At 53.4% G+C, this 134465-nt stretch overlaps 12 protein-coding genes across 38 annotated transcripts in view; 2 read left to right on the top strand and 10 right to left on the bottom strand.

Moving 5' to 3' along the window:
- LOC148774314 (uncharacterized) overlaps positions 1 to 9939 on the top strand; it is a 10167-nt gene extending 228 nt beyond the window's left edge. The window contains 8 exon segments of the mRNA XM_088829958.1: positions 887 to 981; positions 984 to 1437; positions 1613 to 1897; positions 2232 to 2334; positions 5308 to 5447; positions 5707 to 5861; positions 7465 to 7606; positions 9821 to 9939. Coding sequence (XP_088686084.1) covers positions 887 to 981; positions 984 to 1437; positions 1613 to 1897; positions 2232 to 2334; positions 5308 to 5447; positions 5707 to 5861; positions 7465 to 7606; positions 9821 to 9939 — 1493 coding nt within the window.
- A 4601-nt stretch (positions 9940 to 14540) lies between these two features.
- Positions 14541 to 29320, top strand: IGLON5 (IgLON family member 5). The gene is made up of 8 exons (XM_055411471.2): positions 14541 to 14640; positions 22561 to 22639; positions 23534 to 23766; positions 25264 to 25383; positions 26607 to 26741; positions 26935 to 27055; positions 27623 to 27777; positions 28910 to 29320. Exons 1-8 carry the CDS (start codon positions 14562 to 14564, stop codon positions 28996 to 28998), a joined length of 1011 nt encoding a protein of 336 aa, XP_055267446.1. The 5' UTR covers positions 14541 to 14561; the 3' UTR covers positions 28999 to 29320.
- A 1209-nt stretch (positions 29321 to 30529) lies between these two features.
- Positions 30530 to 42730, bottom strand: VSIG10L (V-set and immunoglobulin domain containing 10 like). Of its 2 annotated transcripts, XM_055411382.2 has the most exons (10): positions 42445 to 42729; positions 41516 to 42364; positions 40818 to 41111; positions 40384 to 40668; positions 38671 to 38925; positions 37996 to 38274; positions 37299 to 37595; positions 33540 to 33653; positions 33217 to 33359; positions 30530 to 32749 (listed from the first exon to the last, which is right to left on the bottom strand). In XM_055411382.2, exons 1-10 carry the CDS (start codon positions 42482 to 42484, stop codon positions 32690 to 32692), a joined length of 2616 nt encoding a protein of 871 aa, XP_055267357.2. In that variant the 5' UTR covers positions 42485 to 42729; the 3' UTR covers positions 30530 to 32689. The 2 variants fall into 2 exon arrangements, with proteins under 2 accessions (XP_055267357.2, XP_055267355.2); XM_055411380.2 differs by lacking the exon at positions 30530 to 32749 and having other exon boundaries at positions 32775 to 33359; positions 42445 to 42730.
- Positions 42731 to 45476: 2746 nt separating this feature from the next.
- On the bottom strand, positions 45477 to 55647 carry ETFB (electron transfer flavoprotein subunit beta). The gene is made up of 6 exons (XM_055411492.2): positions 55488 to 55647; positions 49864 to 50022; positions 49544 to 49702; positions 48743 to 48805; positions 46951 to 47109; positions 45477 to 45689 (listed from the first exon to the last, which is right to left on the bottom strand). The coding sequence occupies exons 1-6, from the start codon at positions 55542 to 55544 to the stop codon at positions 45519 to 45521; spliced, it is 768 nt and encodes a 255-aa protein (XP_055267467.1). The 5' UTR covers positions 55545 to 55647; the 3' UTR covers positions 45477 to 45518.
- Positions 55648 to 56313: 666 nt separating this feature from the next.
- CLDND2 (claudin domain containing 2) lies at positions 56314 to 57622 on the bottom strand. 2 transcript variants are annotated; one of them, XM_055411532.1, is made up of 4 exons: positions 57454 to 57622; positions 56976 to 57113; positions 56645 to 56764; positions 56314 to 56432 (listed from the first exon to the last, which is right to left on the bottom strand). In XM_055411532.1, the coding sequence occupies exons 1-4, from the start codon at positions 57620 to 57622 to the stop codon at positions 56359 to 56361; spliced, it is 501 nt and encodes a 166-aa protein (XP_055267507.1). In that variant the 3' UTR covers positions 56314 to 56358. The 2 variants fall into 2 exon arrangements, 1 of the variants encoding a protein (XP_055267507.1); XR_016035791.1 differs by lacking the exon at positions 57454 to 57622 and adding an exon at positions 57232 to 57427 and having other exon boundaries at positions 56314 to 56764.
- A 2105-nt stretch (positions 57623 to 59727) lies between these two features.
- On the bottom strand, positions 59728 to 61383 carry NKG7 (natural killer cell granule protein 7). Its single transcript, XM_055411523.2, has 4 exons — positions 60984 to 61383; positions 60765 to 60911; positions 60527 to 60661; positions 59728 to 60382 (listed from the first exon to the last, which is right to left on the bottom strand). Exons 1-4 carry the CDS (start codon positions 61138 to 61140, stop codon positions 60324 to 60326), a joined length of 498 nt encoding a protein of 165 aa, XP_055267498.2. The 5' UTR covers positions 61141 to 61383; the 3' UTR covers positions 59728 to 60323.
- A 5571-nt stretch (positions 61384 to 66954) lies between these two features.
- On the bottom strand, positions 66955 to 73842 carry LIM2 (lens intrinsic membrane protein 2). The gene is made up of 4 exons (XM_055411524.2): positions 73668 to 73842; positions 68729 to 68878; positions 67253 to 67387; positions 66955 to 67016 (listed from the first exon to the last, which is right to left on the bottom strand). The coding sequence occupies exons 1-4, from the start codon at positions 73840 to 73842 to the stop codon at positions 66955 to 66957; spliced, it is 522 nt and encodes a 173-aa protein (XP_055267499.1).
- An 834-nt stretch (positions 73843 to 74676) lies between these two features.
- Positions 74677 to 76680, bottom strand: C22H19orf84 (chromosome 22 C19orf84 homolog). Its single transcript, XM_055411518.2, has 2 exons — positions 76564 to 76680; positions 74677 to 75890 (listed from the first exon to the last, which is right to left on the bottom strand). Exons 1-2 carry the CDS (start codon positions 76599 to 76601, stop codon positions 75383 to 75385), a joined length of 546 nt encoding a protein of 181 aa, XP_055267493.1. The 5' UTR covers positions 76602 to 76680; the 3' UTR covers positions 74677 to 75382.
- Positions 76681 to 82067: 5387 nt separating this feature from the next.
- SIGLEC10 (sialic acid binding Ig like lectin 10) lies at positions 82068 to 89707 on the bottom strand. Of its 4 annotated transcripts, none has more exons than XM_055411392.2 (12): positions 89530 to 89707; positions 89281 to 89412; positions 88822 to 89196; positions 88395 to 88679; positions 87711 to 87758; positions 87356 to 87619; positions 86035 to 86082; positions 85649 to 85906; positions 85279 to 85563; positions 84672 to 84765; positions 84402 to 84561; positions 82068 to 82948 (listed from the first exon to the last, which is right to left on the bottom strand). In XM_055411392.2, exons 2-12 carry the CDS (start codon positions 89315 to 89317, stop codon positions 82586 to 82588), a joined length of 2217 nt encoding a protein of 738 aa, XP_055267367.2. In that variant the 5' UTR covers positions 89318 to 89412; positions 89530 to 89707; the 3' UTR covers positions 82068 to 82585. The 4 variants fall into 4 exon arrangements, with proteins under 4 accessions (XP_055267367.2, XP_088686195.1, XP_088686194.1 ...); XM_088830068.1 differs by having other exon boundaries at positions 82593 to 82994; positions 89530 to 89699; XM_088830069.1 differs by lacking the exon at positions 85279 to 85563.
- Positions 89708 to 100300: 10593 nt separating this feature from the next.
- On the bottom strand, positions 100301 to 105527 carry LOC129546458 (sialic acid-binding Ig-like lectin 14). Of its 7 annotated transcripts, none has more exons than XR_016035782.1 (7): positions 105389 to 105527; positions 104657 to 105040; positions 103950 to 104468; positions 102401 to 102658; positions 101913 to 102048; positions 101619 to 101740; positions 100301 to 100893 (listed from the first exon to the last, which is right to left on the bottom strand). XR_016035782.1 is itself a non-coding variant. In XM_088830101.1 (6 exons), exons 2-6 carry the CDS (start codon positions 104985 to 104987, stop codon positions 101698 to 101700), a joined length of 1287 nt encoding a protein of 428 aa, XP_088686227.1. In that variant the 5' UTR covers positions 104988 to 105040; positions 105389 to 105527; the 3' UTR covers positions 100301 to 101697. The 7 variants fall into 7 exon arrangements, 4 of the variants coding, with proteins under 4 accessions (XP_088686227.1, XP_055267422.2, XP_088686225.1 ...); XR_016035783.1 differs by having other exon boundaries at positions 100301 to 100889; XR_016035784.1 differs by having other exon boundaries at positions 100301 to 100545.
- LOC129546464 (sialic acid-binding Ig-like lectin 8) lies at positions 105405 to 115665 on the bottom strand. Of its 9 annotated transcripts, XR_016035786.1 has the most exons (8): positions 115091 to 115665; positions 114611 to 114889; positions 114334 to 114381; positions 110172 to 110429; positions 109873 to 109966; positions 109528 to 109608; positions 105969 to 106034; positions 105474 to 105529 (listed from the first exon to the last, which is right to left on the bottom strand). XR_016035786.1 is itself a non-coding variant. In XM_088830103.1 (7 exons), the coding sequence occupies exons 1-7, from the start codon at positions 115524 to 115526 to the stop codon at positions 105504 to 105506; spliced, it is 1194 nt and encodes a 397-aa protein (XP_088686229.1). In that variant the 5' UTR covers positions 115527 to 115665; the 3' UTR covers positions 105405 to 105503. The 9 variants fall into 9 exon arrangements, 8 of the variants coding, with proteins under 8 accessions (XP_088686229.1, XP_088686228.1, XP_055267433.1 ...); XM_088830103.1 differs by lacking the exon at positions 109873 to 109966 and having other exon boundaries at positions 105405 to 105529; XM_088830102.1 differs by lacking the exon at positions 109873 to 109966 and having other exon boundaries at positions 105445 to 105567.
- Positions 115666 to 115943: 278 nt separating this feature from the next.
- On the bottom strand, positions 115944 to 129301 carry LOC129546455 (sialic acid-binding Ig-like lectin 6). Of its 8 annotated transcripts, none has more exons than XM_088830096.1 (8): positions 128704 to 129301; positions 128248 to 128607; positions 127838 to 128116; positions 127606 to 127653; positions 126228 to 126485; positions 124390 to 124483; positions 123927 to 124002; positions 115944 to 116070 (listed from the first exon to the last, which is right to left on the bottom strand). In XM_088830096.1, the coding sequence occupies exons 1-8, from the start codon at positions 128738 to 128740 to the stop codon at positions 115954 to 115956; spliced, it is 1269 nt and encodes a 422-aa protein (XP_088686222.1). In that variant the 5' UTR covers positions 128741 to 129301; the 3' UTR covers positions 115944 to 115953. The 8 variants fall into 8 exon arrangements, 5 of the variants coding, with proteins under 5 accessions (XP_088686222.1, XP_088686223.1, XP_088686220.1 ...); XM_088830097.1 differs by lacking the exon at positions 115944 to 116070 and adding an exon at positions 116867 to 119572 and having other exon boundaries at positions 128704 to 129299; XR_016035781.1 differs by lacking the exon at positions 115944 to 116070 and adding an exon at positions 119504 to 119572 and having other exon boundaries at positions 123927 to 124113; positions 128704 to 129299.
- Positions 129302 to 134465: the final 5164 nt, after the last annotated feature.

Genomic DNA, 134465 nt, shown 5'->3' with positions numbered 1-134465 from the left:
GGATTCTTGGTCTCAGGTGAAATTCAGTCTCATGCAGAGGATGGTTTAGACAGAAGGAACTCCAGACTGTGTTCTGGTAAGTGTGTGGTTTTTGTTTCAGCTGGGTCCAGGCTTTACAAAACCTTAGGTATTTCATTCTTAGAACCATAATGCAATGCGACGGGCACAGCTGATAAGACCTTCTGCTCCCCAAATAGGAATGGCAAAATGAGGGTTAGTGACTTGCCCATAGCACCCAGCCAGTAAGAGCTGGAGGCATAAATGATCCTAGATCATCATGGAAGGGGCAGAGCCTAAGGGGAGAGATGGATTGGCAGGGAGGAGACAGAGTAGGAGTTGGCCCAAAAAAGCCTAGGCTGGGAGACAGGTAACGAATCATGTTGTTGTCGCTCAGTTGCTAAGTTGTGTCTGAGTCTTTGCAACCCCATAGACTACAGCATGCCGGGCTCCTCTCAGAGACAACGTGGATTCTCAGAAAATTTGCTCATCCTCAGTCTTGACGAGTCAGGGTTCTGGTTCAAATCCTGAAAGCAACTCTCTTCCGTTTTCTCAGCTAGATGCTGAGCTGTGCCCCTTCCGTGTAGGGAAGAGGGATAAACTTATGAAAAGTCACCCAGTAATCACAACCCCAGCTTCTAGGAAGTTGTCAGATCAGGGGAGCGGAACCAAATCAGCTTCCCCGGTGGCCCAGATGGTAAAGAATCTGCCCGCAGTGCAGGATACCTGGGTTCAACCCCTAGTTTGGGAAGATCCCGGGGAAAAGGGGATGGCTACCCACTCCAGTATTCTTGCCTGGGAAATCCTAGAGGAGCCTGGCAGGCTACAGTCCATGGGGGTGGCAAGGAGTCAGACACAACTGAGCAACTTTCACTTTTCACCAAATCAGCTAATGGATGGGAAATCACTTTGCCACCTGGAACACTGCACATCACTGAGGTGTCCACGAGGGCCACTTGTCTCCAAGTTTGGGGTCCAGCCTGTCTCTCTCTCCTCCAGATCTCACTCAGAAACCAGAGCTCCACGTCCCAGGGACTCTGGCAGCTGGGGGACCTGCGACCTTGGCCTGTAGCTTCAGAGGCACCTGCAAAGAAACCAAAGCCCTCTTCATCTCCTGGAAAGGGCCCAACGTGTCCTCCGGCACAGACGGCTCCAGCAACTCCTCCTCCCCGTCCCCCTCCTCCCTTGTGCTGCGCTTCACCCTGAAACCTAAGGACCGCCGCGCCACCCTCGGGTGCCATCTGAACTTCTTCCTGGCCCACCTGCCCGGAAGTAGCATGGTCAGGCTCCAGGTGGCCTGTGAGTGCTGGTGGGCGAGGGATGATTCAGTCCGGGAGGGACGCGGGCCCAAGAGAAAGACGCGCGTCCTGGGCTGGGGGACAGGAGCGGTCTGGGGAGCAGTCACGCCTCCCCCTCGCTTCTGGGGCTGTAGGGCCAGAGGTAAGCGCTGAGCTGGCTGTGAAGCGGATGAGGAAAGAGGATGAAGGGGAACTGGTCTGAGTCGCAGCCCCTCGGGGCTTCCGGGGCTTCAAGGGGATCACAGCCCCATGGCAGTCAGAGACAGGCGGAGCCCGAGTCAGGGTGCTCGCTGACGCCCGGCCCTGCTTCCCCGCAGCAGCGGCCAGGCTGCTCCACTTTTCTTGTTCCTTGGAGAAGACTCTGCAGTGCAGCTGCTCCTTCCGTGGGACCCCCACGCCCTCCGTGCGGTGGTTGATGGGAGGTGATCCTGTGCATCTGAAGAGCATGAATAAGAACTTCCAGTTGACTTCCAACATAGCTGCCCCTTGGGCCAACAGCACCATCAGGCTCCTCGGGGAGCCAGAAATAGTCACTGGCCTCCGCTGTGAGGGCAGGAACCAACACGGAATCCATACCTCAAGCATCTTCCTGATACCTCCAGGTAAGTGTGCAGGGGTCTGGTGACTGGGCTAGAACGATAACACCCACGGAGCAGAATGAGGTCAGGTACAGGGCTTCCCTGGTGGCTCAGATGGTAAAGAATCTGCCCAGGTTCGATCCCTGGGTCAGGAAGATCCCCTGGAGAAGGAAGTGGCAACCCACTCCAGTATCCTTGCCTGGAGAATCCCATGGACAGAGGAGCCTGGCGGGTTACAGTCCGTAGGGTTGCAGAGTCAGACACGACTGAACTTTTTTCACACAGCCAGTGGAAAGAGTCACGGCTCAGACCTTATAGCCGAAGGAGAAAAATTGCTCTCCCTTCTCTTTGATTCCAGGTAAGAATTCAGTTTCTAATGCGCTGGTGAAAGGGCTGATCCAGGGCGTTGTGTATGGATCCATCGCGACAGCACTATTCTTCTTCTTCCTCGTCCTCCTTGCGTGAGTATCGAATTAAAACCCACCTGCAAGCTCTCCTCACAGTCTGCTACATTTCCTTATGATTCTTTCAGCTTTGTCTTCGCTCTTGAGACAGACTCTTACATCAGCCATCTTTTTTTCCAGTTTTCCATTTAAAGGCTATAAATTTCCCTCTATGCATGACTTTAGTTGCATCTCACAAATTTTAATATAAAGTCTTTTATTATAATTTAGTTAAATATCTCAAATTTCTAAGATTTTTTTTTACCCATGAGTTTTTTTTAAAGACACATCAGTATTTTCTAATAATCCTCTTTTCTTTATTTAAATCCAATAAGTTCAAAGGATATACTATGCATGATTTCAGTTCTTTATTTCTTTGTGGCAGAATTTTTACAGTGTTTATAAATAAATATTCCACGTGGACTTGAATAGAATATGCATTCTATACTTGTTGAATGCAACCTTTATATAAATACAATATATTGTACAGGTATATATACGTATGGGCTTCCCAGGTGGCTCAGTGGTAGAGAATCTGCCTGCAATGCAGAAGACGTGGGTTTGATCCCTGGGTCAGGAAGATCCCCTGGAGAAAGAAATGGCAACCACTCCAATATTCTCGCCTGGGAAATCCCATGGACAGAGGAGCCTGGTGGGCTACAGTCCATGGGGTCGCAAAAGAGTCAGACATGACTGAGCGACTAAACAACAACTATGTGTGTGTGTGTGTGTGTGCTGAGGCAAGCCACAAATATCAGAAAGCAAACTAAAGACAGGTGGGCATAAAGAAATTCTGATGGTCATAAGGCAATCAAACATGTTAAATATAAAATGCTGATGCTGAATATAAAAGTTAGTTTTGGGGAACTCTGGAGTTTTCATGTTGTTGTTGTTTAGTGGCTAACTCATGTCCAACTCTTTTTGAGAAGGAAATGGCAACCCACTCCAGTGTTCTTGCCTGGAGAATCCTGGGGACGGAGGAGCCTGGTGGGCTGCCGTCTATGGGGTCGCACAGAGTTGGAGACGACTGAAGGGAATTAGCAGCAGCAGCAGCAGCAACCATCTCATCCTCTGCTGCCCCTTTCTCCTTTTGCTTTCAATTTTTCCCAGCATCAGGGTCTTTTCCAATGAGTTGGCTCTTCGCATCAGGTGGCCTAAGTATTGAAGCCTCAGCTTCAGCATTTCAGTCCTTCCAAGGAATAGTCAGGGTTGATTACCCTTAGGATTGACTGGTTCGATCTCCTTGCAGTCCAAGTTTGCTTTGGTGTCTTTTATCAACTCTAGAAAAATTCTCAAACATCTTTCACAGATTGCCTCTGCCATTTCCTTTCAGATTGGGGTTCTCATTTTGTTTTGGGGATTTTAAACATATACGTATTTATTTATTTATTTGGTGGTGTCGGGTCTTCGTTGCAGCATGCAGGGTCTTTTATTGAGGCATACAAACTCTCCATAGAAAAACTACTGGCTCGAGCTCGGCAGTTGCAGGATACGGGCTAAATTTCTCCGCAGCATGTGGGATCTTATGTTCCCACACCAGAGACTGAATCTGCATCCCCTGCATTGCAGAGCAGATTCTTAACCACTGGACCGCCAGGGCAGTCCCAGGGTTCTCATTTAATATGTGTTAAACCTTCTTTCTCTCTTTTTTTCCCCTCTTACCCTGTCTTCTGTATTTTGTAAGTAAAGTGAGCAAGTGCCAGGTTAGAGAGACCTGCACAAGTAAGATACTAAGGGAACCCTGCCCCTTCAGTGTCTCCTTATCCCTCGGGAGGGAGCATCAGTACGGCCCAGGACTCCCGCAGCCTGAGTCAGCCCTTTCTTTGCCGGTACTACAAAGGATTTCCTTCCCCCTCCTAAGTCTCTTATCTCCTCCCTTCTCACTCCTGGCAACAAGGTCTCCCTAACTTCACAGGAGAAAAGCAGCTCCCCAAACCTACGGCGTTATTGCCATCAGCACTGACGATTTCCTCCTCGCCTTCTTCAGAGAGAGGCGTCTCTCTTCTTGTCCAGGTTAGCCCTCCCTCCTCTGCCTTAGGAAGCCATCTCTTGCACACTCCATGGATCATGCCTTCTGTCTCTCAAACGCCCAATCACTCTTCCTTCGTTGGCTCTTTCTCTGAATTATACAAGCATGTTCAAGTCTCTCCCAGCTCAGCCGCACAAACTCCTCCTATGTACCACCCAGTGTTTTTCTTTTTTTTGAGAGAGAGACTGGCTTACACTCACTTCCCGATTCTCATCACTTCTACATTCTTCAACCCACTTCAGTCTGCTCTCCAGCACCACGCCACTGAAATGACATTGTCGAAGCCAACCAGTTATCCTTACCAAGACCCAGGAGCAGCTTGTTCATCTTGAGGTGACATTTTGATTGGGTAGCCATTTGTGATTGGCTTCTACCCAATGGCTCCTTGTTAGAGAGGAGGAATACGGCAAAGCCATCTGCTGGAAATGATGTGGGTGGAAGCAGAAACGGGGGGGCGGTGTAGAGAATTGAGAGCAGTGATGGTGTTAGGTGTGGTTAGAACAGCCATTGAGCAGAATACTTGGGGTCTGTACAAGGACGAGGAAAGCACTCAGTAAGCAGCTGCAAAGGCCCAGCGATCACTGGAGACTATTCATTGTTATTGGCACCAGGAGCAATTGCCCTGTGATGTTTCCTCCCAGCAGTGGTCATAGGAAAGAAAAAGTAGGTGGTGGCATCGATCTACGTTTTGGTCTTTGCAGGCAGGGTGCTGTGGAAGGGTGATGGAGGGGAGAGGCGGGGGAGGCAGGGGGGCTGGAGGGAAGGAGCCCATCAAGAAGGCTGGTAAGAGGGTCGAGGCTAAGTGAATAGAAACTCATATCCCCATTTGACGAGGAGAGGAGAGTGCCGGTCACAGAACCAGAAAACAGAGGGAAACATGGTCCTCTAACCCCAGCCCAGACCTCCTTCTTAGAACCAGTGGGTACTGAGCACAGCATTAACCTCAGAGTTCACTGCCTTAGAATGAAGATACTTAAGTGGTGGGAGGAGAGTCACATTCCCAAAACCAATGAGGCCCTGATCCCTGAGAAACCAGAGCTGCTGGAGGAGCCAAAAACACCTCAGGAGTCTGCAGCTGAACCCTCGCCTGCTTCTGTAGCAGGTAAGTCCCTGGGCTGGGCCACTGCACTCGGAAGCCCCCGGAGGGCACTGGTTAGAAAGGAGGACTTCCAAGACCCTTGGAGTTGGAAACCATATCTCTAGCACTGGAGCCCAGAGGGTCTACGCTCAGGGAGAACAGGCCAGCTCATTCTGATGTGTGGCCATCAGCAGGGAGAACCAGGGTTCAGCCTTGTCTGAGCATCTGTCTGCTTCTTCAAGCCGAGGTCCCCTTCCAGCAGCTGAGCCCCCCTGTTCCACAGATGGTGGTGACCCTGGAGGGTGCCAGCCCAGCCCCAGACCCATGGAGGAGGCAGGCTCACCCGCTAGCAGCCACCGCCCTGCCAGGAAAGGACAGCAAAATCTAGAAGGGGAGTGTGAGCCTGCTTGCGCTGCCAGAACAAAGCACCACAGCCTGGTGAGCTTAAACAAGAGAAATATTTTTTTCACCATCCTGGAAACTACAAGTCCAAGATCAAGGCGTAGGCAGAGCTGAGCCCTCCTGAGGCCTCTCTCCTGACTTGCGGACAGCCATCGTCCCCGCTGTGTCCTCATATGGCCGTCCCTCTGTGTATGTCTGTGTCCTAATCTCCTCTTAATGAGGACACCAGTCCTACTGGACGAGGGCCCACCCATGTGGCCTCATTTTACCTTAATTAACTCTTTAAAGGTCCTGTCTCCAAAAACAACTCTAAGGCGCTGAGGGTTAGCGCTTCAACACACCGATTGGGGTGGGGAGAAAGGACACAGTTCAGCCCGTGAAGGAAGCTTCAAGGAGCCAGTTGGGTCCCTCTGTTTGTGGGAGACCTCGAGGGGGGAAGGGGCTTGCCCACAGCAGAGGGACCCCAGGATCTGGTTCCCTCACAGTCTAGGGCTCATGAGAGAGAAAGAAGAAGACCGAGGACGCACAAACTCCAGGGCAGATGAAGACCATAGCTCACAGCTGCTGAGACCCAGCAGCCGCAGGGCCCTGTGAGTAGAGGCCCCGCTCTGGACTCACGTTCACTGGACGGACATGCCCGAGGCCTCCCGTCAGGCCCTGGGGACAAGCCTTCTCCCTGCCCTGAAGGAGCGAGGTCTGGGCTGGCCTCTGTCACCCAGGGGGCACCCAGGAGCACAGGTGAAACACCGGAGCCCTGGACCATTACTGTGGCAGCAACCACATGCCGCCCTGTGAGCCGGAGTGACAGTGACCACCGCAGCCAAGTCCAGTCCCAGCCTTCTGCAGAGGAACAGAGACCCGCAGAAGTGAGACCCTAAAGGCCTCTCTCTGCAGGGACACTGGGGATCCTCCCCACCCCCTACATGGCAAACGGGGAAACTGAGACTCATAGCTCCCCAGGCCACACAACAAGACTGTGCCCTGATCAGGACACCTGGGTCCCAGGGCCCTGGGCCTCCAGAGCAGGTGTCCAAGTCCCTGGTCACCTTCCCCTGAGCTAACGAGGCTCGAGTGCAGAGCTGGCAAACTCAAGGCCTCAGGAACCAGACAGGCAATAAAACAAGTGCCTGGGGCCCTGTGGGGGGGAGGGCATGTGGCGGGCAGGCAAGGGGGTGCCCTCCACCAAAAGGGCCGCCTTGCAGCAGACATCTCAGCCCCATGCCTCCCCCTATCCTCCCACACAGAGCAGGAATGAGATCTCTATTGCCAGATCTTCTGATTTTTTTTCCCCCAGAAGAATCCAGAGATACAGGTTTCAGAGAGACATTTCTGGATTCTGGATCCAAACATGTTAGTAATCAGAAAACCAGCATGGGAACTTGCCTGGCTGTTCAGTGGTTAAGATTCTGGGCTTCCACTGCTGGAGGCACTGGTTTGATCTGTCCTCAGGGAACTGAGATCTCACATGCTACATGACCGAATAATAATCATTAATAAAATTAAATATAAATAGATTAAAATAAAACAACAATGTGGGCCCAAGAGAAGCCATACGTGGGCCTTTTATTTGTCAGTTTGATCAGAAGCACAGACGTGGAGGGGTGGGACTCCCTTTCTCTAACCCACCGCCTGCCCCCAGAATGCCAACGCCTGCCAAGCGCAAACAGAAGCCCCAGGAGCCAGGAAGAGGCTCGGGGGCTGGCGGGATGAGGACGGGCTTCCGGTGGAGATCCAGGAGGTCATTCACTCGTGCTTCCGCAAACGTCCCCGGGAGGCCACCCGTGTGCCAGGCCCTGGAGTGGGGACACGGAGCTGGGTCAGATCCAGGCTTTGCTGCTGGACCCGGGAGAGGTGATGGCCGCCCAGGCACAGGAAGCCACAGGATCGCCGTAAACTGGGGGCACTGAGGGCTGGTGTGCTCCAGCCAGGGCAAGGCAAGCCGTGTGTCTTGGCACGGGGCAGTCGACAGGGAGAAATGAGCCAGGCAAAGTGCTACCGCCTGGGCTTGGGTGAGGCTCCCTGCACACAGTGAGTAGCTGCTCGGGATTTATGGTAACTTACAGATCCCAGACGTGGGGGGGCGCGGTTGAGACGGGAGGGGCAGTCCCTGTCCCAGGGCACCTGCGAGCCCCAGATGGCAAGGTAGGAGCGCCTACTACTCCCAAGGCGATTGGGGCCAGGTCACTAGGTCACTAACTGGTTCTGGCCCGACTCTATGTGGTTATTTTAAAAGGTGTCCAGGGAAAAACAAAGCGTGAACTTACAGCGAGCATCCTACACGCAAGTCCTTATCTAATGTTCAGACTCCGGATGTGAGCAGGGTTATCATACTGTAAAATGGCCAGGCGGCAGCTGGGGAAAACAAAATTGTTTTCCTCGAAACTTGTTTTTCTCATTGTAAGAACACACGTGGCAACACCCTTGAGTTTGACTTCACAGACCCGGTACCCCACCAGTTAGGGCATCATGGAGACACAGAGATCGAGTTCAGGAAAAATGGGATGTCCCCATGGGTGGGTGGCATGGTGAGAAAGGTCGCAGCAGCTCCATGAATCAAGATAAGGTTGGAAAGTGGATCATCTTCCAAGAAGAGGTTACGAGGCAGACCTCTTCCTCCAGAGTCAAGGGAGAGACACAAGAGGGTGCTAAGGGGTCAGACAGACAGGGCTCCGATCCCAGGCTGCGTGCCACGGGGCCAGGCACAGCCTCTCTGATCCAGGATAAGAATCAAGTGCTTGGACTGCCCTGGTGGTCCATTGGCTACAGGGGGGACCAGGTTCAGTCCCTGCTCAGGGAACGAGATCCCACATGCTGCAACTAAGACCCTGAGCAGCCAAATAAATGTTTAAAGAAAAAATCAGAAGCTTGCAGTGTAGTCATGAAGTTCATGGGGTGGGGGGCCATGAAGAGGGCCCCCAGGTGTCTACAGCTCACCACCTTCTGGGCAGACATTTGCTGATGTTCACTGGGTTTCAAGATTCACTGAAAGCATTTGGCAAAGCTGTTATACTCTTAGCTATGGTTTATTGCAGCCAAAAGATAGAGATTAAAACTAACCATGGGAAAAAAGCACACAAGGCAGAGTCCCAAAGAGGCAGGAACCCCCAGTGGTCCTGTCCCAGCAGAGCTGGGAGCCTGCATGATCTCCCAGCAGCAATAAGTGACAACACACACAGAGTGTCATCAACCAGGAGCTCATCTGAGCCTTGATGTCCAGGGTTTTGTTTTGTTTTTTTATTGGAGGTTGGTTATGTAGCCCTTCGTTTTCAGCATCATCACCCTTCCCAGGAGGTCAAGCTGATAGCACATGACCCAAGGCATCCTCCATAAATCACACTCTTAGCATAGACTATCTGCGTGACCTGAGGCCCCCAGATAAACAAAGACACTCCTACTCAGACATCCCAAGGGCTTACAGGTTCCCTCCCAGGAGCCGATAGAGAGCCAGTCCTCTGTATGGGGTGGGCAGGGTTTGGACAAGTCAGGCCTGCTGAGTTAACCCTTCACCACACACCTGTCCTGGGGCCAGCTGGGAGTGCAGGAGATGCAGGCGAGTCAGCCCGGATGGGGACTAGAGCATCTTCCTCCAAGGGATGGTGGGTCCTGGTGGTTGGGCTGTCCAGTGCCCCCCTCTGAGCCCTGCCCTGCCCCCGCCCCACGCCCCATGGGTGATTTGGGTCCCCGCCTGGACTGGGAGAGGCCTGTCTCATCTCCAGATCCCTGCAGTGCTCAGCGCAGAGTGTGGCACCCAGGGGGCTTGGGAAAACATCTGCTAGATGAGCGACAGAAGGAAGGACTGAGAAACAGGGAGGGAGAGACAGAGGGGAGGAGGAGAGAGAGAGCCGGACAGTGGCCGGTGGCCGGGCGGAGGATGACGAGGAGGCGGAGACAGGGACGTAAACCAAAGGCAGAAGGGTGAAGCGGAGATGCCCGGAGGGAGGGAAAGAGGAGAGCGCGGGGAGGCAGCTTTGCATGAACCTCCTCTGTCTGTTCAGGAGGTGATGGCAGCAACTGTGACAATGACGCCGGCCAGGGCGGAGTGCCTTCCACGCCCTCATTCATTCAAACAGCAGCCCTGAGCCCCAGTCATTGCGCCCCTTTCCCAGAGGAGTGAACTGAGGGCCAGAGAGGTTCAGAAGCCTCCCTGCCGTCACACAGCAATCTTGTGAGACGGGAGCTTGCCCCCTACCCTTACCTTTGAGGATGAGGATGCTCAGGTTCAGAAAAGAGGACGGTCCCTCCCTGGGACTCACAGCCCGAGGGGCGTCTGCCCTCTCCTGGCTGCCCTGGGGGCGGACCCCATCAGGGTCCCCTCTCTCCATCTGGCGTGCAGCCCCGCCCCCACCCCGCCATAGACAAACGCTGTTCTGGTGCCTGGTGTCTCCTCCCAGAGGGTTGGACCTCAACTGGGAGCCAGGTTACCCTTCTCTGGGTTGTCATGACTTCGGCAGAAGGCGTGTTACCCACATCTAGAGGGTGGGGTCCGTACATGCTGCTCACCACCCTGAAACACACAGGGCGGCCCCCACCGCGAAGACTCACCCAGCCCCCAAATATCAGTGATACCAAGATTAAGAGAGCCTGTATTCTAGGGACTTCCTCCTTGGTAGACCAGTGGTTAAGACTTCTCCTTCCCATGCAGGGGACTCAGGTTTGATCGTTGGCAGCTAAAATCCCACATGCCTCATGGCCAAAAAGAAACAAAACATAAAAACAGAAGCAATATTGTAACAAATTCAATAAAGACTGTTAAAAAATGATCCACATCAACAACAAAATAAAACTTAAAAAAATGGCAACCCACTCCAGTGTTCTTGCCTGGAGAATCCCAGGGACAGGGGAGCCTGGTGGGCTTCCGTCTATGGGGTCACACAGAGTCGGATACGACTGAAGTGACTTAGCAGCAGGATAGACATACAACTTTGTGTGTGTTACATTTTTGCATTATGTACTTTGTTTCCCTTCTCTTACAGAATTCCACACAGCCTGTGTCATCAACCTCAGTCTTTTAACAGCTGCCCATCAATGCAGTAATGTAGCGAACCAGTCCCTCCTGGACCATTTAGTTTGTCCTCTGAGCCTTGCAGACACTACACTGATGGTCCAGTCCCTTAGCTGTCGGGCGTGTGCAAGAGTACTTTTGCAGGAGAAAATTCTGGATGTACTTTCAAGGTCAAGGGTCATGTACACAGTTTTCAGGGGTAATGCCACCTTGCCCTCCATAGAAAGGGGACTGATTTCACTCTTGTCAACAACTGTCATTGCCAACATTGTACTTTCCTGGGTCCTTTGAACTTTGCCCATTTGATGGATGAAAAGATGATATCTGTGGCCATCAGAATTTTTATTTCGCTTGTTAGGGCTGAAATGGAGCATCTTCCATACCCCTGGACCTTCTAAGCATCATCTTCAGGGAGCTTCACATCTTGACTGTGAAACCCCTAGCACAAGAGTGACACTCCATGAATAATAATAAAAATCAATGGTCAGAACGACCATCGTTTAAAAAAAAATCTACAAATAATAAATGCTGAAGAGGGTGTGGAGAAAAGAAAACCCTTTCACACTACTGGGGGGAACGTAAACTGGGGCAACCACCATGGAAAACAGTCTGGAGGTGCCTCAAAAAAGTAAAAAACAACCATGTGATCCAGCAATCCCACTCCTCAGGAACTATCCAAAGAAATTTAAAAAATGCTAATTTGAAAAGACAGGTGCACCCAATATTTATAGCACCATTATGTACAATAGCCAAGATACGGTAGCAGCCTAAGTGTCCAAAAACAGATGAATGGATAAAGGTGACGATATATGTGGATTCATATACATGTATGTGTGCTTAGTCACTCAGTCGTGTCCAACTCGTTGCGACCCTTTGAATATGTAAGCCCCCAGGATCCTCTGTCCATGGGATTTTTCAGGCAAGAATACTGGAGTGGGTTGCTGTTTCCTTCTCCAGGGGATCTTCCCGACCCAGGAATCGAGCCTGAGTCTCCTGTGTCTCCTGCATTGGCAGGCGGATTCTTTACCCATTGAGCCATTGGGGAAATATATATATGTATATATATGAATACTACTTAGCCATAAAGAAAGAATGAAACTTTTCCTGTTTCAACAACATGGATGGACCTGGAGGGTATTGCACTTAGCGAAATAAGTTAGACAGAGAAAGACAAATACTTTATGTTATCACTTATATGTGAAGCCTAAAAAATAAAACAAACAGATGAATGTAACGAAACAGAAACAGACTCACAGAGAGAACAAGTGGTTCTCTAGTGGTTTCTTGTGGGAAGGAGGGGAGGGAAGAGGGGATGGGCAAGACAGTGGTGGGGGATTAAGACACATAAACTACTGTGTATAAAAGAAATAAGCTGCAGGATTATATTGTTCAGCACAGGGAATATAACCAATATTTTATAACTTTAAATGGAGTATAATCTATAAAAACTTTGAATCACTATGTTGTACACTTGAAACTAATATAATATTGTAAATCAACTATACCTCAATGAAACAAACAAAACTACAAAACCCTGCCTTAGCAAAGCTTACATTCTGGAAGTGGGAGACGGGAGTGGGGAAGGGAAGTGACTGGAAACAAACAAGTGAACACATGACCTAAAGGAATGGCAAAGGCCAGGGAGAAAAACAAAACTGGTGTGGCAGAAAGCAGTTGCATTGGAAGCAGGGGTTACTTTGGATAGCAGGATCAACCAAGGTTTCTTAAGGGTGGGACCTGAACAATAAGAAAGAGTCTTGTGCCAATTTGATGAGAAGAGTCTTCCAGCAGAGGAAACAGCAAGTGCAAAGGCCCTGGGGTTGGTAGGAGATGGGCTTGTTCAAGCAGCAGAATGAACGGCAGAGCAGCTGGAGCTGAGTGAGCGAGTGACGCAGGGCAGTGGCATGAGGCAGTTCGCGTGTTCCGTGATTGCTGATCTGAGGCTGGAGACAGAGGTGGAGGCCTGGAGACAGGGGCATTGGCTGCTGCTGTCAGAGTGGTCATCCAGGGGAGAGGTGACAGCTCAGAGCAGGGCACAGTGGGGAGAAGAGGACACAGCAGAGATACGTTTAGGAGGCCGAGCCAGCTGCTCCTGCAGACAGATTGGATGTGGGGGGGATCAGGGAGGAATAGAGGATTGGAAGATTCCCCATAAAAGAGAATGGCAACCCACTCCAGTATTCTTGCCTGGGGAACTCGATAGGCAGAGGAGCCTGGTGAGCTACACTCCATGGGGTCACAAGGGGTTGGACACGACTGAGCCACTTACACTTTCACTTTTCCTGCTTTTGTGGTAAAACAGCCCCTAAAGCGTGACTTCAATAACTCCTGCCTCCAAGTGCCCCAGACAGGCAGTAGGCTCAGGGGTGATTCTCTTGCCTCAGAGCCTGTAGAGGGGACAGGGACCAGGACACCTCATCTGATGGACAGGAGAGAGGACTGCACCTGGTAAATGGATGCACAGGGGAACCAGGAGGAAAGAAGCAACTATAGGCTGTAGGGGCACCAGGGAGAGCCGGCACCTCCCAGGATCTCTCTTGTTCTTCTCAGTAACCTTGAGTTACAGAGACGATTCCATCTCACAGGGAAGACACCGAGATTCTGGGAAGAGAAGGGACTGGTCCAAGGTCATACAGCCAAGGAAGTGAAAAAATGAGCAGTGGGGCTTTTTCATCCCTAAACCCTGAATCACCACCTCCCAAGGTCAGGTCCCCCAGTCTCTCACCATTCCCTTGTTATCCTGGGGATGAGGGATGGGGAGAAATGTGGGGAACCAAAGGAAATTTCATCCCAGAGTCACTGTTATTCATGAAAGTAGACAGAGAAGCAGAACTCTGTCCTACAAGAAGACGGGGACAGGGACTCCAATTCCTGGCTCTGGGGGCCCTGATGACCAGGGGACCAGATTCCAGTGTCTGAAGGGCCTGGGAGCCCGGACTCCTGAGGGGCTAGGGGAGAAGGGGGCTGGGGACCAGGATTCCTGGGTCTGGGTGGGGCAGGGCACTGGGGACTCTGGTTCCTGGGTCTAGGGGAGGGGAGACTGGGGGAGCAGACTCCTGGGTCTGGAGGGGTTGGGTGCTGGGATTTCTGGGTCTGGGTTGGGGAGGGAGTTGGGGGGCTCTGATTCCTGGCTCTGGGGGGCAGTGAAGACTGGGGAACCAGACTCCAGGGTCTGGGGGTGCGGGGAGCCCGGACTCCTGGGGCTAGGGGAGAAGGGGGCTGGGGACCAGGATTCTTGGGTCTGGGGGCAGCGAGGACCGGGGACCAGTCTCCAGGGTCTGAGGGGCTGGGATTTCTGGGTCTGCGGGAGGAGGAGGCTGGGGCCTGAAGCAGGAGGAAGGTGGCCTTCAGGGAGAGTGTCCCGGCCCGGGGTCCTAGGGATCCGAGGCAGGGAAGCCGCGGGGACGGCCGGGGCGGGAGGGGGTAGGGGCCGGGCCGCAGTAACAAAGGCCTCTCCCTCCAACAAGCACCCCCCCTCGGCCCCGCCTCCCCGGCCCCCCGCCTGCCCTGATTGGTCGGCCTTCCTGCCCGTCAGCGCCGCCCCCTCCCCGGGTCTGCAGCAGCTCCGGCCGCCTCGTCGCGCCCCCCCAGCCCCCTCCCCCCGCCCCCGCCGCCCCCCGGGCCGGTGCAGCCGCAGGCGGGGTCCCCCTCCCCCTCCCCCCTCTCCCCCCAGGCCTCGAGCGCCCCGGACCGGCCCCCCCTTTCCCCTCCCCCTTCGCGCCGCCGCTGCCGCGATGCCCCCCCCTGCACCCGGGGCCCGGCTCCGGCTTCTCGCCGCCGCCGCCCTGGCCGGCCTGGCCGTCATCAGCCGAGGTACCGCAGCGCCGGGGGCGGGGGGCTCGGCCGGGACTCCAGGGTCCCGGGCGGGGATTGGGGGCGGGGGACAGAGCATCCCCGGGCGGGGAGGAGGAGGCCCCCGGACGCCGAGGTCTGGGCCCGGGGGGCGGGGGCAGCATCCTCTGGCTGGGAGAGGGGTCTTCGGACGTCTGGCTCCATGCCCGGGGGCACGGGTCCGCGTCCTGGGGCCCGAGCCTGGGCCTAGGGGCGGAGGTCTGCTTCTCCGGGTCTGCGAGAGGGTCGCGGACACCTGGTCCCGGCCTGGGGGCGGGAGTCTGCGGCTGTGGATCGTGGGGGGGAGATCTGACGCTAAGTAAGGGTCCCAGGGCAGGATCTCTGAACTGAGTTGGTGGGGGGTAGGCAGAAGGATGCCCCGTCGGGGGTCTTCATCTGTGCCTGGGAGGGTTCCCCGGGGGTCCCGGCCTGCGGGCTGGGGTCGGAGTTTCTGGGGGTAGGTTGGGGGGATGATGTCTTCCCAGGTTCTCAGGGTCAGTAGGAGATGGGGGCAGGGTGTCCGGAAACCTCCGTCCCGGGTCGGCAAAAGAAGGGGGTGGGGCTGCTCTCAGCTGGGAAGGGACTGAAATTCCCCAGCTGGGTCGTCCGGGTTGGGAGAAAGTGTTAGTATTTGGAGGTTGCATTTATGTGTAAGGGGAGATGGGGCTGAAGATCCAAGAAGTTGGGGTGCTGGGCTGGGGACTCCAGATGTGGAAAGCCCTGGCTGAATATTTGGGTTCGGGGCAGGACAGAGCGTGACTGAGGACCGCGGGAAGGGAAGGGTTAACCCGGGGTCAAAGGGTTAATATCAGTCTTCCTAGTTGAGGGGGCGGGCTGGGGGCTGGTCTTTTGTAGAACTGGAAGGGAAGAATGGAAGGGGAGAGGCTGGGGGTGGGTGGGTGGTGAACTTGGCAGTCTCTGTTTAGAAGATATATAGCTGGACCTTGTATCTCCCAGCAGGCAGGCGACCTGGGGGTGGTCCAAGAGATGACCCCCTAAGGAGGGGAGGGGAGAGCTAGGAGGCTGGAGGCAGGGGCCGGGGTTCATTTAGCGCTTCTGGAGAATCACCCCCAGGCCCTGCCCTGACCCAGAATCACAAAGGCAGGGACACACAGTCGGAACATCCTAGAACCCCCGACAGTCTCCGCGAGACAGCGGCTCGCAGCCTCCCACCCACACAACGCGGGTCAGGCACAGCCACATCAACAGCCGTCACCCGGTCCGACCCCGGAGCCGCACCTGCAGACAGCCAGAGTCACACGGGATGCTGGCGGCCGGGGCGGGCGGGGGCTCACCCCCTCCCCGGTGCAGAGCGTCTGGGTGCCCCTCCCACCTGGCCCGTCTGGACCCCCGTCTGACTTTCTGCCTGCCTGTCTGTCTCTGTCCGTCTCCCTCAGTCTCGGCCATTTCTGGAGGCTCCCTGGCTCGGGGCGGCGCCCCGGGGGTCTCGGTGGCTGGGTCGCCGGCTCTCCACCGCTGCTGGCCCGGCGCAGTTCCACACCTGGCCCTCTTGGCCTCCGGAACTGCTTGTCCCTGTCACACCCCATGTGTCTCTCTGTCTCTTTGCAGCCCCTCACACGGTGCCTTGATCCTCACCCACGTCTGGGAGCTCACTCATTCTCCTTGTCCTTTGAAATGTCTCTGGCCTTCTCCCTTCACCCCTCCATTTTCCTCTCTCTCTTCCTTTCCTCGCAAGATCACTTCCCACTTGCCTTCTACTTTGACTCTTCAGAACCCTAGAAATCACTGTTGTTCACACGTGCGGGGCTGGGAGCTCGGTGGAACCAGGAGGTGGTCTGTGACCTAGGTCAAGTCCATTCCCACCTCTGGGCCGTTTGTCCCCTATCCGAGGACTGCGACCAGAGGGACAGAGGGCAGAGTGGCTGGCGGGTGAGCTGAGACAGGACTAGAGGGTTGGAAAGACAGCCCCACCTACCCACCACCGCTTGACTGCCGAGGCTGAGAAAAAGCCGGTGGAAGTCACACCAGATTGCATCTCCCCCTCTCTCTTATTCATTTGATGGTTTCCAGATTACACGAGGAGAGCATACCAGCGAACCATCCACTACAAGAATGCATAAAAGCAAACCCCGCCACGTCCCGCCCCCACCTTCCAGTCTCAAGAGAGAGCCAGGGTCCTCAGCCTCCCCAGTCGCCTCTCACTCGCACAGTCAGACACCCAGAGTTCAGCTTCTGTAAAGGACTGGTTAGTTTGTTGATGTTTCTCCCAAGATAGAAACAGAGTAAAGCCATTTCTCTGCAACTGGCTTTTTTCCACTCGACTCTACCTCCCTGGCATCTGCAGATACTGCTCTATCTTTACTTTTTTCCCCTCTAAATTCTTTATGCCAACACACACACACACACACACACACATCCACTTAGAAAAGTAGCTGCAGCTGGTGATTTGGGGTTGGTTCCTTTGCCGTATTAAATGAAGCAGGAGCAGGGTGAACACAGGCATGGGGACCCTTCTCTAGGGGGTCCCCCAAGCACCCAGTTTGTCTAGACTGTGGGCGCTGCCTTGTTAGCTCATTTAACACATATTTACTGGGTACATGGTCACTGTTCTAAACGCGGGATCTATAAACACAGGAGTGGTATCCCTGCCCTCCTGGAGCTTACATCCTAGCGGGATGGAGAGAGATCCACCAACGAAAACCAAACCTAAAAAGTAAACAGGTGATTTTAGAGAGTGACGAGCACAGAGGAAATGAGAATGACTAGGCAGGCAGACGAGTTGGCCTTGGGAGCTCAGGTAACATCTGAGCGGCTGAGTGGAGTTCGGACTGAAAGGAGGGGAGGACTCAGCCTTGGAAAGATCCCCTGGGAACAGCAGAAGCAAAGGCCCTGAAGTGGGAAAGTGAAAGTGAAAGTCCTCAGTCGTGTCCGGCTCTTTGCACCCCCATGGACTATACAGTCCATGGAATTCTCCAGGCCAGAATACTGGAGTGGGTAGCCTTTCCCTTCTCCAGGGGATCTTCCCAACCCAGGGTTTGAACCCAGGTCTCCCACATTGCAGGCGGATTCTTTTCCAGCTGAGCCACAAGGGACCAGTGGAAAGGAATAGCCAGCACATGGAAAGTTCCAGGGCTCCAGGCTCAGCACACAGACACCGGACATCAGTGATAAGAAGGATTTGGGAGGTCAGCCAAGAGGGAGAGGGGTCTGGGGGCTCTGCAGTGGCATTTAGAGCAGCCCTTTCTTGGCTTCCCAGGTGGCTCAGTGGGTAAAGAACCCACCTGCCAATGCGAGACTTAAGAGACACTGGTTCGATCCCAGGTTCGGGAAGATTCCCTGGAGGAAGGCATGGCTATCCACGCCAGTATTCTTGCCTGGAGAATCCCATGGACAGAGAAGCCTGGAGGGCTACAGTCCCTAGGTTTGCAAAGAGTTGGACACAACTGAAGTGACCTAGCATGGCATAGCACATGAGGGTCACTCGTCTGAAATGGCAGAGACCCACACGGTCCCTCCCATCACAACTGGACCCACTGCCAGGCTGGTGCCTGCCCCATAACCATCCCACCAGCCAACACAAGTAGAGCTGTTTGCAGGCGCTTAACTAGCAGGAGCCATATAGAGCCTGCTTGCTTGGGTGACCTTCTTTCATCCTCTCCCCCTCAAGCCAGTGAGTGAGGCATGATGATGGCCCCTGATGGGCCCCATTTAGAGGTGGGAAAACTGAGTCCCCGGGGTAAGAAGTAACTTGTGCAGCTTGATGGCACAGCTGGGATTTGAACCTAGGCAGCCAGGCTCCCCAGTCTGTTCATTTAGCAGCCTGGTTATGCTGGCTTAGTAGCAGCAGAACAGATGCTGAGTCCCGGACTCAAGGGTGGGTGCTGGGCATAGAGCAACCTACAACCCAGACCTGCCCTGCCCTTCCCCTGCCCCCAGGGGACCAACACCGAACCTAGGATATCAATAGATGTTTCTTTAAAAAGAAGATGCTGTTAAGAGCAGCAGGCATTTCTGCCTGCTACACGCTGAGTTAAACATTTTCCTTGCATGTCCTCATGGAATCCCTGACAAAAAGCCTGCTGAGGGAAGAAATACTATTTTTCTCCTTTCTACAGTTGAGGAAACTGAGGCTCAGGCTGGCCGGGGGTCACCCAGTCAGGAAATGATGGGACAGACATTTGATCTATCAGCCCAGGCTCCTCAGGGCTTTTTTTTTATCCAATCTCTAGAGATATACAGCCCCCCTACCAACAGTTCTCTAAGTCCTACTCAGGGGACACAACCAAGATTCAGGCCTTCGGAGAACTCCTGGTCAGCAAGGGAAGACACACCTGGATGCTGTCGCAGCTGAATCAGAGGGTATCCAGTAGAGACAGTGGGAACTGTCCACCTCGAACAGTCAGGGAAGTACTTCTGGAGGAGGGGGCATTTGAGCTGGGGTTTTGAAGAATGCATAGGAGTTCAAGAATTGGCTAAGCATCTTACAGGCATCCATTTACATTCACTCATTCAACAAATATTTCCCAAGGCCTTCCAGGCCAGGCCCAGTGCTGGGATATCCCGGGGACACAAACCTGAGTCAGACTCAGGCTCTGCCCTCAAGAAACTTACAGTCTGATAGGGGAGAGAGACACAGACAGTCACCACAGTGTGATCTGAGCTCTAAGGGAGGTAGTGCAGGCATTGTGGGAAAACAAAAAAGGACTAGAAAGAGTAGGGATTCAGCCTTTTCCAAGCAGCATTCCTACAGAGGGGACTTCATGCGCACTAGCTTGTTTATTTAGCTATTAAACATGTCTTGAGGCCGTCTGTGGGTCAGACTGTGGGTGCGGTGATGCTGCAGGTGAGGAGACCCAGGCCCTGCCCTGAGAGGCTCCCATCTGGTGAGGAAAGCAGACCGAGATACAGTCCAGATGATTGAGACTAAGAGGGAGGGACGGTGACTGGTTCTAAGACAGATGGGGGGGCGGGCCCAGTGACAGACAGGGTGGTGGGCTGGCTAACCTGGCCCTCTCCTCCATTTACTGACACCCAGAGAGGGGAAGGGACTTACGCAAGGTCACACAGCACACAGGGTCCTCCTGAGCCTGGAGTCTGGGAACTACAAGAGACAGACAGGCAGACATCCAAATTTATAGACACACAGGCCAGGCATCCAAGACCCACTTGAGATAACTTCATCACTCATCTCCCGAGACCGCCCTCAGCCAGGGCCCAGCTGGGCGTGCTGGGGACGCAGATGGTCTGAGCCGGGCCCTGCCCTGGAGGAGCAGGTGGGGGAGGCAGACGCCTCTGATCCACGGAGCCCTGGGAAAAGAGCGAGAGGCTGTGTGGGCTCGGATGGGCCGTCTCTCCTCCGAGAGGCCCCATATACCAGGTGCCTGGAGAAGAAACGTTTTGATGGGGAATAGTGGGAGGGAGAGAGGAGGAAGGAAAATGGGGAATGCGGGGCTGGGTCGCACTAGGGGAGAGGAGGCAGGAGACAGATGTCAGGGCCCTGGATGCCAGGCTGAGAGGCGGGGACTTCGTCCTGGAGGCGGCTCTGAGTGTTGGAAAGATCCCTCTGGCAAACAGTGTGTGTCTGTCTGTCTGTCTGTCTGTTTCTCTGTCTCCTGGGCCATGTGATTAAGATCCTGCCCTCTTCTGTGAGGTCCACACCCTACCCCAGGGCCTCAGGCTGAGCTCAGGAGCCCTTGGTTCTACCCTGAGGCTTCAGGGGCACCTTGGACAGCTCCCTCTTCAACCCCTGGCCTGGGGCAGGCCTCCTTGAACTGGGGACAGTTGCTGTCAGAGGGCTGGGGAGGTGGTGGGCAGGGAGGGTAGGGTGATTTTGGCTCCCAGGAGGCATCTGGCAACGCCAGCGTTTTTGGTTGGGGTGGGGGAGCTCCTGGCATCTGGGGAGTCAAAGCTGGGATGCTCTCAAACATTCTACACTGCACAGGACAACCCCACAATGAAGAATCATCCAGCCCCCAATGTCAACAGTGCCGAGATGGTGCAAGCTTGGTCTGGGATGTGTGTGACCAGGAGTATGACAGATCTATGGGGTGTACATGTGCGTGTACATGGCTGTGTGTGATCTGATTGTAGGTGACAGCATGGCTGCTTGTGCCCGACTCTTGGCCCAGGGCGGTCGCTTTGTATTTGAGAGCCTCTGTTGGTGTGTCGCTGTTTCAGGCTGTAGCTTCATGCACGACTGTCCAGGGTGGGGGATGGGGATGAGCATAGCCCTCTGGCTGGGAGGTCACTGTGACCGATGAAGCCTGTGTGTGTGTGTGTGTGTATGTGTGAGAGAGAGTCTTCGGGTAGGCCTGTAACTGTGTGTAGACTTTGCACCTGCGTGTGTGGGGCCGCGTGTGTGTAACCATGTGCATCTGGTTATGTCTGGGGGCGCTGGTCAGAGTGCTGTGGCTGGTGGCCGACTGGCGTGCTTCTGGGAAAGAGCTGTCTCTTCTAACTGACCTTCTCCCGGGGGTGTGTCCGGGGCTGTGTGTGTCAGCCTAAGTGTGTATGCCTCTGTCCCCCAGCGGGACCGCTTGTCGTGGGTGGTACTGTTTCCTGTCCCCGGGGCTGACTCTGTGAGTCTTCCCGGGCCCTGGTGACTGTGTGTGTCTGTCTGTCCATCCCCTGGCTGCCCCCTCCTCTTCCTAGGGCTGTCCTGGTGCATCCTCTCCGCCAGATTCAGGGCTGGCGAGTCCTTTCACTCTCTCCAGTGTTCACCAAATGACCAGAGGGACTCCAGCGTGGGTGAGCAGGGGGTGAGGGCTGCAGGCCCTAGGCCCCAAACCCCGGGGCCTGGCGAGCCCACCGCCCTGGCTCTGCCCCAGCCGCTTCCAGAGGGGCTGCTGATGGAGAGGGCCTCCGGGAGTCATCGGGGCGGCGCGGGCAATTAATTCATCAGATTAATCAGTTCCTCATCCCTGGGCGGGGGCCGGGGCAGCCCTGAGCGGGGCCGAGCCTCCCCAGGCGTCCAAGGTCACCCGGCCTCTTTCTCTCCCCCGCCGGGTGCTGTCTCCATCCGCCGCCTCCGCGGGCCCAGCCCCCACTCCCTGGCCCCAGTCCAGCCTCTGGCCACGGTCCACGGAGAGATGAATGGGTGGGGGCGGGGGTTCTGCCAGGCGCCGGGGCACTGGAGCGGGCAGGCAGGAGTGGGCATGCGCCCGCCAGAGCGTGCCCCGCTGCGCCCGGGCACACGGAGCAGTCTGTGTGCCCACACGGGTCTCTACACCACGCCAGAGGGCATCCTGGGCGTCTGAGATAGATGTGTGTCGGTGGATATTTGGGCACATCGGTGTTTGTGTGTGTGCTGGCGTCTGCGTGTCTGGGTGCACACATGTGGGTGTTGCATATCTGCCTGCAGCCTGTCTTTCCGCGTATTTCTGAATTAATGTGTGTACATGTGTGTGCCTGTCTGTTCCATCTGTACACACATCTGTGTATGTGAGTGTGGACTCATGGGTCTGTGAATATGTGTGTGTGCCCCCGGGTATGTGGATGTGTGTGTGTGTGTACTCTTGAATCTGTGTGTGTGTTCACTGTGAACATGTGTGTGTGTGCCGTGTTTACACGGCTTTGTGTGCCTGTATCTGCATGTGCATTTCTGTGTTTATGCGTCTGTGCGTGCACACATCTGTACACAGCATCTGTGAGTGTATACTTGAGCTATGATGTACGTGTGTCTGTGTGCATATACCTGTGTTTATGTGCTGTGACTGTGTTGTCTCAGTGTCTTGGGAGGTGTGTAGGTTTGTGTGTCCCCGCCTGTCTGGGTCAGCATGGGCTTGTGGGAAGGGACAGTGTGTGTGTCTGTGGTGAGTGTCTCTGGGAACATCAGTGAATGTGTGTGCCAGTGGCTGTGGAAAGTGTGTGTCTGCCAGGGTGTGTGTGTGTGTGTACGCCTGTGCATGGTCCTGCCCAGCTGAGCTGCCTTCTCTTCTGCAGGACTGCTGTCTCAGAGCCTGGAGTTCAGCTCCCCTGCCGACAACTACACGGTGTGTGAAGGCGACAACGCCACACTCAGGTAGGGGGACGCAGAAGTGCTGCCCCTTTGCCTTCCTTAGGGGAGAGCTGTCCTGACCTGCAGGCCCCACCCATACCTCCCCCCTCATCGGGACAGAGGCCATCAGGGCCCAGACTCTGGGCCCACCTCCACCCTGGGCCTCAGTGTGCCCATCTGTCAAATGGGTGGAGGAATGGTGACCACCATCTGGGTTGTTGGAGGATGCAAGAGTCTGTACATACACCCCGGGGACTTCCCTGGTGGCTCAGTGGTAAAGAACCCACCTGCCAATGCAGGAGACCCGGGTTCAGACCCTGGGTCTGGAAGATCCCCTGGAGAATGGAGTGGCAACCTGCTCCAGTATTCTTGCCAGGGAAATTCCATGGACGGAAGAGCCTGGCAGGCTGAAGTCCATGAGGTCACAAAAAAGTCAGACACCACTTAGGAACTAAATGACAACAACACATGCTGAGCTTAGAGAGCTTAGCTCACTGACTTTAATGAGAACCGGTGTTACCCTCCTCCAGCTCTCTGCTCTCCTGTGGGTCTGTCCCCCCATCTATGCACCTCTGTCCCTCTCTCTGAGTGTCTGTCCCCCTGTGGGTCCCTTGTCATTCTGCATCTCTGTCCCTCTCCCCTGGGTTGTCTGTCCACCTCCTTTTGGGTCTCTGACACACAGCAGTCACTCAGTAACCATCAGCTGTCATTCCATTGTGTGCTTGGGCTCACAACTATCCCACTCTGAGGCTCAGTTTGCCCACCTATAAGGTGGGCGCCATCACAGCTGCCTCCAAGTACTGCCGTGGGAACTGGAGATGCAGCGAGCCTTCCTCTCCCCACCTACAGGGGGGACCCTGGAGGGCCAGGTGGGGGTGGGGGAGAGAAGAACTGCCCTCCCCTCGTCCTCCCCTCCAGCTGCTTCATTGATGAGCATGTGACCCGAGTGGCCTGGCTGAACCGCTCCAACATCCTGTACGCGGGCAATGACCGCTGGACCAGCGACCCGAGGGTGCGGCTGCTCACCAACACGCCCGAGGAGTTCTCCATCCTCATCACCCAGGTGGGGCTGGGCGACGAGGGCCTCTACACCTGCTCCTTCCAGACCCGCCACCAGCCGTACACCACTCAGGTCTACCTCATCGTCCACGGTGAGCCCTCCACCGGGGCCCTGGCAGGGGAGGGGGGAGCCGGGGGACGGGCGCTGGGCAGAGGAGACACCCGTGGGAAGACAGACACACTCCCTGCCCTCACGGATTCCAGCCAGGCAGAGGGAGAGAAAGTCAGAGACAACCTCCAGGGCAGGAGAGCTACGCGGGCCGGGGGGCAATTGGAGGAAGACCCCCCATTTGTTGGCTCAGCCCTGTTTATTGAGCAGCAGCTGCGTGCAGGCACTGCTCCACAGGCCAGGGACAGAGAGGAGCCAGGCAGGCTGGCCCTGCCTCTTTGGAGGTGTCTTTCTGAGGAGAGGCAGTTTCCCAGACATCACGTCTGAGCTGAGACCTTCAGGAAAAAGAACAGCACGTGCGGAGGCTGGATGCGCAGAGCGGGAGAGGTGGGGCTGGAGAGACCCATGGCGGGGGGCGGGAGGCTGGCATCAGAGGTGGTCTGGAGGGTAGCTAGCACGTGGAGAGACAGGAAGCCAGGGACGCCTCAGCCCTGCTCTTGACAAGCCCGGACCTGGGAGCCAAATCCTCCGGTTCCAACCTTGCCGCTGCGACCCAGAGGCTGAGGCACCCAAAGCGAGCCGGACGATCAGACTCCTCATCTGCAAAACGGAGATGACGCTGTCATATATCAAATTCAAGGCGTCATCAGTTGGAAGGGACACCTTTACTTTATTCTGCTTGCTAGAAACGGGGTGGGAGGGTAACCTGCCAGTTAAGCACTGGCGTCCGTCATAAGGCCGCCCTGATTGGAGAAATGTTCAGAGGGGGCGGGGTCGAGGCGGGGAACGCCCCCACGTGCTAGACTTGATGAACAGAGAAACATCTCGCTTCCCCGCTGGCTCAGTCGGTAAAGAATCCGCCTGCGATGAGGGGGAAACGAGTTCGATCTCTGGGTGGGGAAGATCCCCTGGAGGAGGGCATGGCAACCCACTCCAGTATTCTTGCCTGGACAAGCCCATGGACAGAGGAGCCTGGTGGGCTACAGTCCACGGGGTCACAAAGTTTCAGGACTGAAGCGACTGAGCGAGCATGCATGCATCCCAGAGGGGAGTAGTGAGGGTTTCATGGGTTCATTTTTGTGAAATACTTAAAACGGGGTAAGCTTACACTCAGTAAGCACCAGGCAAGCGTTAGCTAAACAAATTACCTTTGAAAATAATAGTACTAATCAGTAAAAATAGAGATGGGGAGGGAGGAATTCAGACCCAAAGATGGAAAACAGAAGCCAAGAGAGAAGGAAGGTGGGCGAGACTGAGAGAGCGAGGAAGACACGCGACCAGCAACTGGCGAGAAGCCAGGTCCGGAGGGAAGGGGAAACGGGAATTCTCACAGAGAGGCAGGCATGCCAGCGGAAGCCCTGGCCTGAGGGAGGAGGCGCTGCAGGTCTAGACTCCTGGTCTCAGGGAGGAGGGACCAGGCCTAGATCCTGGGTCCTGGGAACCCACAGCGCCTCTCACTGACCTTCCCTCCGGTCTGCAGTCCCTGCCCGCATCGTGAACATCTCTTCGCCCGTGACAGTGAATGAGGGGAGCAACGTGAACCTGCTTTGCCTGGCTGTGGGGCGGCCGGAGCCCACAGTCACCTGGAGACAGCTCCGAGGTGAGGACCCCACCCCTGGCTGAAAGTCCCTTCTCCCACTCCACAGGCTGGGTCCAAAGCTCCCCGTGTTCCTCGCTAGATACCCAGAACCTCCCACTCCCGACTCCTTTGATCCCCCCAGAAGCCTTGTCAGGACCGGATTTCACCCTCAGACCTGGTCCTGTTATTTCACCAACGGACCCCAGAGTCTAAGAGCCTACCCACGTGCTCTCCCAGGCTGGGGCTATTTCCTCCACCCCCCTGCTAGATCCCAGCTTGCCCCCCATCCCCGACTCCAGCATCCTCAGTCTCTTCCCCACCAGCTCACAGGATACTCCTGGACTCAGACCCCCGCCCACTAGATGGCCGGAGCCAGGTTGGAGCCACAGCCCCTGCCCAGGTTCCCATCTCCTGTTCACATTACCGCATCTCTGCCGGATGCCTCAGGCCAGCGGTTCTCTTAGTATGGTCCCCAGACTCACAGCAGGAGCATCATCTGGAGACTTGCCAGAAAGGCATGAGTCAGAACCACCCCTCCCCCCATCACCACCACAATCTGTCCTAACAAGCCCTTCAAGTGATCCCAAGGTAGAGCTGAGAAGCCCGGCAGCCCCCAAACAGAGGGACCCGAATGGGAAACTCCAGATCCTAGACATCGCGCACTGCCCCCTTTACCTGGATCTCCACCACCGTTTCCCAGACCCCTAGATCCTCACTCATTGGGTCTTGGGAGACCAAATATGCCAGCCCCTAGATCTCTTTGGGCCCAGATCGCAATAACTAGGTCTCGGATCCCTGGATCCTCCCCTACCGCTTCATCTGGGCCCCACAGTCCTGGTGTTGAGTTCCTGGATCCCCGAATGCTGTGAGTCCCAAAGGGTCTTCTGAGCGGGCGCGCTGTTCTAAGGCCCCCGACACCTGGATTGCGGATTCCAGTCACCAGATCCTGATTTCCTGGGCCCCAAGGGCTAGATCCCAGAATCCTGGATCCTCCCTCGCTGGGTCTGTTTTCTGGATCTTTCTGAGCCCCAGGAGCTCGTGGCACCCTTCCCACTGGGTTCTAGTTACTAAGTCCCAGCTCCTCACTCCCTGCCCCACCCCAGCAACCCCCGCCCCCCACTGACCCCGGCCCCCCGGGCCCTGCGCCTGTCCGCCCCGCTGATGTTTGTCCGTGTTGTGCCCGTGTTGTCCCGTGTTAAGTGTTTGTGTCTGGCCCCGCCCCCTCCCCTTCCCTCACCCCACAGACGGCTTCACCTCAGAAGGCGAGATCCTCGAGATTTCCGACATCCAGCGGGGCCAGGCAGGGGAATACGAGTGCGTGACTCACAACGGGGTTAACTCTGCACCGGACAGCCGCCGCGTGCTGGTCACAGTCAACTGTGAGCCCGCCCCCCCTGGCATGGGGCACGAAAGCGGGGCAGGCCCTGGGTCCCTGGGGATGAAGAGTGTGCGAGAGGAGGAAGGGGGTGGGTCTGCGGGAGGACTCCCAGGAAGGAGGAAGGAGGGGCTGGGCGGTGAGACCCCTTCGTCCGCGCTGGGCAAGGAAAATTCGCTGACCCTGTGCCTTGCCAGATCCTCCGACCATCACCGACGTGACCAGCGCCCGCACGGCCGTGGGCCGGGCCGCCCTCCTGCGCTGCGAAGCCATGGCGGTGCCCCCCGCGGATTTCCAGTGGTACAAGGACGACAGACTGTGAGGATGGCACCGGGGCGGGCCGTGGTGGTGGTGGTGGTGGTGGGACCCTCGGTCCTTCGGGACGCGGGGAGGGGCAGAGGGAGCAGAGTTCTGGGTCCTGGGAACTGGGGGTTGAGGGGGACGGTGTCCGAGTTCTAGGTGCTGGGGTCCATTGGGTCCCAGGGGAACTGCAGTGGCTTACTGGAAATTTGGGTCCTGGGAAAATGAATGGTGGAGCCTGGCCTCCTCTGATTATTCAGGAAGAAGGTCTGGGGTGGGGGCGATGCTGAGACTTGTCGGAGAAGCTTTAAGGTTAGGGGACCACTGGATCTGAGGTTTAGCAGGGCCTGGGAATTCCTAGAGGTTGGAGGTGAGGGTCTGGGTGTCTAGAGAGGGGAGTCGGTGGGAGTGGCCCGGGATCCATGGGGAGTTAGAACCAGAAGCTAGGGGTCGCTGGGATGGGGGACAGAATGTAGGGTCTCCAGGGAATCGGGGAGTCTAATAGTCAGGGGGCTGGGCTTTTTGTCCGGAGGGGGTCCCGGGCCAGGGTCCTGCGGTCAGGTCCCTGACCCGGATCCCCGGCAGGCTGAGCAGTGGCGCGGCCGAGGGCCTGAAGGTGCAGACGGAGCGCACCCGCTCGATGCTTCTCTTCGCCAACGTGAGCGCCCGGCATTATGGCAACTACACGTGCCGCGCAGCCAACCGGCTGGGAACATCCAGCGCCTCCATGCGGCTCCTGCGTGCGTCCCCCGAGCAGCGGAAGGGGCGGGACCGGGGCGTGGGCGGGGCCGACATGAATGGGCGTGGCCAGGGAGGTGGAAATGCAGAACCGCCCCTCGACCGACCCCCAGCTTAGGAAAGAGCCCAAGACGAGCGCACACTAAGGGAGGGAATTGGATGCTGGGGACACAGCAAGGCACAAAAGAGGCAAGGTCTGGTGGCTCAGACGATAAAGAATATGCCTGCAATGCAGGAGACCTGGTTCGATCCCTGGGTTGGGAAGATTACCCTGGAGAAGGAAATGGCTACCCACTCCAGTGTTCTTGGCTAGGAAGTCCCATGTACAGAGAAGCCTGGCGGGCTGCAGTCCATGGGATCGCAGTTGGACACAACTGAGCGACTAACACTTTCACTTTTGTCTAGGGACTCGTACAGCTAGTAGCAGTAGCAGAAAAGCAATAAAGTAGACACATAAAATGAAAAGTCAGCAAATACATACATAAGCAAAAAAACAATTTTGCATATCGATAAGGACTATCAAGAAAATAAACAATAGAATTGGGGATGGTAGCAGTAGACACGGAGAAGGCAATGGCAAGCCACTCCAGTACTCTTGACTAGAAAATCCCATGGATGGAGGAGCCTGATAGGCTGCAGTCCGTGGGGTCGCTAAGTGTCGTACACGACTGAGCGACTTCACTTTCACTTTTCACTTTCACACATTGGAGAAGGAAATGGCAACCCACTCCAGTGTTCTTGCCTGGAGAATCCCAGGGTCGGGGGAGCCTGGTGGGCTTCCCTCTATGGGGTCACACAGAATCGGACACGACTGAAGTGACTTAGCAGCAGCAGCAGTAGACAAACGCATCAGAGAAGGCTTCGTTTGAAATGAGACCTGAATGGTCAAAAGGCTCCAGCCCTGCCAAGATCTACCAAAGAGCTTTGCAGCGGGGCGGTGCGGGGTGGGGGGACAGAGATGAGCCAGATGTTTAGATTAAAACAGAGTTGGGGTGGCAGGATCCCTGAGTGAAAACCCGGAAAGGCTCTTAGGAGGCGGCCTCAGACAGACCCTCAGAAACATGACACCCAGGAGACACACGCATGGGGTCTCCCCACTCCGGCCTCCTCCCTTGACCCTCTCTCTTTCCCCAGGCCCAGGATCCCTGGAAAACTCGGCCCCGAGGCCCCCAGGGCCCCTGACCCTCCTCTCCGCCCTGGGCTGGCTATGGTGGAGGATGTAGGAAGAACCCAGTGCCGCTGGTGACCCCCTGCGAGGGGGGGCTGAGGCCGAGAGTGAGGAGCGGGGGAGCAAGCGCCGTGGGTCTCGAGGGGCGGAGGAGCTCTCGGCCGCTGAGGAAGAAGAGGAAAAGGAGGAGGAGGGAAGATCTATAGAGAACCCATCACTGTGAGGGATAATGCAAAATTATGCATCTTTCTACAGCCATTCTCGCCACCGTTCACCTTTCCGATTGTGACCCACCCCTGGCCACCCCCACATCCCTCTCTTAGCTCAGGCTGTCAACTGGATCGCGCGCGTGTGGTGGGTGTGAGCGTGAGTGCGTGCGTGTGTGTGTGTGTGTGTATGGATGGGTGGGTGGGTGGGTGGGGAAGGGGGCTCAGCACTCTTCCCTCCTGGACAACCCCCTACATCCACTGCCCCCATCCCCGCTGTCTCTCACTTCTGGCTGGAGGTAGGTATGGGGTCTTCGTGCTGGAAGCTGTGAGGGGAGGTTTTCCAGGCTCCTGCTTTCCCAATATATGCACGCACCCCGCCCTCTCCCCTCTCTGCTGAAAGGCTGTCTCCCGGGCAGGTTGGAAGTGGGAGGGGCATCAGACTTGCCTGGCAAGCTGTCACTCAACCTCTGCGAGCAGGTGCGGGATCTCCACCTTGGCTCGGGGCCTCCCTGCTGTCAACCAACCACCTGCCTGGAGCCAGAGGCCCCATCAACGGCTCAGCGGCCTGAGACCTTCCCGCTTTCCCCGTCCCTCCCCGCCCTGGACTTTCTGGCCCTCTCCCGGGCCGATCGGTGCTTCCATCCAACTGTCAGGCCGGTGCCTGCTGTCACCTGTCTGTCTCAGTGCTTTGCCCTAGCCCGCCCCCAATCCCTTCGGCCGCCCGCAGCGCCTGCCAGCTGCCCTCAGCGCCCCGACGGCCGACCCACAGGTGTGAGCTTGCTGGTCCACCACTGCCTGGCCTCTCCACCAACTGACCCTCCCAAAGGCTGACCTGACCACCCTCACACTCAGACACACACACACACACACACACACACACACACACCAGCGACTGTGACCAGCAATAGCCCCCTGGCTCCAGCTGTCCTGTAGCCGGTGACCAGCTGTGGTTCCCCGAGGATGAGCAACATCTTGGTTGCTTTTCAGAAAGGCGCTCCGAGGCTGTAACTCCAGCTCGGATTGTAGGCATACCCCACGCTGGCACACCACATCCCACAAAGTGGGGGAAGAGAGGGGCATCGCACAGACGTCCCCAGTCCAGACCAAGATGTTACCAACTCCAGCTCCCGGGAGACCCTCTTATAAACACCCACCCCGAACTATACCACCCGGAGCTTGTGAGGGCGAGAGAGGGCGGGGCAGGGGCAGGGGGGCAAGGGGCAGTGACTGTACCTCAGATGGGGGCCCCATCCCACATTGTCTTCCATTCCCAGGGTCCAGGGGACAGGGAGGGGAGGGGGAGGGGTGCCAGGGAGGGGGGGCGGGGGGCCCTGGGGGCCGTGTGTTCCGATTCATGGGGAGTGTTGAGACCGCCACACCAATAAACGCCTTTTTCCAAAGTCTCCGCCTGCCAGTGTCAACGTCAGTAAGCATATGGGTGAGTGGAGTGCAGACTCCTGGTTATTGGTGGTGCTTCCCCAGCGTCACTTCTGCCCTCCCCTTTCTCTTTGGTAGATTTGGAATTGACCTATTTACAGAGGTGGTCCCTGATTGGCTGAAGCTACTCGGCATAGCCCGTTTCCCACTGTGACTGGTTCAGAGGTGGGCACATGGCCCAGCCAGACTAATGAGAACGAACTCCAGGGCAGTGTGGATTTCCCAGGAAGAGCTGCTCTCTGTTGGGATAATGTGGCTCAATGGTATGAAGTCAAGATCTGCAGGATGTCTATTCTCCATCGCATGGAGAGATCTTGGGTCTGTGGGGATAGCACTGGTGGGGAAGACAATACATGGAGCCTGCGAGTGACAGAAACACCATGGAATGCAGAGTGGAAAGTCTAGAGAAACTGAGTCCATGATGACATCATTTGAGCAACTGGATCAAAACTTACCTGATGCCTACCTTCACTTACATAAGCAATAAAGTCCCATGTATGTTTAAACCAACTCATGTTAGGTTTTCAATTTCTAGTGATTACAAAAGAAATGAAAATTCTCAGTGACATAGAAGAGATGTAGAGGTTCCAGGACTCACTCCAACCATCACCTAAAAAGATCCAAGGCCTCTTTCATACCAAACTTTAGCCAGAATGGCTCACATCCTTTCCTCCCGAGACAGACATTGTTGCCTATGCCTTAGGTATTTGTTACACTTTCATCTTTGCCCACCTTCCATGACACAGACTGAGATATTTGATTTCCCAGCCTCCCTCACAGTGATATGGCCAGCTTTTGGTCAATGAGACTTAAGGGAAGTTTGCTATCAGGATTCCGGGAAATTTTTCCCTCATTCATGTGAGGAAAGGAACCCTGCTCTCTTCCTTCTGTCATTAGATACAGTTGTGTGAAGATGTGATGCCTGGAGCTACAACAGCCATCTTGTTACTTGAGACAATATGCCAACACACTGAGGGTGGCAAAGCAGAAGAACACAAAGAACCCAAATACTTGGTGGTGTCACTAAGTTGTTGAGCCACACTGAAACTACCTACCTCCATATTTCTTTCCATAAGTACTTTATTACTTATAGCCAAAATAATCTTCACTGATGCACTCCTTACATTTCCAGTGAGAAACTCAATTGGAAAAGGAAGTCATTCTGCTGGGGAGAGCAGCAGCAAGACCTGAAGTTCACTGGCCCCAGACATTTGATCAGATGACAAATACTTATGGATGTTTTTGTACCAAACTCTGTGTTAAATGCTGGTGATAAGGACACGGTCTCTACCTTTGTGTAACTCTCAGTTTAGAGAGGAAGTCAGAGGTTAAACAAGTAATTACATATTTACATACAAGAAGCAGGAGGTTCAGAGCCTCTAGGACCCAATTCATAGCCAAGGCAAGTTTGGGTCATGGGTTAGAAAAGGGTCCTCTAAGATGGTAACAGTTCCCTTTATACTTGAAATATTAATGATGCAGAGCAAAGAATCCTGCTCCAGGTGCAGTAAACTCTAGAAGCAAAGGCCTGGAGGCAAACTAAAGTATGGAGAAGAGAAGCAGGGGTGAAATTTCTGGAAGGGGACGTTAGAGAGGCCAACAGAGGCCAAACCACAAGGCTTCACAGGTCCCAATACGGAGCCTGGACAACTGAAGGGCAATGGGCATTCCTAGAAGGGCTTAAAGAGAAGAGGTATGTGATCTGATTTAAGATGAAGATTCTGGGAGCTAGATGGGGCGTAGCCTGGAGGAGGCAAACATCGATATAGGAAGACCTTTCCAGAGAATGAGGCAGGGCACCCTCTCCAGCTCCCAGTCGCACAGCACGCCCTGCCCGGCTGCCACAGACCCTTGCCTGCTGAAGGCTGTACAAACCACACTGTTCGGTTAGCAGGAGTCTCTCCCAGCCCTGGAGTCCCATCTCCTTAGCTGCATGAATACAGGGAGAGTCTTCTTGGGCGCTGAAAGAGGGAGACGGGAAGTCCCACTTTCCAGTTCAAACCGTCAATCACTGTGGGACAGGAAGTCCCTAACTGCTACGAAGGCGAAACAGGAAGTCCCGCCCCCAAAGTCCTGCACAGAGCGAGCTACTCGCCCGGCTCACACCTGTGTGGCTGCCCGAACGTTTTTGGGGCCCCCACCTGGAGGCATGCCGGTGGCCTAGAAGAGAGAAGAGGGACGGGGAACAACCACAAGAGTTACCCTGGATGTGACATAACTCACCCTTTCCCAGCGCTAGCTTGCACCATTCCAAAAATAGCTGAGTTCCCTCCATTTGCAAGGAGGAAAAAGGTCTAGTCACCCTTGGGAGAAATAAGGCATACAACAACTCAAATTTTATGGGGAAGAGATGTTCTTTCCCACTTCACAGAGAAAATGGAAGTTTTCCCAATTTTTATGGACATGAATGAAGGCATTTTGGGGAAATTGGAATTTCATGCATATATATAGGATGGAAAGTCCTGTCCAACTTCTGTGTATCAAAAAAAAAAGGGGGGGGGGGAATCTATCAACTTTCTGAACCAACAAAAAAAGCTGGAGGAAGAGAATTCTGACCATCTCCTCTGCTTGACTAAAACACAAAAATTTCCACCCCCATTCCAGGACCCTGGGGCACCCATACTCACTGGGTGGGCCCTGATTGGGCTAGGGCTCTCCAGTGGTATTTTGAGGGGCAGAGGCTGTGGGGTGTGCTCTGGGGTCACGCTCTGCACCTTCTTTTCCCGTTGGGGGACTATAGGGGTCCACTTCTTTTTCACATGTGCCTCTCCTGGGAAAGGGAGGAGGAAGAGAAATAGCAACACTTGATTGGCTGTACCCACGTGCCCATTCAGTCAATGGCAAAGGAAGCTGGGCGGAAGGTGGATTGGCTGGATTGGAGGTAACTCCTGCTGACTGGTTCAGAGGCTGAACCAGTGGGACTCTTTCCAGAGGTGGGTTCCCCACTCACTTCGAAAGCGGCACAGACAGCAGATGCCCAGGAGGAGAAGAGCTGCCAGGAGGGCCAGGCCTAGTAGGGACCCCAGAACAATGCCAGCGATGGCCCCGGGGCCCAGGGTGGGACCTGGAAGAAACCAAGAGAAAGGGAATGAGGGGAAAGGAACCAAAGCTGGACCTGTTTCCTGAGCCTTCTGCCTCAACCTCCCGCTCGTCAGAACCCAGGAATCAGAGACCCCATACACCCGCAGTTCATGGAACGTTTCCTGAATGACTGTGGTGTGTCTGGCATTCTGTCAGGTGGTGAAGATCCATTGGTGAGCAAACCAAGATACCGGCTATCCTGTGGGTTGATATTAATATTAGGAGGGAAATCAGAAACGAATGTGCAAATAGATAACATAATTACAGATTGTGTTCAGAAGAAAAAATAAATGTGCTATGATAGAAATTTGCTTTGGATGTCTCTGCTTTCAGGAGCAAAAGCAGACACATCACTTTGCTGGCAACGGTCACTATAGTCAAAGCTATGGTTTTTCTAGTAGTCATGTACAGATATGAGAGTTGGACCAGAAAGAAGGCCTAGCACCAAAGGACTGATACTTCTAAATTGTGCTAGAGAAGACTCTTGAGGGTCCTTTGCACTTCAAGGAGATCAAACCAGTCAATCCTAAAGGAAATCAACCCTGAATATTCATTGGAAGGACTGCTGCTGAAGCTGAAGTGCTAATACTTTGGCCACCTGATGCGAAGAGCCTACTCTTCGGGAAAGACCCTGATGCTGGGAAAGACTGAAGGCAAACGGAGAAGCGGGTGGCAGAGGATGAGATGGATGGATGGCATCAACCAATACAATGGACATGAACTTGAGCAAATTCCTGGGGATAGTGAAGGACGGGAGTCTGGCATGCTGTAGTCCATGCTGTTGGGTCAGATACGACTTAGCCACTGAACAACAACAAATGATAGAAATAATGGAAGAGGAGGTGACGTTTAGAAAAGTTGGCAAGGGAAGGTCCTTGAGGAAGTAACATTTGAGCAGAGACCTGGGGAATAGGGAGCCAGACATGCTAAACAGGGGGACAAGGGTGTTCCAAGCACAGGGAACAGAACATGCAAAGACTCAGAAGCAGGAAAAAGTTATCTGTGTCCAATGAAGGCCAGTGTGGGTAGAGGATATGGAATGAAGGTGGAAGAGGTAAGGGTTGAGGTTAGAGGGGTTAAGAGGGGCCAGAGCCTGGGCATGAAAGGCTTTTAAGCAAGGCAGCAGCAACATGGTCTGATTTGCATAACTCTGGCTTCTACTTGGAGGATGGATTGTAGGCTGGCAAGAGGGGGCATAAAGACACCAGGAAAATGGCTACTGCAGTCCAGGCAAGAGAGGACCGTGGTGTCTGACCAGAGTGTAGAAGTGAAGATGGAAAGAAGCAGATGATTAAGAAAGCATTTTGGAACAGAATTTGTACCCTGCTCTTGTGTGAAAATTGTATAAATTTTAATTATGTCGGATTGGCTCAGAGGGCTTTTCAGATCTACTATATCCTTCTACTTTTCTGTCTATTAATTCTATTAATTTTTGAGTGTGATATTGAAAGTCCAGCTAAATATCTTAATTTATCTATTTAAAAATAATTGCAATATATAGTTGAACTATGTGTAACTTTATTCTGTATTTTCCAAGTCTCCTGTAAATGTATTATCATATTTTCATAGTTTAAAAAATAAAAAATTTAAAACTCAAAAGAAAAAAAAAGCATTTTGGAAGGAAGTGATGGGACTCTGGACATATATGGGATGTTACAGGTGCTGTCAGCATGTGGGTGGTGCCATTTTCCAGGGTAGGAAGACTGGAGAGTTGACAGGAGTGGGGTGGGCAGAGTATAGTTTGGAGAAACATCAAGAGGTCTATTTTGGACATGTAAAGTCTGAAATAGTTGGACATTCAAAGTGAAGATGTCAAGTAGGGAGGTGGCTTTTCAAGTCTGGAGTTCAGAGGTCTGGGCTGGAGATCAGACATTTGAGTGTCATCTGAGTATTGATGATATTTAAGACAGTGAGAATGGAAAGGCCACACTGGGGAGAAGGATAGGTGGAGAAGAGAGCTAAGGACGGATGCATCCAGTACTTAGAAGCTGGGAGTATTCACAACTACTGAAACCAGCGCACTTCACAGCTAGAGAGCCTGCGCGCTGCCACGAAAGGTCCTGAGCAAGGCAGTGAAGGTCCCGTGTGTCGCAACTGAGACCGATGCAGCTAACTAAATAAATACAAATTTTGAAAAGGAAGTTGGAGAGTGTTACTAATTGTCTCCTCCCCCGAAAGATATAGGACCCGTGAACATGACTTTACTTGGAAATACAGTCTTTGCAGATGTAATCAAGTCAAGATGATATGCAAAGGCTTCATTTCCAAATGAGGTCACACAGGGACCTATGTATCTACATTTTTCCCAGCATCACTACTCTGGCCCTTTGGGGTCATTAATAAGTGAAATAAGGGTTTCTTGAACACAAGTCCTGAATACCACGACAGCTGATCTGACAACTGACAGTTTCAAAGTAACTAACAGGCAGGACACGCTGGACAAAGGGATGACTCACTTCCCAGGTGAGACGGAGTAGATGGCCTGAGATCTCATCACGCTACTCAGGCATGCAATTTAAAACTTATGAATCGTTTATTTCTGAGATTTTCCATTGAATATTTTCAGACCGCGGCTGACCCCTGGTAACTGAAACCTCGGAAATCAAAACCGAGGATAAAGGGGCTACTGTATCTTTTGCAGGGGGAAGCACAATTCAACCAATCAAGTCAAGATGAGATCATGAGGGTGGGCCCTCATCGGATATGACTTGTGTCCTTACAGAAGACAGACACACAGACAGGGAGGAGGAGACTGTGAGAGGCTGGAAGCAGAGGCTGGAGTAATGCCAAGGATTGACAGTCACTGTCAGAAGATAGAGGGCTTCCCTGGTGGCTCAGCTGGTAAAGAATCCGCCTGCAATACGAGAGACCTGGGTTCGATCCCTGGGTTGGGAAGATCCCCTGGAGAAGGGAACGGCTACCCACTCCATTATTCTGGCCTGGAGAATTCCATGGACTATATAGTCCATGGAGTCACAAAGAGTTGGACACGACTGAGCGACTTTCACTTTTGCTTTATCAGAAGCTAGGAGGAGGCAAGCGAGGATTCTTCGCAGAATCTCAGAGGCAGGGACTTCCCTGGGGGTCCTGAGGTTAAGAATTCGCCTTCCAATGCAGGGGATGTGTGTTCGCTCCCTCATCGGGGAACTAAGATACAACATGCTTTGGGGCAACTAAGCCTGTGGGCTGCAAGGAAGCCCCAGTGCAGTCAAAATTTAAAAATTAATTTAAAAAAAGAATCTGCCTTATTCAGATAGGACGTGTGGTTCGATCCCTGGTCAGGGGAGTTAAGATCCTACAGGCCACAGGCAGCTAAGCCCCGTGGGTCACAACTAAAGAAACGCGCACACGCTCCAGAGCCCGGATTCTGCAAGAGCAGCCCGTGCACCACAAGAAACACACAGCACAGGGGAAAAAACAAACAAACAGAAAACAACAGTCTCAGAGGCAGCGTGACCCTGCACAGACTCCTGGCTTCCAGAGCTGGCAGAGAATACACTTCTGTTGTTTCCAGCCACACAGTTCAAGGTATCTAGTTACGGCAACCCCAGGAAACTAACACAGAGAAGGAAGGAAGATCCAACTAAAGAGACTTGAGAGGAAGTCCAGGAGAAAGGCTCCAACTCACCGGCCTGGTAGATCTGGCTTTGGGAGGGCGTCCCTGGCTGGTCCCCCAGGGTGGGCAGGATACGAAAGACCCAGGTCCTGGGGTTCTGAAGAGGGAGGGGCACCACAGCTGAACGCTCCTGAGGCCCCAGGATGAGCAGTGAGACCCAGTCCTTGGAGGCGATGGCTCTGCCCGGGTCAGGGCCCTCCACCTGTGCCTGGATCTGGAAACGGCTGATCAGGGCCCCACGCTCCACATCCCAAGTCAGCACTGCTGCATCCCGGGTTCTCTGCAGCCTCCACGAGGAGATGGATGGTCCTAGGGGTTGAGGGGGGGATCAAGGTGGAAGCTGGATTCACTGGTCCAAGAGGGAAAGGAACGGGGGTCACGGACCTGGACTCCTAAGTCCTAGGAGCAGAGGGTCTGGAGACCACAACTCCTGGATCTAAGAAAGGAAGAGACTGGGGGTCTGGACTCCTGGGTCTGAGGGAGCAAGGGTTTGAGGGTTCCCTGGAAGAACTGACTGGGGTCCAGGATTCCATGAGAGATCAGGGATCTGGGGGTGGGAGTCCTAGGGTCTGGGGTTGGAAGAGGCCCAGGACCAAGATCTCTGTGTCTGAGGAAGGAGGGGCTGGGGGTCTGGAGCACTAGGAACTGGCTGGAACCCCAGTCTCTTGGGTTTGGAAGAAGAGAGGTTCTGGGAGAAGATGGGACTCACCAATGAGGGTGATCTTGTCGACCCCAGCACCCAGCGCCCCACTGCACAACACGGAGTAATTTCCCAGGTCCCGATCCAGGCTGAAGTTGCCGATGAGAAGTCTCCGCCCGTCCTCCGTGAGCCGCAGGCGTCCCCCGCCTCCTGGGGCTAGGGGCCGCCCTTCCCGGGCCCAGGATGCTCGGGAAGGTGGGGGACAGCCAGACGCCTGCAGCGCTACCTCTGCCTCCCCGGACCGTGTCTCCTCCACGATTGGATGAAGCAGGACCTCTCGGGGGGCCTCTGCAGGCGGAAGAAACCCGAGCAAGAAAGTCAAAGAAGGAGTCCTGCGCCCTTCGGTAAATCTGATAGGGCACCTTAGCCACAAGAGGAAGATCTGCCCTTTCACTCCCTCCCTCATTCATTCGTCTGACTTTCTTAACGAGGACATATGAAGTACGTGCAACAGACCAGATCCTATTATTCTCAACCATCTGTTGCTCTGAACATGCGGGGAAGTGTCAGTTCTCTTGCTGGGTCCTGGAAAGAAAATTTGGACCAGCCCCTGCTTGAGGTATAGAGAAAACCTCCGAACATCTGTAGGGTTGAAAACAGAGGAAATCCCCCTCCCTCGGGTCCTGAAGGAGCAGAGCCATACCCCCCCGGGGGAAGCAGTAAGGAAACCCCACGGACTCTCACCCGGGGTGACAGTGCACGTGCGCGTGGTCACCAGGTGGTGAGCAAGGCAGGTGACAGGGACGCCGCTGAGCCGGGGGTGGGCAGGAACCACTGCCTGGAGGGCAGAGGACGTCAGTCCTTCCCGGGCGCCTTCGGGGAGACCCTGGAACTTCAGGGAGGCGGCAGGGACCCCGCCGGGCCACGAGCAGTGGAAGCGGAGGCTGCGATCCCCAGGACCCCCTTCGACTGAGCACTGAGGGGACCCGGGGGGCAGATCTGTGGAGGAAAGGGAGAGATCAAGGGGTCAGTCGGCTCTGTATCCTCTCCCCCCCAGCCCCTTCACTCCTCTTCTTCACCTGGCCCCGCCCGGTAGGCACTGACCCCGCCCATTCTCGTGTAAACCCCTCTCGCTTTCCGGCAACTCCAGGGCTGAGTGGACAGCCCCACTGCCTGTCCCTGATTTCCTAAGGAAGCTTCATCTTGCCACTCTGATTCCTTTCCTCCCGCTCGTAGCCCCGCCCACTTTTCTAGCCCCACCCCTTCCACCAGGGTCTCCGCCCCCTCTTTGATTACTCCACGAGTGAAACTCCAATACTTTGGCCACCTCATGCGAAGAATTGACTCACTGGAAAAGACTCCGATGCTGGGAGGGATTGGGGGCAGGAGGAGAAGGGGACGACAGAAAATGAGATGGCTGGATGGCATCACCGACTCGATGGACATGAGTTTGAGTGAACTCCGGGAGTTGGTGATGGACAGGGAGGCCTGGCAGGCTGTGATTCATGGGGTCTCAAAGAGTCGGACACGACTGAGCGACTGAACTGAACTGCTGCTGCTGCTAAGTCACTTCAGTCGTGTCCGACTCTGTGTGACCCCATAGACGGAAGCCCACCAGGTTCTCCCGTCCCTGGGATTCTCCAGGCAAGAACACTGGAGTGGGTTGCCATTTCCTTCTCCAATGTGTGAAAGTGAAAAGTGAAAGTGAAGTCGCTCAGTCGTGTCCGACCCTTAGCGACCCCATGGACTGCAGCCTACCAGGTTCCTCCATCCATGGGATTTTCTAGGCAACAGTACTGGAGTGGCTTGCCATTGCCCTCTCCGGAACTGAACTGAGCCTCTTCCTATTGACCTCTTCCCTTTTGTTGACATCCCTGCCCTTCCTACAGGACCCTGCCCCCTTTCTAGAATGAATCCACCCCTTCCTCTTGTGACTCCGTCCCCTTTCCCAGGTAACTTCTTACTTTTCCTGATCCCAGTTGCTGGCCCAAGCAACTTAGGCCCTTTCCTATCTCCTACTTTTTGTCATTTACTTTGTTGTTCAGTCGCTCAGTCGTGCAGCTCACCAGGCTTTCCTGTCCTTCACTATCTCCCGGAGCTTGCTCAAACTCATGTCCATTGAGTCAGTGATGCCATCCAACCATCTGTTGCCCCCTTCTCCTCCTGCCTTCAACCTTTCCCAGCATCAGGGTCTTTTGTGATTTACGTCCGCTGCTTGATCTGTTGAGATTGCCCCTTGCCCAGGAGTCCCCGCCCTCTCGGTGCTGACCCAGGCCCTTCTCCTGGGCATCCCTGGTCTTCTACAGAGATCTCCGCCCCTCCCTGCCGGTCCCGCCCCTCCACGCTGGCCCCGCCCCCTCCAGGAGTCCCAGTCGCTCGCTGGTACCGCCCCTTCTCCCGGGCATACCCGTCCCTCCTTGGTGGCCCTGCCCCTGCATCCTGCCCAGCCGCGCTCACCCGCCACCGTGAGGTTGAGCAGCGAGCGGCGGCGGCTGCCGGTGCGCGGGTTCCTGGCTATACAGGCGTAGGCGCCGGCGTGGCCGGGCCGGGCCGCGGGCAGCAGGAGGCGCGGGCCGGTGGGCACGGCGGCCTCGGCGGGGTCGGCCAGACTCCAGGTGATGTCGGCCGGTGGCCGCGAGGCGGCGGTGCAGCTCAGGGTCACGTTGCTGCCCGCGGTGACATACAGGGCGGGGTTGGCGTCGCGGTTCGAGGAGACAGTGATGACCGGCAGATCCGGACCGTCTAGGCAGAGGAAGGGGGTTGAAACCGCGAAGGTCGGGGTCATCTGGGACCGCCCGAGGATTTCCGAAGACTGGACATTCTCCCTAGGGACTCCAGGAGCCTGAGCTCTCAGATCCGTGTCCCCGACCGGAGACGTCCCCCCAACTCACAGAAAACACTGACGTCGGCCGCTGTCTCCGTGTGGCCGAAGGGGCTGTGGACGCGGCAGGTGTACCGGGCGTGGTCGCTGCGCACCGGACGCGCGATGAGAAGCTGGTCGCCCTCTGCGCGGATCCGCGGTGGCTTCGCTCCCGCAGACTCCACTGTATCCAGGGCGCGTCCGTCCCGCATCCAGCTCAGCTCCCCGCGACCTGGCCCCCACCCCATGCAGCGCAGCCGGAGCTCCGCTGCTCCTTCCTGGGTCTCCGGAGCCTCGGGTTGCATGGACAGCTCGGGGAGGGGCTCTGGGGTAGGGGGCACGGGCTCAGGTCTAGGCTCTCAGCCCCTGCCGCCCTTAGGTCCGAGACCCAGTCCCTGCCACCTCTTACACCCAGGACCTGGCCCAGCTGAGTCCCCGTCTTAGCCCTCCCCTTAGCCCCAGGAATCCTCTTCTCACAGACTTGAGTCCCCAACTCTCTCCTCTCCAGGACTCAGGAGTCAGTGCCCCCAGGAGTTTTGGTCCCCAGGTTCAACTTCCCTCAAGCATCGGCCTTGACCCCCAGCTCCTCTTCTGCCTCTTCCCAACCCAGGAGTCCTCTCCCTTGTCTAGGAACCCCTTGCTCTGGGGAGGACACAGCCGCAGAACAGTGGTAATCTGCCTACCAGCAGGCCCCTGCAGTCAGAAATCTGGAGCTCAGAGCCCACTTACCATACACACCCACCGTGAACTCCTGGATCTGCCGGGAGACCCCAGCCCGGATGACCTCCGCTGTGTAGACCCCAGCATCCTCCAGCTGAGCAGAGGTGAGCTCCAGGCCCCCTTGGGCCTGGTCAAATCGTAGGCGGTCTTGGTAAGTGGGGTCCAGGCTTGTCAGAGGGGCCCCTGGACCCAGGCCCTCTGGCCCCAGGCCCCCCGCTGCTAACACCTTGGAACCTCGGCGCCAAACCACCAGAGGGGGCGGGGGGCCAGGGTAGGGAGCTGGAACCAGCCGGAGCTGGATGGTGGTGCCCACCAGGACCGCAAGAGGCTCCCCTGCCTGCGGGAGCAAGCTTGTCCCCGCATGGGCCTCCGAGGACACTTTGGAACCCAGGCTCTGGGCAGAGAACTCAAGATCCCCGTCCTTAGGGGAGTATTTTGAATCTGGGGCCTCCACAGAGACTTTAGTATTGGGGATGTGAGCAGAAATGCTGGAAGCTGGGGTCCTAACAGACAAGGAAGGCTCCCGGCTTGGGGCAGCAACTTGCGAACCCAAGGTGTCAGGAGATACATTGGAACTGGGGATTCCAAAGAAGGGTTCCAGATTCAGATTTTCGCTCTCAGCAGAAATATTGGACCCGAAGGAATCGTTCAAATTCAGCCCCTTGGGAGACCATTCGGAAAGCAGGGTATCCGTGGAGACTTCTGAGCCTGCCGTCTGATCTGGGAATTTCCAGTTGGGGGGATTGGTGGAGGGAACTTTCGCACCCGGGCCCTGGGAAGAGCTCTCTGGGTCCGAGGAGAGACTGGTTCTCTGAATTTCAGAAGAGGCTTGGAAGGCGAGGACCTCTGCTCCGGAGGCTGCAGAGGAGACGAGGGGAGGGTGTTGCTGGGCTGCAGCAAAGGGGGCAGGTGGGGAACCGGCTGAGCCGGGGGCTTACCCAGGAGCAGGAGGAGAGGCAGAGCCCGCGAAGTGTCCATGGTGCTGACCGCACCCGTGAGGATACTGGAGTAAGACCCAGGGCCTGCACGGATCCCTCTGGGGCTGGACAAGTCTGACAGGACTGGTAGCTTCCTGGGTGGAGAAGAAAGACAGGTGTAATGGGAGGTGCCAGGATCCCCCACCCGGACCTGGTGGCTGAGCCACTGACCCCACCCTATTAGTCCTCATCAGCTGGTCCCAGCTCAGGGCGTGGTGCCTAACCTGACCCCTGCATCCCCACTTGCCTGGGGTCGGCGGGGGCGGGGAAGATGTTGAGAGTGGAGTCCCAGCTAGAAACTTAGTAGCAAGGTTGTGGAGAGGGGCAGGGGAGGTGAAGCCAGGAAGACTGCCTGGAGGAGGGTGAGGCGCCCTTTCAGATAGCCCTGCTCTGATGGCTGTGGTCTTCTTCCTCTGCAGCCTCCTGGCCTCCTCTGCAGCCTCCTGGCCTCCAGTCCACTCTGTCCTGCCAGGCCTCAAATACTCCTGTCTGATCCTGCTCCTCCTCTGTTCTCCACGGTCCCTTTTTGCCCTCAAGGCCGTTTCGAGTGACTGTCTTCCACTCAATCACATCTCCTGAGACCCAGAGTCTCCTTGACCCCTAGACCTTCATACACCATCTGTCCCACTAAACTTAGGATCTTTCCTCTAACCCCACCCTCAGGCATTCTTCATCTCCAGTCAGCTCCACATGCTAGAGGGATGCTGGAAGCCTTCCTCCTGCCTCTCTTCCGCTCACTGCTGTCAATCTCCAGATCCCATACCACCCTCTCGGCCCCCTGAATCTCTCTGCTCCATCCCTTCCTCTCTTTCTACTGGCATGACCCCAGCACAGGCCCTGACTTCTCCTTCTGCCCCCTTGCCTAGCTGCCTCCCTCCAGCCCATGGATCCCCAGATGGTCCTCGAGTCTGTCTAACCCCAGAGCTGCTCTCCCCAGCCAACCCTCACAGCCCTCCCATGGCTCCCTAGCACCTGCCCCGGGAAGACAACCAAGTTCCTCATCCAAACATCCAGGTCGGGCATCACTTAGAGCCACCCACTCCTTTTCCCCTCCAGCACTTACTCTTTGAACACCCCACCATTCTTCAGCCCATCTCTCCCTTCCCAGCCTTGGCCCAGACAGTTTCCTCTGCCTGGAATGTTCTGGCTCACTCCCCCACCCCCTCCCACCTAGCTAAACCACAACTTGTCCTTCAAGTCTCACCTTATTAGGAACCAAAATAATAATTACCCACTTATCATGCGCCAGGAACTGTGCAAAATGCTTCTCAAGCATTACTGGTCAGAGCCCCTTCTAAACGCTCTATGAGCTGAGTGTTTATAAACCAGGATACTGTGGCTCAGAGATGTCAAGGGACCTGCTGGAGGTTGCCCAGGTAGGGGGAAGAGCTTAGTCTGTGATAGACAGGCTGCTCACTCCTCCTGAGAGCTTCCCCCCAACCCCATGCTAATGATAATAATGGTCATAATAGACTGAGAATTTTCTGCACATTAGGTATGGTTCTGAAGGTGCTGTTGTAATTAACCCTTCAAAATCCCATGGGGTAGGTTTTGTAGCTTTAAAATGGCAACAAATGCCACACTTCTTCTATTAAGAAATAAGGTCTATGCCTCATTTCCTTGGATCTGGGTGGGCTCTGGGATTGTTGGACCAAGAGAGGGCACAGCACAAGTGGCCCTGTGTGTTTCTGCATCTAGGCCTTGAGAGATTGGCACTGTCCACTGTCTGAACTGTGGGGCACGCCCTCTTGGGAGCCAGCTGCCATGATGAGAGGAAGCTCAATCACCCCCATGGAGAGGTATCGTGGCCCCTGGCTAACAGCCAGCTCAAGTCAACAGCCCCAGCCAGCTTGCCAGGCATGTGACTGGGGCATCTTGGACTTCCCATTGAAGTGAAGTGAAGTCGCTCAGATGTGTACAACTCTTTGTGACCCCATGGACTGTATAGTTCTCCAGGCCAGAATACTGGAGTGGGTAGGCTTTCCCTTCTCCAGGGGGTCTTCCCAACCCAGGGATCGAACCCAGGTCTCCCACATTGCGGGCAGATTCTTTACCAGCTGAGCCACCAGGGAAGCCCATTATCCAAGCAGATGCTGCATGGAGAAGAGGCAGGCTGTCCCTGCCAAACCCTGCCCAAACGTTAGATTTATGAGCAAAGTAACTGTAGGTTTACGCCACCAAGTTTTAGACAGGTTTGTTACGCTGTGATGGGTTTCCCTGGTGTCAAAGAATCCGCCTGCAATGCAGGAGACTTGGGTTCAATCCCTGGGTCAAGATCCCCTGGAGGAGGGCATGGCAACCCACTCTAGTATTCTTGCCTGGGAAATCGCATGGACAGAGGAGCCTGGCAGGCTACAGTCCATGGGGTTGCAGAGTCAGACAATAGTGACTTAGTACGCACCTTATGCTGTGACAAACAAGCAGAAAACAGGTATCATTACTGACTCCACTGACGGAGGAAGAAGCCCAGGCTCAGAGAATAGGAGTCTGCCAAAGGTCCTCCCGGAGCCAGGGACTGGCCAGGCTGGGAGCTGAACCTGGGTGAACCAGGCCCTAAACCACTGTACCAAGCTCTTCCTGTTTCCATCATCCGCATGAGGACACTGAGCATCAGAGACAGGAAGCAGCTCATTCAAGATCTCACACTGGCAAGCATGAGAGTGAGGCTCTGAAACCACCGTCTCTGGCTCCAGGGCCCAGCTCTTCATCCCCACCAGAGGTTTGGATTCTCTGTTGCTTGTTTGTCTGCCCAACCAGGACCAGAGCTTCCGGCCTCATTCCCTCTTGTGTCCCAAGTCTCAGCAAAGGCCGGGCACCCATGTCTGTCCCTCCTGCAACACGGAAGCTCCTCATAGGCAGGGACCTGACATGACTCACTTGGGTCCCCAGTGTCACCCAGCACAGAACCTGGCACATGGGAGACCTGAGTAAATGTTCGTTGAATGAATCAAAGAATGGATTCCCAGGGAATGAGTTTAAAATAGAGACAGACGTAGAAGAGTCATGGTTTTATTGCTGGGTTTCAGGGAAGGGGCTCAGATGCGCCCAATCTCCTTCAGTTTGGCTACCAGGTCCTCTGTGGTCTCCACCTTGACACCGGCCGTGCGCTGGGGCGGGTCTTCCACGCTAATCACGGAGAGCTTTGAGGTCAGGTCCACGCCCAGGTCCCCTGCCTTGATCACCTCAATCTTCTTCTTCTTGGCTTTCTGCACTCAGGAGGCCACGATTTCACAGGGCTGCCCCAGCCCCTGCCCACCCTCTTGCGGCCCCTTTCCATGCGTGCCATACCTGCAGAACCACTCCCACTGGTTGACCCCTTCTGGATCTGCCCACTGGCCAGGGCACATGTGACCTCTTACAGGGCCACACTTGGTGCGGACAATTCCTGCTGGCTGGGATGCCCTGGGGAGCCCTCCTATTGTGGAAGCCCCCCTTTAGTCAACCACTGTGGGAAGACCTTCACTGGCTGGAAAGGGCTGGAAAAGTCCTCCTCTGGCAATAATAACTCAATGGACCTTTGGCCAAGATGACAAATTGCACTCTCCTTGTTGGCTGAGATGACTCAGTAAACCCTCCCTATTAGATGAAATGACCTACTAAACACTCCCTATTGGCTGGGATGACACATTAAAATCCTATTGGCCGAGATGACTCACTGAACCTTCCCTATTGGCTGGGATGACACATTGATACCTTCCTATTGGCTGAGGTAACTCTGAACTCACCTATTGGCTATGATGACTCAATGAACCTTCCTTGTTGGATAAATGACAAACTGAATGCTCCCTATTACTTGAAATAACAGGCTAAATTCTCCTATTTGGCTGAGAAAACTCAATGAACTTTCCCTATTGGCTGAGATGGTTCATTGAGCGCACCCTATTGGCTGAGATGGCCCACGATGTTCTCCATATTGGCTGAGACGACACACTAAACCCTCCATATTGGCTGAGATGATACACTGAACTCTTCCTATTGGCTGAGATGACAGAATGAACCCATTATATAATCTAGATGAACAGTGAATTCACTATGTTTGCCAAGAGACCCCATGTACTCTTCCTAGTTAGCCACGATGGCCTAAATGATTCTTTCCTGTTGGTAATGATTACCAGTGGAACCCTCCCTGATGAACCAAGATGATCTAATTAGCTAAGATTACACAATGAACTTTTCCCATATATTGGAATGATGGGTAACCCTTCCTATTGGCCAGTGAAGCCTTTCTGTTGATTGAGGTGACCAGAAAACCTGCCCTGTTCACCAAAACAGCACCCTCTCCCGGAATTCTCATTATTGGCAGAAATGATTCAGAGAACCCTCTGTCAGCCAGACTCACCAGGTGGCCCCTTCCTTTGGAGAAGTCCCTTGGGTCTTCACTCCTCCCACCTGACCACCAGTAAGGCATGGGGCCTGCAGCACCCGCCCCTTCCCAGTTGCCCAGTGGCCCCTCTGCCAAGTACTCACCATGATATTGGGCAAAGTCGCATAGCGGGGCTCGTTGAGCCGCAGGTCAGCTGTCACCACAGCAGGCAACTTCAGGCGCAGAGTCTCCAGGCCCCCATCAACCTCCCGCTCCACTTTGATCTTGTCCCCTTCCAGTGTCACCTGGGAGGCGAATGTGCCCTGGGGAGGGACAGCATGGGGGGATACAGGGGAAGTTAACTAAGGAAGTCACAGAGAGGGATCTCAAAAATCCAGGGGAGGGTGTCTTTCTTGGGACTCAGGGTATAGTTCCTAATATCCTAAACCTACTCACTGGATCTCCCTTTCTTAATGATAACAAACAGGTGTTGAGTATGGGACACTGTTCCAAGTGATTGAAATGTATCAAGTCATCAGCTCCTCCTAAGAACTCTATGAGGTAAGTGCTATTATCCCACTTTACAGATGAGGAAAACTGAGGCAGAGAGAGGCTCAAAAACATGTCCAGGCTGGTTCAAGGCTCATGTCACGGTCTCATTTACCGATCTTTCTGTCCCCAAGAGCTCCTTTGAGGCCTCTTGACAACAGAAACTCAAGTGTACCTTGATCCTCAAAACATCCTCTGGGGCCCCACCTTCTTCACAGAGTGCCCACCCTCTGGCCCAAGGTTCTTGGGTCCTTCCGTCCTGAATCACCATTTCTGGATGTGACCTACACCCTCTGTCTAACCGATCTGTTCTCTCTATTGTGTCACTTATTCACTGGACAAATCTTTCAGGTCTCATCCAGAATGTCCCATGAGCCTGCTCTTGGAGATACACCATGAACACAACCGATATGGTTCTGGCTTTGGGGGCATTTATCCTGCAGTGAAGACCACCAGGAACCAAGTAAACACACAGTGGCCACTGGCCACAGGTGGCTTCTGAGCATATGGAATGTCGTTAGTTCCACTGAGGTGTGGATGGAATTTTTCATTTTATTTCATTAAATTTTAAAAGCAATAAGCAAGATCCATTATCATAACTGTGATGATGGTTTCACGGGTGTGTAATATATAAGCAACATGTATCAAAGTTCACTTAACTGTACACTTTATATATGTGCAGGATATTTGATGGTTATTTAAGCCTGTTTGGAACAACTTGGGCGTGTGAATCTACTTTTTCAACAATGAGTTTTAGGAATCTAAATATTTCTGACAGAAACTTAGCATCTGAATTGAAATACTCTGCAAATATAAAATACACACTGGATTTCAAAAACCTCATACCAAAAACCAAAAGAATGTAAAATAGCCCAATATTTTTACTCTGTGACATGTTAAAATATTTTTGATATATTATGTGAACTAAAATAAGATTGAAATAAATTTGGCCTTTTTAACTTTTTGAAAGTGGCTGTGAAAAATTTTAAATGACTCCTGTCATTTGCATTTCCATTAGGCAGGAATGGGGCTCATGGGGTTGGAGGGGGGCATATTTCAGACTGTGGGCAAGGCAGGCCTCTCTGAAGAGGTGAAACCTGAGGAGAAACCTGGAGGTAAGTGAAACGCCTTGAGGTGATCTGAGAGCCCTGTTCAAGGCTGAGGGAACAGCAGGCGCAAAGGCCCTGGGGCAGGGCTGAGCTGGGTGTGGCTGAGGAGCAGCAGGATGGGGAAGGGACGCGTGAAGGCCCAGAGGAGGCCTGGAGTCTTGCATATGCGACCCCACTTCTGCCCACTGGACCAGGCTTCCAGCTTCACACATGCCTCCCTCCAGAAAGGCAGAGACCGGGTGGCTGTGTTCTGAGCCCCCAGGCCTGGCCTTCAGCAGATGGTCCCCTCTGGCCTCACCTGTGGCCAGTCCAGAAATCCAGCTGTCATCTGCCCTGTCTGGTTACAGTCATCATCGATGGCCTGAGTGGAGAAGAGAGAAGACTGTAAAATGATGGGGTTTCTCAGGTATCATTTGGGCTTTTGTTCTAGAAAGGAGGCTGGCAGATGTTTCTATAACAGGCCAGGTAAAAAATATAAACTCTCACAATCACTCAGCTTTGCTCCTATAGAGCACAAGCAGCCATAGCTAGTAGGTGTCCACATAAACAAACGTGGTAGCGTTTCAGTAAAACTTTATTTACAATATCAGTGGTGGCTATGGAGCAGTTTGCTGACTCCTGGTCCACAATGCTCACATACCCTCACTTAGGCCCCGAGAGACGCAGTCACTTGTTGCCGAGCACATGAGGGCCCTGGTATGTCTTTGCCCCTTCTCTAAATATTCCAGCGGTGTCGCTCTAGGCACACCCATTCTGGTTACATAGAGGAACCACATGAATGGCATCTGGGCCAGTGGGAACGCTTTATCTCCGACCCCAGTGATTAGTTCAAGGATGGGCACATGACTCCAGCTGGACCAATGAAGAGTCAGCTCTGAAAGTTTTGCTGGAGTCCTCGGGATAGAGGTTCCTGTCTTTCTGCTGGGGCTCTCAGGCTGCTGGGATGTGAGCCTGGAGCTGCAGGGAGTAAAGCCAGCACAGAGTTACAGACTGTATAGCATGTGGGACCTGGATCAAGCTGTGCCTAAAGCTTCCTTACATGAACTAGTAAGTTTGCTTTTTGGCTTCAGCCAGTTTGAATCATGATTCTGCCACCTACCTGCTTTCCCAGAAGCACCAAGTCCACCTTCTCCTTCTCTGCCAGCTTGGCCAGGACCCGAGCCACCTGCAGGGGACCCAGGTGATTCGCTTCTGCAGCAGGCACCTCCACGTGGATGCCCCGGTCTGCACCCATGGCCAGAGCAGTGCGGATTGTCTCCTGTCGGGCAAAGAAGGGGGTTGACTTGGCTTCTAGCCTGAGGGGGACCCAGGGGTCCAGGCCCCCGACCCCTCCTCCTCAGAGCCAGGGGTCCAGGCCTCGGCCCCTCCTCCCTCTGACACAGGACGTGGGGCCCCAGCCCCTCCGCAGGCCCGGAGCACCTGGCACTGGGCAGGCCCGCAGCTGACGGCAATGATTTCTTTCACCAGCTTCTTCTCCTTGAGCCGCACGGCCTCCTCCACAGCGATCTCACAGAAGGGGTTCATGGAATGCTTCACGCCATCCGTGACCACACCCGTCTTGTCGGGCTTCACCCGGATCTGGTCAGCCAGGAGGGGAAGGGGCGAGGTCAGCAGGAAGCAGGTGAGGAGGCAGGGGCAGAGACACCAAGCTCCACCCAGGCTGGACAGGGACCGCGTGCATGCGCGCTGAGTCGCTTTGGTCCTGTCTGACTCTCTGGGACCCTATGGCCTGTAGCCCGCCAGGCTCCTTTGTCCGTGGGATTCTCCAGGCAAGAATACTGGAGGGGGTTACCGTTTCCTTCTCCAGGGGATCTTCCCAATCCAGGGATCGAACCTGTGTCTCCTGCTTGGCAGGCGGATTCTTTACCCTGAGCCACCAGGGAAGGCCCCACATGGAAGTAACTGTCCCACAGTCACGTGGTCAGTCAGCAGTGCCCCGGGCCCCAAGCACTCTAATCTCCTTGGATACCACCTGACAATCCTAGAGGAGGAATCAGGGAGCTGTAACAGGACAAGAGGGCCTCCACCCAGTATGATGTTGGAAGCTATCAGGGGAGGATTCCCTGAGGCAGTGGCAGTTGAGCTGAACCTGAAGGGGAACTGGCACTGAGGAGGTAAAGTGCGTGGGAAAGTGTCAGGGGTGTGTGTGGGGGGGGACGTGCAAAGGCCCTGGGGTTTGAGGAGTCCCAGGGGGCTGGTGCGGCCAGGGGAACGCATGGTTACTGTAGCCTACATGGTAAAAGGGACTTGTGCAAAAGTGCTTACATTCAGGATTCTGAGAGAGGCTACCTGGGATGAACCAGGCGGGCTCAAACAAGTCACAGGATTCCTTATAAGTGAAAGAGGGAGGGGAGAGAGTGTCAGGATCTAAGAGAGAGACTGAAAATGTTACGCTGCTGACTGAAGACAGAGGAAGGGGCCACAAGCGAAGGGACGTAGGGGGCCTCCAGGAGCTGGCAAAGGCAAGAGACAGATTATCTCCTGGAGCCTCTGGAAGGCACAGCCCTGCTGACACCTTGAACTTAATCCAGTAGACTCATTGCAGATATCTGACCTCCAGAACTAGAAGAGAAGGAATCTGGGTTGTTGGGAGCCACACAAGTTTATGGTAACTAGTTTCAGGAGCAACAGGAAAGGAATATGACTGTCCAGGGCCCAGCAGGCCCCACCAGGGAGCTGGGCCTTGATCCAAAGAACAGCATAAAGAGGTGAGTGCATCCAACTTAAGTTTGCACAAGGTCATTCTGGATCCTTGGTGGAGAAAGCTGGAAAAATGGCAAGAGCGGAAGTGGGGACTGGGTGGCTGTTGGTCACTGAAATCAGAAATGACGGGTTTGGACAGCCGTGACTAGTGACGGGGAAGTGGGTGGACTGGAGGTCTCTGGAGGTGAAACTGACGGGGCACCGGGGTGGGGAGGGGGAGTGGTGAGGGGGAAGAGTCGAGCAGACTCTCAGGTTTCCAGTGGGGACATTAGCACAGAGTGGGGGACGCTGAATTGGGCTCCAGCCTGAGAGAGAGATGCCCAGAGGAGCTTGGCATGGGAGCCTACATAACCTGGCTCAGGAACTCCCTCTCTGTTTTTCTTGAACAGAGCAGATCCAGGGTGACAGCATGGCCCAGCGGGGGACACTGCGACTCTCTCTGTTTCCCTGCACCGGTTTCTTTGGGCCTGGGGGGTCGGGGAGGTGTGGCTGTTCCTCCCATCCACAGGACAGAGCTGAGATGGGAGTGTGGGATTTGGGGAGGGGTCTCCCAGTTTGCCTGTGCCTCAGGGACTGGTAACATTAAAAGGAGGAGGGGGAGAAAGAGAAAAAGAACAACCCTATCCCAGTTTTGGAAAAGTCATCTTGGCACCAACAATAGGGCAGAGACTCTAGAACTTAATCAGTTTACTTCACAGAAAAAGCCATGGAGCAAACACCATGCACTGAGTCCATGTTTTGTTTTCTTTTCCTACTAGAACCTCTGCTGGGCGGCTCACATGGCATCTCCCCAGGCATGCCCTTGGCTCCATCCCGCACCTCCTTCTGCCTTCCCTGGCCATCTTCCTCAAACTACAACCCTCTCGGCTCTCCCTGCCTCATCTTGCTCTGTCTCTTCCCGTCACAGTGCCCAACCCCCTGCCACATGACATATGTCAGACCTGTCTTCTCCCCAGCAGAACGTCAACTCCACGAAGACAGGAATTGATGTGCGTTTTGGTCATGACCATATCCCCTGGGCCTAGCACAGTGCCTGGCACACGGTGGGTGCATTGTAAGTATTTGTCGGATGACTAAATGAGAACCTGCTCACAAGGGCACCTGTCCACTGATCAGTTAGTAAACAGCATGAAAACTAAACACCAAAGATCTTTCTTTCATTTTAAAAAAAACCACAAAATTCAACATAGGAGCTTCCCCTTTATAAACAGGAAAGTGGCCCCCCTAATCAGTACAAGGCCTCACTGGGGGGAGCCAGTGGGGGCCAAGGGAGCGCCCCAGCCTGTTCCAGCCCTGGACTCCTGACTCCCAGGGAGAAAGAGATGTGAGCTCTCTGGTAGCGTGGACCCATGCCAGCTCATCTCCAGAGAAGACCTTTGAAGCTTGAGTTGTTTCCAGGCTTCAGAAACACTGCTTACTTAAATTACTTAAGTCAGGAAACAATCGTTGGCCTGAAAACTCAGTATGGTCTTTTTTTTTGAATAAAGATGTTTTTATAAATTGAGGGAGATGATTCAGTGAAGCTTCCAGGCTTTCTCTTTAAGGTGCAACAAATTAACCCTCAACAGAAACAGGCAGGCGAGCCTCCAAGGGCTTTATAAGCCTTAACTCGTTAAACCATCCAAAGAGCCCAGGAGGCTGGTTACTGCCACTGCCTCCCCACTTGCTAGATGGGGCAACTGAGGCACAGAGAAGCCGAGCAGGTGACCACGGAAGGCCTCAGAGGCTAGGTGACACTGAGTTGAGTCTGGATGGAAGTGAGGAAGGGATGCTGGAAACAGAGTTGGGTGAGGCCCTGCACACGCCCCACCCCCACCCCAGCAAAGAGCTGCCAATCTGGGGGAGGGCAGTGGACTTCTGGGTAAAGAAGATCTTAATTAATCCAGTGTGGGAAGGGCTGAGACCAAGCCCAAGGGGCTGCAAGAGGGCCCAAGGACACATCAGAGTAGCCTAAAGGGATGAGGCATTGGGGGAGGGTGGGTTTCCAGGAGGTGGTGACGTCACAGAATCCCTTAGCCCTACTGCAATCGATGAGATGGGAATTAGGCAGGACAAGGGAGGGATAAGAAGCAGAGGTGGGAGGGTGGAGCTGGGAAGGCACCCAGGCAGAAGGCACAGCAGGGGCAAAGGTGCCAGGCAAGCAGCAGTCTGGTCTGCTGGTAAAGTCTGAGCAGCTTGGAGCTGTGGAGGCACCAAGGAGGGGTGATGGAAGGCCGGGGGGCCAGGGCTGGACCACAGAGAGGCCTGACCACCAGGCTGAGGGACTGGGACGTTGTCCTCTGGGAGCTGGGGAAAAACGGGATGATGATGGGGGCACAGGATCAGCCCTGGGTGTAGGAAGCCCCCACCAACTCTGAGGCTGGGAGGGGATGAACTGGAGGGGCGAGACTGGGGAACTGGGGAGGAGACAACACTGAGGGTTCAGGTAGAAGAGGAGGCCGAACCGCTGGAGAAGAGAGAGCAGGGCAGAGAGATGGAGAGGGCAGAAGGCACCAGGCTGAGAAATGACAGGCTGCGGAGGTGAAGGAAGGAGGCTGGGGTGGTGCTCCAGGTTTGGCCGGGTGCTTAGGGAGTTGGCACTGTTTGAATCACTTTTTTTCTGAACAAGGAACATTAACAAACACATTCAGGGAGACACCCTGGGGCACCGTGGGAGGGGCAGGCAGCGCCAACACTTCAGAAAGTATAGGAATTCATATAAGGAGGCATTCACACTTCCGCATTTGACACAAACACCAGAGGCACCCATGTGTCAGGTCCTGTGCTGGGCGATGCTGAGACCTAAGAAAACATTAGACACTCAATCATGTCCGACTCTTTGCAGCCCCATGGACTGTAGCCTGCCAGGCTCCTCTGTCCATGGAATTCTCCAGGCAAGAATACTGGAGTGGGTAGCCATTCCCTTCTCCAGGGGATCTTCCCAACTCAGGGATCGAACCCGGGTCTCTAGCACTGCAGACAGATTCTTCACCAGCTGAGCCACCAGGGAAGCCCAAGCTGAGACCTAGAGTTGAGTCAAATGTGAGCCTGTCTGACGGATGAAACAGGTATCTCAGGGCGGGACTAGGACTAGCGCTGAGGGAGGCTATGAGAGCCCAAAGGGACAGTCGGAGTGGGGAGGACACCAAGAGAACTGGGTCGCAGGACCCCAAAACAAGGTTGCCCCCCAAATGTTGGAGGCAGCTCCCCTGTCACATGGTGTCAGAGCTGTCATTAGGCCAAATGACTGTCAGGTAGAAATGAGAGGAGGCCCTGGCCACCTTTTGATCCTGACTGCTGCTGCCCTGCCGGGTGATCCGACAATCAACAGAACCTCCATGGGCCTCAGTGTCCTCACCTGTCCAGTGGGATTCATAATATCTAGACGGTATTGAAAGGACTGAATCAGTTCATCTCCCTCAAGAACTAAAAACGCTGCCAAGTGCATAGCAAGGACCCACTTAACGTGAGCTGTCAACAGTCACTGAGGTTTTAATGCGCAGACAGGCTTCCAGGCCCTGTGATGGGCAATGCTGGGGACACAGAGGTGTACTCAGGTGTACTGACGGGGGTGGGGAGGAGGGGACAGACATGGAGGGACAGTCACTGCCTTCAGTCTGGCTCAGGCCAACTATTGAGACAGTGGCTTTTGTCTGAAGGAGTCTGTCTGATTTTCCTCTGTCCAGGCCAGCTTCCCTGGGGCAAGCCCGGTCCTCAGGGACCCTGCCCTCCACACCATCTCGTGGAGGCTGTAAGCTATTTCCATCAGTTTGTCAGACTGGTTTTCATCTTTAGCAAACGTTTCTCCTTCCGAGCTAGAGCCTCCTCGCTCGCCCTGGGGCTGGATAGCTTTTGGGTTCTCAGAGGACTTCCATTATAGCACGCTGCCTGTGCCCAACAGTCCTCTGAGTGTGCAACGCAGCCGAGTGAGTGAAATCCTGGCTCGTGTTCAAAGGCCCTAATTGGGGTGAGGAGTCAGCGGGACCTGGCTGGGAATCCCGGCTCAGCCCCTTCTCAGCCGAGTGGCCTCTCTATGACTCCGTTTCTTCGTGTGTTAGAGGCCACGGCTCTTCCAGCAGGTAAGAAACAGAGACGGTAACTCGGCCCACACGCAGTTCTCAGGACACTGAGGATAGAACTGGCGGAAGGGGGACGGGGTCATGACCCCAGAAAGGCTGGGTTTAAATGAACCAGGACGGGAACCTCAGAACCTCTCCGGTGATCTCCGCCCTCAGATGTGACTCGGACGTTTGGGAGAGCGGCAGACACGGGAGGTACCAGAAGACCCTTATACGGTGGGCGCTCGTGACCCCGGAAGTACACGACCTCAGGGTTCAGGGAGGAGGGGGGGGCCCGGTCACCTTCACCGCAAAGTCGATGACCCTCTTGACAGCCACGAGCGCGCGCAGCTCCGCCATCTTCCTGCCGCGGCGACCCGCCGGGTCCGAACTCACCTTCTGCCGCCCTGACCGCTCGCTCCGCCCCTCCGCCCTTCTCTGCGCCTGCGCCCGCGCCCCGCGTCGCCAGTCAGCCAACCGCTGAGGCGCCCGCCTCCCCGCCGCGACAGAGGACCAATCGGGAGGCTGGAAGGCAGAGTCTCCGGCAGACGCGGGCCAATGGGAAGCGGCCCCTGAGGAGGGAGGCGGAACCCGGAGGGGAAGGGCCAGGAGCTTCGGGAGGGGGGCGTGGCCGGGAACTGGGGGAAAGGTCTTGCGAGGAAGGGAGGCGTCCCAAACTTTTTTTCCCCGAAGCCCTCGGGGGTCAGCCCCTTCCCCGAGGTCCCCCTCTTACTCTCCCTCTCGAGAGTGGTGAGAGCGGAAGTTCTCGTGTCCCCGAGCCTCTGAGTCCGCAGGCCCCTCCGTTCTCTCCACGCTCGTATTCCTCACCCCCTCCACGACCGCACCTCTGCGTTCCCTCCGGTCAGTCCTCCGCCGCCCCCGCCTCCACTTTCCCCGCAAGTCTGCGTCCCTACCTCCTCTCCACGCGCCCCCTTGTCCCCTCCTGATTCCACAACCCCCGTGTCCCTGTTCCCATCAAAACCCATGTCCTTGGTCCTACCCACGTCGGAATCTGCGTCCCCCACGTCTCCACTTTCCCTGTAGGTTCGCGTCCTTAATTCCTCCCTGAGCCTCCAAGTACCCCCGTGTGCGCATCCTCGGGTCCCCCAGAAAGTCATGTGAGGCCGGCTGGCAGTGGGAATCGATCCTTTATTCTCCCCCCAGGCAGCTGCGGTCATAAGCACACGGGGAATCCACTGATGGCATCCGTGCTCTGCATGATCATGTCCGCCAGCAGAAAGCAGAAGCCTAGCGGGAGGGTGAACGGAGGGCGGGTGGAGCAGGGTGGGTCCTGGGGCAGATGACCAGGAGGGCCCCGGGAACTGGGGTTTGGGGCTCCAAGGGCCCAGAGTGGAGGGTGTTAGGAAGTCCCTAGGAGGGCAGCTGGGAAGTCTCTGCAAGGAGGCGGGTGGGGCCCTCGGGGAAGTCTCCTCTCCACCCTCTTCCGCTGTCCAGGTTACCCGCGAGAATAGAGAAGGGTAAAGCCAGCCACCCCAAAAAATAGGACCAGGAATAGAAGGCGTCGTCTTTCCATGAAGTGTTCACTGTGTAGACTGTCAGGGCGATCAGCAGAAGCAGGCCTGGATCCCACCCCGCCGCTAGGTGAGCGTGGCTGGGGGGCTGCACCCAGGCCTCACCCTGACCGCGCCCACCGCCCCAGGCCTTTCTCGCCCACCCTCCGGCCCCCTTCTTCCCGCCCCTGCCCCTGGCCCCTCCCCCTCGAAGCCTGTCCTCCGGAGCCCCGCCCCACTCTTGGACTGTCTCTCCCAGGCCCACCCTTTGCCATCTCACCCGAGATAAAGAAGACGGCACATGTGGTCTGACACCGCGAGTAGCCCTCATTGAACAGGATCCGCAGCCCCATCACCAAGCCCATGATGCCGCAGCCCGCCACCAGCGTCATGCACGCCCCGGTCACCGCCAGCATGCCTGGGGAGAGCGAACCTCGTCAACAGCCTCCGCTGGTGCCGCTCCTGCCCATCACCCCCGCCCGCTGGTTCCGGGCTGGGAGCAGAGTCAGGGGTTTGGATGGGAACTCGGAAATTACATCATGAGGGGAGGTTAATGTCGCAACAGAGAAGCAGGTCCCAGAGCGGGGGTTCGTGGTGGCCTCGGTCACGGAGGGGCCGAAGTGGAAAGAGCAGGAGGGTGGGGGTGCTGCAGGATGTGGTGTCAGGTGAGGGGGCAGCTGTGGTCAGTGCTGGGGGCTGTCTGTTCACGGGGCGGGGAGAGGGGCGGGGGATCTGACAGCTGGGCCGCCGGGCCTCACTATCGCAGGAGATGTTGTAGCAGATGTCCTCGTTACACTCCAGCCAAAGGCCACTGTGGCCCGCGGAGTAGCGGATCCAGTAGTTAGAGACAGTGGACAGAATGATGAAGGAGGTGGCCAAGAAGCCCAGCATGGTGCCCCCGCACTGAAGGCTCCGCTTCACCCCCATGCCAGGGCGACTGCTGCCTAGGACCACACCTGCAAGACTGACCCATGCCCCGCTCACCCCCAGGTCCCTGGGACCCCCTCCTGCATGTCCCTCCGTATCCCAGATGGCTACTTCTTCACCCCTGCTTGCGGCTTCTACTTCTGGGGACCCCTCTCAGGCCCCCCCCAGACCTAAGACCGACCACCTTCCCCTCAGGTACCACAGCTTAGAACCTCCCTTCTGTCCAGAGACATCTGTCCCCTAGTGGGTGTGCCTTCCTGACACCCACCTCTGTGCACACCCACCTAAATGACTCACCCCTGGCTCCCCCAGGCTTCCTGGACAGGGCCCATAGGTGTGAGAGAAGGGAGACTGTGTCTCTATGAGGCAGAATTCCAGAACCCCCCTCTCCTAGCAGCCATTTAAAGAGATAACCGCTTACCCAGCCGTACACACAGGGTCAGCTCTTCTGGCAAAGTGACAGAGTCAGTGTCAGGTGGCAAGTCCGGAGGGCCTTGGCACGGTAGCCCATGTCCTTCTAGAAACTTCCCTTCCCTTGACCCCCATAAACTCTCCTGGTCCCCAGTTCTTTGTGCCCTCCCAGGCCCCCAGGCAGCCTCCTGCCCCTCCTCCTCCCTCTGCTTCTCACGGCCAGTTCTCCTGGAGAACTCCATTCTGCATCTTCTTACCAGGTGAGCTCCAGGGACCTCTGATGCTCTGAGAGCATCCCACACCCTGTCTCCAATCCGGGTCCTCATCTGCTTCCGACCATCTCTCAGACCCTGACCCTCAACCACATCCCCATTGAGCTCAGCGTGTGAGCATGCTGTGGCTCAGTCATATCTGACTCTGTGACCGCGTGGACTGTAGCCCACCAGGCTCCTCTGTCCGTGGGACTTTCTAGGCAAGAATACTGCAGTGGGTTGCCATTTCCTCCTCCAGGGGATCTTCCCCACCCAGGGATAGAACCAGAGTTTCCTGCATGTCCTGCACGGGCAGGCAGATTTTTTTTTTTTTTTTACCACTGAGCAACCCGGGAAGCCCCATTGAGCTCAGCATCTTCCACCAAACCAGGGCGGCCCCTGGCATCCCACCCAGTTAGTTGGGCCACACCCTTGGGCATTATCCTTGTCCCCTTCCTGCTCCTCGCCTACAAAGCCCTTGGATCCCTGAGTCCAGTTCCTCCTGCCCCCCGAATGTTTTTTTTTTTTAATAATTTTATTTATTTTCTTCTCTGTGGCACTGGGTCTTTGTTGCTGTGCTCAGGCTTTCTCTAGTTGCCGCGAGCAGGGGCTACTCTTTGATGCCGTGTCTTGGCTTCTCATTGCGGTGACTTCTCTTGTAGCAGAGCACAGATGCTAAGCACACGGGCTTCAGTAGTTACAGCACAACTACAGGTTCGGTAGTTGTGGTTCGTGGGCCCAGTTGCTCCAAGGCATGTCGAATCTTCCTGGACCGGGGATTGAACCTGTGTCCCCTGTATTGGCAAGCGGGTTCCTGTCCACTTCTCCACCCGGGAAGTCCTTCCCCCCGCCCTGAATCTTACTGGCGCCTCCTTTCCCTCTCATGCCCTGGCCCCAATGCAACCTTGTCCTGTCTCATGGCCCTCCTGTTGGATTGCCAGTCTTTTTTCTCTCCCCTTCTGGCCCCCAGAGTGGGGGGGAGGGCGCAGAGTGGGGGGCATCTGGCACCCAGACCAGATGCTGTCCCTCCCCTGCTCCACCCTTAGCTCCCCATCACCCTCAAGAGAGAGTCAACTGTGGAGTTAGAGGTGCTACTTCTCACCCATCCTCATTTCCTGTCACCCCCTCACCTTCCACAGTGGACCACAAAGTGCTGTTCCCCATCTTCTGAGAACTCCCAGCCTCTCCATGCCAACACTTTGGGGTCCCTCAGCCTGCATTACCTTCCCTCGGCCCTGGAGAAGTTCCTAAACACAGTCTCCCCAGAAAGCTCACCCCCACACCCCACCTCTCCCCCAGACAGCCAGTCCTCCTGCTATACCGGCCCTGGGCTTTGCCTGCCCCCACGGGACTTGGAGCCCCTGGCAAGCAGGACCCAGTCTGAATCACCTTGGCATCCATGGTGGAAGGCCGAGCAGAAAGGATGCACTCAGGAAAAGCCAGCAGAAGGAGTGGATTTATTAACGAAGTGAACAAGGACTAAGGATGAACGCCAGGGTGACTAAATCAGAGAGGGAGCCGAAAGACAAGAACTGTCAGGAGGAAGATACAGGGCAGACTTCCCTGCTGGCCTGGGGGTTAAGACTCGGCGCTTCCACTCCAGGGGGAGCAGCTCCAGTCCCGAGTCCAGGAAGTTTGCATGCCATGCAGCCAAAAAGGAAAAAAAGACACAGGGAAGAAAAGAGATGGAAGGACAAAGAAGAGAGACAACAAGGGCCCTGGGGCCATGCCCGAGCCTAGACTGGTCCCCACACTGGGTGGGAGCTCCTGGAGGGCAGGGCAGGTGGCAGGACTGACTCCCCTCTGGGTGCCCAGCGTCACCCACCACGGAGCTGGCATGTCATCGGTTTATGTCACAGCTGCATGATCCTTGGAATCACCATATCCCGGCAAATTTTTGTTGAATGAATGAAGCCACAAAGGAAGAAGGCTGTGGAGGCTGGGAGTCAGGGCTGGCTGGCTGGAAAGAGAGCCAACTGTTGCTTTCAGGGTTCCTGATGATGCCTTCGGAGAATGGAGCTCTAAGGCCATCCTGTGGTTCACATGGCCTCATAGCCGGGCCGGTGGGTCGTGCAGTGAGCGCCCAGACTCAGGCCACCTGGGGTAGCAGAGAAAAGATAGATACTTGCTCCTCTCCTGCTCCCTCAGAGCCCTCAGCCAGCCCCACTGCCAGCCCCCACCCCACCCCCAGCCAGTCCCCCCAAGCCAGCCCCAGAACTCCCCAGGCAGCATTCACAATCACCTGTACAGAGAAAGAGGAGGGTTGAAACCCAGCCCAGGTAGAAGGACCATGAGAAGAAGCTCTGGACCTGGGGGTCTCCAGGCTGGTTCCACCGCTCAATGGTGTAGACCGTCATGGCCACTATCAGGGACAGGGCTGGGGACAGAGACACAAGGGTCGGCTAAGCCCCCCTGCAGCAGCTCACCAGGTCCCAGCACCCCCACCTCCCCGCCCCCCAAGCCCAGCATGAAGTCCTCACCTCCAGCAAAGGCCATGAAGGTGGAGACAATGGGGCCGCGTCCAGGGGCAGACAGCGAAGGGATGCCAGACATGACCAGAAAGGCCGTGGAGATGAGGCCCCACAGGACGGCCAGGATGCAAAAGCTCTGCGTCACGTGGATGTAGCCTGCTCGGAGATGGGACCTCTGACTGCCTGTCCCCTTGGGCCTTTCCCCGCACCAAGACCCTCCCCTGTTACCTGCTACTGAGACTTGATCCTTGCTGGGCCAGAGGCCCGAGTGAGATGAAGACTTGGGCCCCTGGGCCGCAAACCAGAAATTCGTGCTCAGAGCCACTAAGAGGGACACTAGGCCCAGGGAGCTGGTGAGAAGGGCCAGGGACCGGCAGGGCTCCATGAGGGTGAAGGCTGGGTTCCTGGTCCTGGGTAACGACGACGAGGCTGGTGATCTAGACTCCTGGGTATCTGAGAGAGGAGGAAGCTATTTCTCCCTCTGCCCCAGACTCCTGGGTCCTCTGGTCTCAAGAAAGAGAAACCAGCAAGCGCTAGGGGCGGCTGGGGGGTGGTCTTTGCTCCTCAACGTCAGACCCGTTCAGTCTCAGCCTGTCCCAGGCTGCTGCGCCGTGTGACACACCCAGCCTTCCTGGCTTGCATCGACACCGTCCCCCTAACCCCGCCCCTCTCTGAGGTTCCCCTCTCCCTGGACGGTGGTGGCGGGGGTTGGCCCTGAAGATGTCGCATTGTCACTGGTTTGGAACTTGTCTGTCTCCACAGAAGCCTCTCTACCCGCTGCCTTGGTGGCCTCCCCACCAGAGGGGCTTCCTGGAAAAGGTTGGGGGGCGTGGGTAGAGGGGTGAGCAGAGGGGGCATGCGGTGAGTGAGGCTGGGGTGTGAGTTAGATGGGAGGGGGAGGTGTGACTAGAGGGAGACGGTTGGGGGAATGCATCATGCTTTCCTGTGATTCTGCAATTTTCCCTTCTGGGAGGTGGAGGCCCCCAATTCTAGGGTCTCCGCAGAAAGAGGGGGCAGTTGGCGAGGATGCTGGGAGCTGCAGGAGGAAGGTGCTAGAAGCCTAGACTCCAGGTCCTGAGTGTGTGGGCACTCAGACTCCAGGCTCCTTGCTTGGAGCTTGTGCCGGTGGTGTTGAGGGGGATGGTAAACAGTGACCACAGTTCTGAAAGTTCGCAGAGGGGAAGACATGCCCACATCCTGATACAAGTGAGTTCACAAACAACTCGGGCCGAGAGTAAGGCATTCAGCCTGGTGGGCTTCATCGCAGGATTGGGGTTTCTGTGGTCAGGGGGAGGAGGGGAGATGGGTAAAGAATGTCAGAGCAAGACTTTCCGGCCCTCCCCACCGCAACCAGCGCCAGGCCCTGGGCCCCACCGCAGGCATAGGGGGAAGGTGTCACAGCCCAGGGGGGAGGCGCAGACCCTAACCCTAACTCTGTGAAGCAGGACTGACCTGGAACAGGACTGCTGTCCCAAGAGGAACTGAGCCGACAGTCCCAGGTTAGCTGGCGAAGGGGAGAACAAGAGTGACTGCAGGAGGCCGGTCTTCTGCCTTAGCTGGAGACTCCAGTTTGCAGAGTTTGGCCCCCAGCTAGATCCTCACCACCTGGGCAACTGGTCACTCCTGAGAACACGCTCTGGAGGACAGGCTCCTGGAAGGAGATCCAGGTCACAGGCAGCTGGGGCACCATCTCGAAAGCGGTGATGGACCTGGCTCCTGGGAGGAGCAGCTGGACAGGCTTCAGGAAGTCTGGGCTGAGGGCATGTGATGATCACATGCTCGGAACCCATCTGGGATCTTTTGTTTTTCCTCTTTTTCTCCCCACCACTTCTCTCCCATTTTCTCTTTTGGCCTTACTAAATGGTTTGTGGGATCTTAGTTTCCCAATCAAGGACTGAACCCGGGCCCCTGGCAGTGAGAGCACAGAGTCCTAACCACTGGACCACCAGGGACATGTCCTCCTCTGTGATCTCGACCGCATCCCAAACCCAACCTCATCCTGACCACAGCTCCAATCCAATTTTGAGCCCCATTCCTATCCTCCAAACCCATTCTCATTCCCAAACCCAACCCCAAACTGAATCCCATCTTTTTCTTCCCCGAGGCTTTCAGGATCTTAGTTCCCTGAGCAGGGACTGAACCCAGGTCCCAGCAGTGAAGGTGCCGAATCCTAACCGCTGGACCTCCAATCCCATCCTTAACCCCAATTTCAATCCCAAACTTCAGCTCCAACCCCAAAATCAACCCCACCTCAAATCCCAAACATAACCCCATTCTCGTTCCCAAACCCAACTCTATACTCAACCCGATGCCCAAACAAAACCCATATTAAACCCCTGAGTTTAACCCCAACCCTCTCCTCCCACCTAACCCCTTTCTTAATCCCAACCCCAACCCCAATCTCAACCCCATCCCCAAACCCAAATCCATCCTCACATTGAACCCTCTTCTCATTTCTATACCCACACTGGTTACACCCCTACTTCCTTCTTCATGCCTCTCCCCAACCCCAGTAATTCCTACCTCAATCCACACCCCCCTCCATTTTTACCTTCATCCTACCTCTAGGTCCAAGCCACTGGAGGACTTTGAGGAGAAGAGGGACATGATATGAATCATGTTTTAATAAAAGTTCCTTTAAAAGTCTAAAAACAAAGCTGCGGGAGGTGCAGAGAAAAAGGAACCCTCTTACACTGTTGGTGGGAATGTAAACTGGTACACCCACTATGGACAACAGTATGGAGGTTCCTCAGAAAACTAAAAATAGGACTTCCCTGGTGGCGCAGTGAATGAGAATCCACCTGCCAGTGTGGGGGATGTGAGTTTGATCCCTGTCTGGGAAGATCCCACGTGCCATGGAGCACCTAAGGCCCTGTGTCACAACTACTGAGCCTGCACTCGTCTGGGGAGATGTTGGTAGGAGCAGATGTGGGGTGTGAGAGAGGCCCGGAGCTCAGCTTTAGGCCGACATGTGAAAACTGAGACGCTTCAAGTGGAAGTGTTGAGCAAGTAGCTGAAGCTGGAAGTCTGAAGTTATAACATATTGATATTACTAGAGTCATTGTTGTTCAGTTGCTAACTCATGTCCAACTCTTTGCGACCCCATGAACTGCTGTACACCAGGCTTCCCTGTCCTTCACTATCTCCTGGAGTTTGCTCAAATTCATGTCCATTGAGTCAGTGATGCCATCTAACCATCTCATCCCCTGTTGCCCCCTTCTCCTTTTGCCCTCAATCTTTCCCAGCATCAGGATCTTTTCCAGTAAGTTGGCTCTTCGAATTAGGTGGCCAGAACATTGGAGCTTCAGCTTCATCATCAGTCCTTCCAATGAATATTCAGGGTTGATTCCCTTTAGGATTGACTGGTTTGATCTTGCAGTTTAAGGGACTCTCAAGAACCTTCTCCAGCACCATAGTTGGAAAGCATCAATTCTTCGGCACCTAGTCTTCTTTCTGGTCCAGCTCTCACATCTGTACAAGACTACTGGAAAACCTGTAGCTTTCAGCTTATATAAATTCCTGGAGTAAGTCTCAGTAAATATTTCTACTTAAATAGGCCTCAATAAATTATAATTAAAGAAGACTTTGTGCTTGCTTTGGCAGCATATATTCTAAAGAGGAAAAGAGGAAGACTTCAATTGCTATAATTACTAGAGGAAGCCTCTATAAATACAGCATTATTGTTATTTGAGGAGGGCCTAATAAATATGTCTAGGGAGTAAGCCTCTATTAATATAACAGTTCCTAACATAGGCTGCAATAAATATTCTTATTACTGGAACTAGCCTTCTAAACAGCCTTATTGTTTTATGATAAACGTTAGTGAATCTCATGGCAGTAGGCATGAGCTTGTTGAATGAACTAACGAACAAGTGAATGAAGAGAAGGTCAAGGTTAAGGTCGTGAATGACGGATGAAGAGGCAGCTGCAGGAGGAGGTGCAGGTCAGCGTGCTAGTGTTTCTTCTTGGAGGGGCTCACCCAGGGAGGGACAGGAAGTTGGGAGAACCAACTGGAGACGGCATGAGTAGGCAAGGAAATTGTTTTTTCCACAGATTTTGTTTGTTTGTTTTTTGGTTATGCTATGCAGCATGTGGGATCTTAGTTCCCCCACCAGGCCTTGAACTCAGGCCCCCTGCATTGGAAGCTCAGAGTCTTAACCACTGGACCACCAGGAAAGTCCCACAGATGTTTTCATTTATCCTCTTGTGACATTGTGATTTATATATTGGGTCTTTGTCCCCACTTCTGGCATCCAGAAAAAAAGAGATAAGTTCTGGTGGCTCAGATGGTAAAGAATCTGCCTGCAATGCGGGAGACCCAGGTTCAACCTCTGGGTTGGGAAGATATCCTGGAGAAGGGAATGGCTACCCACTCCAGTATTCTTGCCTGGGAAATCCCATGGACAGAGGAGTCTGGCGAGCTATAGTCCATGGGGTCACAAAGAGTCGAACACCACTGAGCGACTAACACTTTCACTTTCAACTTTCTGGCATCCAGATCCTTAAAGTCTAAATTTTCCTAAATTGAGAGTGCAATTAAGGTGTCTCTTGTTATATTAATGTACTGACTTTGGGACCACCCTTCCTCAACCAAAGGGAGGGGGCTGGTTGCCAGGGGAACCAAGCACTCCATTAGAGGGTCAGAACTTGCAGTCCCAACACCTGACCTCGTGGGAGGAAAGAGAAGTTGGAGATTGAACTCAGTCACCAATGGCCAATGATGTTCTCAATCATAATTGTGTAATGCAGCCTCCATAACAACCCAAAAGGAGAGGGTTCAGAGAGCTTCTGAGGTTGGTGAACTTGTGCTTTTGGTGGGAAGAGTGACCTACTTGGAGAGAGCATGGAAGTTTCGGATCACTTCCTGCATACCTTGCCCTGGGCATCCCTTCCATCTGGATGTTCTGAGTTAGATTCTTTTATAACACACTGGTGACCTAGTAAGTACAATGTTTCTCTGAGTTCTGTGAGCTGCAAATGAATCGAACCCCCTCAGGGGGTCGTGGGGACCTCTCATCTATTGCTAGTCCTTAAGCTAGAAGCACAGGCGACAGCCTGGACGTGTGACTGGCATCTGCAGTGGGGGGTGGTCTTACAGGGCTGTCTTTAGCCTGTGTGATCTGTTTCTTCAGGTAGATTGTACCTGAATTGAGTTAATCGCTTGGTGATGTAGGGAAAACACACACACACATCAGAACATACAGGGACCTCTCTAGTGGTCCCGTGGCGAAGACTCCGTGCTCCCAATGCAGGGGGCCCAGGTTCCATCCCTGGTCAGGGAACTAGACACAGCATGCCGCAACTAGAATTTATTTGGTGAAGCCAAATAAATTTTTAAAGAAGAACTGGACTTACACACAGCAGCTTCCCAGCAGTTGTGAGCTTAGGAAATTCCCTGGCAGTCGCCCTGTGGTTAGAACTCCATGCTTCCACTGCAGGGGCCTGGGTTCCATGCCTGGTCGGGGAAATAAGATCCCACAAGCTGCACGTGTGCCTGTGTGCTAAGTCATTTCAGACATGTCCCACTCTTTTCAACCCCATGGACTGTAGCCCACCAGGCTCCTCTGTCCGTGGGATTTCCCAGGCAAGAATACTGGAGTGGGTAGACATGCCCTCCTGCAGGGGATCTTCCCGACCCAGGGATCAAACCTGCAACTCCTAGGTCTCCTGCATTGGCAGGTGGGTTTTTTTCCCCACTAATACCACCTGGGAAGCTCCTACAAGCTGCATGGTGTGGCCAAAAATATAAAGAAGAAGTGGAACCCAGTAGCGGGGGTCTGTGCGGTTTATGCTGGTGCCCACCCGTACAGGAACTGAACAGCTTGGGCTACTATAATGCAACCACCCCTGCCCCACTCACCACAATCAGCCCTCTTTCTCTCTACCCCAAGCCCTCAGGGACCACACTTTAGTAGTTTCAACCAGTTTTATTAGACTCCAAAAAGCCGCTCTAATGGATATCCCATTTCTGTAACAACCCCCCAGAGGGTGGGGTCGTAGGTCTTCTCAACTGCCTCCCCCAGGCCCCAGTCTTGCTCCCTTCCCCTTGGGACACAGGAGTCAGGGGTCCCCACCCAGCGTCCAGGACCAAGCCCCCTCACGCCCCCTAGGAACCAGGATTTCAGGCCTCTAGGCCCTTCCCCTCCTCGTCAATGACTGGCCTTCTACTTCCAGGTGCAGTCAGGGCACACATTTGGGCTCAGCGGGCAGTGGAAAGGCGCCGACATTCGTGCATCCGGTAGGCACACATGTAGAAAATTCCTGCACGAAAAGAGACCCTAGTGGACCCGCCCCCAAGCCCTCCCACCCCTCCATCACCACCAGCCAGCCCAAGACCGCAACACAGTCTTCCCTTTCTCCCTGATTGTCTGCAGGGCTTGGTGTCTGCCTTCTGGCTCAATGCTGGGCGCCCCATCTTGGACTCCCCATCATTCGGCCCTCCTAGGTGCTGCCGGTTGGGACACAGACACTGACCTTCCCACCCCCAAACCTGGTACCTGCAAAGAAGGTCATGAGCAGGGCTACCCAGCCCAGGATGTAGGACCAGGAAAAGCGCCAGTCCCCGAAGCGGCGACCCAGAAAGCTGACGGTGACTCCAGTGTAAATGGCCAAGGCTAGCAGGACGAAAAAGGCTGGAGAGAGAGGGCGGGGAATGGAAGTGTGCGTGGGAATGGGGTTGGGCTTAGAGATGGGGCTTCCCTGGTGACTCAGATGGTAAAGAATCTGCCTGCCATGCAGGAGACGCAGGTTCGATTCCTGGGTCGGGAAGATCCCCCGGAGGAGGGAATGGCAACCCACTCCAGTATTCTGGCCTGGAGAATCCCATGGACAGAGGAGCCTGGTGGGCTACAGTTCCATGGGGTCGCAAAGAGTCGGACATAACTTTTCGCTTTTAGAGATGGGAGTCGGAATGAGATTGAGAAGGGGGTATGGATGCAGAGAGGGATAAGGGTGAGGATGGGGGCTGAGTTGAAAGTAGGAGTAAAAGTGAATGAGGAGTAGGGTTAGAGGCAGGGATGGGGTGGGGTCTTGTTGTGTCATAAAGAGTCGGACTAGTCTTCATCCCTGGTTCCTGGGAGGGAGACTCTAAATTCTTGGAACTTTCTGAGTAATAGTGTCTTTGTTTCTCTTGAGCCTCTCGAATCACACCTGAGTTTATGTTGATGAGCAGAGATGACTCAGGGTGAGAGCTGGTCACCAGAAAGCCCAAGCGTAGGATGCAGGGTTGGGACTTGGAGCCACCTGGGATCACTCCAACCTCTGGGGAAGAGAGGGGAGCTGGAGATTGAGCTCAATCAGGTGGCCCATGATGCAGTCATTCAGGTCCTTGTAATGAAACCAAAAGAAACGCAGGCAGCTGCTGCTCACTGGGGCTTCCTGGTTGGTGAACGTATGGGTGTGCTGGGGTTGGAAAGGAGGGTGATAAGCCCCAGCTCTGCAGGGAGAGGGCATGGGAGCTGTGTGTTCAGGACTGTCTCTAGCTTCACCCTATGCATTTCTTTAGTTGGCTGGTCTTGAGCTGTATTCTTGGTAATAAAACTGAAATGTTTAAGTATTATGCTTTCCTGGGTTCTGTGAGTTGTTCCAGCCAATTTTTGAACCTGAATGGATCCTGGGAACCCCTGAATCTGTAGCTGATAGATCAAACGTGAAAGTAGGCTGGGGACCCCACTTGCAGCTGAAGTAGGGGCAGTCTTGTTGGGAACTGTGCCTTTAGGCCTGTGGGGTCTGATGCCAGCTCCAGGTGACGAGTGCCAGAATGGAACGGCACACACTTAGGCGGTATAGGAATCAACGAGCCTTAGAAATAGTCATGAAGTTGCTGTTGGGAGTGGAGGTGGGATTCCGGCGCAGGGGGAGTTAAGAGTGAGGAGCAGTGGGGAATGAGAGCAGTGTTGGGGGTGGGCATGGGTTGGGGTTGGAGCTGGGCAGGGAGTCGGGGAGGGGGGAGGTGTAGGGTGCGGTTCACTCACTGGAGGCGAAAAACATGATGCCTGCGGAGAAGGGCCGGGAGAGGCGGGTGAAGGTGGGCTGCTGAGCGAAGGCCACGATGCCCATGATGATGCCAGAGGTGGCACAGAGGGAGGCCAGGATCATGAAGGCCCGAGTGGCATTCCAGTATGCTGTAAGAGCACCCCACGGTCACTCCTGTGCTGCCCCTGCCCTCAGAGTGAAGGCTGCTACCTCTGAGGGCAGGAACACCTCCCCCCTCTCCATATTCCTGACCCGGCTCTTCCTTCACTGCTCTTCAAACACCCCGCTCTTCACCTGGCAAACTCCTATTCATCCTCCAAAGCCCACCTCCCAGATCCCCTCCTCTAGGAAGCACTCCCTCACCCCTCAGGCACCAGAGACACTCCCTCTTCTGGTTTGAGACCCTCTTTGTCTGTCTCCCTCTCCAACCTGATTGCTCCTTGAGGACAAATATCTGGTTGGTTCTGTATCACAAACATGCCCAGCAGAGGCTTGTTTGAACAAGAGCCTGGAGAAATGTTTGTTGGATGAATGAATGCATAGCGGTTTCCCACATCGCCCTGCTACTCGTTGTCTACCCTCTCTCTCACGCTCACTCTCCCTTCCTTCATACCACTTGCCCATATCTAAAAACGTCCCACTTGTTTATTTCTAACTTGTTTATGATGTCTAACTCTCCGCACTGAGTTTTCAGCTCTGTAAGGACAAGGGTCTGGCTTTCTCATTCACTGCTGTATCCCCAGCATCTAGTGCCTGGCATGTAGTAGGTGTTCAATAAACATGTTGAATGAATGAAGATCCCCGAGAACAGTCTTCATGATCTCAACTTTCACTTGGCAACTATCAAGTATGGACTAGGCTCTCTTTTCCTGTATGATCCTATTTATTCCTTCCAAGAGTCCTACGTTGTAAGTGTTTTCCTGCCCATTTTTTTCAAGTGAAGGAAGGAATAGAGGCTCAGAGAGGTAAAGTGTTTTGCCCAAGGTGACACCATTAGCAGTGGGACTAGAGTTGAAAGCCAAGCTCAAAACTCTCAGTCTTAACTAGTTGGGGCCACCTGCTGTTAATACCCAGCTGACCATGAACCCAGAGAAGGATGGCAAAACTAGATTCTTCACCAAGAGATGCAAGTCCAGATTTTAATGTAAAATCTCCAGATTTTTCAACACTGGTGTATTATAAAACAAAGACATCTCTTTGCCGACAAAGGTCTGTCTAGTCAAAGCTATGGTTTTTCCAGTAGTCATGTATGGATGTGAGAACTGGACCATGAAGAAGGTTGAGTGCCAAAGAATTGATGCCTCTGATTGTGGTGTTGGAGAAGACTCTTGAGAGTCCCTTGGACTGCAAGGAGATCCAACCAGTCCATCCTAAAGGAGATCAGCCCTGAATATTCATTGGAAGAACTGATGCCAAAGCTGAAGCTCCAATACTTTGGCCACCGGATGTGAAAAGCCAACTTACTGGAAAAGACCCTGAGGCTGGGAAAGACTGAAGGCAAAAGAAGGGGGTGGCAGAGGATGGGATGGTTATATAGCGTCACTGACTCAGTGGACATGAATCTGAGCAAACTCCAGGAGATAGTGCAGGACAAGGAAGCCTGGTGTGCTGCAGTCCATGGGGTCACAAAGAGTCGGACACGACTTAGCGACTGAACAATGACGACGACTTTGGAAACTTTAAAAATGTTACGCATACACATCTAAGGTTGGGTTTGGCCCTGGGGAAGCACGCTTAGGACTCCTGCTCTAATTTTGGTGATTGGATTACATTAGTCATACAATGAATGAACAAGTTAAACCAGTTGTTTGGACAAATACTCAAAAATCTATCGGGGTGAGGTTGTCCCTGAGGCCCTCAGTCTCGGGGTCGTGAAGATGTCAAATGAACTTGAAGATCTCCATCCAGCCTCCCTCTCTCCCATCCCCAGCAGAGATAAGACACAGAAGAAACTCAGAGCGTCCCAGGGCGGGGGGTGGGGTGGGACGGTTCCCAGTCTGAATCAGGAGGGATGGTAGAAGTGTGACAATGGACGCATCCGGAAATGAAAAAGATACATGAGCCTTTTTCCCATGAGATACATTTCCCATGAGCCATCTCCCATGAGACCCATGGGATCCTAAAAACATACATGATTGGCAGATGGGGCTCTGAAACGGGTAGCCCAGGGCAAGCTTTTCCAGTCCCCGCTGCCTCAGTTTACCGCTCTAGTGAATGGGCAGTTTTGGTGAGATGGGGTAGATGAAACTGCCTGCCCCAAGCCTGTCACATCACAGGGCTCAGGGAAGGTAGGCTCCTCCTCCCAAACCCCTCCCCTTGCAAAAGAATTCGTTTTTCAAGGTCATGTATCACGTCTTACTCATAGACACAAAGGAACTGACTTCTTAGTGTTGTTGGGACAACTAAGGGAGTTAATCCAGGCAAAGTACTTAGTAAAGCACGTAAGGCACAGTAACCACGCTGCTGAGTCGCTTCAGTCGTGTCCGGCTCTGTGCGACCCCACAGACGGCAGACCAGGAGGCTCCGCCGTCCCTGGGATTCTCCAGGCAAGAACATTGGAGTGGGCTGCCGTTTCCTTCTCCAACAGTAACCATGCTGCCGCTGCTGCTAAGTCGCTTCAGTCATGTCCGACTCTGTGCGACCCCACAGACGGCAGACCAGGAGGCTCCGCCGTCCCTGGGATTCTCCAGGCAAGAACACTAGAGTGGGCCGCCATTTCCTTCTCCAACAGTAACCATGCTGCCGCTGCTGCTAAGTCGCTTCAGTCGTGTCCGACTCTGTGCGACCCCATAGACGGAAGCCCACCAGGCTCCGCCATCCCTGGGATTCTCCAGGCAAGAACATTGGAGTGGGCTGCCGTTTCCTTCTCCAACAGTAACCATACGTGCCAGTTATTATTATTATTGCTGCTATCACTGGATGCGTATAATGTAGAACATGTGATACACTATATAGCACTAATATATTGCATAACACATATAATATAATATACGTGGGGTAATGTAGTATATATCTCTATGTATCTCTCTCTCCAGGTGTGAGATTCCCAGGTGGTGCAGTGGTAGAGAGCCAGCCTGCCAATGCAGGAGACGCAAGAGACGCGGGTTCGATCCCTGGGTCGGGAAGCTCCCCTGGAGAAGGAGATGGCAACGCACTCCAGTATTCTTGCCTGGAGAATCCCATGGACAGAAGCACCTGGTGGGCTGCAGTCCATGGGGTCCCAAAGAGTTGAACACCACTGAGCAGGCACAACTTCCATATATATGTGCGTATATACATTGGACCCTTGAACAGCACAGGTTTGAAGTGTGCAGGTCCAATTACACGCGGATTTTTTTTCCCAATAAATACATACAGTACTACATGATCTGGGGTTGAATCCAGGGATGCAGAATTGTGGCTATGGACCAATGGCTGTGGGACAGCGGATACGGAGAGCTGACCCTGTGACTTGAGCATCCAGGGGTTTTGGTGTACTGACTCTTGAGGGTCCCTGGACTGCAAGGAGATCCAACCAGTCCATTCTAAAGGAGATCAGTCCTGGGTGTTCATTGGAAGGACTGATGCTAAAGCTGAGACTACAATACTTTCGCCACCTCATGCGACGAGTTGACTCACTGGAAAAGACTGTGATGCTGGGAAAGGTTGGGGGCGGGAGGAGAAGGGGACGACAGAGAATGAGATGGCTGGATGGCATCACCGACTCTGTGGACATGAGTTTGAGTGAACTCCGGGAGTTGGTGATGGACAGGGAGGCCTGGCGTGCTGTGATTCATGGGGTCGCGGAGAGTCGGACACGACTGAGCGACTGAACTGAACTGAACTGAACAGGTCCTCTGAGTATGCTGAGGGACCGAGGGGTGACTGTGCACGCATCCAAATATATACAGATGGGGAAAGAGGTACACACAGACAAATGTACATAGTGCATTATAATAATGTATATTGCATAACAGATTGCAAGTGGCTCAGATAGTAAAGAATCTGCCTGCAATGATGGAGACCTGGGTTCAATCCCTGAGCCGGGAAGATCCCCTGGAGAAAGGAATGGCTACCCACGCCAGTATTCTTGCCTGGGAAGTCTCATGGACAGAGGAGCCTGGCAGGCTGTGCTCCACGGGGTAGTGAAGAGCTGGGCCCGGCTGAGCGACTGAACACGCGTTCACATTAGTCCATCCACTGTAAGAACTATCTTTGTCCCATTTTCACAATACAGAGTGTCATACATACACTACACGGGCTTCCCGGGAGCCACTGGCGGCAAAGAACCTGCTGCCAATGCAGGAGTCATAAGAAATGCAGGTTCTCTCTCTGGGTGGGGAAGATTCCCTGGAGGAGGGCGTGGCAACCCACGCCAGTATTCTTGCCTGGGAAATCCCAGGGATGAGGAGCCTGATGGGCTACAGAGCATCAGGTCACAAAGAGTCTGACAGGACCAAAGCGACTTAGCAGCAACATATACGCTCTGTATCCATATACACATACACACCACACACACGCATACATATACACATATGCATTACATGGCTTGGTTCACAACAAATATTTAAAAATGCCTCATCTAGCATAGCAAATTTAGGGTCTTCTGCATCCTCCGAGTACTGAACAGAGTTCTTGACACACAATAGATATTTAGAAAATGCTCTCTTGTCAGCCCCAGCCCCAACTGCTGTTACCTGACCTCTATTTCCTGCCAGAAAATGTTACCTCTCTCCTTAACTTCTAAATCAGTACATCTTGTAATTGTACCAGAAAAAAAATACTGGAATCCCACCTCTGTCCCTTCCCCGTTGTGTGACCTTGGGCTGGACCCTTTCCCCCTCTGAACCACAAACAAGGTTCTCTATCTGCACAACGGGGGGCCCATCTGCTATAAGGTTCTGCCCCGCGGGAGACTCTGGTCCCAGGCAGAGCCCAGACCCCGCCCCGGAGCCTCACCAATGCTCTCCGTCTGCAGGTAGCACTTGGTGCCCAGGCAGTATCGCCACAGGCCCTGGTGGGCGAAGGCCCCCGACAGGCGGTACTGCATCCAGTGGTCTGTCGCCGTGGCCACCACCAGGAGGATGGTCCCCACCCAGGCACAGAAGAGGCCACCTCCCATGAAGCTGTACATGGTGATCTGTGGGTGAGGGGAGAAACGGGGTCAGGAGCTCGACTCCTGGGTCCTGGGGGAGGTAAAGGCTGGGGGATCTGAGTCCTGGTGTGAAGGAGGAGGACCTGGGGACCGAAACTTCCAAATCCTAGGGTGGAGGAGGTGGGGGGTTGGGACATCAGGTCCCAGTGGGAGCAAAGAACTGGGCACCTGGACCCCTGGGTCTGGAGGTGGAGAGCTTGTGGACCTAGACCTGTGGGCCCTGGGGGAGACCGAGGCTAGGGGCCTAGACATCCAGAACCTAAACTGGGATGGGGTTGGACACTCCCTGCGCCTTGGGGCACCAAGTCTCTGGGGGGAAGGAGAGGCCCAGATCCGAGGTAGCAGGGGGCTAGGGCTAGGACCCCACCAAAACCCGGGGAGAGAAAGGAGCCCTGGCCGCCTATGTTTGGGGGGAGGAGGGGTTTGGGGGGAGGAGGGGGCCACGGGTCCCCTGCCTGGTCCTTACCTGAGCAGCAGATTCTGCCCTGAGCCCTCCGTCTGCCTCGGCCCCTCTGAGCAGACTGAGCCCAGCCAGGTCGCTGGCCTCTCGGTTCCCTGGGTCCCTCCAAATCCCTTAAGCCTCCCCACACAATGACCCCGCAGCCCAGCAGCTTCCAGCAGGCAGAGGCCCCCAGATGGAATTCGCTGAGGCAGGAATCCAGGCCCTGCCTCTCCACAGCCCCTGGCCCCACTGGCCTCTTTCCGTGACCCTCCCAGCCACCCCGGCAGCCTTTCACCGGCCTCGCTCCCGGCACCCATGGGGTTAGCCCGAGCTGCGTAAGCACACACAGACACAAGACATAGGGACGCACAGCCATTTATTGTGCAAGCCCGTCCCCCTCCTCCAAGGGCAAGAAATGGGGTGGGGGGCTGCAAGTGCCTGGATATGTTGGACAACGGGGTTTTCTGCAAGTGGGGTCACAGGTCATGTCACCTGGGGGACTGAGACAGGAGGGGGGTTGAGGATGAGGCGGGGCTGGCTGGGGTCGAGGACACGGCTGCACTGGGGGCTGGAGCTTCGGTGAAATGAAGGATGAGGGGCTGGGCTGGCCTTTAGGAAGAGGGGGATGAGGGAGCTGGGAGTGAGGCTACAAGGGTGGGTCAGGGCAGAAATGGGAGCAGGAAGGGGGATGAATGTCTGGGGCCGTGGGGTGGGGCTGGCGGGAATGGCTTTGGGGTTAGGAAGGGGCCTGGAGATGTCCGGGGGAGCCCCGGGCGTTGGGAGATTGGTGCATGTTGGCACTGTAGTTAGGGATGCTGTCAGAGACGGGAAGGGGCTTGGGTTTGGATGTGAGGTTCAGGGTTGTTTTCCTGGCTTGGGATCCCAAGTCAGGTCCCGGTGTCACCAGGTAACTCGCAGGAGCTCCTCCTGAGGCTGTGGTTTTCAGGGAAGAGGGATGGGAGTGCGATGTTCCCCGGGGATCTCTGGCAGGGCTGGGGTCACCCTGGGCTCCAAGAAAACTCTCCTGGTGACCTCCAAGGCTCCCTCCGGAATCCGGGGTGCGGGATCCTCAGGGTCTTAGTACTCGGCCTCCCAGTCCTCAGCGGGCGGTGGCTCCACGGGCGGCTCCGGACCCTGGGTGTCCTTCTTCCCATCCTGGACAGGCGGTGCTGGTGATGGCGGCGTCACCGGCGGGGTTGTGGGGCCAGCGCCACGGCCCCTGGCCCAGCCCCTCCCTGCCTGTTCAGCCCTCCCAAGTCCCCATCTCCGGTGGCCCCGGCCTGGCCTGCGCAGGACGTTCCAGCCTCCCCGTCCCTTGGGTGGCCTCTTGGCAGTGCCCGGCTGGGTGCAGCCTGCCTGGGGGACACAGGGGCAGGAGGGCAAGGACTGCTGAAGCGAGTAGGCCCCCATCAGGGCGCTGTGCAGGAGGTAGGAGAGGGCATCCAGGCGGACAGGGACGGTCACAGAGGCCAGGCTCTCAGGGAGCCCCAGGTGCACTGGATCTGGGGCACCCAGGAAAGAAGCAGGCAGAGTTGGGAAAGATGGAGGTGGCCATGACCCAGTCCCGGGGGACGGCAGATTGTTCCTAGAACGACAAGAGGACAGGTCAGGCAGGGGATGTCCCCGGTCTGCACATGCCTTTCCTTTCCGCAGCCTCGCTGCTTCCTGCCTTCTCCCAGGCTTTCATTTCTCATCCTCAGGACCGCTTGCCTCCGACTTCTGGCCCCTTACTTTCTCTTTCTCTGTTCCTTCCTGTCTCTCTTTACAGACAGGCAGACAGCTCAGCTGGAGCTTCAGCATCCCACCGAGCATGGTTCCCATTCCAGGCTGCCTTCCTCACCCCTGTGTCTGGGTGAATCATTTTCCCCTTCCAAACCTTAAGTTTTCATACCAGGAGAGAGCTTCTGGTGGTATCAAAGGTGCCTCTGAAACGACTGGGTCTGGGAAGTGTTCAATACCTGGGGTCAATTATTATTATTTCTCCAGACAATTATTAGTATCAATTCTCCTGGTTCCCTCTAGAAACTTCTTTCTTCCATTAATATCTGCTTCTAGCTCTCTCCCTATTTCTCAGTATCTCGCTCAGCTCTGTCACTAAGATCCTCAAAGATTCTGTTTCTAGGTGATGATACCAGAGGCTTTTTTTTTTTTTTTTTCCGGTACCCTCTCTGGGTCTGCTCAACTCTCTCTCCGATTTTCTCTGTCCCTCCTCATTCTGGGTCACTGTCCTTCCCGCGGGGAGTCTCATTGTCTCTCACCCCTCAGGCCCAGTGTCTTCCTTTTGTTGTTCCATCATTACGGGGGTGTTTCAAGTCTTTTCTAGCACCTTCGCCTCGATTTCTCCAGCGCGCAGAGAGAGGGGAAGGGTCTGGGAGAAAGTGGGCGGGGCTTTGTTGGGAAGAGGCGTGACTTGAGGAGCGCGGGGCGGGGCTTGCGGGGCGTGAGGAGGCGGGGCGTGCGGGGCGTGACTTGCGGACGTTCGGGGTAGGGGCGTGGCTCGAGGGGGCAGTCTGAGGGTGTGGCTTGAGGGGACGTGGCTTGAGAGCGTGCTGGGGAGGGTCGCGCGGGTCGTGCTGAGCCGCGCGGAAGCGTGCGAGGGTTGGGTTCTGCCGGTTCTAGTTGCTTCAACTTCACGTGTCTCAGGTCGCAGCTTCTACCTCCCAGAGACCAAAGACCACGGCCCGGAGCCCCCTCTTCCCTCAGACCTAGAAGTGCAGGCCCCCAGCCCATTCCTTCTTCAGGTCTAGAAGACTCTGGCCTCCTCTCTCTTCATCTGTATTCCTGGACCGCGTCCTGGAGGGAGTCGGGGTGGGGCCAATGGCGTTCTCTAGGACTAAAGGGGCATTTAGGGGAATCTGGACATTGGATGCTCCCGGGGGCAGAGGGGTTAGTAACTGGGCTGCGAATCTTCGAGGCTGGATTTTATTCTAAGCTCTGTCTCTGACTTACTTTGTAAGCTTAAACCCGTCTAGTCGCTGTTTTTTGAGAAACAGGGTTAATATTACCTTCTAGGATGTCGTGAGGTTTAAAGGCTATATCGCATGTGTAAAGTAGTCAACACGCAATCTGGACTAAAATTAATCTCAACCAATGAGCGTTTCTTATTTTTATTGCTGGTGACCATGGGATTCTTGTATCTATTTATTTAAGAAATATTATTCAGTGTCTGCAATACTCTAGGCGCCAGGTTGGGCGCCCGACAAAATAAATGCGCGCTTGTGAAACTTACATGCTGGGTGAGCAACATACAAGGCACAGATAGTACATTTCCTACATGAAAGAGGGCTTTGGGAGTGTAAAGACAGAACAAGGGATACAAAGGCACAGGGGGTTATTTTAGTTAAGATGGTGACGGAAGACTCTCTGTGGGATGGAACCAGCCGACCCGGAAGCTGAGTATTCCTGGTAGAGAGACCAGCAGGTGCAAAGGTCCTTCGGGGTAAAACAAACATAGTGTTTGAGGGACTGGGAAGCAATAAGCTAGGAGATGAACAGGTCTATTTTTTAAAAAATATTTTTTAAAATTTTGGAATACCTTCACATTTACAGAAAAGTTACAAAGATCTCACCCTGCTTCCACTCTTGTTATTTCCTTACCTGGTCGTGGAACATTTGTTACAACTGAAAAATCAACATAGCTCTTTTTAAAAATATTTATTTTAGTTATTTATTTGGCTGCACTGGGTCTCAGGGATCTAGTTCCTGACGAGGGCTCAAACCCAGGTCACCTACATTGGGAGTTCAGAGTCTCAAGCCACTTGACCACAAGGGAAATCCTCTTACATAGCTGCTCTCCAAGGGCTCTCAAGGTTTGAGGGGGTGAAATCCACGGTACCATTCTGGGGTGATGGAAGCTGGGACACAGGGAGGGACAGGACAGTGAGAGCCGGAAGTGGGTAAAACGTAGCCTGGAGGCAAGGAGGTGGAGGGTCAAGTCGGGGGGCAGGAAAACAGTTGCTCGCTTGCTCGCTAGAGGCTGGAGGAGAAGGTGCTGCTGCTGCTAAGTCGCTTCAGTCGTGTCCGACTCTGTGTGACCCCATAGAGGGCAGCCCACCAGGCTCCCCCGTCCCTGGGATTCTCTAGGCAAGAACACTGGAGTGGGTTGCCATTTCCTTCTCCAATGCATGAAAGTGAAAACTGAAAGTGAAGTCACTCAGTCCTGTCCTACTCTTAGCGGCCCCATGGACTGCAGCCTACCAGGCTCCTCCGTCCATGGGATTTTCCAGGCAAGGGTGCTGGAGTGGGTTGCCATTGCCTTCTCCGGAGGAGAAGGTAGGGGAGGGGTTTTTGTTTGCTTGTTTTTACAGGAGGGACCTTTGGGCTAGGTCTAGAGTGAATGGACATAGAAAAAATGGTGCAAGCAAAGGCCAGGTGGCTGGAATCGAAAAGATTTTATCAAGAAAGCTGGCTTGCTTTTCTGGCAGCTATGATTCTCATTCAGGTCTTGTTAATCCAGTTACAATCTATCCCAAAGAAGAAGCTTTTGTTGAACATGGCTATGAAATAACAGCTCGAATCCTCGCTCTGCTTCTTACTAGCTCTTGCCCTAGAACAAGCTAAGTCTGTTTTTTCGCAACATAAAATTCAATCCCAGCGTAAAGACACTGCTTCTGGTTTTGTCCCGTAACGGTTCCTCCTATTTCTGTGATCAGGGTCTGACCTCGTAACTTACCAAGTCAGTCAGTCAGTCAATTGAGTTGCTCAGTGTGTCCAACTCTTTGTGACCCCATGGACAACAGCCATGCCAGGCCTCCCTGTCCAACACCAACTCCCAGAGTTTACTCAAACTCATGTCCATTGAGTCAGTGATACCATCCAAACATCTCATCCTCTGTCGTCCCCTTCTCCTCCCGCCTTCAGTCTTTTCCAGCATCAGGGTCTTTTCAAATGAGTCAGTTCTTCACATCAGGTGTCCAAAGTATTGGAGTTTCAGCTTTAGCATCAGTCCTTCCAATGAATATTCAGGACGGATTTCCTTTAGGATTGACTGGTTGGATCTCCTTGCAGTCCAAGGGACTCTCAAGAGTCTTCTCCAACACCACAGTTCAAAAGCATCAATTCTTCGGCGATCAGCTTTCTTTATAGTCCAACTCTCACATCCGTACATGACTACTGGAAAAACCATAGCCTTGACTAGACGGAACTTTGTTGGCAAAGTAACGTCTCGGGTTTTTAATATGCTGTCTAGGTTGGTCATAACTTTTCTCCCAAGGGGTAAGCGTCTTTTAATTTCATGGCTACAATCAGCATCTGCAGTGATTTTGGAGCCCCCAAATTAAAGTCTGACACTGTTTCCACTGTTTCTCCATCTATTTCCCATGAAGTGATGGGAACAGATGCCATGATCTTAGTTTTCTGAATGTTGAGCTTTAAGCCAACTTTCTCACTCTCCTCTTTCACTTTCATCAAGAGGCTCTTTAGTTCTTGTTCAGTTTCTCCCAAAAGGGTGGTGTCATCTGCATTTCTGAGGTTATTGATATTTCTCCCGGCAATCTTACCAAGTACCTGGCCCTTTAAGGCCCTCCTCCCGGAGCTAGGAGAGCGGAGGCGGGCTTTTGCGTCTCTAAGGAAATGTGCTTCGCCCAGCTTTCAAAATTGACAGGCAAGTTCTGAAAAGTGACCAATCAACTCCTGCATCGGGAGGGAAGGACGTTTCCGATTTGTTGGGAGAAGGGGCAGTCATCGGCTTGAGCTCCGCCCACTCCTTGTTACGTAGGCCAGCGCGAGGCGTCATCCTCAGCTCTGATTGGCGAGTGAACTCGTATTGCTTCCGAGCCCGCTCCCTCCAGCTGTCAGATCCAGGTGGGGCTCGGAAGCAGTGCAAGGCTAGCACCCCGCGAGGGTAGCACCCTCATTCTTTGATTGACTACGTTTCTGAGCACAAGTCTCTCTCTCGCCCTCTGATTGGCTGTTTCCTTTCAGCGCCAGGGCTGTAACGGAAGGTTTTACCTGGGTCTTTAGCGGTGTCCCTTGTCTGCTCCTCGGCGCGGTGGCAGCCTAGACAAGGAGATGCTGAGCGAAGCTTGGAAGGGAGAGGGGTCCCCAGGCTGAGGGGGACCCCGTACAGGGGTCTTCCTGGCCCTCTAGGAAAGCTCATTGGACTTTCCTGATGGCTCAAGTGGGTTAAGAATCCACTTGCCAACACAGGAGCCATGGATTCAATCCCTGGCTCCAGAAGATCGCCTGGAGGAGGAAATGGCACTCCAGTACTCTTGCCTGAAAAATCCCGTGGACGGTGGAGCCTGGTGGGCTAGTGATTGGGGTCGCAGAGTCGGACAGGACTGAACAACTAAGCACGCAGCCAGTCTTAGGACGAATCTCTTCCTTCCACTGCCCCTACAGGCCTCCGACTGTCAAAGTCCCAAGATTCGATCTTCAGAGCCTTCCTCGCCCACAGGGCTCAAGGATTCCCTTAAGTTCCTTCCGTCCCCCTCCCTGCAGGAGACCCTTGGGCGCCTTCTTCTCTCCGTTGAGCCTTACCCACTCGTTCAACACCTCCAACTTAGGAGCCCTTCCGGTCTTGGGGTTTTCCACTATCCTCAGAAATGGTCAGGATGCTTTGGCAAGAGGTTACTGGAGTGAGACTGAGTTTAAGGGGTCAGATTTGTGGGCTGAAGTCTGTGCTGGAATGAGTGCCCTGGGTTTACGTGGCTCTCATGATTGCTTTTTTCTCCCCTAAGATTTTAGAATATTTTTCTTTTAAAAACTTATTTGGCTGTGCTGGGTCTTAGTTGTGGCATTTGGGATCTTTGGTGCAGCATGTGGGTTCTAGTTCCCTGACCAGGGATGGAACCTAGGCCCCTTGCATTGGGAGGGTGGAGGCTTAGCCACTGGACCACCAGAGAAAGCCCCACGATTGCTCTTTAGATTGCTTGGTAGTCAGGGTTTGCTAGAAAAGTCCACTAAAGTGGCAATGGGAGTCTGGAAGTGAAGGGCCCCAGAAAGGGAGATCACTGAGATACTTGCATTACATCATTTAAATTTTCACAATCTTTTAAAAAGTGCTCAAAATATTTTGCATTTGTATTATTTACCTTTTTCAAGTCCAGTAAAATTCACTCTTTTTGGTGTGCGGTTCCAAGTTTTGACAGATGTATAGAGCTGTGTAACTGTCACTGCTAACAAGATCCAGTGTGTTTTTATCATTCCTCCAAATTCTCTTGTGCTGTGTCTTTGTCATAATAACCTTTTTTTTCATAATAACCTTTTTAAAAAAAGTTTTCATCAGTTATTTATTGAAAATTCACTAAAAACACCAGAATCATACTATATGTTGGAGGAATTTATTTTATATAGGTTATAACCATGCTTACTTGAAGGGCTAGATGAACTTGACCTGATACATTTCACGTAAAAGTTTATTTACTCCAAGTTCTCTTATTGTCTTTAGAAAGTCTTTTATTATTTTATTCAAGTATAGTTCATTTACAATGTTGTGTTTAATTTCTGCTGTACAACAAAGTGACTCATACATATATGTATTTTTTCATATTATTTTCCATATATATATATATATATATATATATAACTGAATCACTGTGATCTACACCAGAAAATAACACAACATTGTAAACCAACTATACTGTAATTTAAAAAAAAAAACTTTGTTTAAAGGTGCCTACCATTCCAGAAGAACCAGGAAAGCAACTAAACAACAACAAACTTTTCGTAACTGAAGGGTAGCTTTCTTAGGCTTAGCAAGGCAATGACTCCATTCTGCCTGAAATCAGTCATAGGCAATACAGAAAAAAATGGGCATGACTGCGCTCCAATAAAGCTTTATTTAGGGACACTGAAATTTGAATCTCAAGTCATTTCCATGCATCATAAAACATCCTTCTTTTGATTTTTTTTTCCCCTGAACCATTTAAAATGTAAAAAATACTCTTGGTTCACAGGTGCCATCGAAGCCCACAGCCGCCCAGAGTTGACCCGTGAGGTTGTCTGGGTGACCTCACAAACAGGCGTGCCTCATCCTTTTTAAAGGCCCTCCCAACCGTTGAGAAACTAGACTGTGAGTAATCAGCTGGGGTGGGTCCTGGGTTTCTCCGAGGAAAAGCTTTTCCTTGCTCAGAAGAGTGTATTTGAAGAAGTGAAGGCAGAAGGAAAAGGAGGCAACAGAGGGTGAGATGACTGGATGGCATCACCAACTCAATGGAGATGAGTCCGAGAAAACTCCCCAAGAGACGGTGAAGGACAAGGAAGCCTGGAGGGCTACAGTCCATGGGGCCACAAAGAATTGGACACGACTGAGCGACTGAACAACTCTGGAGACATCCATCAAGCTGCTCCAGGGTCTGGGATGGAATGACCCATCCTTGGAGGATTAAAAAGAGAGAGGGAGAGAGACAGACCACACTCTGTTCTCTTTCCAGTTGCTCTGCCCCTCTCTCTGGCCTGCATCCGAGTCCTCCGGCCCAGCAGACCCTCAGTGGAACTGGATCTCAGCGTACTCTGGGGGTGCGCCCTTGGGCCTCTGGGTCTCCCACGGTCTGAGGCCTGGGAAGTTGAGGACAGCGTAATGGAGCTCCTCCTGGTTGTTCTCTGCTTCTGAGGCTTGTGGGGATGCCTTGGGTCCTGGGCAGTCGTGGGAGACGAGATGGAGCTCCTTCTGGTTCTTTCTGGCTTCCGGGGAGTGACCATCTGGAGGAGGAGGCTGGGAAGGACTGCTTGATTTGGCTTTCTGTTTCTGAGCATAAGGGGGGGCGGGGATGACCATCCTGCCTTCCTTCCTTCATTCAACAAATACTTGAGCGCCTGCCCAGTGCCAGGTACTAATTAAGGAACTGGGGTTACATCAGGCAGTGCAACAAAGACTCTGCCCTCCCTGAGCTCGCCTCTTGTCTCCAGACAGGAGCAAACTATAAACAGAAGTCTGTTGCTTAAGCCTCCAGCCTGTGGCTCTTTGCTGTGGCTGCCCTAGTGAACTGACAAATACAGGTAGATTGGTGTGAGGACCGCCACAAAACACAGAAGAGCTCCGTCAACACATACATCTCTCTCCCACATCCAAAACCCCCCTTCTCATCATCCTCCCATCCCGGACCCCTCACAGCTACTAATCTGTCCTCTATCTCTACAATCGTAACATTGGAGAGTGTTTGACACATGGGATCCCGTGTCGGTGACCATCTGAGATTGGCTTTTTTCACTTTTTTTTTTTCTTGGTCCCTAAGCTCTATCCAACTGAGGTGGGGAGAAGTGGTTTGGGTGGATTTGGGAAGAGATGTGCTGATGGATTGATTGTGGGAGGATAAAAAAAGAGAGGAGTAAGAAGTGACTTTAAGGCTGGAGGCTTGAGCACTTGGGCCAATGTGGGCTCTTTGCTGAGATGCAGAGGGTGGAGGAGAAGGGATTTAAGCGGTACTTAGTCACAAGTTTGATTTTGGACAGGCAAAGTTTGAGATGACTGTTAGACATCCGAATAGAGATGCTGCCTAGAGAGTTGGCTGTGAGTCTAGAGTTGAGGAATGAGTCTGGGAAATGTAAATTTTGGAGGCATCAGCATCTACATGTTCTCTCCTGAAAATATCGAGCATTTACCCAACACTTATTAGGTGCCCGGTACTCAATGTTTTACGGGTAGAAAATGAGCTTATCAAATACCCAGAATGAGCCTACATGGTCTGTACTACTATTATCCCCTTTTTACAGTTAAATCGAAGCACAGAGAAGTTAAGTGACTCATCCCAGAATACACAGCATGGAAAGCAGGAAGGAACCTCGTCAAACTGACTTCAGAGCCCTGCCCTTAATCATCACTAGGACATACGGCCCCTCAGTGATATTAATCATTGTGACATCATTAATTATACTTAGTCAAGTCGTTGGTAGTGGTGATAGTGAAATAGCTGCCATCTATTAAGCAATAACATGTGTTGTAATCCTCAAACCGGCCCTCAAGGAGGAAGCAACAGAGGCTCAGCAGGAGGGAGGGATATGGTCAAGGTCTCCTAGAAGTTATGTGCCAGAATCAGGGTTTGAATCCAACATCCACACCTTTTCCACTGTGAGGAAAATCGGGGACGGGTCTGGGGAGGAGCTCATACAGGAGTCAGAGAAGGGGACCAAGAGGCAGCGGCTTGGGAGCACTCACCAGGGGGCCGGCCTTAGGGATCACGTTGATGTAATCCAGGATCGTGCTCCTGCGTGAGAACCCGGACCGCGGAGCTTCTCCGGGGGCCGGGGCCGGGGCCGGGGCCGGGGCCGGGGCCGGGACCTCTGCCTGGGTCCATTTCTTCCTCAGAGCCCTCACGCTGAGGAAACACCCCGCCGCCGCCTTGGTGTGCGCCCGGGTCCCGCCCCCGTTCCCGGGGTGCCCCAGACTCCACGCCCCATCCCTCGCTGCCCCCGGCTCCTAACTCACAGGATCAGGATGAAGCAGAGGAAGAGGAGGGTGGTGACGCCAATCCCTAGAGAGACTCCGCTGGAGAACGCTCCGGAGGCGAGTCCCTTCTCATCTGCACGGGAAACGGTCAGCCGTCTCTGAACCCGTCCCATCCACGTGGGTCCTCACGTCCGCCCGCCACTAGGCGCTCAGTCTTCCGGCTCCCATGCCAGAGGTTTTCCCCTGCAGCCCCTTCCCATCGACTTCTTGGAAATTCCACTACACCCTAAGCCCAGATGTCAGGCTTTCCGATTTAAATTTCCCCTCTGCATCCCAAAGAGCTTCCCTGGTGGCTCAGACGGTAAAGAATCCGCCTGCATTGCCGGAGACCTGGGTTCAATCCCTGGGTGGGGACGATCCCCTGGAGAAGGAAATGGCAACCCACTCCAGTATTCGTGCCTGGAGAATCCCATGGACAGAGGAGTCTGGTGGGCTATACATTCCATGGAGCTGCAGAGTCGGACAGGACTGAGGGACTAACGAGCCTGCGTGTCCCCGCCCTCCCCCAGCTCCTGACCCAACCACAAGTCTCAGCCCCGGTCCCTCTCAGCCCCCGCCTCCACGGGGTGTCCAGTTGACCCCTGACCTGGCAGCAGCAGGACAGACCCGCTCTGGGCCCCGTGGGCGTTCAGGGCCTCGCAGCTGAGTCTGAGGCCGGAGCTGAGCCCCTCGCGGAGGCCCAGGGAGCCGTTGGCCCAGGGCCCGGCGGAGCTGGAGCTGACCTCGAAGGAGGCGTTGCTGAGCTCCCCCTCTAGTAGCCCCTCCCCGAGCCACCAGCGCAGGGACGGGGCCGGCTGGGCTCGGGAGGAGCAGTTGCAGCGCAGACCCTGGTCCTCCTGGGAGCAGGAGGGGCCCAGCAGCTGCGGGGGGGCTGTGGGGAGACATGGGAGGGATCAGGGGCGCCTCTCCCCTCCCTGGAACCCCGGCCTCCTGTCCCCAGGGCCCCCCACACTCACAGACCACGGAGAGGCTCAGGGAGATATTTTGGGAGCCCAGAGGGTTCTGAGCCCGGCAGGTGAACTCCCCTTCCTGCTCTGTTTGTATCTGAGGCAGCTCCAGGACTCCGGGATCTGAGGGCTGGGAGGGGCTCACAGTCCGTCCCCGTTGGGCCCAGCTCAGCTGGGCGCGGGGGTTGCTGTGAGCCACACAGAGGAGACGCAGGCTTTGGCCCTCCAGGACCTGAAGAGATGCGCCACTCTCCAAGTTTTCCAGGGCTAGGGAGAGAAGAGGTAGGATGGATGGAGAGAGGAGGGCACAGGAACCCTCCTGCCTGCTGATATGCCTGGCGTCCGTGCCCCAGTGTGGCACCCAGAAGCCCGGCTCCTCTGACACCCTTCGCTACCTGTGCGGTTTGCTTGCGAGACCATCACTTTCAAGTTCTCCGGGGCATCTGAAACAGACGGGGCGCTTGGCTCTAAACAAGGCTGGGGTTTCCTTCTGGGCCAAGTGAACGTCCCCGGGGATGAAGGGCTCGGCGGGGGAGGAGGGTTGAATCACCCTCTGACTGATTCTCCGAAGAGGAACCCAAGGGAGCTGACTGGTAAGAAGGGCAGGTCCCTGAGATACGGTGCTATGTAGCAGAAATAGGTCTTTGGTCTTCGTCCCTGCTCCACACACAGAGCTTCTAAAACTCCTGGATTTCCTGAATGGTAAGCATGATAAAGGTGCCTTGTTATTTATAACAAACCCCTTTGCACCATCCCTGAGTATACTGTTACTGAAGTGACTTTTGGAAGTGCCCAAGGTTGAGGGCTTGTTGCTGGAGGAACTGACCACGTGATCTGAGGGTTGAAACTTCCAGCCCCACCGATGGCTGATGATTTAATGAAAAGTGACTATGTAACGGGGGCTTCCCGGCTGACTCAGTGGTAAAGAATCTGTCTGCTAATGCAGGAGACCCAGGTTCGATCCCCCCCTGGAGGAGGAAGTGGCAACTCACCCTAGTATTCTTGCCTGGGAAATCCCGGGGACAGAGGTGGCTGGTGCACTACAGTCCATGGCTCACAGAGTCAGATGCGACTGAGCACACACGCATGCATATGTAACGAAGCCTCCTTAACCACCTCCCCAAATGGGGTGAACAGATGGAGATTTGGGGAACATGGTGCCCATGAAGAGGGCATGGAAGTTAGGTGCCCCTTCCCCATACCTTGCCCTAAGCATCGCTTCCATCTGGCTGTTCCTGAGTTAGAGACTGTTACAATAAATCGGTAATCTAGTGAGCAAACTATTTCTCTGAGCGGCTCAAGCAAATTCATGGAACCCAAGGAGGAGATCATGGGAACCCCCAATCAATTACTGGTGGGTCGGAAGCACAGGTGACACCCTGGACTTGTCATTGGCAGCTGAGGTGGGGGTGGGGCCAGCCTGGTGGGCCCCATCCCTTAACCTGTGGGGATCTGACTGACATTTTCTCCAAGTAGACAGGATCAGAACCGAGCTGAGCTGTAGGACAGCCCGCTGATGTGGGAGAATTGCTTGGTGGTATGGGGAAAATCCCACCCCCTCCACTCCCCTCCCCCTCCCCCCATCAAAGCTGGAAGCAGAATCTTCAGTTCCACAGGCCTGGCATTCCAGGTCCCCGTGGAGCTCTGGGACTCTGCCCCCAGCCCCTTTGCCTCCTCCCCAGCCCCCCAATCCTGGCCCCTGCCGGTCACACTCACACAGCACTGAGAGGTCCAGGCTGCGGCTCAGGAAACCAAGCCTGTTCTCAGCCCTGCAGGTGTAGCGACCCGCGTCCTCGGCCTTCACCCTGGGCAGTGCCAGCTCCAGAGTTGTGGAGCCCAAGGGGTGGGACCAAGAAAGGACTCTGTCCTGAAGGGTCCAGCTCAGTGTGGCCAGCGGCAAACTGTCCGCGGTACAGAGCAGCCGCAGGGACTGGCCTTTCTGGACTTCCAGGTGTGGGCTCTCTCCCCCGGGCTCCAGAGCTGCAGAGAGAAAGAGAGACAGCAAGAGAAGGACCGCAGGGGGAAATGCCAGTCCCCCGCCCTCCTGATACCCCCAAGTGGCCCTCAGTACCTGGCTCATCGGTGTGGGAGACTCTGATAACCAGGTCTTTGGGGGCATCTGTTAACAGGATTGGGAGTTGGTTTTGGGGAAAGTGAGTCGCTCAGTCGTGTCAGACTCTTTGTGATCCCATGGATTATACAGTCTGCGGAATTCTCCAGGCCACAATACTGGAGTGGATAGCCTTTCCCTTCTCTGGAGAATCTTCCCAACCCAGGGATCAAACCCAGGACTCCCGTATCGCAGGCGGATTCTATCCCAGCTGAGCCACAATGGAAGCCCAAGCATATTGGCATGGGTAGCCTATCTATCCCTTCTCCAGCGGATCCTCCAGATCCAGGAATCCAACCGGGGTCTCCTGCATTGCAGGTGGATTCTTTATCAGCTGAGCTGTCAGGGAAGCCTGGCTTTGGAGAGGAATGATACATTCCCCACCACCAGAGAAAACTCCCTCAGGGAAAAGAAAGTGTGACAGTCCCCTGGGAAGACAGGTGACGCATGAGTGCCCAAGATGGGCTTGAGGACGGGGACCACATGGCACCCCCGTTCCCCTCCCAGGGCCGAGCCCAGCATCGCGAGATTCCGCGCCTTCCTCCCCGCGGCCTCCAAGAGCTGCCTGTCATCGCCCAGCCGCCTCCCTCCACCTCCCCATCCCCCAAGCCTGGAGCACACCGTCCTTCGCACCCCCAGACTCACAGGCCACGCTAAGCTGGACGGTGTTCTCCGTGCTCACACCCTCTCCGGAGAAGTCCACTCTGCAGGTGAGCTCAGTGTTGTGGTCCTGGGGTCTGGGTGTGAAGGTGAGCTCTGAGAAGTAGGAAGTTCTTGGGCTGGCCTTGTGCGGGGAGACGGTGTTCCCGATCCAGGAGAGAGTAGGGACGGGACATTCGTCAAAGATCCAGTTAAACGTACAGAAGAGCGTCACCTGGTGCCCGGGCTGCAAGATCTCGGGGACGTAGATCTCCGGCTTCTGTGTCAGGGCTGGGATGGACCGAGAGAGGGTGGGATGCCAGCCCTGCCACCCATGGTCTATTCTCTACAGCCCCTCCCCAGTATGAGAAGGTGGGGGAGGAGGTTCCCCCTCTCCCCCCGCGCCCCATTCCAGCTTGAGCCAGTTCCATACCTGTCACTTCCAGATAGAACTTGTATTCCATGAAATTATATTTCACATAATCGCCTCTCTCGAACCGGAAGAAGTACAGTGCGCTGTCCTCCAGGTGTGCCTCTCTGATGAGCAAGGAGCAACTCTCACTGGGATCGCCAAGGAGCTGGAATCGGCCCCGGGTGTCTGTGTCCACGTCTTGATCTGGCTTGTTGGTGGCCACTGGCAGACTGGGTTTGGGGGTCTGGTCTCTGAACCAGAAGCCGTAAGCTGGGGTGGTGGGACTCCATCCTCTGGAGGGGTAGAAGACAGAGCAGGGCACGACAACACACAGGCCTTCTTGCACCATCACGAACTCCTGCACCTGCAGCTTGAATGAGTCCAGAGCCTGCGACGCTATGGGGGAGACAGAGGTTCAGACTGCAAGCCCAGCCTGGACCCCCGACCCCGGGCCCCTCCTGGCCACCCCCATCCACTCACCGCCCCACAGCACGGCCAAGAACAGCGGCAGGAACATCTCAGGCACTTGGACCTTCCTGGGACACACTCATTCCCCAGACGTTTTGACAGGCAGTGGGCAAGGACAGAAGGCGGAAGCTGAGCCCTGGGGGACTGATGCATGAAATGAGATTCTGGTGCACAGACCCACACGACTGGGTGGGTCTTTTCTGGACTCTCCCCACCACCACCTGGCGCCCACTTCAACTCACTCTTTCCTGGGGAGCTCACCTGTTGTCTGGGCTCCCCGAGCTGGTCGCCTTTCCCAGTCATCTCTGGGAGAGGCGGGGGAGGGCATGTGTCTAACCTTGGGGCCTGGCTTTGAGTGGGTGGAGGCTGGGGGCTCTCCCACTGAACCCTGAGTCGTTAGGGAAGCAGAAGTGAAAGTCCCCAGTAAGCCCTTCCAGGGGCCCCTGATGACTGCGGTGGATTTCTGGGGCAGAGGGTGGTGGTGGTGGTGGTGCAGGGTTGGTCTTGCCAGATAAAAGGCAGAATGCCAGTTAAAATTGGCTTTCAGATAAATAATATTTTTTTTTAGTATAAGTATGTCTCAGAAGTATATGCATGAGAGGTTCATGCGTGCATGCTCAGTCGCTTCAGTCGTGTCTGACTCTTTGTAACCCTATGGACTGTGGCCTTCCAGGCTCCTCCATCCATGGGATTTCCCAGGCAAGAACACTGGAGTGGGTTGCCATGCCCTCCTCCAGGGGACCTTCCTGACCCAGGGATCAAACCCCAAGTCTCTTATGTCTCCTGCATTGCAGGCAGAGTCTTTACTGCTGAGCCACCGGGGAAGCCCATGCATGAGATATGATTCTACTAAAATTATTCACTGTTTAGGTCCGAAATTCAACTTTAACTGAGCACTTTGCATTTTTCTTGGCTACATCTGGCAATCCCAGGCTGGTCTCTCTCCCTACCCCTTCACCCTCCCTGATGGGCTCACTGGAGCCTGGTCCCCCAAGATCTCTGCCTGCTTCCCAATCTCCCCTTCTGTCCCACAGTTGGATGACATCCATTTGTAACACCTGTTGGATAAAAACTCAGGATCCCTGGTGGTTCAGTGGTAAAGAATCTGCCTGCAAGGCAAGAGACTCGGGTTCAATCCCTGGGTTGGGACGATCCCCTGGAGAAGAAAATGGCAACTGGAGAATCCCATGGACAGAGGAGCCTGGCAGGCTACAGCCCACGGGGCTACAAGAGTCGAACACGACTTGGAGACCAAAGCAGCACCTGCTAGGGAGATGCCAACGGTGGCATCCCTGGCCGGGGAGGAGGCGTGGGAGCTGTGCAGTGAGTCAGCACAACTCCCCCAGATGTCGACTGTTGTTCCCTCACCTTGATGACTCTGTTTTGGTCACAGAGAGACGCCACACTCGCCCTCTTGACCTCCACACCCTGGGACCTTGTGTGCGGCAGGTGTCCTGCTGTGAATGGGGGAGGGGGAGCACACATAGGTAAATCAGACAATGTCTGACCTCGGGGGATCCCAGCTTGGTAAACGAAGAGCCTTAGAAACAGAAAAGCACCGAAGTGTTCATAAATGCCCCGCCCCCACACGCTGAGACAGATGTCCCCGCCTGGCCCTGGGGAAAGGGTGTTCACTTCCTCCTGGTGAAGTCAGGAGGGGCTTCCTGGAGGAAGTGACATGTAGCTATCCCTGTCTTTGGATCTGCTGTGTTAATCTGCTGTCATAAAACCACACATAATGAGTGGCTTAAACAACAGAGATGTATTTCCTTACTGTTCTGGAGGCTGCAAATTCAAGGTCAAGGTGTCAGTAAGGTTGATTTCTTCCAAAGTCTGTTTCCTTGACTTGGAGATGGCTGTCTTCTCTCCAAGTCTTCAGCTGGTCTGGCTTGTGTTTGTGTGTGTCCTTCATAAGGACAGCAGTCATATTGGACTGGGACTCTGCCCTGTGACCTCATTTCAAGTGAATTAGCTCTTTAAAGATTCTATCTCCAATTGTATATTCTGAGATACTGGGGGTTAAGGCATGAACGTATGAACTTGGAGGCCGAGGGAGCACAATTCAGCTCATAACATCCACCCTCTTCTTCATCTGCTTCCAAGTCCCCACTGCCCATCCTGAGCTTTCTCTCAGGGATGCCCTTGCATCCAGGGACAGAGGGGGAAGGGCCTCCCAGAGGGAGGAGTGAGAAGGAGAGAAGAGGCCTGGGTCCTGCTGGGGGCTTACCCTGAAGGAGCCGAGAACTGAAGTTCCCCACCCTCAAAGCTTAGATCCAGTCTTGCCCCCCGCCTTGGAGCATCTCCATGCCTCTCTGAGGCTAACGGGAGCAGGAACCAGGAGGGTGGCAACATCTCAGGCCTTCCGTGGGTTTCTCCGCACTATTCCATGCTGCTCTGTCAGTCCAAAAAGGGAGAGAGAGGACTCCCTGCTACCCTGGGGCCAAAAAGATGCCACTCTGTGGCTATCCTGTTCCTCTGAACCAACCCAGAGGTCTCCCATTCTCCCGTCAATGAACATAGGCCACCCGCGGGGTTTGGTACGCCTTCGAACCTCAGCGCTGAGCCTGAGATGTGGAGGGGAGGAGGCCTCCCGTACCAGGCGAGGTCATCTGGGCAGCTTTACGTCCGTAGCCAGGTGGCCAGAGGCAGGTGGAAACTGAGTGGGGCCAGGGGACCCTTCAGGGACCCTGCTTGCGGACCAACCCATCCCCTTCTGCAGGCAGCTGCCAAGAGGTTCCTGGAGGTGGTCCTGAGACCATCAGCTCCCCTCCTCCGCTTTCCTGGAAATGCTGAGGGTCCACTCTTCTCATCACAGGAAAAGCATTTCCGGTCACAGGCCCTGCCCTTTCCTTCCTGCCCATCCTGCTTTTCCTGGTCCCATCTTGCCTCCATCCTCACGTCACCCAAACTCTTCCTGTCAAGATCACCGAAGACCTCAAACGCTTAAAAGCCCTAGGTAAATTGTGTTCTCATCTCACGTGGATGCTGCCCACCCGGCAGCGTTCGATGTACTCGGTCGCCCCCTGCCCGCTGCTTCTTGAGGCACTGGTTCAGTCTGGCCTCTGTGTCCCCTGGAGCTGTCATTCTGAAGGCGCCCGCCGGAGCTGGGCCGCACGTGGCATGCAGAAGGCACCATCGTTGTTGTGCTAGTCGCTCAGTCGTGTCTGACTCTTTGCCGCCCTGTGGACTGTATGCTTCTCGGTTCTTGGAATTCTCCTGGAGTGGGGTGCCATTCCCTTCTCCAGGGGGATCTTCCCGACCTGAGTTCTGCCTCTTCCCCTGACTTCTGAATCTTGGAATGCATCAGGATCGCTCTCCCAAGATGTCCTGTTTCCTCCATGACCTTAAAAACTCTTGCTACATGTGATATTGTGACTTGCAGTAAATACATATTCTGGTCTTTGTTCCTGGCCCACAGCGCCCCAAACCCTTGGAGTTCCCTAAGTGGGAAGAGCAACAGGAGCATCTTTTGTTAAAAAGAAAAAAAAAAATTTGGTCTCTTGTCCTCCTCAATTCCTGAAAACACTTTGGAGCTAGAAATGGGTGTCTCGTTATTCTTAACAAACCCCTTTCCACCATACCAGAGTTTTTGTTAATGGGGCAACTTTTGGAAAGCACAAAAGGATGAGGGCTGTTTGTCAGGGGGAATGAACCGTGTGATTAGAAGGTTAGAATTTTCCGTTCAACCCCTGACCTCCCAGGAGGGGAGAGGAGCTGGAAATTGAATCAATCCCCACAGACAGTTATCTAATCAACTGTGCCTGTGGAATGAAGCCTCCATTAAAAACAAAACTAAACAGAAGCATGGGGTTCAGAATGCTTGGGGAGAATGGTACATGTTCCCAACGAGGAGGCATGGAAGCCCTGAGTCCTCTCCCCATACTTTGCCCTGTGTACCTTTTCCATCTGACTATTCTGAGTTACATATCCTTTTATAATAAGTCAGCAATCTCAGAAATAGCCTGCTTCTCTGAGCTCTTCTACTTTTCAGGGGTCCAAAGGTCATGGTTTCTGGTACCAATGTCTGCCTGTATCCCAGCATCATCCTGATGTCTTGGCCTCAGTCCCATGTACGGTCTATCTGCATGATCCATCAGTTCAACCTTTTCTAAAACATAATCTCATTAATGTTCGGCTGTGCTGGGTCTTCGTTGCCGCGTGGGCTTTTCTCTAGCTGCAGTGAGCAGGGACTGCTTCTAGTTGCAGCGCGTGGGCTCCTCGTTGCAGCGGCTTCTCTAGATGCAGAGCGCAGGCTCTAGGGCACCCAGGCTCCAGTCGTTGCAGCTCCCGGCTCTAGAGCACAGGCTCAATAGTTTGGCGTTCAGTCTCAGCTGCTTCAAGGCATGTGGGATCTTCCCGGACTGGGGATAGAACCTGTGTCTCCTGCGTTGCCAAGTGAATTCTTTACCACTGAGCTACCAGGGAAGCCCTCAACTTTTAAAATATTAAACAATCTACTCACTTATCTCCATCCCCACTTCCATTCATTACCCTAGCCTAAGGTTTCACAATCTCAACACAATTTAGAGTCAGCTAGTCCTGGTGAGTAGAAGCTGCCCTGCATGTTGTATAGAATATTGAGGAGCATTCCTGGACTCTCTACTACCCCCCCCCCCCATCCCAGGTGAGACAATAAAAACATCTCCAGGCATTGTCACCTGTTGACAAAATCACCCTTGATTGAGAATGACTATCCTAGTCACCGTTCAGTTCAGTTCAGTCCTTCAGTCTTGTCCAACTCTTTGTGACCCCATGAACCGCAGCACACCAGGCCTCCCTGTCCATCACTAACTCCTGGAGTCCACCCAAGCCCATGTCCATTGAGTTGGTGATGCCATCCAGCCGTCTCATCCTCTGTCATCCCCTTCTCCTCCTGCCCTCAATCTTTCCCAGCATCAGGGTCTTTTTAGTCAGCTCTTTGCATCAGCTGGCCAAAGTATTGGAGTTTCAGCTTCCACATCAGTCCTTCCAATGAACACCCAGGACTGATCTCCTTTAGGACGGACTAGTTGGATCTCCCTGCAGTCCAAGGGACTCTCAAGAGTCTCCTCCAACACCACAGTTCAAAAGCATCAATTCTTCAGTACTCAGCTTTCTTTATAGTCCAACTCTCACAACCATACATGACTACTGGAAAAACCATAGCCTTGACTAGACAGACCTTTGTGGACAGAGTCATGTGTCTGCTTTTTAATGTGCTGTCTAGGTTGGTCATAACTTTCATTCCAAGGAGTAAGCATCTTTTACTTTCATGGTTGCAGTCAGCATCTGCAGTGATTTTGGAGCCCCCCAAAATAAAGTCAACCACTGTTTCCACTTTTTCCCCATCTATTTCCCATGAAATGATGGGACTGGATGCCACGATCTTAGTTTTCTAAATATTGAGCTTTAAGCCAACTTTTTCACTCACCTCTTTCACTTTCATCAAGAGGCTCTTTAGTTCTTCTTCACTTTCTGCCATAAGGGTGGTGTCATCTGCATATCTGAGGTTATTGATATTTCACCATTACCACTCATCTGTATGACAAAAATCTATCAATGATTCTCCTTGCTTCCTTTTTTTTTTAATTATTGATGTATAGTTGATTTACAACATGTTAATTTCTGCTGTATGGCCAAGTGAGTCCGTTGTACACATATGCGCATTCTTTTTCAGATTCTTCTCCATATGGTTCCTCACTGGATACTGACTATGGTTCTCTGCTTCCATTTTTGCTCCCTCCCTAATGCCGTTTCAACACAGCAACCAGAGTTACTGTTAAAATATAGATCAGGTCAAGTCACCCTCTTACTCAAACATTTCAATGGCATTTCATTCTATTGAGAAGAAAAATGTAAACTAATCACCACAACGCACCGAAGTTGACCCGGTGTAACCCCAGTGATCCCCGCAGACTCATTTGGAATCCTCTTCACTTTACTGCCCGCATCCTCTCCAGTGATTCCTACCTCCTCTGTTTCTCACATTTACCAAAGTTGTTTCTGCCTCTAGCTGTCCCCTCTTCCAGGAATGTTCGTCCTGTGGCTGGCACCCGTGTTCACCGTTTTCAGCTCAGAGGCCATCTCTTCCAAAATGTTTTCCCTGAACTTACAATGAAGTTGCCCCAACATTTCCCCACCCACACACTTTTTCCCCCACCCGCAAATATCTGGTGAGGACCTCCTCTGAGCTTTCCACCTCTCCTCCGTGTGACCAGAGCACCTCCCCACTCTACTTTGCAATTGCCTTCTCATCCAAGCCACTCTTCCCCCACCCTTGGCCAGACAGCAGACGAGGGGTTACCCAAGTCTGCAAGAACCTTTTCTCAGTCAATCTTGTATCTGTCTTCTCTGCCTAAGAATGTTCAGATTGTCTCTGGCCTATCCCTGAAACAAACAAACAACACTCTGCAAGCCTCTGGTTTCCTTCTTGAATTCAGCAGATGTTGAGCACCTGCTGCCTGCCCCTGAGGTCACAAGGGAAAAGTCAGACAGCGAGGGGAAGTGAGGTGGGGTGGGTGGGTAGGTAGGGGTTGGGGAGGTTGAGGAGGAAGAAGGGAGGCCAGCAGGTGTGTGTGTACGTGTAGGTAGGTGGGTAGGCAGCTCAGGATTCTTTCCTAGGAAGGATGTTGGGTGTGGGTCTGAGGACTGGACTCAGGATGAATGAATGAAAATGATGTAGGGAAGCATCCCAGGGGTGAATGGAGAATCCGAGTCTGGCTATATTTGAGTCGCTGGGGGTGCTGAGGAGCCTTTGTTGGGGAAAGGGGCTATCTTAGACACCACCTGTGTGATCAGTTGCGTCAGACTCTTTGCGGCTCCGTGGACTGTAGTCCACCAGGCTCCTCTGCCCATGGAATTTCCAGACAAGAATACTGAAGCGGGTTGCCATTTCCTCCTCCAGGGGATCTTCCCGACCCAGGGATCGAACCAGCGTCTCTGGCATCTCCTGCATTGACAGGCAGATTGCTTACCTACTGCGCCACCTGGGAAGCTGTTGTTGTGCTTAGTCACACAGTCGTTTCCAACTCTTTGCAGCCCCGTGGACTGTAGCCTGCCAGGCTTCTCTGTTTATGTGGGATTCTCCAGGCAAGAATACTGGACTGGGTTGCCATGCCCTCCTCCAGGGGATCTTCCCAACCCAGGGATAAAACCGAGGTCTCCCGCACTGCAGGCAGATTCTTTACCGTCTGAGCCACCAGGGAAGCCCACCTGGGAAGCTAGACACGCCCTAGCTGGCATCTTGGTGTCATTCGGATACACCTGTCTGTCTCAGCTCCCACCCACAGCACTTGCACTGCAGTTCATAACGCTGTCCCCAGAGGGCGCTCCACCTCCCCCAGCGCAGACTGACCCCTGTGCCCCAGTCACCAGGATCTGTGCTGTCCAGAGTCCTGAAGAACTGCAGCTCCCTCAGGAATGTTTCCCAGGTTCTGGACACATTTGCAAATGATGCTTGTCAAAAAAGGCTGCATTCATACTCACTGAGCCTAGGAACAAGGAGTCTGCTCCTCTCACTGTACCTCAGTACAGCCGAGTCTCTGCTGGAGGGAGCATGTCAAAGAAGCACTTAGTTAGCACAACCACCCCACTGCCCTTACCCTTCCTGAAATTTGAAACACCTCAGTATCTGCCCCCACAGACTTTCACAGTGTCATTCTCAAGTGACTTCCACTGAGACACATCAAACCTGTGATGTCTACACAAGAGAGTGTTCCTGTGGTATTTCGGCCTGTTCCTGCTCCTGTATTGAATGAATGAGTGGAGTCGCTCAGTCGTGTCTGACTCTTGTGACCCCATGGACGGTAGCCTACCAGGCTCTGCGGTCCGTGAGATTTTTCAGGCAAGAAAACTGGAGTGGGCTGACATTTCCTTCTCCAGGGAATCTTCCCAACCCAGGGATCGAACCCGGGTCTCCCGCATTGCAGACAGACACTTTACCATCTGAGCCACTATTAGACATACCAAAAGCAAGAAATCATGAAACCCTTAGAAGAAAATATAGGCAGTAGTCTCTTTGACATTGGTCTTAAAGACATCTTTTAGTCTCCTCAGGCAAGGGAAACAAAAGCAAAAATAAATCAACGAAACTCTAAGAAACTAAAATGCTTTTCCACAGTGAAGGACAAAACAAAAACACAGCCTACTACATGGGAGAAGATATTTGCAAACAGTATATCTAATAAGGGGTTAATATTCAAAATATACAAAAGCCTCATGAGACTCAACATCAAAAAGAAAAAAAAGCACTCTGACTAAACATAGGCAGAGGACACGAGTAGACATTTTTCCAAAGAAGACAAACACATGGCCAAGAGACACAAGAAAAGATGCTCAGTACCACTCGTCTCCAAGGAATGCACATCAAAACCAGAATGAGCTACCACCTCACACCTTTCAGAATAGCAGTTACAAAAAAAGACAACAAATAGCAAAGATGTGGATAAACGGGAACCTTTGTGCACTGTTGATGGAACTGTGAATTGGTGCAACCGTTGTGGGAAACAATACAGAGGTCCCTCATAAAATTAAAAATAGAATCGCCATACGATCCAGCAATTTCACTTTGGGGTATTTACTCAAAGAAAACAGAAACAATAAGTTGACAATATATATGCACACCAATGTTCACTGCAGCATTATTTACAATAGTCAAGATATGAAAGCAGCCTAATGGTCCATTGATAGATGAATGAGTATATAATATACATATGATATTACTCAGACATAAAAAATGAAATCTTTCCATTTTTGACAACTTGGATGAATCTACAGCATATTAAGGGGACTTCCCTGGTGGCTCAGAGGGTAAAGAGTCTGCCTGCAATGCAGGAGACTCAGGTTTGATCACTGAATCAGGAAGATCCCCTGGAGAAGGGTATGGCAATTCAGTCCAGTATTCTTGCCTGGAGGAGAAGGCAATGGCACCCCACTCCAGTGTTCTTGCCTGGAGAATTCCAGGGATGGCAGAGCCTGATGGGCTGCCATCTATGGGGTCACACAGAGTTGGACATGACTGAAGCAACTTAGCAGCAGCAGCATTCTTGCCTGGGGAATCCCATGGACAGAGGAGCCTGGTGGGTGATGATCCATAGGAATGCAAAGAGTCGGACATGACTGAAATGGCTTAGCACACATGCAGGCAAGGCATATTATGCTAAGTGGAATAAGTCAGGTACAGAAATACAAATACCATATGTCCTGTACATGGAATCTAACAAAGAAAGCATGCAAACAAAACAAAATGAAAACAGACTCATAGAAAACAAATGGGTGGTTGCTGGAGGGGAGGAAGTGGTGGTGGTGAGGCAAAACAGGCAAAGGAGATGAAGAAGTGCAGACCACCACCTATAAAAACAGTAAGCCGTAAAGATGCAATAAACAGCATAAGGAATGTGGTCAAGGATACTGTAATAACTTTGTGTTGGGACAAGTAGTTACTAGACTTACCGTGGTGATCAGTCCATAATGTATGCAAATGTCAAATCACTACCTAGTACACCTGAAACTAACACAATATTGTTCATCGATGCTCTTTCAATAAAAATTAAAGAGCCCTTAAGATATTGACCCAACATGCAAATATCCTAACTGTCATCAAGTAAAAGACTAGTATTATTTAAAGAAATACAAGACCATGTCATCAACCACATAAAATTGACAATGTCCAGCAATCAGTGAAAAATTACTAGACATAAAGAAGTAGGAACATATGACACTTGATGAAAGAAAAATTACTCAAGAAGACATGACAGAGGAAACAGACCTAGCAGACAGATTCATTAAAGCATTTATTACAAATATGATCCATATACTCAAGGACATAAAGGAAAACATTAACACAATAAGAGAAGAAATATGAGGTTAAAAACTAAGGAAGTGAACTTCTGGAGATGAAAATAAATGATCTGAGGTGAGAATTTCACTGAATGAGACTAAGAACTGATTCAGCATTGCAGAAGAATAATCAGTAAACTTGAAGATGTAGAACAGATCCTATTCAAACTGAAGAGTATAGAGAAAAAAGACCGGAAATGGTGAACAGAAGCTCAGGGCCGATAATGAGATAACATTGGGCAATACCACATATGTAAAATTGGAGATGCAGAGGAGAATAGGAGAATAGAGACAGGAAGACTAGAAATATATACATATATATATATAAGACTAGAAATATATATATAATACAAATATACATATATAAACATTGACTTCAATTTCACAAATTTGATCACAAGTATAAAATTTCAGATTCAAGATACTTAACACACTCCAAGTAGGATAATCTCTGTCTGTCTCCCTCTCACACACACACACATACACATTTACACACCAAGGCACATATTAATTAAATTATTTATTTTTAAACCATGCCTCATGGCTTGTGGGATCTTAGTTCCTCAACTAAGGATTGAACTCAGGCCCTTGGCAATGAAAGTGGGGAGTCCTAACCACTGGACAGCCAAAGAATTCCCTTAATCAATTTTTTTAAACCCAGTGAAAAAGAGAAAATGTTAAAACCAGCCAGAGAAAGATATAAACTACAAAAAAAGATGAAAGTAACAGCAGAATTCTCATAAGAAACTAGGCAAGCCAAAATAATTTGAACAAAAGAAAGGAGGAAAATTTAACCTAGAATTCCTAATCCAATAAAAGTATCTTTCCAAAACTGATGTAAATGAAAACTTTTCCAGGGAAACAATGGCTGAGAGAATTCATTACCAACACACCTATACTACAAAAATATAGGAAAAGACCTTCAGGTAAAAGGAAAATGATACTATAGAGAAAATATTTGGTTTTTGTTTAGTTGCTAAGTCGTGTTCAACTTTTGAACTGTAGCCTGTCAGGCTCCTCTGTCCATGGGGATTCTTCAGGCAAGAATACTGGAATGGGTTACCATTTCCTTCTCCAGAGCCTCTTCCTGACCCAGGAATCGAACCCGCATCTCCTTCATCGGCAGGCGGATTCTTTACCACTGAGCCACCTGGGACCCCCAGAGAAACTATCCTCTTGTCTTAAATTACAAATAAATCTGAGAAAAGAGGCAGCATTATCTTAAAGTGAAAGGACAACTTTATTGTTCACAAGGTTTACAAACCAGGGATAAGAAGCCTTTGACTGTAACCAAAAGTGTGTTCCTCGGAGGTGAAGGGGTGAAGGACTTCGAAAAGCACAAACTACAGAAGCAATAGGCAGGGGACTTGCAAAAAGAGACTAGATGACCCTGGCAGACTGACCGCAAGTCCTTGGTGGCTGACCTCTGGTTTCCGATGATGGCTGTCATCAGAGCATGTCCTGAGTGGTTTTTCAAGCAGGAATCTTAGCACAATCAGAAATTCTGACAGTTTTTGTTTGTGGTTTTTCTAAGAACACAGTGTACGTGACTGAACGCTATGTCTGTCATGACTGCCTGGCTCCAGTTTATTTGGGGTCCCTGTTAGCCACAGTGGGTCCTGTTTCCATGTTCTCTCCACAGGGGAAGCCTCGTTTGTTTACTCCTCCTTGTGTGAAGGTGTTAGTGGCTTGATCGTGTCCAACTCTTTGCGACCCCATGGACTGTAGCCCGCCAGGCTCCTCTGTCCATGGGATTCTCCAGGCAAAAGTACTGCAGTGGGTTGCTATTCCCTTCTCCAGGGGACCTGCCTGAACCAGGAATTGAACCCATGTCTCCTGCGTCTCCTGCATTGGCAGGCGGATTCTTTACCATTGAGCCACCTGGGAAACCCCCTTTAGGGGATGTTGTTTTTACAATAAAAGAATGAAGAGCAACTGAAACGATTCATATATGCCTAAAGATAAAATAGTTAATTTTTCTAATTAAAAAAAAAAAATCTCCTTTGGGACTTCCTTCACGGGCCAGTGATTAAGAGTTCACGTTCCAATGCAGGGGGTGTGAGTTGGATCCCTGGTCAGTAAGCTAAGATCTCACTTGCTTCACGGCCAAAAATCATAAAACAGGAACAAAGGGGCTTCCCTGGTGGCTCAGTTGGTAAAGAACCCGCCCGCCAATGCAGGAGACCCAGGTTCGATCCTTGGATTGGGAAGATCCCCTGGAGAAGGGAATGGCTACCCACTCCAGTATTCTTGCCTGGGAAATCCCATGGACAGAGGAGCCTGGCGGGCTACAGCCCATGTGATCGCAAAAAATTGGACGTGACTGAGCAACTAACACTTTCACACATTATATTTTTACCGGTTGCATTACGGGCATATCAAAACCACTCCAAGATAGGCACACAGAAGAAAAACTACTACATGCAGCATAGTTCAGTTTTGTAACAAGAACATCTATTTCCTCCTCACCCTCCTAACCATTCCTGTAGAACTATCAGGAAGACACCTGGAGACCAGATGTGACGAGATGTTACCTGAGGCAGGGCTTGGGGCCAGGTCCGCTAGCACCTCCGTGTCCACAGACCTCTGGAGCACCCCCAGGAAGGACCGGGCTCAGACACACCTCCTAGCCCTACTCCCCCGTGACCTTCTGAACCTGTAAGGGAAACCCAGATCAGAAATAAGAGGTCAGTTTGTTGGTTTCTTCACCGGATGTGTTGGAGTCAGTTTCATGGAGGGTTTGCTCTGGAAAGGACAAGACAGAAGGCCACAGGAGGTGTCCCTCCCCCCTCCCCCAAATCCAGGGACACCTTGAAAGTGCTTCTTGCCTGGTATAGTAGATCCAAGTGAGGCCATAGGTAAGAAGGAAACCAGCCCCCATCAGGGCCCCCCTAAGCAGGGTGAGGACCAGGGGCCAGGAGCCCTGATTCTCCCCAAAGTCTTGGGGGCAGAAAGAGGAGACACCTACAGGAGGAAGGTACAGGTGAGGTGTGAGTTCACACCTTGCCCCGCTTACGGCCCCAGCTCTGAAAGAGAGCATCCGGACATCCCTGGTGGCTGAGTGGTTAAGAATCTGCCTGCCAATGCAGGGGACACCCATTCCATCTCTGGTCCGGGAAGATCCCACTGGCTGCAAAGCAACTAACCCTGTGTGCCACAGCTACTGAGCCCACGCGCCTAGAGCCTGTGCTCCGCAACTAGAGAACCCACCGCAGTAAGAAGCCCGAGCAAAGCAACCAGAGAAAGATCTTACGCAGCAGTGAAAACCCAGCGCAGCCAAAAAATAGAGAACTGGGGCATCCTTGCTTCTACTCACCCAGTACAACTAGGTTTAAGGACACATGGCTGGAGCTGCTCGGGTGCTCAGCCCTGCAGGTGACCTCTTCTCCATCCCCTAAGACCACCTGGGGCAGCTCTAGGACCCCAGGATCCAAAGGCTGGGAGGCGCCCAGGGTCAGGCTCCCCCGGGCCCAGCTTACGTTGGCGGGGGCGTTGCTGTCGATGATGCAGACCAGGCGCAGGGACTGGCCCTCCAGGACTCGCAGGGAGGTGGCATTGCCCAGGATCTCGGGGACTGGGGAGACCGAGAGAGCAGGAAGGGCAGGGCTGAGAGGCCCTTCTCCCCTCTCTGTCCTCCCAGATATAGGACAGTGGCCCTGAGATTTCATCACAGGCAACGGCAAGTAGGGGTGAAGGCCCCCCGAGGTCAGGGGCGGGGGGAGGAGAGGCAACTCAGTGAACCCAGGACAGGGGATGGGTGTTGGAATAAGAGGCGGCTGTATCTCAACCTGGGAGATAATATCCCAGGAGGTGGCCTCTGATGTGTGAGCACGTGCTGGGCATGGACACGTGTGGGTCTGGCCACATGCAGGCCTGCACACAGCTGATGAAGGAGAAGGGAGACACGGAGGGAAGGAGGAAGGTCAGCTCTGGGCCTGCAGACACCCCTTGGTGGCCCCAATTATGGCAGGCTGGACAAGGCACAACTAGAGGCTGACGGGCCAGAGGGGAGGCTGCTCCCAGTCCAGGTGAGAGAGAATGCAGGCCTGAGCTGAGGCTGCAGCCATGCAGGTGGAGGAGGGGAGGACATGAGGCATTTTCAGGAAGTCAAGCTTGCAAACCAAGTCTTGGGGAGGGCTGGGTGAGACATAGCCTAAAGGAATTTCTGAGATGTAGACTCTGATTACTCAGATCGGAGGGTCCCGACCAAGGGGAAGTGGAGGACACCCAGGACAGAGATTTGTGAGGGCCTTCACTGAGGAGGCTAGAAAACTCCAGGGTGAATGAACCTGACCTTGCCCTCCTGCAGAAATGGGCAGGAACCTGGTGTTAGCTAGTGTTAGTCACCCAGTCGTGTCTGACTCTTTGAAACTCCATGGGCTGTAGCCCGCCAGGCTCCTCTGTCCATGGACGTCTCCAGGTGGGAATACTGGAGTGGGTAGCCACTCCCTTCTCCAGAGGGTCTTCCTGACCCAGGGATTGAACCTGGGTCTCCTGTATTGCAGGTGGATTCTTTACCATCTGAGCCACCAGGGAAGACCGGGAGCGTGGTTCCCAGCTTGGGAACTCAGTCTCCTCCTGGGAGGTGGAGATGGCACAGTCAGGAAACTGACAGAGAATCAGGGAAAGGATGGCATGGCAAAGTGAGGGGTGAGGAGAGGTGGGACGAGAGGGAACAAGGGGAGATGACAGTGAATCGTCACCGAGGAGTCCACAGTGGCCCCAGAGTCCTGCCGGGGACAGAGTGGGGGAGAGGGGAGGGGAGACGTAGCAGCCGAGAGGGGATGGGTGGGGAGGGGCCTGATTCTGTTCAGTCTTCACAGCCTCCCACCATCTGACCTCCATGCTGCCCAGGGATCTCACACCTGTGCTGTTTTCCCAGAAGACCCGAATGCCCAGGTTCTGCGGGGCGTCTGGAAGAGAAAGGAAGAAAAATTCTGCTGCATTGTGATGGGGGGTCAGCAGTAAGGGGTGAGGCAGAAGTCTCCGTGTCTTCGCCCCAGCTTGTCTCCAAGAAGAGTCCCCAAGTTTCCCACCAAGAACCCTGCCTCCCCCTCCCCTGGAGGAGGACCGCATCCAGGACCTGGGCTCTTGGCCCCACTCACAGGACACATTGAGCCTGATGGTCGCCTCTGTGCTCACACCAGCTCTGGGGAAGGTCACACGACTTGTGAGGTTGGTGTCGTGGTCCTGGGGCCTCGGGGTAAGGGTGAGCACTGAGGAGTGGGAACTCTTAGGGTGCAGGGAGGTGAGGGCAACCCCAGTCCAGGAGAAGGTGGGGAGCGTCCCCTTGTCACAGGCCCATGGCACCGCACAGGTGAAGTTGGTGGGGCGGCCGGATGCTAGGGTCCCCTGGACGTGGATGTCAGGTGTGTCTGTCAGAGCTGGAGACGGGGAGACACAGACCCAGGACTGGAGGGGGTGCCCCTGTGTGCCCCTGAGAGCAGTCTGTTCCCCAGCATCCTGTACCCCTGGGTCCCTCCCAGGATGAGAAGACAGGGTTCCCCTCCACCCTGCCCTGGGGTCCCTAAGGACCCCTATATGTGTGTTCTCCCCTTGACCCCATCCTTACCCGTCACCCGGACCGACAGCGGATGCCATTTATAATTGTATCTCACAGTAGGTCCTCTCTCCACCCTAAAGAAGTATACTCCTGTGTCCCTCCTCTGGGCGTCTCTGATGTCCAGGGAGCAGTCCTTGGTCCGGGGGTCTCCAAGGAGGAGGAATCGTCCCTGGGTCTCGCTGAGCACTGCATGCCCTGGGTGCTTTGTGGCCACTGCTGGATCCCTGTAATCATTGGCCGGCTTTCGGAACCAGTAGCTGTGAGCTCGGTCAGAGTCCTTCCAGCCTTCCCCAGGACAGGAAACGGAGCAGGGCTCGCGGACACACAAGCCCTCCTGCATCGACACGGACCGCGGTGCTTTCAGCCTGTAGCTCGGACCCAGAGCCAGGGACCCTGCGGGGAATCGAGGATCAGCCGAGCCCCCGCCCCGCCGTCGCTCACCCGCCCACAGCAGCGGCAGCATGTCTGAGCCGGAGGCTGTCTGGGCGTCCCCTGTGTGAAAAGAGAAGGGAAGGGAGAGGGAGGTGGGGCTGCGGGGACCCGAGGGAAGCTGGGGAGGAGCAAGAAACTGTTCACAGAAGAGGAATTTCAGAGCCGGAGCTCCTCCCCCTCCACGCACAGCGGACAGGACACCCCTGGGCCCAGAGACCCCGGAGACCTGCCCAGAGAGAAGCCGACAAGCAGGGGACCCCTGTCTTGACCCCCATCTGGGGCTCGTCCCTCCAGCACCAGAGCTCGGACCTGTGAGGACACCGAGGGCTGGGACTCAGGCAGCCTCCTAAGGCTCTCCCATCAGAGCTCCGCTGTCTACTCAGGGCGCTGCTCAACTCCGCTCTTGACCTGGAGAGTCACAGCCTCACGGAGACCCTCGGGAGGTCATTCCTGCAAGACGTAGAGCTGTTTACGGTCTGTGGGAGTGTCTGGAGCAGAAGACAAGAAGGGGCTCCTGGGTGGGTTGAAGCTAGCAGGCAGTCACACATTCACACATCCCCCCAGCAGTGAGAGTCTCTGGGTGGTGACCTGGAGACCAGAAGGGATACCGCTCACCTGGTCCCTGCCCGAGAGATGCTCCCCACCCAGGGCCCTCACTTCCTCCCCTGACACACAGCACTGCTCTGACGCGCGTCACAGGTGATATTGCTGTGTGTCCCAGCAGCATTTTGTGAAGTTTTTTTTTTTTTTTTTTAATGAGTACCTGCCTCCTGAGAAATCTGTGTGCAGGTCAAGAAGCAACAGTTAGGACCCGAAATGGAAAAAGGGGCTGGTTCCGAATTGGGAAAGGAGTACGTCAAGGCTGTATACTGTCACCCTGCTTATTTACCTTCTATGCAGAGTACATCATTCGAACGAAATGCCAGGCTGGATGAAGCATGAGCTGGAATCAAGACTGCTGGGGAAAATATCAATAACCTCAGATAAGCAGATGACACCCCCCTTATGGCAGAAATAGAAGAGGAACTAAAGAGACTGTTGATGAAAATGAAGGAGAAGAGTGAAAAAGCCGACTTAAAACTCAACATTCAAAAAACTGAGATCATGGCATCCGGTGCCATCACTTCTCAGCAAATAGATGGGGAAACAATGGAAACAGCGAGAGACCTTATTTTCTTGGGCTCCAAAATTAATTCAGATGGTGACTGCAGCCATGAAATTAAAAGACACTTGCCCCTTGGAAGAAAAGCTATGACCAACCTAGACAGCATATTAAATATCAGAGACGTTACTTTGCTGACAAAGGTCCATCTAGTCAAAGCTATGATTTATCCAGTAGTCATGTATGGATGTGAGAGTTGGACCATAAAGAAATCTGAACACCAAAAAATTGATGCTTTTGAACTGTGGTGTTGGAGAAAACATGTTGAGGTGTGGAGAGTCCCTTGGACTTCAAGGAGATCAATCCAGTCAATCATAAAGGAAATCAGTCCTGAATATTCATTGGAAGGACTGATGCTGAAGCTGAAGCTGCAATACTTTGGCCACATGATGCAAAGAACTGACTCACAGGAAGAGACCCTGATGCTGGGAAAAACTGAGGGCAGGAGGAGAAGGGGACGACAGAGGATGAGATGGCTGGATGGCATCACCGACTTGATGGACATGAGTTTGTGCAAGCTCTGGGACTTGGTGATAGACAGGGAAGCCTGGTGTGCTGCAGTCCATGGGATTGCAAAGAGCCCACATGACTGAGCGATTGAATTGCACTGATAGTTTTATTTTTTAATCCAGTGATAAAGAAAGATAACTGCTTTGAAGATGAAAACCTCAAAACTCTAAATACCAAATCCCGATTCCTTTTCCCTCACATCTCCTGGTGACCACAGTTTTATTTCCTATCGCTAGGAATTTGACTACATTAGGTACCTTGTATAAGTGGAATCATATATAGTTATCCAACTTACTTAATTTCCTTAGTTCATACGTGTGCTAGCATGTATCAGAAATTCCTTCGCTTTTCAGGCTGAGTAACATTCCATGATTTTGTTTGTTTGTTCAACTGTTGACGGGCACTTGGGTCACTTACATCACTTGGCTAATGTGAACATGCCAGTATCTCTGAGACCTGTGTGCAAATGTCTCTGAGAGTCACTGATCCCAGTTCTCTTTGATGGATATCAGAAGTGAATTTAATGAATCAGATGTTCATTCCATTTTTTATTTTTGAGGAAGTACTGTTCCCTTATCATTCCACCAACCCACATCCTTTTTCCTTTTATCTCATCCGTGATCATCTTACCTTAACTATACATTTGAAGGTCTCTGCCTTGGACCCCTCTCCTGATCTCCAGACATTACTGTCCAGTTTGCTCCCTGGCATCACAGGTGCATATCAAGGGGCTTCTCAGGAAAAAACATTGCATTTCGAAGCCCTACTCTCTGAAGTCTTATACAGTCCATGGAATTCTCCAGGCCAGAATACTGGAGTGGGTAGCCTTTCCCTTCTCCATGGGATCTTCGCAACCCAGGAATCAAACCCAGGTCTCCCGCATTGCAGGAGGATTCTTTACCAGCTGAGCCACAAGGGAAGTCCAAGAATACTGGAGTGGGTAGCCTATCCCTTCTCCAGAGGATCTTCCCGACCCAGGAATCAAGCCAGGGTCTCCTGCATTGCAGGTGGATTTTTTACCCACTGAGCCACCAGGGAAGCCCCTGAAGCCCTCCACGTAACACAATTCCACCTGCCCAGTTGTTCAGGAGAAACATTTCAACATCATCTTTGCTCCTCTTTTTCCCTCACTTACCACCACTAAAAAATTTACCTCCACTAAAAAATTTCAGGTACTTCCCTAGTGGTCCAGTGGCTAAGACTCCCTGCTCCCTAGATAGGAGGCCTGGGTTCAATACCCCAGTGAGGGAACTAGATCCCACGGGCTATAACTAAGAGTCACATGCTATCACTGAAGATCCCACATGCTGCAACTAAGACCTGGCTGGGCAAATAAATAAGCATGGTAAAATAGAAAAGAAAGTAACTTGACCTTCACAACAGATCCAAATATACCCTCCCTGTCTACACGACCTCCTTGGTCCATCGCAGCATCACCTTCTGCCTGGGGTACCCAGCAGTCTTGTCACTTCTCATTTTTGCTGCCCTGGACCCTCTCTGGCTGATTCTGAGCTAAATAGCCATTCAGATCCTGCACCTTCCCTTGTGTGATTTTCCCCTAAATATGTGTGATTAGCTGATGTGCTCTAATTTTATTCATAATATAATTTTTAAAATTCTTGTCCACATAATGACAGCACCATGAAGACGGAAGTGCTCCTCATTCCCTTTGCTTTATTTCAGTAAAATATTCATAAAATAAAAATCATTTTTAACAATGTATATGGTACACTTTAGAGCTTCCCTGGTAGCTCCGTGGTAAAGAATCTGCCTGCCAAGCAGGAGACTCAGGTTCAATTTCTGGGTGGGGAAGATCCCCTGAAGAAGGACATGGCAACCCACTGCAGTATTCTTGCCTGGGGAAAACCCATGGACAGAGGAGCCTGGAGGGCTACAATCCATGGCATTGAAGAAAATGGACATGACTCAGCATCAAAACAACAACATGTTACACCTGAGTGGCAGTAAGTACATCACCATGTTAGTGTAACCATGCTGCTGTTGCTGCTAAGTCGCTCAGTCGTGTCCGACTGTGTGTGACCCCATAGACGGCAGCCCACCAGGCTCCTCTGTCTATAGGATTCTCCAGGCAAGAATACTGGAGTGGGTTGCCATTTCCTCCTCCAGTGCAACCATCACCATTGTATATTTCCAGAATGCTTTCATCATCTGAAACAGAAACTCTGGGTGGAGAGTCAGCAGGGGTGAGCCCGCGAGGACTTCGAATCTGGCCTGTGGTGTGGGCCCCTCCATCCCCTGCGTGGGGAGGAAACAGAGCTGCTCCTACTGTACGGGAAGTGGATGGAAACCATCTCTGGTGAGTTCTCTGACCCGAGGGCTGTGTTTCCCAGCGAGAGGAAGCAGGAGATGCATGGGTTCAGTGACTCAGGGAAGAGATGAGGCTGTTGGAAGGACCAGGGTCAGGACGGGGAGGAGACAGGCTTCAAGATGAGCTGTGCTTAGGAGGAAGGTTGGGGAGCGTTTAGTGATTTGTTGGATCCGTAGAAGGGGGCTGGGATTAAAGGCGGGCAATTTCCCCTAGCACCCTCGCCCACCTTGCCCTCTCACCCCGCCCCCCTCACCCACCTTGCGCCCCATCCCCTTCTAGCCTTCAGATGGGGGCTGTCATCAATGGGACAATAAACCCAGTAGAGCAACGGATTTGAGGAGGAAAATGGCAGCTGAGTTTTGGCTGCCACGAATGTAGCAATCCCAGGAGCCATCCCAGCGGAGGCGTGCACTGGGATGTTGGGTGGTGAGATGCCCCATCACTCACCTGAGGGGTTAAAGGGGGATTTCCTTTGCTTCTGACGCGCCCCCTGCCGGCCCGGCTGACGTCCTTGTGCAGCACCACACTCTGCAGGACAGATCAGGCTCTTGCAGTCTTTTCAGATTGGGATTCAGCGGGGATGGGGGCTCACCCACCCCCCAGCAGTGGTTCAGGGACAGGAGGGGTGGGACAGGGCGGTTGGCCCCACAGACCTCCTGGAGCACAGCAGGGACGTCCATCCCTGACAGTGGGCTTGGGCGGGGGGTGGTGAAGCCGGTCCCCAAGCGGAATCCTGAGGTGCCCCTGCCCACCCTCCTTCCCCTCAGCCTCCTCCCCCGGGGCAGTTCTCACAGGAGGCCCAGGAGACACAGGAGGAGGAGCAGGGTCTTGACAGCCGCTTCCCAGATGGCCACCAGGGCCGCGTCTGCCGGGCGCGCTGACCGCCCTGTGGGAGAGTGGCCGAGGCCGCGTCACCCGCTGGTCCTCAGCCTCGTCCTCCGCTTCCAGGTGGCCTGCGGACCCTGGCCTTCCAGGCTCCCCTCGCTCACCGGATGGAGGAGCCCACACGCCCGCCTCCCCACCCGCCAGCTGCCGGGGCACTCAGGGCCTGCGGGCGGGGGTGGGCCTCCGCGGGCAGCCCCGACACTCACTCTGCAGCGAGACCCTCAGGGAGACGTGCCGGGAGCCCAGGGCGTGCTGGGCGCGGCAGGTGAACTCCCCTTCGTCTCCCGTGAGCACCCGCGGCAGCTCCAGCACTTCCGGGTGGCCGGGCGTCGAGGCGCTCAGGGTGAGGCTGCCCCGGGCCCAGCTGATCCTGGCGGGGGGGTTGCTGTCGACAGCGCAGACCAGGCGCAGGGACTGGCCCTCCCGGACTGAAAGAGAGGATCCGTTCTCCTGGGCTTTGGATGCTAGAGGAAAGGAGACCGAGGGTCAGAGAGACCCAGAGACTGGGAGGAAGAGGAAGATCTACTCGGAGGAGGGCTGAGGGGGAGTGGCCCACAGACACTGACGGGGAGAGTCACAGGCTCTGTGAGGGGGATCCGGGGACAGCGTGAGCCCGCGCCCTCGCACTGCTATGTGCTCAGACGGGGCGCTGCCTGGTGGATCCAGTCCCCACGAAGCAAACAGGGAGCCTCTTGGCCCACACAGTTCAGTTCAGTCCAGTTCAGTCGCTCAGTCGTGTCCGACTCTCCGCGACCGCATGAATCGCAGCACGCCAGGCCTCCCTGTCCATCACCAACTCCCGGGGTTCACTCAGACTCATGTCCATCGAGTCGGTGATGCCATCCAGCCATCTCATTCTCTGTCGTCCCCGTCTCCTCCCACCCCCAATCCCTCCCAGCATCAGACTCTTTTCCAGTGAGTCAACTCATCGCATGAGGTGGCCAAAGTATTGGAGTTTCAGCTTTAGCATCAGTCCTTCCAATGAATACCCAGGATTGATCTCCTTTAGAATGGACTAGTTGGATCTCCTTGCAGTCCAAGGGACTCTCAAGAGTCTTCTCTAGCACCACAGTTAAAAGCACCAATTCTTCAGTGATCAGCCTTCTTCACAGTCCAACTCTCACATCCATACATGACCACGGGAAAAACCATAGCCTTGACTAGACGGAACTTTGTTGGCAATGTCTCTACTTTTTAATATGCTATCTAGGTTGGTCATAACTTTCCTTCCAAGGAGTAAGCATCTTTTAATTTCATGGCTGCAATCAGCATCCGCAGTGATTTTGGAGCCCCCAAAAATAAAGTCTGACACTGTTTCCACTGTTTCCCCATCTATTTCCCATGAAGTGATGGGACCAGATGCCATGATCTTAGTTTTCTGAATGTTGAGCTTTAAGCCAACTTTTTCACTCTCCTCTTTCACTTTCATCAAGAGACTTTTGAGTTCCTCTTCACTTTCTGCCATGAGGGTGGTGTCATCTGCATATCTGAGGTTCTTGGCCTACACAGGACACCCCTAAGTGCTGTCAGCCCTCCCGTTAATTCCATGTCCCCTTCGTTTAGAACCCACAATGACCCTGAAAACTCTTGTCCCTTATTCATGGTTTCACTTGACACCAATTTACTGATTTAACAAGCTGTCTCCAAGGAGGCTCAGGCTTCCCTGGTGGCTCAGTGGTAAAGAACCCCACCTGCCAGTCCAGGAGATGCGGGTTCGATCCCTGGGTGGGGAAGATCCCTTGGAGGAGGAAATGGCAACCCACTCAAGTATTTTTTCCTGGAGAATCCCATGAACAGTACAGCCTGGTGGGCTAAAGTCCATGGGGTCACAAAAGAGTTAAGACATGACTTAGCAATAGCAACTAAACAACAAGGAGGCTCACTCATACAAACAGTCTGGTGATGAGCTCGGGCCCAGGAACAGGGGCTCACAACACCACATATTACTTATGGTGGCAGTGACTCTGGGTGGCAGGAGCCCCTGGGTATGGCAATGTTAATGCTACTGTCAGGCCCAGGAGGGCTTCCTGGAGAAGGCAGCATCCGCAGTCAAGTATAGAAAGGAAAGCAGGGATGGCAAGATGATGATGAAGGGTTGGAAGGGCATTAAAGAAAGGAGGAACAGAGCGTGCAAAGATGACCAAGGCCTGTGCATATCAGGGAAAAGCACATAGACTTGCAAGGCTGGAGGGAAGGGGTTGGGGTGGGTTTGGGGGGGCCTTCAGAAATGAGGCCACAGGACGAATAGTGGCATTTGTTTTTTTAAACTCAAAGTGGGAGAAGCAAATGTGATTGATAAATGTAGCTGTGGGTATGCATACATACTAAGTCTCTTCAGTCGTGTCCAAATCTTTGCAACTCTATGGACTAGCCAACCAGGTTCCTCTGTCCATGGGATTCTCCAGACAAGAATACTGGAGTGGGTTGCCATACTTTCCTCCAGGGGTCTTCCCAATCCAGGGATTGAACCCAGGTCTCCCACATTGCAGGCAGATTCCTTACCATCTGAGCCACCAGGGAGGCCCAAGAATACTGGAATGGGTAGCCTATCCGTCTAAGCACTGTGAAAATCACTGTGTGTGCATGTATGCTCAGTCACTCAGTCATGTTTGACTCTTTGCGACCCCATGGACTGTAGCCCACCAGGTTCCTCTGTCCATGGAGATTCTCCAGGCAAGAATACTGGAGTGGGTTGGCATTCCCTCCTCTAGGGCATCTTCCCAACCCAGGGATCGAACCCAGGTCTTCCACATTGCAGGTGGATTCTTTACCATCTGAGCCACCAGAGAAGCCCACTATATTCAATGTCCCATGATAAAGCATAATGGAAAGAATATAAGAGAATATTACAATAGTTACAAGATTACTTGTGCAGTGTTTCGGTTAGTAGAATAAAATGAACACCACAATTTCCCACTGACAGATGCACAGGAACTCAGAATTCATCTGTGCACTGGAGTACTCCACAGTCCTGAAGAAGAATAGGGATGTCTGAACTACTGCTATCAAAGGATGCCTAAGATGCTTTGGGCAAGCAACCAAGGCTCAGAACAGCTCGTGGACACTGGTAACTTCCCACAAGGGGACTGGGCATCTGAAGACAGACTCTGCTGAACATTTTGAATTTTTGATCCTGTGAAATACATATGACAAGCCTAAGCAGCATATTAAAAAGCAGAGACATCACTTTGCCGACAAAGGTCCATATAGTCAAAGCTATGGTGTCTCCACTAGTCATGTACAGATGTGAGACTTGGACCATAAAGCAGGCTGAGCACTGAAGAATTGATGCTTTCAAACTGTGGTGCTACAGAAGACTCTTGAGAATCCTTTAGACTGCAAGGAGATCAACCCAGTCAATCCTAAAGGAAACCAACCCTGAATATTCACTGGAAGGACTGATGCTGAACCTGAAGCTCCAATACTTTGGCCACCTGATGCGAAGAGCTGACGCAATGGAAAAGACCTGGGAATGACTGAGGCAGGAGGAAAAGGGGGCAACAGAGGATGAGATGGTTGGGTGGCATCACTGACTCAATAGATAAGAGTTTGCAAAAACTCCAGGAGACAGTGAAGGACAGGACAGTCTGGCGAGCTGCAATTCATGGGGTCGCAAAGAGTTGGACATGACTGAGTGACTGAACAACAATACATAACCTGTCAAAATAGATGTAAATTACAAACTATTGGGTGAGGAGTTCCCTGGTGGTCCAGCAGTAAAGAATCCACCTGCCAATGCAGGAAACATGAGTTTGATACCTGGTCCGGGAGGATCCCACATGCTGCAGGGCAACGAAGCCCATGTGCTACAACTACTGAGCCCGTGCTCTAGAGCCCAGGAGCCGCAACTACTGAGCCCACGCACCGCAACTACTGCAGCTGGGCACCTAGAATCCGTGCTGTGCAACGAGAGAAGCCACCGCAGTGAGAACCCCTACACCGAAAGCAGAGAGTAGCCCCTGCTCACCACAACTAGAGAGAAGCCTGTGCAGCAACGAAGACCCAGTGCAGCCAAAAATAAAATTTTAAATGTAAAACTATTGGGAGAAAATAAACAGCAGAGCTGGAGGAGTCAGGTCGTGAGTGGTGAGGCGGTTTGAGAGGTGGGCTCTGCCCTGTGGATGTCGCCCTGATCTTGGGAAGTAGAGGAGGAAGTGGACAAATCCCAGGGGAGTGAGGGGCCAGTGGGGACAGCTGGGCACAGCGGCCATGGGGCTGAGGAGGGGCAGGGACCACTGGGTTCACCCACTAGGGGGCTCTGGTCACTGGGGTGGGTCCAGAGTGAGACAGGGACCAGCAGAGACCAGCCCAGCCCTGAGCTGGAAGCAGCCTTGCTCCCAACAGCCCAGGAGGAGACCTCCTTCTTACCTGTGCTGTTTCCCTGGAAGACCGTCACAGTCAAGTTCTGTGGCGGGTCTGGGACAGGGAGACATGGCGGATCCACGTCAGTGGCGAGGCCTTGGTGGACATGTGCCCAGTGTCCCCAGGAGCTGCAGAAACGGGGAAAGGGTGGGGGGGGGGGCGGGTGTCCTCCTGACACCCTCCCAGCCTGGATTCCAGAACCCGATGTCTGAGGCCCTGGTGCCCCCTTCCCCTCTGCCCTCTGACCCCATCAGGGACCCAGGTGCCCTGGCCCAGCTCTCACAGGACACGTTGAGGCGGACGACCCTCGCTGTGGTCACTTCAGCTCCAGGTAAGGTCACCTGACAGGTGAGCTTGGAGCCATGGTCCTGGGGCCGTGGAGTCAGGGTGAGCACCGAGGAGAGGGCTGTCGGGAGACCCTGGGAAGAGACGGTGGCCCCCTTCCAGGAGAAGACGGGGGGCGTAGCCCGCTCACAGGCCCAGGGCACAGAGCAGGTCAGGTTCCCGGGGCGGCCGGACACCAGGGTCCCCGAAATGAGGATGTCAGGTGTGTGGGTGAGGGCTGGTGACAGGAGCGGGGAGACAGGGGATCGGGAGGAGGGTTTTGGGTGTGGCCTCCAGAGAAGCCTCTGCTTTGGTCCAGCCTCTCCCCCTGGGCCGCCCCTTTACCCCAGACACCCTCCCAGGAGGGGTTCCCATCCCAGCCCTGCCCTGGGACCCTCCCTGCGGCCTCTCCTGGACCTCCCCCTACAGCCCATCTTACCTGTCACATGCAAGGAGAGCTGGTTAGACATATAATTGTTTTTCACACTTCCTCGTTCCATTCGAAAAAAGTATGAACCATTGTCCCTCCTCCTGGCATCTCTGATCTCCAAGGAGCAGTTGTAGGCCTGGGTGTCCCCGAGGAGACGGAATCGTCCCTGGGTCTCCTCCTGCACTTCTCTGTCTGGGTTGTTTGTGGCCACGGGAGCATCCTTGGATGTCACAGCCCCTTCCCGAAACCAGTAGCCCAGAGTTGAGGTAAACATGGCCCAGACATTCCAGGGGTAGGAGAAGGAGCAGGGCACATGGACACACAGGCCCTCCTCCACCGTCACCAGCTCTGGCACCTGCAGCTTGTAATTCTCCCCAGTGCCCATCTGGCCCTCGGCTCCCTCCCTCCGCCAGAGCAGGGCCACCAGCAGCAGCAGTGGCAGCATGTCTGTGGTTGGAGGTGGCAGATTCCCTCAGGGCAAGCCTCTTTCTTAAGGTTCATTTCGCAGGAAATGGAAGTGGAAGTTGCGAGATCTAGAGGAGGCACCAACAGGAAGATGAGGGTGAGGTCAGAAGGAACCTCTGTCAGAGGAGGAAGTTCACACCAGAGAATGTTGGCAGTGGAAGAGCCCTGAGGGATCCACCACCCACCCACCACCTCATGTCCACTCCTGGGGAGGCTGGCCAAGGAAGGTGAGAGACTTGCACAGATTCACATCCGATGCTGGGCCAGAGTCCCACCTCCCACCTCCCTGTCAATGCCCTTCCCCTCAGGGTTCATTTTCTGCAAAGCGACAAAGAGTCCCTTCTGGCCAGACCCCCTGAGTCACAGCTAGTAGGTGTTTGTGAAGATCAGTCCAGCCAAGTTGGGACCTAAGGACATGGGAGGTGGGGGGCGAGGAGGTCAACTGTCCACCCTCCCTCAGTGTCACACAAGCTTGAGGCACCGTCCAGTGGAGAGCCAGTAAGTGTCCCAGCATTTGGAGCTCCCTGTGAAGAGGAATTGTAATTCTGTGAATATTTGTTTTATTTATTTTGAAGCTCCATTTGTAGATGCATACATGTTTAGAGTCCCTTGGACTGCAAGGAGATCCAACCAGTCCATTCTAAAGGAGCTCAGTCCTGGGTGTTCATCGGAAGGACTGATGCTAAAGCTGAAACTCCAATACTTTGGCCACCTCATGCGACGAGCTGACTCACTGGAAAAGAGTCTGATGCTGGGAAGGATTGGGGGCAGGAGGAGAAGGGGACGACAGAGAATGAGATGGCTGGATGGCATCACCAACTTGATGGACATGAGTTTGTGTGAACTCCGGGATTTGGTGACGGACAGGGCGGCCTGGCGTGCTGTGATTCATGGGGTCGCAAAGAGTCGGACACGACTGAGCGACTGAACTGAACATGTTTAGCATTTTATATTTGAGGCGGAGAGGGACTTAAACCTTTGCTCTTTATGAAGTGCTCCTTCTTAATGCCTTTGGCATCAAAAAACTCACCCAGGGAATTCCCTGGTGGTCCAGTGGTTAGGACTATCACTGCCCAGGGCTAGGGTTCAATCCCTGGTTGGGAAACTAAGATCCCTGCAAACTGCACAGCATGGCTAAAACAAAACAGACGAACGAACGACAACAGCAGAAAACCTCCATCTTATGTTAGGACAACGACATCAGCTTTTCACGCTTAGTACTTGCACCACGTATCTTCTGCCATCTCGTTTCAAACTTTCTGAATCCTTAAGTTCTAGTAATGTTTCCTGTAAATACGGGGACAGATTTCCTTCATCTGTCCTGTCCTTTGTTCCTCCAAAAGCACAGGGATGTACTCTGTTTGCTCCTGAGAGGAGAGAGCAAGGTGAACTTGACACACCAGGACTCTCTCCTCACCCTCCAGCAGGGAGCTGGGTGGGGCATCAGGAAACCAGAAAACTAGGAGTTGGCGGGAGGGGTGTGATCAGGAGCCTCAGGGGGGGAGGTCACGAGAAGTAAGTGGGATAGTGCGCTTAACCCAGCAGAGTGTCTAGAATATGGTGAGCACTCGGAGGCAGCTGTGATTTTTTTTTGTGGGTTGGGGTTGTAGGGTTACCACAGTTGCCCCCATGGCCTCCGTGACTGGTTGCCACAAAGCCCTTCCCCCTGAGTTACTTCCTCTCACTGTTCCAGTACACGACAGGCTCTGCCCTGCCTCTCGGGCTTTGCTCATGCAAACCCCTCTGCTGGGGGGCTTTGATGCTCTGGACACATAGAATTAGGACTGCCAGGCCTAGGAACCATCCACCACTGGGAACCATCAGGATTTGTTGGGCGAGAGTCTTGCCCCTGAATATAGGGAAGAATGTTCCTCTTGTGTAGCTGGTGGGTGCGGAGGAAGTGGTGGGAAAGTAGGACAGGCACTGGAGAGGAGGCTCATTAAATGGGTTTATTGTCGGTTTTCATAATGTCTTAGGACATTCCCACTGTTTGCTTTATTTTTCTGAAACACGTTGCTTTGTCTTCTCTTGAGTTTATAATGCACAATCCTTTCCTTAGATACTGAGTCTTTTTATCCCCTCTGCCATTTTTCTAAGACCCTTCTCTATTCCCTTCTCCCCAAGCCAACCGTGTAAGGTCGGACCCTGGTGGCCTTCTCTGCTTCCCCTTCCCGGTGGCTATCTTGGCTCCTTCTTCCCCTCTCCATCCCCCGCCCGAGGGAAAAAGTCCCGCCAAACCGCTGAGGAATCTCTGACGTAATAACCCTCTGCCAAGATCTAACCCCCTTCCTGACCTCCAGAGTGACCAACCCGGTCTCACCATCTCAACTAGCTGACCATTTGCAATCTCGTGTTCCCGAGCTTTACCTTATTTTAGGCCTGTCCAGGTTATATGATGCCACTTCCTGCCCTGAAGGCATAAAAGTCACACCCTGCCTTTGTTGGGGCAGAACTCCTCGTGGCCATTCTTGTGGTCAGTGGGTTCTGCCCGGGAGCTCACTGCCAATAAAGCCTGTAACTTTCCCTTGGTGTCTGGGTTATTTCCTTACAGCTTGAGATGCCCGTTTCCGCGACCTTACAAACCGTACTCCTTTCCATGAACTGCTCTTCTTAACTACAATGCAAAGAGTGAAAATAGAATGAAAGACATCTTATTCAATCCTCAGGAAAGTATGCTGGGTCTGAAGAACACACTAAAGCATTCCGCTTCAATACTGTGGTCCCCTTTCTAGGGCCTGGGACTTTGTAACACTGAGGGCACCTACGAATGAAAGGATTGCGTAAAATCGTGTTAATCTCCTTCCCAGCTCTAATGACCTACGGTGCAATATATTCCATGTACATTTTAGAATCCAGCTCGTCAAGTTCTACCAAAGCTCTCACTCAGAATTTGAGATTGCACTGAATTTATCCATCTGATCTCATAACAATATCTAGTCTTCCAATCCATGAACATGGTACATAGCTCCATTTATTTAGGTCTTCTTTCATTTCTTTAAGCAATATTTTAATGTACTCAATATACAGGACTTACATACATTTCAATTCATTTCACATGTCATGTAACTGTAAACTACGTCTTTAAAAAAATATTCAATTTCTAATTGCCTTTGGCCAAGACATAGATTTACAAAGGAACTTTGCAATTTGAATAAGTACCTTAACACCTGGCTGAACTCTATCCGGGCTTCCCAGGTGGCTCAGTGGCAAAGAATCTGCCTGCCAGTGCAGGAGACCCAGGTTTGATCCCTGGGTTGGTAAGACCCCTGGAGAAGGAAATGGCAACCCACTCCAGTATTCTTGCCTGGGAAATCCCATGGGCAGAGGAGCCTGGCGGGCTACAGTCCATCAGGACACAAATGAGTCAGACACAACTTAGCAACTAAACAAAAACAGACTCTATGCTTGGTCTTAGCAGTTTCTTTGTGGATAACTTTAGAATTTCTAGGCACACAATTATTACATCATCTGTGAATAAGGACTGTTTTACTTCTTTTATGAATCGGATAACTCTTATTTCTGGTTCTTGCATTTATTGCACTGGAGAGAATATACAATATATTGCTTAATAGAAGTTGTAAGAGCAGCCATCATTGCCTGATTTCCAGTTCTGTAACTGGCCCCCCCAAGCCTTAGGAGAAGTTGTCAGTGAAAAAATTTATGTGTTCAGAGTCCACAAAAAGCTTTGTGTCAGGATCTTCATTACCTGTTTTCTGTGTATACTTTCATTGCTCTTTCACAACAGCCTAGCTAGACAGGAATGGTTTCCCTCCTCACAGAACAGTAAAGTGAGGCACAGAGAGATAAAGTGACTCATTTGATGAGTGACATAAATGAACCTGACCCGAGTCCTTTTGGTCACAGCCCTCCACTCCTGGGCAGCAGATTGCACAAAGGTCCGTCTAGTCAAAGCTACGGTTTTTTCAGTAGTCACATATGGATGTGATAGGTGGACCATAAAGAAGGCTGAGCGCTGAAGAACTGATGCTTTTGAACTGTGGTGCTGGAGAAGACTCTTGAGAGTCCCTTGAACAGCAAGGAGATCAAATCAGTCAATCCTAAAGGAAATCAACCCTGAATATTCATTGGAAGGTATGATGCTGAAACTGAAGCTCCAATACTTTGGCCACCTGATGGGAAGAGCTGACTCAATGGAAAAGACCCTGATGCTGGGAAAGATTGAGGGCAGAAGAAGAAGGGGGCGACAGAGGATGAGATGGTTGGATAGCATCAATGACTCAGTGGACATGAGTTTGAGCAAGCTCAAGAAGATAGTTAGGGAAGATAGCCAGGGAAGCCTGGTGTGCTACAGTTCATGAGATTGCAAAGAGTTGGACACGATTTTAGCAGCTGAACAGCAACAACATTTGGTCACAAGTCCTATGGTCTTTCACCCATACCAGGGGATTCTGACCACCACCAAGAAGGTCATTTGATTTTAAATGATTGGAGGCTGAGTGTTACAGGCTGAAAACTCGTGTCCTCATAAGAAGAATGAATTAGGACACAGAAACACACAGAGGGGAGACCTGTGGAGACACAGGGAGAAGACAACTGTCTCCAAGCCAAGGAGAGCGGGCTCAGAGGGAACCAAGCCTGCCGACACCTTGATCTCAGACTTTCAGGCTCCAGACCATGAGAAAAGAATTCCTCACTTGTGTATCTTGATCTCTGAGTACTCAGTGTGAGTGCCTTCCTGTTTCTGAGGCTTCGGCTTGTGAAACTGGAGGAAAGCATAGTGAGGCTCTTGTTCATTTCTTGAGATGTGGCCAGCCCCAACAGGGGTGGGGTGGTCTGCAGGGGGGTCTGTCCAGAACTGGGGCTGGCGTTCCTGAGAGGAAGGAGGAGAAAGGATTCAGATCCAGGCAACAGTGTCTGGGAGAACTATGGAGCCAAAGATGATGGAATGGAATTGGAACTGATGGAACTTTTATCATTTGCCCATTCATTTGTTCAGCCATAGTTAATTCAGATTGACTGGGCCTTTGTGAGTGTTTACATGAATCACATTATATTCTTTAAAAATGCTAGGAGAGACTACTATTGTCATATGTGTCTTAGAAATAGTAAAATTAAGGCTAAGAGAGATTATACACATTGTTTTCCTGAAGACACACATCTATAGATGCACCCCTGAGCCAGGACTCAAAACCAGTTCTTTCCAACTAGGGTGCTGTCCTTTGTTCAGGCTGTGTGTGCAGGAGGTGTGTGTGGAGTGATGGAAAAAGCAGACACAGTCCCTCATATTATGCAGTGTGTGGTGTTATGTGTTTTTTTTTTTCTTTTGAGGGGGTGGTTTTGTTTGTTTTGGCCACACCACACAGCTTGCAAAATCTTAGTTCCCTGGCCAAGGATCAAACAGATTTCCCCTGCCATGGAAACTTGGAGTCTTAAGCATTGGACCACAGGGAAATCAGAGAAATCCTGCTTATGGTTTTCTAGGAGAAGCAGTTAATAGACAAAAACATCTCAAGGTCTAAATTTGATAGAAGATATTTTGAAATGTAAAGCAAGGGCGGGGGTGGGCAGGTTCTAGAAGACAGAGTAGAGATCAGATCCTGCAATAAAAATGGTAACCAGATACCCTCACTTATATCGGCTTCCTGCCTGCAACACCCTCAGGCTATAGGAGCATGAACTAGAAACCCTCAAAGAGTAGCAAAGAGAGGCAGACAATCATTCTCAGATTAGGAGAAAATGGTTGCTGTTGTTGTTTAGTCACTAAGTCATGACTCTTTTGTGACCCTGTGAACTGTAGCCTGCCAGGCTCCTCTGTCCATGGGATTTTCCAGGTAAGAATAGCAGAGTGGATTGCCCTTTCCTCCTCCAGGGGATCTTTCTGACCCAGGGATTGAACCTGCATCTCCTGCACTGGCAGTCAGATTCTTTACCACTGAGCCGAAAGTGAAAGTCGCCCAGTCATTTCCAACTCTTTGCGACCCCATGGACTATAGTCCATGGAATTCTCCAGGCCAGAATACCAGAGTGGGTAGCCATTCCCTTCTCCAGGGGATCTTCGCAACTCAGGGACTGAACCCGGGTCTCCTGCATTGTAGGCGGATTCTTTATCAGCTGAGCCACCTGGGAAGTCCGAGGAAATGGTTATTTTACTTTATTTTTTCGGCCACACCACACGGCTTGCAGGATTTTAGTTCCCCTGACCAGGGGTCAAACCCAGGCCCCCCTGCAGTGAAACTGCCAAATCCTAACCACTGGACCACCAGGGAATTCCCCTGAAAATGGCTATTTTAGAAGATAGGGAGAAGGCTGCCCATATTAAGGGAAAGCAAGGTGAAAATAAGTAAGTTAATAGTTTAAATCTACTACAGCCAAAACACAGAAAGGAAAAAAACATGTCTGTTAATAACTGTGAGTGAAGTATTTGTGTACGGATGAACCTCACCAGTCAAAAGATAGAGACAGCGACTTTCGTCAGCAAAGGAGATTCAGCGACACGGTTAACCAATGACTTATTCCAGAAATATTGAGCACCTGCTGTGAGTTACGAGCTAGGCGTTCCTCTAGGCGCTGGGAAGGCAACAGGGAGTAAAGTAACAACAACAGCAGCAAACTGCCTTTGGAACTTACTAGAGGGGGAGGGGAAGGCAACGGCGCCCACTCCGCATTCTCGCCTGGAGAGCCCCAGGGACGGGGGGCCTGGAGGGCTGCAGTCCACAGGGTCGCTAGGAGTCAGACACAACTGCAGTGACTTAGCAGCAGCAGCAGCAGAGGAGGGAAAGGTTCTGATTGGTTATCAGGAGAACTTGCTTCATACATGCCAGAGAGGCTTCTAATCATGCCTCATAACTATTCTGATCTTCCCTGGTGGCTCAGATGGTATAGAATCTGCATGCAGGGAGGGAGACCTGGGTTTGATTCCTGGGTCAGGAAGATCCCCTGGAGAAGGGAATGGCTACACACTCCAGTATTCTTGCCTTGTTACAATAAGTCTTAACCACAGGACCACCAGGGAAGTCCCAATATTAATAATAATCCCATGTCACAGAAAATAAATAGAGGTCAGAGAGAGCACACCCTTTGTCCAAGGTCACATAGCTTGTAAATAAGATAGGATTTGAATGCAAGCAGTCAAGCTCCAGAGTATATGCTTTGAACCATGATGCTATACTGACTCAAAGAGACACTCATTAGAAAAAGAAAAGAAGTGTACTGAAAATTTGAAAGTAAAATAACGGAAAAGATATCTCATGATTTCTGACAAAACGGGGATTGAACGCACACTAAGGATTCCATTACCCAAGATTAACCAAGGAGAAACTGCAGGGGGAAATATGTAAATTAAATTTAAAACCTGATTTTCTGTCTTCTTGTTCTGCCAGTTGCTGAGAGAGGAGTTTTGAGATAATCAACCCTAACTGTGGATGTGCCTATTTCTCCTTGCAACTCTGTCTGCGTTCATTGATTTATTTTGAGAGACAATGCTCCATTATTGGGGGCATCCACATTTAGGATTTTACATCTTTTAATAAAACACTAGAGGCCATATACAGAGAGTGAGCATTGCATGATTCCATTTATATGACATTCGAGAATGGACAAAATGAATCAATAATGATAGAAGTCAGTGATTGCTGGAAAGGGGTGGAGGTTGAATGAGAAGGGGAATAAAAGAATTTGGGGCCCTGATGGAAACGTTCCCTATCTTGACTGGGGACATGGTTATGGGATGTATGCTTTTGTCAAAGTTTGTTTAACTTCGTACTTAAACTGTGTAAATACCTCTATATGGGCTTCCCTGGTGACTCAATGGTAAAGAATCTGCCTGCCATTTCAGGAGACATGGGTTCAATCCCTGAGTGGGGAAGATCCTCTGGAGAGGGAAATGGCAACCCACCCCAGTATTCTTGCCTGGAGAATCCCATGGACAGAGGAGCCTGGCAAGCTATGGTCCATGGGGTCGCAAAAGTCGGACACGACCTCGCGACTACCCAACAATATCTCATTAAAGTCAATAGTCAATAGCAGGGTGGTGGATTTGAAAAATACCCATCAGGAGGGATGAACTGTGGTGCTGGGGTGCCTCAGGCTCTCTACCCTGCTTCCCTGTCCTCAGTGAGTCTGACACAGGCTAGGTTTGGGCCAATTCTCTTCCCCATAATCAACGTGAAAAGAAAAGGCTAAAGCCCTCAGATAATACGATAATCTGACATACCAAGCAAAATACCCCCCAACCAACCAACCTAAACTATCTACATATTTCATCAGAAGCAGCAGCGCTAGAGCAGTTGAATCAGTAGTTTTAAACCCCACGTGGAATTCCAGGGAGTGCTGGATGTTAATAGGGAAATGCCAAGGGCTTGGACCAGGGCTACCACCCACAAGGGATAGACTGAATGGGACTGCCTGCTGCATTGCTCACCCTGGAGCCTGAGCCCATGGCGTGGTTCATATCGTCCATGCTTTGCACTGGCTGGGTCTTTCTGCGGGTCTTCACTCTAAGGGAATAGCCCCGGGCTTTTCAGCCTGCTAATTTGGGGCACCCCAGGGCCCCAGCTGGCGTGGCTGGTGGTGGAACATCCATGGGTAGGCAGACCATCCCCTCCTCCCTATGAAGGGCATGGAATGAGGGAGGAGGTGGCAGTGGATCCAGTGTCCAGGTGCTCCCAACTGGACAACCCAAGAGCTGGACTGGGACTGGGGAAGAAACCCCCAGGCTTGGTCCAGTTGCTTACAGGCTGATTCATGCCATCACTCAGCCTTTTTTCTCTGTCTTGGGTCTTTCCAACCAGTCCCCGGCCCTCCAGCTCAGGTTTTCTGAGATTCCATGACCCTGAGCCCTTCCCACCCTGGGCTTCTCCCTCCACCCTGGAGCCCCCTCTCACCTGAAGATGAGATACAGGCAGAGAAAAAGCAGGACCGTGATGCTAGCTCCCCCGACTGCTCCCAGGACCTTGCCGGCCCTGGGTTGTGGTTTATCTGTAGACAATTTGAATCTTGTTTAAACTCCAACCCCAATACATGGCATCTTCCCAACAGGCCACCCCTCTCTGTGTTCTGTTAGTATACTCGCCTCCCCCTTGACTTCCTATCCAAGACTCAGTCACTGGACATTTCCATCACCCTGTAGACACTGAGGCCAGCTCCTTCCCCTAGACTCAGGACTGAGAATCTTCCACCACCAGCCACGCCAGCTGGGGCCCTGGGGTGCCCCTCCTCCAAGTCCATCCCTCTGTGGCTGTTCAGGTTGACTTGTGCTTCCCTCCCCCAAGTTCATATATCGAAGTCCCCTCACCCCTAGTCACTCAGAATGTCACCATATTTGGAGAAGAGGTCTTTACTGAGGTAATCAAGTTAAAATGAAGGCCCAGCAGGGCCTCCTGGTGACTCAGTGGGAAGGAGTCTGCCAGCCAATGTGGGTGACACAGGTTCAATCCCTGGTCCAGGAAGATCTCACATGCCTCAGAGCAGCTAAGCCCCTGCACCACAACTATTGAGTCAGTCCTCTAGAGCCCGAGAGCTGTAACGACCAAAGCCCTTGCTCCCTAGAGCCCGCGCTCTGCAACAAAAGAAGCCACCACAATGAGAAGCCCGAGCACCACAAGTCTCCACAATTAGAGAAAGCCCCCATAGCAACGAAGACCCAGCACAGCCAGAAGTAAGTTAATTAAAAAACATGAGATCAGCAGGGGCTAATCCAATATGACTGATGTCCTAAAAAGGGGAGATTTGGACACAGGCATATGCAGGCAGAATAATGCCATGTGACTATGAAAGCGGGGGTGGGGAGGCGTCCCAGTGGCGCTAATGAAAAAGAACCTGCCCCCCAATGCAGGAGACCCTCATCCAGGCAGAACCTGCCCCCAAATGCAGGGGGGGGTCCAGCAGCTGCGGAGGGGCTGTGGGTTCAATCCCTGGGTCAGGAAGATTCCCCTGGAGGAGGGCATGGCAACCCACTCCAGTATTCTCGCCTGGAGAATCCCATGGACAGAGGAGCCTGGTGGGCTGCAGTCTATGTGGTCACAAAGAGTCGGACACAACTGACGCGACTGAGCACTCACAGACACAAACATGAAAGCAGAGATGGGGGCGATGCTCCTACGAGCCAAGGAACACCAAAGGTTGCCAGCAAAACTGCCAGAAGCCTCAGGGAGAGCCCTGGAACAATTCTCACAGCCTGGGATGGAATCAACCCTGCTGACACCTTGATCCCAGGCTTCTAGCCTCCAGAACTGGGAGGTGTATCTGTTTAAGCCCCTAGTTGGAGGTGCTTTGTTCTGGCTGCCCTAGCAGACTCATATAAGGATCCAGGCTCCTCTTCTCTAGGGCATCACCCCTCGGCAGACCCCTGACCTGGCAGCAGCAGGACAGACCCACTCCGGGCCCCATGGATGTTCAGGGCCTTGCAGCTGAGGCTGAGGCTGGAGCTGAGCCCCTGGCGGAGGCTCAGGGAGCTGTTGGCCCAGGGCCCAGCAGAGCTGGAGCTGACCTCGAAGGAGGCATTGCTGAGCTCCTCCGCCAGCAGCCCCTCGCCCAGCCACCAGCACAGGGAAGGGGCCGGCCGGGCTCAGGAGGAGCAGCTGCAGCGCAGACCCTCATCCTCCTGGGAGCAGGAGGGGCCCAGCAGTTGCAGGGGGGATGTGGGGAGACATGGGAGGGATCAGGGGTGCCTCTCCCCTCCCTGGAACCCCGTCATCCTGTCCCCAGGGAACCCCACACTCACAGACCAAAGAGAGGCTCAGGGAGATATTTTGGGAGCCAAGCGGGTTCTGAGCCTGGCAGGTGAACTCTCCTTCTTCTGCTGCCCCTACAAGAGGCAGCTCCAGGACCCCAGTGCTCGAGATGGGGGTGGTCTCCAGGGCGGGAGACCCCCAGAACCAGCTCAGCTGTGCAGGGGGGTTGCTATCAGCAACACATAGCAGCTGCAGTGCCTGGCCCTCTTGGACAGGAAGGGAAGAGGTGTTCTGCAGAATCTTGAGGGCTTCAGGGGAAGAGAAGGGCAGAGAGACAGAGAGATGGGCTGGGCAAAGCTGGCACCTCTCTCTTCCTGCAATGTGTGCACTAGCTCTGGGGAGGAGGCCGGCAGAGTCTGAACCACAGGCATTCAGAAGAAGTCCCAGCAGTTTCCCTGGAGCTGCCCAGACTGTCCATCAGCTGGGGCATAGAGGGCTCAGGCCAAGGATGTGTGTGTTTGAGACGCTCAGTCGTGTTCGACTCTTTGCAACCCCATGGACTGTAGCCCTCCAGGCTCCTCTGTCCATGGGATTCTCCAGGCAAGAATACTGGAGTGGGTTGCCATGCCCTCCTCCAGGGGATCTTCTTGACCCAGGGATCAAACCCGGGTCTGCTGTATTGTGGGCAGGTTCTTTACCATCTGAGCCACCAGGGAAGACCTGGTGGACAAGGATACAGTGAGCAAATGTAGTTACGGGCCAAAGAAGAGAAAACAAAAGGTGGTAAAACATCATAGGGGGTTTGCTTGGTGGTCCAGTGGTTAGGACTCCACACTTCCACTGCAGGGGACACGGGTTTGATCCCTGGTCAGGGAACTAAGATCCTGCATGCTGCATTGTGTGGCCAACTGCTGACCGGCCCCCCCCAAAAAAAAAACAAAACATCAGAGAGAAAGCAAAAAGAATGTGACATCTTCCTTTGAATTTAGCCAAAGAAAGCTGTGGGTGAGCTGAAGGTCAACTTCAGGGAGCTGAGCTTTCAGGATTCTGACCCCTGCCCCCGTTCCCCCAGCCCTCCCTGTATCTGACCTCAATAGCTGGACCCTCAAATATATTCCACTTAGTCCTCTGAGGGGGCTTCCCAGGTGGCACTAGTGGTAAAGAATCCGCCTGCCAATGCAGAAGACGCATGAGTCGTGGGTTCGATCCCTGGGTGGGGAAGATCCCCTGGAGGAGGAAATGGCAACCTACTCCAAGCATTCTTGCCTGGGAAATCTCATGGACAGAGGAGCCTGGCGGGCTATAGTCCATGGGGTCGCAAAGAGTCTAACAGGACTGAGCAAAAAGTCCTCTGAGGTTCAACGAAGCTCTGTCCTGGCAGAGATCTGGGTTCCGTCCCCACTCTGGAGGGGAGAGGTTTCTTCTTACCTATCCTGTTTCCTTGGAAGATGCTGATGGCCACGTGCTGTGGAGCATCTGTGACAGAAGGATAAGCAGAATCAACATTTGTGGCGAGGGAGTGGGCGGGCACTGGTGCCATGGAAACAACCGAGAGGGCGTCCCTTCCTGTTCAGCTGCAAGACCCGGATGTCAAGGCCCACCCCGGCTCCCCCTGCCCGCACACCCTCAGGCCCCCCGGGCGTCCTCACCCCCCACTCACAGGTGACATTGAGCAAGATGGTCCGCTCCACCACCGCCCCGCTTCTGGGGAACTTCACCTGGCAGGTGAGCCTGGTGCCGTGGTCCTGGGGCCGTGGGGTGAGGGTGAGCACCGACGAGAAGGGGGTCCTGGGGCCCAGGGAGCTGGGGGCAGCTGACGTCCAGGAGAAGATGGGGGGCGTGGCCCGCTCACAGGCCCAGGGCACGGAGCAGGTCAGGTTCCCGGGGCGGCCGGGCTCCAGGGCCCCCGGGGTGCGGACGTGGGGCTGGCGGGTGAGGGCTGGTGAGGGCAGAGAGAAGGATAGGGCCCCCTTGGCATGTCGTTAGCCTGCCTCGGGGTCTTGTCGCGGTGTCCCCACCCCAGCCCTGGTTTCCGGTGCCCCTTTCTTCCCCTGAGCGCCCCTACCGTACCTGTCACGTTCAGAAAGAACATCTTGTTTCGATATGGGAATTTACTGAAACGTGTCTCGACTTGAAAGAAGTATGTCCCGCTGTCCCCTACGTTGACATCCGTGATGCTCAGGCTGCAGTTTCTGGCCTGGGGCTCCCCGGGGAGGGAGAATCTCCCCTGGGTCCCCTCACGCAGCTTCTGCTTCGGCTTGTTCGTGGCCACCGGGGGATCGCGGTTTGTATCTGCCCCTTCCCGGAACCAAAACATGTAGATCTTTCCAAAGGAAACCCGGGGCTCGGGAAACGTGCAGGGCAGAAGGACACACAGGCCCTCCTGCGCTGTCACATTCTGCCGCAGTTCCAGGCGCTGAGCTCGGGGTGCTGGGCAGAGGGAGAGAGTCAGTCTGGAGCTCCAGTGCCTCGCCCCAGTGTGTGTGTGTGTGGGGGGAGGTTCCCCGTGCCCCTCGGCCCACTCACCTCCCCACAGCACCGGCAGCAGCAGCAACAGCTGCATCCCTTCCTGATGTCCCCCGGGGCAGGATCTGCCTTCTGGATCCCTCTGAAAGAGAAGGCCAAGCTGCAGATAAGGGGTGGGTGCAGCTTCCTTCAGACAGGAAGCTGCGGCGAGGATGCCAGGCCACAAGCCCACAAGCCCCTAAGAGGAAACTTCAGGCTTAGAGAGTCAGCTGTGGTCGGCCCCGCTGAGATCATTCTGCCGTTTCTGCATCGGAAGGTGACCCCTGAGGGTCAGAGCAGGCAAGGGGCTTGCCTGAGTGAGGCGGCGAGGAAGGACAGAAGCCCCCGAGGCCTGCCTCCTGGGCTCCTGCCCTGTTTCCTGCACTGGGTGACGGGGCTCCCCTATCCAGCTCCCTGAGAGGCATGGCCTGGGGAATCCTCGTGGAGGCGGCCTGTCAGGGATGGAACTGGAGATACCCTGTGTGGGCACCGGGGCAGAAGAAGGTGTGGGTGAGGCAAGAGAAGCAACACACGCCTTTACCTGAGTCATTCATCCATTCGCAAACTAACACAAAACAGGACGGATCTGGGGGCTTCCCTGGCGGTCCAGTGGTTAAGAATCCACCTTGCAGCACAGGGGACGTGGGTTCGCTCCCTGGTTGGGGAACTAAGATCCCACATGCCTGGGGCAGCCAAGCCCATGTGCCACAACTACTGAAGCCTGCGCGCTCTGGAGCCTGCGTGCCACAACTAGAGAGAAGCCCGTGTGCCGCTACTAAGACCCAACACGGCCAGAATGTTCTTTTTATAAACAAAAAAGACACCCTCAACTAGCTCAAATGAGGGGGGGAAGACAAAACAAACCTGAGCTTTATTTAAAGGCAACTGGGAGCCAAGGAAGGTTCTTGAGCAGAAGCGGGACAGAGTCATATAGGTATAACATGATCTCCCTGAAGCCAGTGTAGGGAAAAGCTGGAAGGGAGAGGCTGGAGGCCAAGAGGAAGCTTCTGTGATTGGGAAGAAGAGAACCACGCCTGCGGGGAGATAGCAGCCTGGGGGATGGAGACGGGACGCCACTGAAGACACTTTGAGGAAGTGAGATTTGAGGGGAGGTGTGGGGGGCTGGAGGGAGAGAGAGGCGTCTAGAGTGACTCTCTGAGCCCTGACTCTAGAGACGCGGGGGATGGAAGTGCCACCGCCAAGACCAGGATGATTGTGCAGCAGGTCTAGGCTGGGCAGCTGGGGCAGAGAAGGTAGCAGAGCTGCCCCTGGAGGTGGACACATAGACACACTCACCTCTGGGCAGGGCAGTGGGAACCCGCATGCCTGCATGCCCGCACGCCCTGATTAAGCCTAACTGTGGGGTGTAGGGAGAGCTGGTGGTGGTGGTGATCGAGATGGCCTGGTCAGGAAGAGAACAGGTGGTTATTGGTGACCCAGGTGAGAGTTTTGCCGGGGGGAGAGAGGGGGCGGCAGCCAGACAGCAGGGAGCAGAGAGGTGAGGTGAATGTTGGGTCGGGGGGGTGGAATCCCACTGACCGCCTTTAGCCCTCTCCCATTTAAGCTTGAAGACCCCACTTCTGCCCTGAGCAGTAGGAATCCCCCTCCATCACTGCCCCAGAGGAACACTTCTTTACTACCTGTACCATTTCCTCGGATGGGGGCCAATAGCCCAGGCTCTTGGAGCATTTGGAATGGAGATAAGAAGGTATTTTCTCCTTCAATCATGGGGAGAGATGGTGACTTTAACTCTGGTTGGATCTGCAGAAGGGTGGCGAGGCAAGAATACCAGAGTGCGTTGCTATGCCCTCTTCCAGGGGATCTTCCTGACTCAGGGATCGAACCTGCATCTCTTACGTCTCCTGCGTGGTGGTGGGGGACTGTTGTGGTTTCTTCTCCCTTCTCGGTCCAGGCTTCTGGCCAAGCATCACGTCCTACAGACGCTGCGACTGGGCCCCTCCTCAGGAGCCAACACAGAGAAGGTATGCTGAACCTAACTGGGGCCAGGAGCTCAGCCAAGTGGGGAGAGACAGCCTGAGCTGCTAGCGTCAGAGGGAGCTGCTTAAAGCAGTTGAGTCAAAATGAAAATAACAATTAAGCCTTTAATCACCTGCTGTGATAATATAAGCAACAGTCTAAATGGAAAAAAGCAGTGACTCCCCCATGTTCAGGAATGGTTGCAGGGGTGTAAAAGAAAAAGATGTGATTCTAATTGTTAAGGGAAAAGAATTATTCTTGGCACTTCTCATTTTCATATGTTTTTAAATTGGAATATAGTTGTTTTACACTGCTGTGTCCGTTTCTGCTGTTCAGCAAAGCGAATCAACCATATGTATACATATGTTCCCTCTGTTTGAATTTCCTTCCCAATTAGGTCACCACAGAGCAGAAAGAAGAGTTCCCTGTGCTACACAATAAGTTCTCCTTAGGTATTTGTTTTACACACTGTTGTTATTTAGGTGCTCAATCACATCCGATTCTCTGCGACACCATGGACCCCAGCAGGCTCCTCTGTCCATGGAATCCTCCAGGCAAGAATACTGGAGTGGGTGGCCATGCCCTCCTCCAGGGGATCTTCCTGACCCAAGGGTCGAACCTGCATCTCTTACGGCTTCTGCGTTGGCAGGCGGGTTCTTTACCACTAGCGCCACCAGGGAACCTGACACATTGTAGTATATATGGGTGAATCCCTGTCTCCCAACTCACCCCTACCACCCACCCTTCGCCCCTTGGCAACCACACATTTGTCCCTTCCATTTGTGTCTGTTTATCTGCTCGTGACACATAAGGAGCCATGAAGCAGACTGCATTCAGGATCATTGTCATAGATTCAGGGGCCCCTGCAATGGGGTTTGCCGCAGGGGAAAGAGACCAGGCTCAACTCTGACAACGATGAGGAAGAGTGGGGATTTATTGCCAAAGAGGAGGGTGAGGGGTCAGCAGATGGGAAATTACTGAAAGGAAACATCGGGGGAAAGGGGGGTTCTGGCTAAACTGACCCACCAGGCTTCTTGCTGAAGGCAGGACAGGGTGACCAGACAGCAGCTGGGGGCTGGAGGATGAGGAAGCCCATCAGATATGGAGGGTAAGGGATATGGATTACACTGACTTCCCTGGTGCTGTGGTGGGTAAGAATCCTCCTGCCAGTGCAGGGGACGTGTGTTTGATCCCTGGTCCCGGAAGATTACATGTGCTGCAGGGCCATGAAAGTAGCTGCACCACAGCTACTGAGCCTGGACTCTGGAGCCAGCGAGCCACAGCTACTGAGCCCTCGTGCGGCGACTCCTGAAGCCCACGTGCCTGGCGCCTGTGCTCCACAACAAGGGAAGCCACGGTGAAAGCCGGTGCACCGCAACAAGGATTAACCCCCGATCTCTGCAGACAGAGGAAGCCTTCACGCAGCAACCAAGACCCAGCGCAACCACAAGTAAATCAATTAAAAAACAAAGCACTCGAAAAGCCTGGCTAGAGTTGAGCCAAGGGGAGAATCTTTGTCAAGGGGTCTGCTGGGCCAGCACAGACATGGGGGTCACTTCACATACCAGGGACCCAGAACAAAAAGCTACGGCGGATCTATGGATCCTGGGTTGGGGCGTGGGGGTAGGCGTGGAAAAGTACCGAGTCCTGAATCAGAGTGGGGCAAAGTGTGTCTTCAAGTTTTCCTCCTCCTCCCCCCGCATTAGGAAGCCTCAGAAGAGGTGCCTGAAAACCTCTGCCCAAGGCTTCAGATAAACAGACCAAGAGTGAAGTCCTCTGAGCTCGGAATGCAAAACTGTGAAGAGTGTGACAGGCCAGAGCAGTCTGAGTCCTTTACTGCAGCTCCTTACAGAGACTGCAGTACACAGACAACATCCCCATGAGGCCAGCCGAGGAAAACTTTCGCGTTTGCCTATGGTCAGGTCAGAAAAATCACCTGTAGGTTTGTAGCCATGAGCTGAACTCCCCGGATGGCTCTGTGCATAGACCTTTCACCTCCTGTGGCTTTCCAGGGGGCTCAGTGATAAGGAATCCTCCTGCAATGCAGGAGCCGTAGGAGATGTGGGTTGATCCCTGGGCCAGGAAGATCCCCTGGAGAAGGAAACAGCAACACACGCCAGTATTCCTGCCTGGGAAAATTCCATGGATAGAGGAACTATCCCTGTGGGATACATACAGTCCATGGGGTCGCAAAAGAGTCGAACACAACTTAGCAACTAAACAGCAACATCTATCACCTCCTAGGAAGCTTGCCTGAAAACATAGGGCTGGTGTTGTGATCTCTTCTTTAGAATTTATTTATTTTTAATATTGTCATTGGTGTATAGTTCATTTATGATGTTGTGTTAAGTTTCAGGGGTACATCTAAATGAATCAGTTGTATATATGTATGTGTATATCCTGGTGTCATGTTCTTGGGACCTGAGGTGAATAACAAGGAATGGGGAGCCTTGGGTCCCGTGGAGAAGAGAAGTATCTTCCTATTGGACTTGGAGCTGTTTAGACGCTAAGACAGTTGGGCTTCAGGTTAAAGGGAATGTAGATTTTGGGGTATCTGGTATAAGCTGGAGAGAAGGAAAAGATTCAGACCTCAAAAAGGAGACCCTGAGAGTCCACCTCAGCTTCCCCTGGGATCGTGAACACTTCTCCCCACCTTTCGGATAAGAAGCACCTGTGTTCCTGTCTCTAGGTCCTCTGCTGGGGATCCTTGACTGCTTGTCACATTCAGATATATAAGGAGTCGTGCATGCGTGCTCAGTCGCTCAGTTGTGTCTGACCCTTTGTGATCTTTGTAGCCCTTTAAGGTCCACTGTCCACGGGATTTCCCAGGCAGTAACACTGGAGCGGGTTGCCATTTCCTACTCCAGGGGAATCTTCCCTACCCAGAGATCAATCCTGTGTCTCCTGCATTGGCAGGTGGATTCTTTATCACCGGGCCACCTGGGAAGCCCCATGTAGGGAGTCATTTTTCACACGATATTTCTCTACCCCAAAGTATTCTCACTTTCCTGCATCTTGGCGAGTCTAATACTTAGAGAGCAACTGTGGGCCCCTGGGCCCCACAGAAGGTTGGACTGGCCCCAGAGAGTTTCCTCCAGATTTTGATGGGGGTCTGTGGGTGGAAGGGGATTATAGTGTCTGCTGGACACCTCTGGGATCTGAAGGTGGATGTTGAGTGGGCTAAAGTCAGTCCTGAAAACCCAAGGGTTGAAGTGAACGGCATGGGAACCATGGGTCCTCCTTTACCACCCTCAGTGAAGGTTACAGAGCACACCTGCACCACCCTCCAGAGACCACTGCAGGAAACAGAGCCTCTGACTGCAGCCCCACCCAGAAACCTCCTCCTCACATCTGCTGCCCTCCCAGCTTCAGCCACAGTGGCGGCAACATCTCTGGGCTCCAGAGGCTAATCTGGATTCACCTGACACCATCTGATTAGTCTCTCCTAGCTTAGAGGTGGGGGCGACCATGGGGTGGCAAGAGAGCTGGGGACACTTCTTGGGTTGAAGTGTATAACTTCTGTATCAGTCTTCTCTCTTCATCAGAAATACCCCTCTCTCCCTTGAGCCACCGTAGTGGGGAAGTGAAAGCCAAGTTCTTCTCTCTTGGGGCCACAGCTGTCTTGTACCCTGAAACCCTGACTTTCACCCCCTGAAGACCAACACCCACTTCCCTTAAGCGAGATGTGGAGTTTCGGGGTTTATTTTCCCCACATAGATTTCTCGGAGCCTGGTTAGAACCTAGACAGGGAGGCCTTTATCCTGTTCATTACCAGCTCCAAGCCCGTCCCACTTCTTCCCATCTGA

The sequence above is a fragment of the Moschus berezovskii genome, chromosome 22 (assembly GCF_049115385.1).
Source record: "Moschus berezovskii isolate FMDL1 chromosome 22, NW_MosBer_1.0, whole genome shotgun sequence".
Classification (NCBI taxonomy): domain Eukaryota; kingdom Metazoa; phylum Chordata; class Mammalia; order Artiodactyla; family Moschidae; genus Moschus; species Moschus berezovskii.
This window is presented reverse-complemented; position numbering and strand designations above follow the sequence as displayed.

What these genes read in the sequence shown, in the direction of transcription:
- IGLON5 (XM_055411471.2), top strand. Translation starts at nt 14,562, where the DNA reads ATGCCCCCCCCTGCACCCGGGGCCCGGCTCCGGCTTCTCGCCGCCGCC. An exon ending in CCTGGCCGTCATCAGCCGAG is followed by an intron (nt 14,641 to 22,560) that starts GTACCGCAGCGC and finishes TCTCTTCTGCAG; the next exon opens with GACTGCTGTCTCAGAGCCTG. An exon ending in GGCGACAACGCCACACTCAG is followed by an intron (nt 22,640 to 23,533) that starts GTAGGGGGACGC and finishes CCTCCCCTCCAG; the next exon opens with CTGCTTCATTGATGAGCATG.
- VSIG10L (XM_055411380.2), bottom strand. Translation starts at nt 42,484, where the DNA reads ATGGACACTTCGCGGGCTCTGCCTCTCCTCCTGCTCCTGG. An exon ending in GCTCAACCTCACGGTGGCGG is followed by an intron (nt 38,926 to 40,383) that starts GTGAGCGCGGCT and finishes TTTCCTCCACAG; the next exon opens with ATCTGCCCCCCGGGTCCCCT. An exon ending in CGACAAGATCACCCTCATTG is followed by an intron (nt 37,596 to 37,995) that starts GTGAGTCCCATC and finishes CTCAACCCCTAG; the next exon opens with GACCATCCATCTCCTCGTGG.
- ETFB (XM_055411492.2), bottom strand. Translation starts at nt 55,544, where the DNA reads ATGGCGGAGCTGCGCGCGCTCGTGGCTGTCAAGAGGGTCATCGACTTT. An exon ending in GCGGGCCTGCCCAGTGCCAG is followed by an intron (nt 49,703 to 49,863) that starts GTGCTCCGGGCC and finishes TTTGCCCGACAG; the next exon opens with GAGACAATCCGCACTGCTCT. An exon ending in TGGTGCTTCTGGGAAAGCAG is followed by an intron (nt 48,806 to 49,543) that starts GTAGGTGGCAGA and finishes TTCTCCACTCAG; the next exon opens with GCCATCGATGATGACTGTAA.
- CLDND2 (XM_055411532.1), bottom strand. Translation starts at nt 57,622, where the DNA reads ATGGGGGTGAAGCGGAGCCTTCAGTGCGGGGGCACCATGCTGGGCTTC. An exon ending in TGCCGTCTTCTTTATCTCGG is followed by an intron (nt 56,765 to 56,975) that starts GTGAGATGGCAA and finishes GGTGGGATCCAG; the next exon opens with GCCTGCTTCTGCTGATCGCC. An exon ending in ACCCTTCTCTATTCTCGCGG is followed by an intron (nt 56,433 to 56,644) that starts GTAACCTGGACA and finishes CCCTCCCGCTAG; the next exon opens with GCTTCTGCTTTCTGCTGGCG.
- NKG7 (XM_055411523.2), bottom strand. Translation starts at nt 61,140, where the DNA reads ATGGAGCCCTGCCGGTCCCTGGCCCTTCTCACCAGCTCCCTGGGCCTA. An exon ending in GGATCAAGTCTCAGTAGCAG is followed by an intron (nt 60,912 to 60,983) that starts GTAACAGGGGAG and finishes ATCTCCGAGCAG; the next exon opens with GCTACATCCACGTGACGCAG. An exon ending in CTTCATGGCCTTTGCTGGAG is followed by an intron (nt 60,662 to 60,764) that starts GTGAGGACTTCA and finishes CTCTGTCCCCAG; the next exon opens with CCCTGTCCCTGATAGTGGCC.
- LIM2 (XM_055411524.2), bottom strand. Translation starts at nt 73,842, where the DNA reads ATGTACAGCTTCATGGGAGGTGGCCTCTTCTGTGCCTGGGTGGGGACC. An exon ending in CCTGCAGACGGAGAGCATTG is followed by an intron (nt 68,879 to 73,667) that starts GTGAGGCTCCGG and finishes GTGCTCTTACAG; the next exon opens with CATACTGGAATGCCACTCGG. An exon ending in GCTCATGACCTTCTTTGCAG is followed by an intron (nt 67,017 to 67,252) that starts GTACCAGGTTTG and finishes CTTTTCGTGCAG; the next exon opens with GAATTTTCTACATGTGTGCC.
- C22H19orf84 (XM_055411518.2), bottom strand. Translation starts at nt 76,601, where the DNA reads ATGATGGAACAACAAAAGGAAGACACTGGGCCTGAGGG. An exon ending in GAAGACACTGGGCCTGAGGG is followed by an intron (nt 75,891 to 76,563) that starts GTGAGAGACAAT and finishes TTGTCGTTCTAG; the next exon opens with GAACAATCTGCCGTCCCCCG.
- SIGLEC10 (XM_055411392.2), bottom strand. Translation starts at nt 89,317, where the DNA reads ATGTTCCTGCCGCTGTTCTTGGCCGTGCTGTGGGGCG. An exon ending in CGTCCAGCTTAGCGTGGCCT is followed by an intron (nt 87,759 to 88,394) that starts GTGAGTCTGGGG and finishes TCCTGTTAACAG; the next exon opens with ATGCCCCCAAAGACCTGGTT. An exon ending in CCTGAGCCTCTCCGTGGTCT is followed by an intron (nt 85,564 to 85,648) that starts GTGAGTGTGGGG and finishes GTCTCCCCACAG; the next exon opens with CCCCCCCGCAGCTGCTGGGC.
- LOC129546458 (XM_088830099.1), bottom strand. Translation starts at nt 104,987, where the DNA reads ATGCAGGAGGGCTTGTGTGTCCGCGAGCCCTGCTCCGTTTCCTGTCCT. An exon ending in GCTGTCGGTCCGGGTGACGG is followed by an intron (nt 104,469 to 104,656) that starts GTAAGGATGGGG and finishes CCCCGTCTCCAG; the next exon opens with CTCTGACAGACACACCTGAC. An exon ending in CTTAAACCTAGTTGTACTGG is followed by an intron (nt 102,049 to 102,400) that starts GTGAGTAGAAGC and finishes TTCCTCCTGTAG; the next exon opens with GTGTCTCCTCTTTCTGCCCC.
- LOC129546464 (XM_088830102.1), bottom strand. Translation starts at nt 115,526, where the DNA reads ATGCTGCCACTGCTGCTGCTGGTGGCCCTGCTCTGGCGGAGGGAGGGA. An exon ending in GCTCTCCTTGCATGTGACAG is followed by an intron (nt 114,890 to 115,090) that starts GTAAGATGGGCT and finishes TCCTGTCACCAG; the next exon opens with CCCTCACCCACACACCTGAC. An exon ending in CGTCCGCCTCAACGTGTCCT is followed by an intron (nt 114,382 to 114,610) that starts GTGAGAGCTGGG and finishes TCCCTGTCCCAG; the next exon opens with ACCCGCCACAGAACTTGACT.
- LOC129546455 (XM_088830094.1), bottom strand. Translation starts at nt 128,740, where the DNA reads ATGCAGCTGTTGCTGCTGCTGCCGGTGCTGTGGGGAG. An exon ending in GTTCTTTCTGAACGTGACAG is followed by an intron (nt 128,117 to 128,247) that starts GTACGGTAGGGG and finishes TGCCCTCACCAG; the next exon opens with CCCTCACCCGCCAGCCCCAC. An exon ending in CATCTTGCTCAATGTCACCT is followed by an intron (nt 127,654 to 127,837) that starts GTGAGTGGGGGG and finishes CTTCTGTCACAG; the next exon opens with ATGCTCCACAGCACGTGGCC.